This window comes from Meles meles, chromosome 11, assembly GCF_922984935.1.
Source record: "Meles meles chromosome 11, mMelMel3.1 paternal haplotype, whole genome shotgun sequence".
Lineage (NCBI taxonomy): Eukaryota > Metazoa > Chordata > Mammalia > Carnivora > Mustelidae > Meles > Meles meles.
Genome location: NC_060076.1, coordinates 70,330,895 through 70,475,073, shown reverse-complemented (window position 1 = coordinate 70,475,073; position 144,179 = coordinate 70,330,895). Strand labels below are relative to the sequence as shown.

At 42.5% G+C, this 144,179-nt stretch overlaps 1 protein-coding gene, 1 non-coding gene and 1 pseudogene across 4 annotated transcripts; all 3 read right to left on the bottom strand.

Annotated features, from left to right (window-relative positions):
• Positions 1–63,682: 63,682 nt before the first annotated feature.
• On the bottom strand, positions 63,683–121,567 carry SLC28A3 (solute carrier family 28 member 3). 3 transcript variants are annotated; one of them, XM_046022935.1, is made up of 19 exons: positions 121,370–121,567; positions 101,973–102,068; positions 89,107–89,189; positions 86,421–86,512; positions 85,420–85,609; positions 84,201–84,345; positions 82,848–82,961; positions 82,188–82,265; positions 79,829–79,909; positions 78,308–78,388; positions 75,949–76,074; positions 74,160–74,290; positions 72,666–72,834; positions 72,062–72,259; positions 67,804–67,885; positions 66,979–67,077; positions 66,628–66,748; positions 65,194–65,349; positions 63,683–64,293 (listed from the first exon to the last, which is right to left on the bottom strand). In XM_046022935.1, exons 1-18 carry the CDS (start codon positions 121,466–121,468, stop codon positions 65,223–65,225), a joined length of 2,112 nt encoding a protein of 703 aa, XP_045878891.1. In that variant the 5' UTR covers positions 121,469–121,567; the 3' UTR covers positions 63,683–64,293; positions 65,194–65,222. The 3 variants fall into 3 exon arrangements, with proteins under 3 accessions (XP_045878891.1, XP_045878890.1, XP_045878892.1); XM_046022934.1 differs by having other exon boundaries at positions 63,683–64,229; positions 121,370–121,566; XM_046022936.1 differs by lacking the exon at positions 101,973–102,068 and having other exon boundaries at positions 63,683–64,229.
• On the bottom strand, positions 91,925–92,031 carry LOC123953639. Its single transcript, XR_006820903.1, has one exon. It is a non-coding gene; the product is annotated as a U6 spliceosomal RNA (small nuclear RNA).
• A 7,987-nt stretch (positions 121,568–129,554) lies between the features above and the next one.
• LOC123952597 lies at positions 129,555–141,480 on the bottom strand (annotated as a pseudogene).
• Positions 141,481–144,179: the final 2,699 nt, after the last annotated feature.

Genomic DNA, 144,179 nt, shown 5'->3' with positions numbered 1-144,179 from the left:
AGCAGGGAGAGGGAGAGAGAGAAGCAGACTCCCTGCTGAGTGGGGAGCCTGGGACGGGGCTGGACCCCAGGACCCCGAGATCATGATCTGAGCTGCAGGCAGACCCTTCACTGACTGAGCCACCCAGGTGCCCCGCTGTGGTTTGGATTTCTGTTTTCCTGGTAGGCAGTGATGGTGAGCCTCTTCCCATGTGGCTTTGGTTGTGAAGATTTCTTCTTTGAAAAAACGGTTTTTAAAATCCTTTGCCTACTTTTCAATTGGGTTATTTGTCATTTTAGTGAATTGTAAGGTTTTTTTTTTTTGCATATTCTAGACACAAGTTTCTTTTTCAAAAATTTTATTTATTTAAGATCTTTTTTTAAAAAAGATTTTATTTATTTATTTGACAGAGAGAGACGGCGAGAGAGGGAATACAAGCACAGGGAGTAGGAGAGGGAGAAGCAGGCTTCCTGCTGAGTGGGGAGCTGGATGTGGGGCTCAATCTCAGGACCCTGGGATCATGACCTGAGCTGAAGGCAGACGCTTAACAACTGAGCCACCCAGATGCCCCTAAGATTTTATTTTTAAGCTCTACACCCAAAGTGGGTCTTGAACCTGTAACCCCAAGATCAAGAGTTGTATGTTCCATGGACTGAGCCAGCCAGCACCCCTATATAACCAATTCCTGAGTTTTGAATCGTTTGCCTTTGTAACTGTTCTATGTAGACAATGTTGCATGTATAGACCTACGTAGACAATGTCAATGCCTGTATACAAGTTTCTTATTAGAGATACGATTTGCAAATATTTTCTTCCATTTTGTGATAGTCCTTTCAGTTCCTTGATGGTGTCTTTGGAAGCACAAATATTTTTAGTCACGATGAAGTATAGCTTAACTATTTTTTCTTTTATTGCCTGTGCTTTTGGTGTCATAGCTAAGAAACTGTTGACTCATAGAAGGTCTTGAAAATTTACCCGTAGGTTTTCAAGTCCTTTGTCTTACCTGTTAGAAAGCAGAGCCCCTTGGACACATTAAACAGACCGCCACAGCTTCTTTGGCCTCGTCTCTGAAGCTATACAGTATCTTTTCTGCTGCATTCTGTTGGCCAAGGCAAGTCCCAGGGCCAGGCCAGAGAAGGTGTAAGAGGAAACTTAGATGCACCTCTTGATGGGGATGGTGGTGGAGACTTTGTAACCATTTTGAATTTGTCATACACCTATATAAAATACATAGAACATACTCAGCACATGATGAACAATCCATAGATTATTATGATCTCAAAACTACTGTTAACTATTACTTGATATTATGGAATCTGGATAACATGAACATGAATATTCATTAAACTATTATTTTGTGTATGTTTTTCATTTTATACAATGAGAAGTTTTAAAAAAACTACTATTTACATAATGTTTTTCCTTTCCTTCTTTTAAAAAAAATTTCAAGATTTTGTTTATTTATTAGAGAGAGAGAGTAAGTATATGTGTAAGCAGTGGGGAGGCGTGGGGTGGGAGGGAGAGGGAAAAGCAAAATCCCTGCTGAGTGCAGAGTGACTTGGGGTTTGATTCCAAGACCCTGAGATCACGATCTGGGCTGAAACCAAGAGATGGACGCTCAGCAGATTGAGCCACTCAGATGCCCCCTTACTTCTTTTAAAATCTTTGTTTCTTCTTTTTCCCCCCTTTTTTCTTCTAATTCATGATGGTCAGGTTTCCCAGCCATTTTTCTCTGTACTGAGGATTTGCGGATTGATAGCTATACTGTGATAATGGTGCTTATGGAGAGGGAATAGCAGGCAGCACCGGGGAGGTGGAGGGCAAAGGCATGGTGAAGACACACCCCAGGGCAAAATCTGGTGGGAAAAGAGGAAAGCTGGCCTTATGTCACCAGAGAAAGGAGGAGGTTGTGTTAATCACAATGACCCCAGCTTGGCCCAGTGTCCTCTAAACTCCCCTTCGACCCCCATGTTTTTTGAAAATCAATTCCTTATTTTGACTTCCAGGAAGATAAGATATTCTAACATTGGCCTTGGTTTCTAAGCAAAGAGGCAAGGTGTGGGGATAAGGCTATAGCAGAGATAGGGAGCACAAAAGAAGGAGAACAGAGCATGAATTTAATACACACAACATCAAGCATCCCATTGTCAGGGGCCCTGAGCAGCTTCTCCATCTGGCTCAGGAGTTAGCCCCTAGATCCTCATGCTCCTGACATTTCTTTAGTGAAGAGGTAAAGGAAGTACAAGGACTAAGACAATGTACTCATCTTGCTTTTCCTCTTTTCTATCTCATTATCTTTTTAGATAGTTCCTGGGACATTTTCTCAATTATCCTCAGTCCTTTTAAGGAATACTTCTTTTCTGCCATCATTTGAAAATTTCGAAGATTTCTTTAAAAAATTTCTCTGAATATTTCCTTGTTATGATAATCCACTCCTGTTTTACAGAGGAAACTTCTCTTAACTCTCTGACGATATTCATGATGGTTCTTTGAAGTTTTCTTCTTCCACCTTTATTTCTGTTTCTCTTAAATTATTCTTTTTCTGTTCATTTGTTTTGGTCTCTTGACTTTCATAATAGAGGCTTTCTTCATCTAGCTGAGAATCTTCGATGTCATTTTAAGGAGGGAGGGTCTAATTAGATATTTAGGAGGCTGGTAACTTTCAGAGTTTTGAACCTTTGGCCAGTTTCTTGGAGAACCCCCACTCTCAGTATCTTGGGGTCTATCCTCTTGGGTTGGTCAGAATCCAGAAAATCACCGAATCTTTGCACTAGACCAGAGCTGGCCCATAGAACTTTCTGTAGTGATCAAAGTGGGCTGGATCTATTGAGCACTTTGAATGTGGCCGGGGCACCTGAAGAACTGAATTTTAAATTTAATTTTGTAGTTGGTGGTATTGCCCTAGAAGTGTCCCGAGAGGGTTTGGCATAAAAGTGTTCATTTAATTCCCCTGAACTTCCGTCTTCAGTTATATCTGATGTTCCTTTCCAGAAAAGGAAACCTTTAGTCTTTTGCTAGTGTTGAAGGGTCACCTGGCTGCACTGAGCAGGGATGGCAGCTTAGAGTCTGACTTCTTCAATATCCTGTTTTTAGCCTCACTTTCATATCTGATTCTAGAAATACCTGGTCCTGTCACTTCCCAAACCATTTGAGATGGCATATTGGTGTTCTTGATGTTAATTAGGATTAGGATTTTTTTTTCTGTACCTGTCTTTGCTCATTCCTCTGGTTTTTACCTTCCAAAATTCTGTTACTGATATTTCCTCTTCTTTTTTTTTTTTGTCCTTGTGGGTTCATAAAATTTAGAAAATCCTTGGAGTGTTATTTTAATGGAATTTCAGGAGGGAGCAAAAGTGGATGAGTGTTTGATGGTCCATCTTCAGCAGGGTGTTCCTAAGTGACCTACTTAAAAAGTTGTTTTACTGAACGCTAACTGTACCATATTAGCTTAGAATTTTATAGAGTCCCAAGATCATCCAGCACTCTTATCTACCCAGGAGGCTTTGCCAGTGTCTCTGTGAGTGAGTAGAAAGCAGAAAGTGATCACAAAGGTGAGGATAGCAACTACTGGTTACCTTGCACAAGTCATCTTCCCGGCAACTGTATCCATGTAGTGGACACCATCACCCTCACCCATTTTCTAGATGAGGACACTGAATCCTATGGTTGGGTTGTAGAAATGGAGTTTACACCCTGCTCTGTTAGATGTTAAAGCCCATGGTCTTTTTTTTTTTTTTTAAGATTTTATTTATTTATTTGACAGACAGAGATCACAAGTAGGCAGAGAAGCAGGCAGAGAGAGAGGAAGGGAAGCAGGCTCCCAGCCAAGCAGAGAGCCCGATGCAGGGCTCGATCCCAAGACCCTGGAATCGTGACCTGAGTTGAAGGCAGAGGCTTTAACCCACTGAGCCACCCAGGTGCCCCAAAGCCCATAGTCTTAATCAGTGAACTCTCCTGGTGTCAGAAGGCCTGGATTAGAATCCCAGATCTGACATCCTAGTCAAGAAGACCTAACTTTTATTGAAAACCTACAAAGGCCCAAGACTTTTCTAAGTACTTTATTTATGTTATTTCATTTAATTCCTGTACCAACCCTATGAAATAAATGCTATCTTTTTTTAAAGATTTATTTATTTGAGGGGTACCTGGGTGGCTCAACAGGTTAAGCCTCTGCCTTCAGCTCAGGTCATGATCTCAGGTTCCTGGGATCGATCTCCAATCCGCATTGGGCTCTTTGCTCCACAGGGAGCCTGCTCCCCGCCCCCCCCCCACCGCTTCTCTCTCTTCCTGTCTCTCTGCCTACTTGTGATCTATCCAATAAATAAATAAAATCTTTAAAAAAAAAGATTTATTTATTTGAGAGACGGAGAGTGAGCACATACCTGAGTGGGGGGAGAGGGAGAGAAGCAGGCTCCTGGCTGAACATGGAGCCCACTATGGGGCTCACTACGGGGCTCAATGTGGGGCTCGATCTCATGACCCTGAGTGGTAATCAAGAGTCAGACACTTAACTGACTGAGCCACCCCAGCGCTCCCAAAATAAGCACTCTTTTATTCCTGTTTAAAGAAATAAAAACTGAGGCACAGAGGAAGCTGAGTAAACTGCTTAAGGCTCACACAGCCAGCAAGAAACAGAAGTTGACCAGATAGCGTCAAGTCTCAGTGGGGGCTTGTTAGTAAAATGAGGACGGTGTTAACTGCTCTACCTAGTCTCTGCTCCAGCTGAGTTACACAAGCACTGAATGTAAGACATGTGGAAATAATAAGTCAGTCTACAGAGGAAGGGCATCTCTGCTCTCCTTGCAGGCAGAGACTCGAATCCGCAGAGGTTAATTGACATTACAGCAACCGCCCTCAAGGGGCAGGACACAGAATCAAATCCTTTTGATCCCTGGTCACATACCCTGAACATGAAACCCTGAATTCCACTTGCTATCTCCAAGAAATATTTGTTTCTAGTTTTGCTTATCTCCTGCTTCTTCTCCAGTCTTATCTTGAAGGTGAAGATGAGTCTCAGATTTTCATAAGTTGAAATCATCTTTTCTTTCTAGGATTCCTATACTTCCTCATAAACATACAAAGCAGAACCCCATTTGCATGGAAATAGACCCCAGGAGTTACTGACACCCCACCGCCTTCAGGATCACACCGTGGTCACCCTGTCAGCCACATCCCCGCCTCACATCAACATCTTGTACACATTCTTCCTGTGGGTTCTTGGGGCAAAACCCCTCAGCTACATCCTTCCCCTAAGGGCTAGTCCTATTTCTGGAAGTCAGCAGAGTGCTCACGGAGTCCTTTGAAGAGCCATCTCTCATCTCTTCATCTCCCATTTCGGGATCAGGAAGATGTGACATGGGTTGGTACGACATCCTTATCGCAGATGCCATCAAATATTCAAGCACATGTGTATGCTGGTCTTGTGGTTATAGAACTTATTAGGACTTAATGATCTTAAAAAGCCTGTTCCTTTCTTCCAAAAAAAAAAAAAAAAAAAAGCCTTCTAAAAGGTCAGCTTGGCTTTTAATTAAGAGTGAATCTTTTTTGCAGGTTAAATTGTGAGTCCAAATGGCTTCATTGAAGGAATCCCACAGCAGTCAATCCTGCAGTAATTAGCATACGGAAAGACTCAATAGGTTGAAAGTTCCTTTTTCTTTAATGAGAGGAAAGTTCCCCCTAGTGCATGGCACTCACTGCAGCTTCCAACTTAGAGGGGGCGGTGGTGAGTGCTGTGTCTTTCCTTTCTAACATCTTGTCTGGCTCACTGTGTCCCTGTCTTTAGCCATCTTTCTCTTCCATATTGCTTTCTTTTGTTTGATGGCCCTCTCCTCCTCTCCTCCCTGGGAGAAGGAGACTGGAAGACTCCCCTCTGTGTCCTGTGGAGAGTGCCAGAGTCTGCACGTGCCCATGGGGAGCTGGAGGGGGTTCATTGCCAATTCCAGCTCTGGGGGCTGGCTGACTTCTGCTGCAGATTTTTCTAGGCATCTGTTTCCGTCCTTTGGATTAATCAAGGAGCAAGCCCTACCTCTTTCTTTTTTAACACACAGAGACAGAGAATGAGAGAAAGAGTGAGAGAAGGGGGGAAGAAGGAGAGAGAGAACATTCCTCAGGATCATAGCCAATGGCGGATGAGAAAATCTGGCTAGAATTTGGTAACATTGCTTTATTTTCATTGGTAGCTAGGGATACTGCATTTTCATTTATAATGATGAGATCAAATTGCCTTTGTTAATAACTGTGTATGTATAAAAAGAGTGACTCTATTTGAAGAAAAATCTTTAATAACCCATGGCTCGGGTGTGGTGCTGGAGATGAAGCTGCCGTAAGGAGGGTCTGCAGATGTGACAAGAAGTGAGTGAGGGGTCAGCTGTCGGAGGAAGTGGGGCACGTGGAGGGAGGCAGTGACTGTTGTCATGCCCACAAAGGTAATGTCTGCATTTCTGGATGCTGAGAGCCTTCAACAGGCCAAGGAGAGTGATCATTCCATGGAACCTTCCCTTACAGAGTTGTGTTTTGAAGGCCGCAGGTTGTCTTCATGTTTCTTCTTTGCTCCCTGCCAATGACCTTGCTCTATTTTGTGGATGGGAGAAAGTAAGTGATATTCAGGGCAACTTCACTGAAAACGTCATGCCAACTTAGACACCAGCAGCCCCTGTCCCAGGTGGCCACCAGAGATCTGGGGCCTAGAGCCTTTTAAACCTGGAACCAGTTCTAGTGGCCAGGCTGTGTCCCCTTGCTTGCTCATTCAGGTCTGCTATCTCACAGCAGGGTATGACTCCTATGTGAGGATCCCACCTTGTTTACAGGTGACACAGCTCATTTGCCCTCCAGTCTTTCGGGGGCTAGCTACTTCTCTGGTCCAGGGATAATCACTTCTGTAGCGGTGCCTGCTTCAGACACAAGTTAAAAGCATTGGAGAATCAGCCCCAGGCAGGACAAGGAGATAGACCTCTCCAGCACCGCTGCCTTCCCCCTCACAGCTTGGTGTACTGCACAAGCAGCAGCTCTGGGGCAGAAGGCCAGCCAGAGATATTTTTTCTCTCCATAGCTTATGTCACAAAGAATCTTCCAGAAAACTTTATCCGTATTGTACAATCTTGAGGCCTGGGTTTTTAGCCATTCCACTAGAAGATGATTTCTTTTCTTGTAACTTTCTTTTCTAGGGAGGGGTGAGTCAGGGTCCTTTCTGAGCAGTTGGGCTTTTCTGTCTAGAGCAGCCTCCTTCTCCTATCCCTCAGGCCTCACCAGTGCTGTGAGTGCTGGCTGGCCTCCACTTGTCAGTGTCTACATCTCTTTGCCGGAAGAGCAGCAGTGTTGGGGAGTTCACTGCTCTCTCATCCTGATTCTGCCCACCCCACCAACCAAAGTTCAGCCTCCAACCAAAGACTAATGGGACCTTGTAGCCAAGTACGTTCCTTCACTCCCAGGATGGGGAACTCTGAGTCATGTACTCTACATTGGTTCCCAGGATTTTCTCAGTAGGACTAAACTATTCACATCTGAGTCCTTGTCTCAGGCTCTGCTTCTGGAGGCAACCCAATACTAGACTTTTATATATTGCTGGAGTAAACTAAGGCCTCCATTTTAATCTTTAGGATTCTTTTTTAGACACAAAGCCTGGAAACAATATCCTATGTATGGACATTACCATCAGAAGTTCTCATCAGTTAAGCCCCGAGATGTTTCACAGTAGCAAATATTTGGGGTAGAACTTGTAACAGAGGACACAAACATGTGTCCAATGGTGGGCACATATATGGTATGGAGAGGAAGGGCTGCTATGAGTAGGACTCTGCCCGTGGACCCAAGCTGTCACTGACTTCATCAGCTCTTGCAGATCCCGGATGTTTATCTTCAGGAAGCCTCATTCCCAGGGGCCAAAACAATCAGATGTGTTTGAGAAAGAATGAACTTTCATCATGTGGTTTTCTCAGCTCACACGTGGTCAAGTTGACAAAGCAGAAAAAGAAAACCATGCTGTAGCTTCTGAAGAGAAATTGCAGGTGCCTGGGTGGCTCAGTTGGTTAACTGTCCACCTCCAGCTTGGATCATGATCCCAGAGTCCTGAAATCAAGTCCCACATCAGGCTCCCTGCTCAGTGGGGAGTCTGCTTCTCCCTCTGCCTGTCCCCCTGCTCATGCTTGCATGCTCTCTCAAGATTCTCTCTTCCCTCTCTCTGAAATAAATAAATAATATCTTTTTTTTTCTTAAAGAGAAATTGAGAGGTATGAATGGAGACTTACCTCATAATCAGTTCATTTCCCAATGAAGGGTTAGCATGCTAGAGAGACTGAAACTTGGAGCCACCCGGCCTGGCCATCCTGCAGTATCATGCATACTCCTGTTTCCTGACTTTGCCTGTCATTCTCCTGCCAGCAAGCCCTTTGTGTCCACCACCTCCTTTAAGATATGGCTCAAACATTGCCTCCTCTAGAGTGTTCCGTGAAGCAGGTCTGTTTTTACAGTGGAGATACAGGTGGTCAAGCCTATGAAGTATCTGAGATTTTATACCACTTGCAAGCTAGCAGGTAGCTTATTTTCATGGATGCTGGCAGAAGACAGGAGACTCTTGGGTCAGAGACAAAAGACTTTATTACTCACAGTACTCTGGTAGCCAGAGTGTAAGCATTTGTTCTCTGAGCCCCAGTTCCTACAAGGCAATGTGACAAAGGCCAAATGTCAACTATTGATTGCCTTATAGGAGAGGAGTCCTGAGCTCAGGAAGCCTTCATTACTTATAATGGGTAGTAAATATGTATCTTTTGTTCCAGAGGGAGACAATAGATCTTCCAAAGGCTGTTCACTCTATGAAAAGATATGCAAAAATGTGAGAAACCCATGGTAAATTGTCACCATCAGAGATCAAACTGAGAGGACTGTTATAATTAAGTCAATAAGCTGTGTAGTGGCCAAGATCACAGACTGAATGAGTTTGAACCCTATTAGTAGAATTTTATTACTTACATGACCCAGGGCAAGTTATATAATTGATCTGTGCCACAGTTTCAGTATCCATTAAATGGGATAAGTAGCACCTTGTAGATATTTGTGAGGGTTAAATCAGTTAATATTCGCAAAGTGCTTTGAACAGTACCTAGAATGGAGAAAATACTGTGTTTGTTGAGTAGAATAAGAAATAGAGATTAGTCACTGTATTCCCTGGTGGCCTGTGGCTAGGACCCATGTCCTTTGTGACATTCTCATCAAACTGTCTGAAGCTTTTCAGCTAGGAAATGAAGTATGAGAGTCACATGAACTTGGGTAATTTGAATGCATTTCCACTGGATGCCATGTGTAATGGGCATCACCACCATGGGAGATTCCATTTTTAAAAATGATTATGTGTCTTGAAACTTCCTCCAACAATTAAAAATACAACTACCATAGGATCCAGCAATTCCACTTCTGGGTATTTATCTGAAGGAACCCAAACATTGACTCAAAAAGGTATCTGTTTCCCTGTGTTTGTTGTAGAATTGTTTATAATAGCCAATAAAAACAACCTAAATATCCATTGATAAGTGAATAGATAAAGAGGCTATGGTGTATATAATGGAATGTAGAAGGAAATCCTACCATTTGCCACAATGTGGATGGACCTTGAGGGTATTATGCTAAGTAAAGTAAGTCGACAGAGAAAGGCAAACACTGTATGATCTCACTTATATGTAGACTCTGAAAATGAAAAACAAACTGAACTCCTAGATAGAGAGAAGAGATTGGTGTTTGCCTGGGGTGAGGGTGGAGGAAATGGGTGAAAGGGAGTCAAAAAGTACGAACTGTCAGTTATAAGACTAACAAGTGCAAGGGATAGAAAATAGAGCATGCTGACTATAAATATTGTATAATATATTTGAAAGTTGCTGTGAGAGTAAATCTTGAAAGAGCTCATCACAAGAAAAAGAAATCTGTCGCTGTGTGGTGATGGATGTTAACAAGACTTTTTGTAGCGATCATTCTGCAATATCTATGAATATCAAATTATTATGTTGTATACCTGAAACTAATATAATGTTATATGTCAGTTATATTTCAGTTAAAAAAGTGAATCTATGCTGTAAATGTTGTCCTCTGTTTATACAGAGGTCACAAAGAGATGGAGCTATCTTATCAGATTAAGTGTGACTTTTTGCCTCTAAATTTTCCTGGCACTCACTCTGAACTTTTCCTATATCCCTTAGGGTGGTGTGTGTGTGTGTGTGTGTGTGTGTGTGTGTGTGTGTGTGTGATTACTCCCAGGAGACTCTAGAAGCTTCCAAAGGGGGAGGGCTCCTCTCCTGCTCAGACTGATTTTGTGAAATGACAGGTACCAACACTGTGCCTGGCACAGATTGAGAACAAGGGCTCAGCCACTGTTGACTACAACTGGAGAAGAGTCAGTCAATCTTCATGGGGTTTTCTTGCCTGGCCGGGGGTTGCAATTTTCTGGACGCCAAAGCTATGCCATTCAACTCATGGAGGCCCTTAGTATGGGTGTGCCCAAGGGACAGAATGGGAGACTTTTCAAAGACAAATTGAGTAGGCTGATAGAACCTGGCTAGTTCATTTGTATACTTTTTCCTTGCTGTGTAATATACGTGGCAAGTCAGGTGACTGAGGGGGACAGGATCAGTCTCTCTTTATGACCTCATATCTCAACTCAGAAATAGAGCAAATGCCTCTCGCAGTGCTCTCTGGTGAGGAGAAGGTTCTGTTCCTGACAAAGCCAAGTTTGGGGTCAGCATTGAGGGCCATGATCAGGACACAAAATACAAAGGACATTTCTACAGCTTGCTGCTGTGTGCCTGTCTACCCATAACATGTATTTAAGGCAGGACTGAATGAAGATTGAAGATCTTTTTTATTAAACAAAGAAGTGCATTACTTGGGGTTCCCTGGGCAGTTTCAAGCGCAGTGGTAGCTGGCGGTTAAGTGGCCCAGACCCAGATGGGCCTTGAGTCAGCTGGGAAAGTGGTGAGCAAAGCAGGGAGCTCTGGGAGCTGCCACTCTAATCCCAGGCCTTCCAATGGCCTGTGAATTAGGAAGTGTGGGGGTGAAATCCAGGTGGTCGCCGACTGTGTGGTCTTGGGCATGTTTCTCCAGTCCAGTTTCTTGGGTCCCCATTTGGAAGTGGAAACAGTATTGCTGGGATGCCATAACCCATGATGGCGGCTGGCTCTGAAAGAGCTGGGGGCCGCTTCTATAGAAAGCAAGGCCAGGGGTGAGGGCAGAGGAAGCTGGACGCCAATGAGAGAGGGGGTGCTGTGGACCTGTGGGGAGAGGAAGTGGCTGCTATAGTGACAGAGAGCTGTGGAGGCAATAGATTTTCCAGGCAAGAGCTACTCACAGAGAGGGGGCAGGGGTAGAGAGTGAAGAGACACCGAGGTGGGAAAGATGGATGGTACAACAAAGGATGGGGGAAGGGAGGCACAAGGGTTATTTTTGATGCTGAGTGAACATTCTCTTAAGACTCTGCGGAAGTGTCTGGATTCTTAGAAATTTTATGTGCAATCTCTTCTTTATAGGAGTTCAGCAGGAAAATAAAGTTCTCTGATAGAAACCGGGTAATCACACAGCTTTCACGAAGTTGGAGGAGGTGTGTAAGGGCTGTAACAGCTGGTAATGGAGGCAGTTAGTTCTGTGGTGAGTGAAAGAATCAAGGGAAAGAAGGACAGAGGCCTGAGTCCTTAAGGTCAGGGTTGCCAACAGGCTCAGGGTGGGGGTTGGATGAGGGGACAGAAATAAGAAGAAGATAGAAGCTCCTGAGAATTTGGGGGGTGTCTACTTGGGCCCTGCTTGGGAGCAGAGGCCTGTGCTTCTGTTCTGGCATTGTTAGTGGTACAAAATGAGGCCAGGAGAGCAGGGAAACAATCTAGTGAAAGGAAGACATAGGAAGATAAGTTCCTCCAGGAAGTCAGAGAACATCAGGGCGGACTTAGATGGCAGCAAGGGCAAGTAGAATGTGATCAGGATTGCAATGTGCCTCGGAGGTAGAGAGGGGGGTTTGTTGATGGATCCCACATGGGGTGTGAGAGAAAGACCGGAGTCAAGAGTGACAGTACGGCTTTTGGTCCGCATGTCTGGGACTGAAATGGTTTGGGGAAGAACCCAGAATATGGTTTAAGACGGGCATCAGGTATCCTGGTGGACACATCATGTAGGCATTTGGATAAGAGGGTCTGGAGTTTAGAGGAAAGGTCAGGGCTGGAATGCAAATTTGAGGTTCATTAGCATATAACTGGTATATAAAATCCAAGAACTAGATGATATCACTTGGTGTAGGGAGAGAGGAAAAGAGCTTGAGGAATGAGCCCCGGGGCCCTCCACCATTTAAAGACCCAGAAGATGAGGAGATCCAGGAAGAGAGCAGTTCCCTATGTTTTCTTGAGTAGAAATACAGCAGAAGCCCCCTTTTTACTGCTGGTGTTTGTAACCAGGGCCGGTGCCTATTGAGTAGATAAAACCAACTTCAGCTTCTTAGAGTCTGAGAATTTGAAGAAGACCCTGATCATCACAGAGTCCTGTGTTTTCCACTAGCCAGGTCATTGTGGTCTGGAAATCAGTTTACTGTTTCCTGACTAGCATTTTTTAAAAGATGAACTAGAATAGAAGACTTCAGAGTACTGAATGTAGGAAGGGTAATTATTGCTATTACTATTTCTGAAGCTATTGTTTTGGAGGGGTGTGTATGTGTGTGTGTGTGTGTGTGTACTAGTCATCATGCAATTTTTTTTCCCTATTTTTGGTGGTCAAGTGCACCAAACTGGACTAATTCTTTTTTGTTGTTGTTGTTAAAGATTTTATTTATTTATTTGACAGACAGAGATCACAAGTAGGCAGAGAAGCGGCAGAGAGAGAGGAGGAAGCAGGCTCCCTGCTGAGCAGAGAGCCCAATATGGGGCTCGATTCCAGGACCCTGGGATCATGACCTGAGCCCACTGAGCCACCCAGGCGCCCCAAACTGGACTAATTCTAATCTTGGTTTGGGACTCCACATATTGGCACATGAATAGTTCTTCTGTATTTTATCTATCATTTTGTATTTTAATTTAAAAAATAACATGCAGTCATTCATAACCAAGAACATTTCCAATAATTTCAACTACCTTCTGTCTCCCCTTCCCAAGGCAACTACATTCTTAATTTTGTGTTTATTTTTCCCTTTTCCTTTTTCCCCTTTGTGTTTTTTTGGTTCTGTCTTCCCATCTTTGTTTCCATGCATAAGCAATATATTATTTAGATATGTATTTTTTTTTTTTACTTTTTATTGTGGAAAATGTCAAATATGTAAAAAAAAAAACCACAAAGGAAATAGTACAACAAGCCCCATGTACCAATCTCTCATCTTCAATAATGATCCAGTCACAGCCAATCTCATCTCATTTCTACCCCAGTTACCCCATTTTGAAGCAAATTCCAGATAATGTATCATTTTATCTATAAATATTTAAATGTAAGATTTTAAAAAATCTTTATCACATCTAAAAAATTTAATAGTGGTCTTAAAATATAATTAAATATTCCTTCATTTCCAGACTCTGAATTGTCTTGAGGATAATCATATTTATGAAAAATTGAACATTTGAATATTGACTTTATAATTAGGGATATTCAGAATTGATTATTTTGTCTTGGATGTAAGAAGATGTTATGGTTGGGGTTTTGGGTTATTTTTTCAAGTATTGTATATACATATTATATTCATACATATATGCATGTATTCAGTGTATATGATATGTCTATACTGAAATACTTATGGATAAAGTGATATGATGTCTAGGATGTGCTTTGAAATAATACAGAAGAGTCAGTGAGGGGGAGGGATGAAGTGAGATAAGATTGGCCATGAATTGATTATTATTGAAGCTGAGTAATTGGCATGTGGGGATTTATTAAACTTCTCTGTTGGGTGTCTGGATGGCTCAGTCAGTTAAGCGTCTGCCTTTACCTCAGATCATGATTTCAGGGTCCTGGGATAGAGCCCTGCATGGGGTTCTCTGCTTGGTAGGAGTCTGCTTCTCCCTCTGCCCCTCCCCTGCTGTGCTCTCTCTCTCAAATAAATAAATTAAATCTTAAAAAAATAAACCTCTCTGTTACCTTTTGTGTATGTTAGAAATTTCTTATTGAAAAAAATGAGTGGAAAGGACAGGATACTGAAATAAAAATTGGGTGCATAACTCCTTACACACATATATGAGTTTCTTCAGGATCTAAACTTAGAAGGGGAGCTTCAGCTCTACTGGCTAGTCCAGAATGAATGGCAGCATTTCACAGCATCCAGGCAAAGAACTCATATGGCCTCACTTTGAAGACATCTCTGTGTTGGGCCTTCTTTGTCCCTTTGAGGTCTGACTCTGTCCGGGGTGCGGAATAGGAATGGGTTGATCCATTTCCTCCTCCTGAAGACAATGAAAGTGTGATAATATGCAGCTGGCTCAGATTAGCTTTTTCTGGAACATGGATGCTTGCCTAAATATGCCTGCTGTTTGTTGTCATGCCTTTGAACCCTTGCTTTGGGAGTAAGACTCACCCAGTTTATGAAAACCTATATACATCTGCTGTTTTCGTTTTGTTACAAAAAGGATACATGTTTATTTTAGGAAATTAAGATATTATGAATAAATAAAGGGGAGAAAATAAAATCAGCCTAGCCTAGCATAGCTGTCAGTATTTGGTGTTTACTTGTCCAGTTGTTTTTCTTTGCCAATACTATACATTTATATGTAGAATAAATGTCTGTTTAAGACATTTTTCATATTATTAAATGTTCTTTACCAATGTAGTTTTGGATGGTGGCTTGGTATTTTGTTGTCTGGAAATGACACGATTCAATTAAATAATTTCCAATTTTGAACTCTTGGACTGTTTCCAATATTTCCCTATTTTTTTCAGTTTTCCCCTAATGCTCATTTTGAAGAAGGCTCAGCACTTTGACTTGTCTCCAAAAGAACGAGCCCCACTGCAAAGGATCAGACATGAATGTTTCCCAGGGAGACACCCAACACCCAACACACAGTGGGAATACAGGACCATTAGCCATTTGATATTCGTGTTTTCTATCCTCCATTCTTTTTTCCAGACAGTAGCCTCTTCCGTCTTCTTTTTCTTCCCCATACATAGTTTCCAAATGGCCCCTATGATGTCCAGAGTTCAGAGTTAGTCATCTCTGCACACCCCCTCAGCAAAGCAAAAAGTTCTGCCGTCAGCGGAACTAACCGTCTTGAGACAGCAATTCGTGGACCATCCATTTTCACTGAAATATGTCCCTTGAAAGTTTCACCAAATGATTTATCAAAGTATTATACAATCCATAACTAAGTCCTTGAGATAAATTCTCAGGGGTGGAATGGCTCTATCAGAGAACATAAAAAATGCGAAGACTTTTGATGACTCTCAGGAATCAGGTGTGTTGATTTGCTCTCTGCAGGTGTTCCGGAGTGCACGTTGGCTTGACTACAGTAATTAAGAAGCACAGATCTGGAGTCTGTTTCTGGGGTTCATCTGTTCCCCAACCGCTTTCTCAGCAGGCGCACATCAGTCAGAGTGTGGGCAGAACGGAACCACTGTGTGTGGCACAGAAAAAGGGATTTGTGACCGGGATCAGAATTTATGAAATCGTGTAAGAGCGAAGGATGTCAGGTTCCAGAAGGAGACAGGTTGGAGGATCAGAGAAAAGTCTCCAGGCAGGGACTGTGCTGGGGAGCTGTCTACAGGTTGGCCCGAAGTTGCAGTAGGTCAGTAGGGCAGGCAGTTGGGAAGAAAAGCTAGTTGTGAAGCAGAGAAAAAATGGACCAGTGGAATGTATAAGAGCACACTGTATTTGTCTTTCACTGTCTTTCACATCTCACTCCGTTGATGCTGGGGACCGGTGGAACCAGCTGGTGCCTTTCGCTCTGGGAGCTGTGCACAGGCCTGCCCCAAGTCTAGGAGAAGCCAAAGGAGCTGAAAGGAACCGCATACCCTCCCATTGCCCCAGGCTGAGGAGAAGAGCCCCAGCTCATCAGCCAACCACACCGACCTGTACTCATCTCCCAAGCATAAAGGCTGCTGTTTAACTTGTGGCTTCTAGATCTCATGAATTTCTCTTTTGTGCAATCTTAGCTTGGAACGGCATGGGGAAAGGGCTTTTGGGAAGCATAGTTCCAGCTTTGCTAAGTGGACACAGAGTCAAACGACCACAAGTGGTACCTGGAAGTACTCAGTTGGTGCCAGGATAGAAAAGTGAACCTAGGGGAATCTGGTAAACATTGGCTGTCACTGCCCACAGAAACTGAGAGATGAGCTAGGGTAAAGGGTAGCAAAGTCAAAAAATTTTGCTGATGGGTTTTTCTGTAAGATTAAAAAAAATTTTCTAGTTTTCAAAAACAGTATCTGAACAGAGGACAAAATCCTGCAGAGAAATTTTATACTTCTGAGTCCAAAAAGGAATTAGTGAACCAAATAGTCTCAGGTCTGTTGCCAGAGGTATCAAAGAGCCAGGCATACGTAGAGAGACCACGTGTTTGTGACATTACCCTGAAACAAACTTAGTAAGTTCCCTGAACGAATCTATGTGGGGAAATCTGTATAGAAGATGCGAAAATATCTCTTATCAATAATTAGAAGCCATTGATGGTACCAAGCTGTTGTATCATGAAGAATTTATACAGTTACAAGAGTTTAGCTTGTCTGTAATAGCAGTTACCTACATCCCGTCCCAGAGAACCTGCTGTATTTATTGGAGACATAAGATATTTGTCATTTGCTCCAAACATAGGCAACAAAAAGTCAGCTTTATAATATCAAAGAATTCAAAATTACAGTCAACTAAATATTCCTGCCTTAGAAGAGACTCCCAGTGGTAAACAAATATTTTCAGAATTGTCCTGTTCTATGGCACATTTTTCTTCAGTTTTTTTTTTGTTGTTTTTTTTTTGTTTTTTTGACAGTGGTGTTTGAGGCAGCATGGTAGAAGGAGTGGGAAGACAGAACCAGGATAATATAGGCGGTGGAATTTAAACCACCTCATCTTGCATCCTTGTTCTTATCATAGAGCTTAGGTCCCATACTACTACTAGTATCCGTAAAAACAGATATTCCTGCCTACAGCCTTGCCTGATCCTTTTTCTTTTCTAAAATTTATTTGAGAGAGGGAGTGAGAGAGGGAGCATGAGCAGGGGGTGGAGAAGAGCAGAGGGAGAGGGAGAAGCAGACTCCCCGCTGAGTGCAGACCCTACCATGGGGCTTGATCCCAGGATCCCGTGGGATCCTGACCAGATCCCATGATCTGGATCATGAGATCATGACCAGAGCTGAAGGCAGATGCCTAACTGACAGAGCCACCCAGGCATCCCAGCACTTTCTGATTCTTTGATGTTTTCCCAAACATCATTTTGCTCCGTAGTGTTGAGTTTTACCATGGGTGGTCCTTGAGAAAATCCCCTGAACAAGCCAGCCATTATTGGTAGAGCTCCAGAAAGACCTTTTTTATTTTCACAGCAAGAGATGAGACTTACAGATCATCACCACCACTCTTAAGTGAGGTGACTGGCCAGAGGTCTGCAGAAAATGACCCCAGACTGAGATTGAGGGCCGCCTTTCAAAACCACAACACCAACTTGAGCCACCAGAAGAGCTGGTGTCTCCCCTGGAAATCGCTGCTTCAGGGAGCTGCCCTACAGCTGCAGCCAGCTTCTGTGGCCTTTTCAACAATCTCGGGGGCTCTCTACATCCTCAACACCCCCTTTGTGCTTAAAGCACTTACGGCAGTCACTGCCTTCTGCAATAAGAACCATGTCAATTATGGCAACTGGCACCAGAATCTGTTTAGAGGAGCAGTTGGCTTTTTCGTTCATTTATTCATTCATTCACTTGTTCATTCCTTTCATTCATTTCCTCATTCATATTGTACATGCTAACGATTTAGCAGTTGGCTTTTTCAACTCCGGGAGTCAGCTCAGTCAACGTAGATTAAAGGTCTAGGCCGAAAGCACCAGGCTTGGCACGGCATTGTCTCCCTTCCTTTCTGCTTTCAGGGTGGTTAGCCTTAGCCTGAATTCAGTTTCTAGTTGAGTCCTCCTGAAAGGTGCAAGAAGCTGGCAACACTTGCCACAAACATACTCTATTTTCCCCGCTGAGCTACAACCCTGGTTGACCTTTTAACTAAACTCCACAAAGCAGGGAGAAAGTGAACCTCTGGTCCATCTGGATCTGTCTGTTCTTTAGCCCAGAACCTTTTAGACAATTGAATCTTCTCTCCTTCAGGCAGAGAATAATGTCTGAATATTGTCTTACATGGACTGACAGGGAATAAAACTGCATGACTCGTCTCCAGAGCCAGATCCGTGGTTAGCAGAGCCTGAGGCTCATATAATTTGGGGACTTTCTTGAAGAAAAATAGGACAAAATTACAAATAAAAATTAGTTATCAAAGGGAATACTTAGCATGGGAAATCACAGCAACCTACAAATTTTAAAAAGCAGACAAACATCAGAAACTTCACCAAGGGCAGAAAATAGCATAACAGGCTGTTAATTGTGTGCCTGACAAATCTGTAGAATGCTTTCCCCCCAGTGTTTATGGCTAAATAGAAAAGGACATATAAAGGACACATAGCAAAGTCACCAAATTCATTAAACCGAAGCAGCTGTGGGTCTGGAGCTCGCTCATTGTCTGTGCAAACTGCATTTTCCTTTACAATGCCGTCCATCTCCTTCCCTTTCTTTCCTGTATGACTGTGTCCTACTTCTCTAATCACCTTTATCTTTTTGATTTTAATTTCATCTACATTTTATTGGCTATTGTGAGTCTTTCCCCACCCCCACCTTCCCAGTTGTGATCATCAAAAGTTTTCGTTTCCATTATCTTATAATAGCAAGAGAATTTCTGACCCTTTGAAGTTCTGCTCATTTTCACTTTTTGCTTTACACTGGTGGCTTCTTTCAGGATCTTGCCTTCTTACTGCATTTATTTTGGTATAATCAGAAATTCTGAAACCAAGGCATGAAATTAATCTGAAGATAAGGTCCATATGAGCAATCTGGGTGCAATTTCAGATTGCCACCGAGTTGAATTGTGTTATACAGTCAGGTGATCCAGTTAGACTTCAATTACATCCGCGTCGACCTACTGAGGAATATGTGGAGGGATTTTTGTCACAGGAGTACTGGCTGCTGTTTCTTCCAGGTCATTTCTGAGCATTGGCGGCCACACTCCAGGCTGTCTCATCAGGAACCACGAGACTTTGTCAGGATAAGATGGATTTGATATGCTAAGAGGCAGTCTGATACCTTGGCCTGCATAAAACAGAACAACTGTTTATACTACTATTTTTACCCTATGCACACAGGAAGTCTGAAAAATTCCATTTTGCATAATTTCCAACAACATGAAAAAAATGGTATGGTAGGTTTATCATTGGATCTCCTGTGCTGGGTGTTCCTAATAAGAGGCATTTTGACCAGGAGTCCTTTGCTTACAGTTTTACACTTTTTTTTAAGCCCCCCCCCCCCCCCCCCCCCGGCCCCAAACCCCATCACCAGTTTTACACTTCTGAGGACTGGAAGAATTTCCCACACACTGGTTCTGGGGGAATGCATTTCAGTCCCTGTTTTTTCTCTATTCTCCTATCTTTACAGTGCCAAGTGCTGGGGGGTCCTTCCATTTCCTGATACAGCCTCTGGCCTGTGGGATTCATCCTGGAAGCCAACCCTGTGTGGAACAAGTAAGCCAAACACAGAGATGACTATGAAATATGTAACTATGTCCTGAACTAAACGCAAGCTACGGGTTTTACCAACTCTCCTTGTTTAGTATCCCCAAATACCTGCGGCCACTACAAAACCACCCTACTGAAGGGAAGCGTAATGGAGGAAAAGTCCGAGTGGAAAGAGACCATGGAATTGACCAGATGAGTTTTAACATCTTATTTTTGCGATCTTTACAGAACACATGACCGTTGAACACATTGTTAGATCTCTTGCCGGGCCTTAGAAGGGCCTGGGCAGTGAGGCCACCAGGGCCTAAGCTTCGTCAGCTTCTTGGTGTCACCCCCACGGCTCATGTCTGTTTTTAGTGTTCTGAGATTTCAGTCCTGTTGGAGCTGAAAGAATTAAGGTTCAGGTACAGCTTATCCCAGAGAACAGAAGTACTTGCAAGTTTGTCAGACCCTAAAATAGGGTGTTAACACCTTCTGGGGTTCATTATTCTTTTTTTTTTTTTTTTTTTTTTTTTTTTTTAAAGATTTTATTTATTTATTTGACATAGAGAGATCACAAGTAGGCAGAGAGGCAGGCAGAGAGAGAGAGAGAAGCCGGCTCCCTACCAAGCAGAGAGCCAGATGCGGGACTCGATCCCAGGACCCTGGGATCATGACCTGAGCCGAAGGCAGTGGCTTAACCCACTGAGCCACCCAGGCACCCGGGGTTCATTATTCTCACTGATGAATGTAACCATTCTTTCCAACTTCAGAGCTCTGTCCTTTTATTATTGATTTGGCCTCATTTCCAACACAGAAGGAAAGAGTATTGTCTGTAAAGGGTCTGAGACGTCACCCTCCCTGCAACCTAACAAGTTAGCCTGCCACAGTATCATGGGTAGTGGCAGAAGACACAAGCCTCCTGAATCAGAGACAAAGGACATTACTACTCACATCCCAGAAAGCAGCATGAGCTGCATCAGTGCCCCTTGCTCCCAAGTCCCATGGGGGTGGCACAGAGGACCCCAGATAGATGGCTGCACATGCAGGGCTTGGATTGCAGGAGAGGAACCCTGAGCAGAGGGAACACAGATCTTTTCTAAGGGGAAGTAAGCATGCCTGCCATTTGCTCCAGAGGGAGGTGCTGTCTCTGTCTTCCAAGGCTGTTCACTAGACAGTCATCCCTGAAAAGACAGTCCAGAACAAAAGTGATCAATGCCTTGATCATAAGATGTGCAGAATCATTAAATCATTTTCCATGGATAACCATCTACCAAAACAGAAGCCCTTCATTGGAGAGAGGCAAAAACCTAAGATGGTTCTAAATAAAGACGTTTTTTTTCCTGTTGGCTGAAATCAGTCAACTTATTGTCTAAGAAAATGTACAATAGAGGCATGACAGATGTCCCTCTTTATTATCAATGTAGGTTTTTGGAATATGGTCTCCAGATATTTTAGTGTTCTTTCAATCCTATATGACCCTGCTGTCTCCAGAATGATTTGTTCTTTAATTTTTTTTAAACATAGGATCAGCTTGAATGATCTTTGTTGTGTTGTGTTGGTGAAGTCTATAAGTTGTTACTTGGTTCATGAAGCAGAACTACTTTTTTGCTTGTTTTCATCTCGTGTTTTTCAAGCAGAGTGCTGGGTTCAAGTCTTAGTTCTGCCACTGACTCAAAGTCCATTGGCATGAACTGGAATTTCGAAGTATGGAGGCTTTTCATTGGCTGAGTTATTGCCTAGAGGGAAAAGGAAAGCATTTTGTTCCCCAGCTGGAATAGTAGAGTAGTATCTACATACAAGGTCAAGTCTGTATAAGGCCAACTCTGTCTCTTCCCTTTGAGTCTGCAATTGACTATGAGTAGTAAGACGTAAGAAATCCCCCTGCTCAAACCTCTTGACTCTGTTTCAGTGAGGTTTCCAGTTACTGATTTGCACATCTCCCTGCCCTGGCCTGCCCCTTTTGATAAAGATTTTCCTTGAAAGCATCACTGATCAATAGTCAGGTTCTTTATATTTAGTGGTTTTGTCTCTCAGGACCAGGAAGGACCTTTCCTGGTTGTCATGTCTCACGTCTGAGAAAGTGCAGAGCAGCTGGAAACCAGTCGTGCCATATTTGAGTAACAGGGAGGGCTAGAAAGGAGAGCTCTTGGATACCTCCCATCTGAAGTCTACATCTTCTCCAGATTGTGAGCATTGAGCCCAAATCACCTTACTGGGTGCATCCTTTCTGCAAAAGATTGATAGACAAGTACATAGTCAAAAGCAATGTGACAATTCCAAACTATATGTTGGTTCTAAACTAGGACTCTAGGTCTGAAAATATTTAGTGGCACTTATTTGGACTAATGGAAGAAAGGTGTCTCCCTCTGAAGGCAAACCGAGGGTCATGTATGCTTTCTATAAGTCTCCTCTTAACATGGTGAAGGACTGTGAGAGGTCACTGCGTGAAATAACCAAGTGCGTTCGGGAAGATACAGTCCAAGTCTAAACATGAAGCAAGAGTTAATGAGTTTTTTTTTTTTTTCCAAGAATAGCAAAACTTCAAAGATGCACTAGAGAAAAAAATATTATCTCAAAAGAACAAATGTTATCAAATAATACAGTCTGTCAAGTTATAAATTCAGAAACCCTGAATTTGCATAAGAATCCAGAGTCAGTTAATAGTTTAGATAAAAGAAAGACTTTTGTGAATTCCAAAACTTCTAACCCTTCAGAAATGCTCATGGGATCCTAATGAGGCTGATTCTGAAAAGATCGTGATCAAAGGAGGTCTCACCCTTTTGCAAGACCTGGGAAAATGCAGGTAAAGGGCATTTTTCTTTCTAGAAAGATATAGAAGTAAAAGTGAGAAAAGTTATATAGGCCTGGGCCGGATGTCTTGGAACGCTATCTCCCCAGATATTGTCTGCTTTGATTCTGGGAAATCTTCGCTCTCAGGATACCAGATGTTATGCAGGTCCAGTCAAGGCTTGGGGCTTTCTTTAGATGCACCATGTGAATCCAAAAGTCTATTTCCTAGAGTTTGGTAGCACAAGCGTTGATTAGCAGTGCCTTATAAGGGCCTTTCCAGCAAGGTTAAAGAGAATTTTTCTAGAGGTGCCATTTCCAATAGACAGTATCTCCAGTTTGAGAGGTGTGATTCTTAATGTCATTGTCTTCTGGGAGCACCCTGTGGAAAGATAGCTCTATCAAAGCATGGTTATTGTTGTTGTTGTTATTATCATTATTATTATTATTTTAGAGAGAGAGAGAATGCATGAATGGGGAGGAGGAGGGGCAGAGGGAAAGGAAGAGAAAGAATCCCAAGCAGGTTCTATGCTCAGCACAGAGCCTAAAGTGGGGCTTGATCTTGTGACCCTGAGATCATGACCTGAGCCGAAATCAAGAGCCAGACGCTCAACCGACTGAACAACCCAGATGCCCCAAAGCATGGTTATTATTATTTTTTAAAGATTTTTTTGTATTTATTTGAGAGAGAGAGCGAGCGAGGTGGGGGATGGGCAGATGGTGAGCAGAAAGCACCCCAAGCATAATTATTTTTAATAGAAGCAACTGGGCCCTTATAATATTGAAGTGTATCTCCTTTTATCAATGTGGGTTGAAAGAGGCAGGGACCAGGCCTATCTGGGTGGCTCAGTCAATTAAGTGTCTTCCTTCAACTCAGGTCATTACCCCAGGGTCCTGGGATCTAGCCCCTGTCAGGCTCCCTGCTCAGTGGGAAGTCTGCTTATCATTCTCCTTCTGTCCCTCCTCCCCTCCCCAGACTCCCACTCCTGCTCTCTCTTGCTCAGTCTTGCTCTTGGTTGCTCTCTCTCTTGCTTGCTCTCTCTCAAATCAATAAATAAAATCTTAAAAACAAAACCCAAACCAAAAAGAGACAGAGACCAAAAGCACTGGATGTCCTATGACTATCTCCAAGGGTGAGTGTCTATGAGTTCTTAAGGGGGTGGATCTGAGATTTAGAGGGACTAATAGCAATGCCTTTAGTCAAGGTATTTGAAGTATCCCTGTGAATTTTGCCAGGTGAGTCTTAAGAGTGCCGGGACTGCCTTCGACCAACCCTGAAGATTGAGGATGGTACACATAATGAAGGTGTCGTCAAACTAGTCAAACAACACAGATTCATGAAGCACCTGACCAGTGAAATGGGTCCCCTCATCACTTGGTAGCTCAAGAGGGGTTCCTAAGGTAGGGATCATCTTTTCTTTTCTAGCAGAATTTTAGCTATAGAAGTGTTGACGTGTCTACAAGGGAATGCGTTGGTCCAGTGAGAAAACATACAAACTACAACTAAAATGTACTTATATCTGTGAGATGGAAGGGGTGGGGGAGCTGCATGAAATCCATTTGCCACACCTCTAATGGCCCATTGGACAATTTATTTATTTATTTATTAGAAGATTTTATTTATTTATTTGTTTAAAGGTTTATTTATTTACTTTATTTTTTTATTTAAAGATATTTATTTATTCATTTATTTAAGAGAGAGTGCTTGCATATGCACAAGCAGGGGGAGGGGCAGAGGGAGAAGGAGAAACAGATACCCTACTGAGCAGGGAGCCCAATTTGGGGCTCCATCCTAGGACCCTGAGACCATGCCCCGAGCTAAAGGCAGACACTTAACCAACTGAGCCACCCAGGAGCCCCCCACTGGACAATTTAAAATGCCCAGAGGCAGTATGGACAGGCTTCCCAGGATTGTATTTTGGACAAATGGGACAAGCAAGGTAGGTACTTTTGGCAGCCTTCTTGATAGTTCCCCACCAATATTGGTTCATAAATGCTACCATTTGTCAGTAGACCAATGGTATAATGCATAAGACATCTGTAAGTGGTGGGAATTTTAGAATTTCTCGTAGAGTCAGATTGTTATTTGGTTCAAACCGGAGTTTTCTCTTCTAACCTATCCAATAACCATTAGATTTTCAATGTTGTTTTTCCTTTTCTGGGGCCAATTGTTGGACATCTCTGGTCAATTTTTCCAAAATTGCTATTTGGGAGGACATCTCTTTGGAATAGGACAGGGGTGTGGCTATCAGTCTCCTTGAAAGCAGCATTTTTGGCAGAAAGATGAGCAACGTGGTTTCCCTTGGCTTCCAGGGAGTTGAGTTTGGAATGCTCAGGAACCCTGGTAACTGCTGGAGCCACCAGCAAAAAGTATGTCATCTAATAGGTTTTAGACATAGAAGCCATTTTTAATCCCTTTGGAAGTAAGGAAACCTTGTTTCCATAACATTCCAAAGTCATGAGCTACCCCAAAGGCATACTGACTGTCATTATAAATGTTTGTGGTTTTGCCCTTGGCTAAAATACAAGCCTGTGTAAGGCTGTATAATTCAGCTTGCTGGGCTGAAGTGCCCTAATGACTTCAAAGGGGGTTGTGATAGCATACCCAGCTTGATACTTTCTATGTTTATCCTTTAAACGAGAAGCATTGGTAAGCCATGAAAAGTCGGCATTGGTTAGAGGAGTTTCTTATAAATTGTCATAGAGTGTCAAAACGTGCTCTGTCAATTAAGCAGTTCATGAAGCAGGGAGAAGTGGGTCAGGGTTAAGGCTTTGCAACAAGGAAGAGTTCTATGAGTGGTTAGCAGGAGAGTTTCACTGGAGGTGAGGAGACTGTCCTAGAAGTGTTGAGTATGATGAAAAGTTAGGAGGGCTTCTACTGCATGGGGTGCAAGGGTGGTTAGGGGGACCCCATGACTATTTCTTCAGGGAGCTTCACTAAGGGGGTCATGGCAGGAATGGCTGAGGCTAGGGGGATACACCTGAGCTGCAGGGTCTAGGTGTTGGCTATGATACCCTATGAGAAATTTGGAATCCAATTTGACAATAGCTAGCCAGGCTCAGAAAACTACTTGATCTTAATTAAAAGATTTTAGTTTCAGGTTTTGGAAAATTCAGGATGCCTCAAAGTCTACCTAGATCCAAATCTAGTCCTTGTTCTGGGATCAGGTGCTCTAAATATTGAAAACCAAGTTTGAGCAAACTGCAGTTTTTCTTTGGAGACTTTATGTCCCTTTAAAGCCAAAAGTTTTGGGGCACCTGGGTGGCTCAGTTGGTTAGGGGACTGTCTTCGACTCAGGTCATGATCTTGGAGTCCCAGGATCGAGTTCCAAATCAGGTTCCCTGCTCTGCGGGGAGTTTGCCTCTCCCTCTGAACTTCCTCCTCTCTCATGCTCTGTCTCTCTCATTCTCTCTCTCAAATGATAAATAAATAAAATCTTAAAAAAAAAAGTCAAAAGTTTTAACAGGAGAATTCCGTCTTAAGTAAATCATCTATGTACTGCAATGAAGTAGAGGCTGCAGGAAACTTTGTGTCATCCAAATCAGCCTTTAGGGTTTGTGAGCAATAGGAACGACTCTTTGAGCATTACTGTTCAGGTGAATCGCCGTTCTTCCCAAGTAAAGGCAAGAAGATATTGGATACCCTTAGCAACTGGAATACTAAAAAAAAATGTACCACATAAATCATTTACAGTGAAAACTTTGCTTTCACTGGGAATGGATATCAGTAGTAGATGAGGGTTGGGAATGACAGGGTACTGAGAGGTAGCAATGTTATTCATTGCTTCAAGGTTCTGGACAAACCTCCAACCTAGGCTGTTGGCTATCCCAACCTCCCCTACCCACAGGTAAATTAGGGACATTACAGGGATTAGTACAGGGGAGAATGAGGCCTTGAGCCTTGTAATCCTCTATTATGAGGTTGATGCCTTGAAAGACTACTTGATCTATAGCGTATTGATTAATTCTAGGGAGAGGTTTTGAAGGATCTCTTTGAATCCTGAAGGGAGGTGCTCTGTGGGTTCTGCAAATAGCAGTTGAAGATTTTGCCCAGAAAGATGATGGTAGCTGATCCAATAGGAATAAATAATGAGTAGCCCCAGACAGCTGTAGTGCCATCGGGGCAGAGCATAGAAAAGATGGCAAAGGGCCATTTATTTCCCTTGTTCGCTATTTTGGTTGCTACTGTAAAATTCTAGAATTATTTTCTCCTTTTGGGAGAAAGAAATTCCAGCATAATATTTTTCTGAGAAACCTCAGCCCAATAAATGAATGGGCCAGAGGAACGAAGGACAAGAGGGTGAGTATCTCTCAAAGAGCCTAGACAGAATAGGTTCAGAGACAGGGACCTGTCGAGGTCTGTTAGAGACCTGCACTGGTGGAACTCAGTACTGGGAGGCAGGGGCTGCAGTGTAGCAGTGGAGTTAAGCACTGAGAATGTAGCTCCAGCATCAATAAGGACAGAAAGAGTTTCATTCCCAATCTGGAGGAGTGTAGTTTCTCCAAGCTGATAAAGAGGGAGGAATTGGGAAGAGCCCCTGTAGTTCCTTGGAACCTTGTCATTGGGAATTGGGAGAACATGGGAAAGTTGGCTAGAGGCTAGAGGTGCCTGAAAGGCTTAAATTTGTAACACTCTTCTTTCCAGTGTCTTGGTTCCTTGTAGTAATAGCAGAAATTAGGCTTCCAGTTTTGTTTAGGGGCTTTCATGTAGTGGAGTTGAACACTGGAAATTTTAGCGGTCTTCTCTAGGTGACTCATCTAAGTTCTGAGCAAGCTGGTTTGCCAGGATAGTTAAATCTGGCATAGACATAGTTTTCCATCCTATCCTGGTCCTTTTAACTAAAAGGGAAAGAACCTGGATCAGCCCATGAATAAACATAGAGTTAAATGCTACCCAGGTGGATTCAATATCTGAAGGAAGACCAGAATTCTCTTTAACGACAATTTAGAGTTGATTGTAATAATCACGAACAGATTCATCAGGCTCTTGTGTACAAGCCCGAATTTTGTTCAAATCAGCAGGCCATTATAGATCAGAAAAGCCATTATAATTGCTCCATGGAAGTTTCCAGCGTGTTTTTTTAGCATCTTGCCAAACCTTAAGGGTCTGTTCCTCTAAATCCTGTTCAGGATTTTATCACTGGGCTAGTTTCATCCAGTGTTTGGTCTGGCCCTCAGCAACAAGCATGTGGACCAATTGATATAAATCTGAGAAACCAGGTTGGTAAGTTCGAATAACCATGTTAAATTCTTTAGCAAAATAATGGGGGTCCCTCCCTTATGTCAAGAAACTCTTTAACTATGGCTCCCAATTCAGCCATAGTCCAATTCAGCCATAGTCCAGGGAACATAAGAAACTTGGGTTCTGTTTCAATCCTCAGAAGATTTTAACTTTACAAGGGCAGGTTTTAACAGGTTCAGGAGAGGAAGGGGTGGAGTGAGCTTCAGAGGGAAAGAAGGGTTCTGCAAAAGGACTGGAATGAGGGAGCAGAGGAGATGAGGAAGTGCAGAGAGGACAGAGGAAGATGGCACCCAAGGCAAAGCCAGAGGACAAGATGGCGGTCAAGTGTCAGCAGACAGAGAAGGTGGGGGAGGGGCAGAAGAGGCGTCAGAAGCTACTGCCCCCTTTTTTAAAGATTTTATTTATTTGTTTGTTTGTTTATTTGACAGAGAGAGAGAGATCATAAGTAGGCAGAGAGGCAGGCAGAGAGAGAGGAGAAAGCAGGCTCAGCAGAGAACCTGATGCAGGGCTCAATCCCAGGACACTGAGATTATGACCTGAGCTGAAGGCAGAGGCTTAATCCACTGAGCCACCCAGCTGCCCTCTCCCCCTTTTTTTAATTGTTTGCCTCATTTAGTTTATAAACTGTGATGGAGACAGCCAATTTTAGATTCCTGATAGCATTTGGAAGCTTCCAAATACCAGTTAAAATAGGACTCCCATTCAGTTTTGTCAATTTTAGGACCATGGTTGTCTAATTCAGCTTTGAACAGAAAATTAAATTTGGGGATATCGAAAGTTCCCCATAATGGTCACTGAAATTTTAAATTACTTCTGGTTAAGTCAGTCCATTTATTTATAAATGCACATGTGAATGGACCGTAGTTTTTAAACATAAAAATGGCCAGAGTTCCAGTAGCGAAGTCACCCTCAAAGCATTCTGATGACTGGAATCCTATTTCTTAGAGGTTTTTCAGGAACAGCCTGGTTCCAGAAAGAATCAGATCAAAGGCCAGTATAGTTCCAGGAGGAACTGTCCATTCCCAAACAGAGCTTGGACTGAAAGCTAGTAAAATTCTAATAGGAATGGTCTGATTCTTTTTTTTTTTTTTTAAAGATTTTATTTAGTTATTTGACAGAGAGATACACAGTGAGAGAGGGAACAGAAGCAGGGGGCGTGGGAGAGGGGGAAGCAGGCCTCCCACTGAGCAGGGAGCCTAATTCGGGCCTCTATCCCAGGACCCTGGGATCATGACCTGAGCCAAAGGCAGACTCTTAATGACTGAGCCACCTAGGCACCCCCCCCCCCTTTAAAAAAATTTATTTATTTGAGAGAGAGCTTGAGAGGCAGAGAGCATGAGGAGGGGAATGGGGGGAGGGCAAAGCGGGAGGGAGAAGGAGACTCCACATTAAGCAGGGAGTCTGACATGGGGCTCCATCCCAGGACCCCAGGATCATGACCTGAGCAGAAGGCAGACACATAACCGACTGAGCCATCCAGGAGGCACCCCAGGAACATTCTGATTCTGAAAAGGAATTGGACTGAAGGCCAAATATTCTCAAAGATATGAAAAACCAAGGCTTTACAATAGATCCCCAGTAAGGCCTAGAGAGCTCAGAAACAAAGTGTAGAGGGTGAAATCCAGTAGAAATCTTACCCTTGCACCAGGGTTGGCAAGAAAGCAGTGGGCGCATACAGCTCTGTGGGTACTGTGCCTGTTTGCTCCCCAGCCCTGGAGCCATCAGCAGTCCTTTGGACCCCACCCCTGCCACCAAGTAATGTTAACCTTAAAAATAAAAACTTCCAGGGTGCCTGGATAGCTCAGTGGGTTAAGCCTCTGCCTTCAGCTCAAGTCATGATCTCAGGGTCCTGGGATTGAGCCCCATGTCATGCTCTCTGCTCAGCATGGAGCCTGCTCCCCAACCCCCACCGCCTCTCTGCCTGCCTCTCTTCCTACTCGTGATCTCTGTCAAATAAATAAATAAAATCTTTACAAAAAAGAATAAAAACTGCCAGTTATTTTACCAACAAAAGTTGGGTTTATTGTAGAATAAAAGAGAATTGCATCTGGGAAAAACAAACTGGCAAAGCCACAGGCAAGTCCAGGATCAGAGGAGAAGTAAGCTTTTTTAAGGAGAAAAGATATAAGTTGGGAAGGCTGTTATAAACTAAAAGTTAACTGGAGTAACCTAAGAGTTTAAAGTATGTGGCTTCTCACTGGTTGAGCTGTTGCCCGAGGGATAAGAAAAGTGACCCTTCCTCTGGCTGGAATGGGAGAGTACTATCCCATGCAAGGCCAAGACCATGTAAGAAGTCTGTCTCTTCCCTTGGTCTGCAACTGACTCTGAATGGTAGGCTGTGAGAACTCCCCTTGCTGAAGCCTCTTCACTCCATTTTAGTGAGGTTTCCTTTTACTAATTTTCTCAGACCAAAGTTGCATCCTGAGCACTTGTGGTAGTGAATAAGCGTACACTTAGAGTTCTCTTTCTAGAACAGTTTTCATACAAATGCAGGAAACTGAACATTTATCCAAGGATTTCTGTGTGTCAGGATTTCTGTGCACGGGAGCAGGTTCAGCTAAAGAAAGAATACTACCTCTGAAGTCAGAGAGCCCTGGGCTGGGCATCCAGCTCCATCATCACTCGCTGGGTGACCTGAGCAAGTTATTGATCTCATTGGATCCCAGTTTGTCCAACTATAAAACGTATAGGATTATAATAATATTAGCAAATAACAAGGTAGCACTTGTTATGTGCAGATCCTGCTGGCAGCGCTTCCACTTTATTTATTTAATCATTTAATAATATGTATCATTCACGGTTGTCAGGTGGATTAGCCCTAAGCTGAGTACTTATTGTTCCTGGTTTATTGCTTGTTAAAAGAAAAATTTCCACTTCCAGCAATGCTTGCCCAGGAGATATCAAAATGGAAGGCCATGTGTTATCATAGTTTGTTCTTACAGCAGAAGCTGATAAATGACCATGAGCCTTCAGCGGCCCGGGGGACCCCAGACACTTCCCAGACCTAACTAAAGACTTTCCTGATGAATAAACAATGAGGCCGCTTAACCAACCAGTGCACAGACCTATGGACTAATGCAGTTCTCCCAAGAGTTCTCAATCCTTAGTTAGCGTAACCACCAGCAAACCTCATTTATGACACTTTAAAAATCCCTGACTTTTCCAGTTCTATGAGTTCCTCAGTTAATTTACTCACTAGTGCGTGTTGTCTTGTACGGCAATTTTTTTCCTAGACCTGGTAGTCTTTGTTCTATTCTTTGACATGTAGGAAGTCATTAAGTTTTTTTGTTTGTTTGTTTTTTTACTGTAAGTGTCATTTATGTTTGGGTTTCCCTCCTGGGTGAGTGAGGTGAGGAATGATGTCTGCAGGGACAGATGACCCCTTCTTTGTGTCTCAGTGCCCAGTAACCACTTCCTCTTGCCGAACAAAAAGAACCATGGGACCAGCCACCAGAGGGACAACCAGGTTGCTTGGAACTTACATTGTTTCGGGGACTATTAAAAGGAAAGAATTTCTGGGACACATCTGCCTTTGGCTCAGGTCATGATCCCAGGGTCTTGGAATCAAGTCCAGCGCTGGGCTCCTTGCTCAGTGAGGTGCCTACTTCTCCCTCTGCCGGCGGCTCTGTCTGCCTGCTTGTGCTTTCTCTCTATTTCTGACAGATGAATGAAAATCTTTAAAAAAAAAGAATTTAAAAAATTTTAACAAACTTTTGTTTGCAAACACATATTTAAAGCAAGAAAACAGAACCCAACAAATGAGAAGTTTAAAACAGGTGAGAAGGAGCCTGGGTGGCTTAGTCAGTTAAGCGTCTGCCTTTGGCTCAGGTCTGGGTCAAGTTCTGTACCCAGCTCCTTGCTCAGTGGGGAGCCTGGTTCTCCCTCTGCCTGCCGCTCCCCCCCGCATGTGTGTGCATGCTCTTTCTCTCTCTCTGACAAATAAATAAAATCTTAAAAAAAAAACAACCCCAAAAAACAAGGGAGAAATTATAGTCTCCTAATTGGAACGCATATAAAGGATTACCTTTTTTCACATCATAAGCCTCCAAAGGAGCTTGGGCAAGTGGAGGGCCTGAAGCTTGAGTTTGATTAGCTTCACAATAAATCCCTCTGTTGACAACACTCCTGACCTTCCAACCTCGGTTCCCGCAGCTCAAGGCTTCGGGCTTTCTTTGGGCTTCCAGGAACAAAACATAATTTTGTGAATTGAGGGTGGGGAGTTGCTTATGTATGCAGATGGGTCATTGATTAGATATGTGGTCCTTTCCCCGTGGATTAGTACCCTCCTTGGAAATTAACTAACTGCTCTGAGCTTTGCTCTCTTTGTAAAATGCAATTAGAGGACTTGCAGGCTTGCCACCTGTAATGCTGTAAGAGGGATCAAGTGATACGAGGGAAGGAGTTTTATATTTCATAGCCACAAGTCCATGAAAACTCATGTGATTGTTAGTTTTGCTCGGGCTCTATCCTAGGGAAATCTAATCAACGATGCTCTGTAAAAAGTAACTAACAGGTAATTTTAGATATGGAAATTTATGCTATGTGCCTACAGACAAGTAATAATAAATGGCTTTAAGTGATAATAAACAGCCTTTCTTCATGGAGGATGGGAGTGGTCTCTGATGGCTGTTCTCCAGATGCTTCCAGACACCTACCTTGAGGGAAAGTTCCGCATCTCCCATTGTCTAGCATTTTAATGGGCCCATAGCAGGCTCTATAAATATTTGATGAGTAAACACATGTATTACAAAAGAATCCCATTTTATAGAACTGCTATCTAAAAAGTCAGTCTTCCAGTGCATCTAAACTGATCTTACTCTCTCTTCTCTTTCCTGCCTTTCTTAAATATAAACAAGCTTTTTCCAATTCTAGGGTCTGGGATCTGCCCCCTGGGATAAACAAATCCCTTCTCACTGCCAGTTAAGCCCCTTTATTAAAGACAAGCAAGCGAATGAAGGCTTTGTATTTCCCGAGTCCAGAAAACAGGCTGGCCCCAGGGTGGGATTGGATTTCAGGGCCTGGAGAGGACAGAGCTCAGGAGTTAGTGGTGAGTCCTGCAGAGCTCTGAGCCCGGGTCCCAAGGCGCAGCACCTGGGGCTCTTAGGAGTGTTCTGGAGCGGGCTGACTGAGCTGGGAACCTGCAGAGTTTCACGCACCTGCTCCAGGAAACCTGTTCCTGGTGAACAGTGAGGGTGGCCAAATGGCAGACCACTTGCTTTCTGCAAGGAGCAAGGGCAGGCAGGAAACCAGATGCCCAGAGATTCCCCTCCACATCTGGATTCTGTAAGCTCCTGATGACTGGAGGCAAGGAAGTGTCATTAGGAAAGGGACAGATTTGGAGCTCCCACCGGGTCAGGAGAGTGGGCACCTGAAAGGGATTGCATTTGAGTTATGCAATCAAAGACATGTGACACCATTCACCATTCACCACCCTCCTGCACAGAGCCCCAGGGACAGGGGACAGAGTGGACGGGTGGGCACTTCCTAATCAGGGGAGGCTGGTTGGAAGCTGCTGTGTAGTTGGGCAAACGGGAGCTTGGAAATCAATCACAGTGGTGGTGGAGGAGGCTGGTTAATGGAGAGTTGGGTCATCAGGCTGAAGCCTCGGACACCCCCTGAGGGGTAAGAAGGACCAGGGGATGGAGGCAGAGTGAATGCAGGCAGGACTTGGGGAAAGGTTCTGATCAGTGCCTGTCAGAATGTGGGCACTGAGGAAGACAAGTTCAGGGGCTAGGTGCGTCCTTCAGGAAGCACCAGGTTATTCTGGAGTCTGTTATTATACCTAATGCCATAAAACATTCGGGCTCTTCAGGTGCCTTTGGGGGTTCCTCAGAACCTGCCCTCATCGGGGGACCCTGCAGGTGATCATTAAGACGCCAGGTTATCATTAAGAACATCTGGGGATAACTCGCCTGAAAGTGTTAGAGAATCTTCTTCAGGCTCAGTCCAGCCACTTCTCAGACCTTTATCCCAAGGTACTCTATGATCAGTGCTCTTGAGCATTGGACAGGCTTTCTAGAGACACTGGAAGCCATACACCTCTACTCCAGGCAGTCTCATGCCCTTGGAAGGCACCTCGGATTTCAGGGCCATTCTAAGAGTTTTCCCCAAACTTGGACTAAGTGGTTATGTGGTGATCTGGGGAGCACGCCAAGATGACCCAGAAATCTGCATTCTGTTTTTGAAGAGGAATTTGAGGGCCCCTCGAGGCCCCTCCTGGGGGCCGGGACTCTGTAGTAGTCACACGTGCCTTCTCTTTGTTTTGAGAGCAGAAGATTTCTCTCCTGGAGCATGCGGTGGGGTGTCAGGCAGTCAGGGGGCTTTGTCCTAGAGCTCCGCAGCTGTGATTCATGTAATATTTCATTTTGAGAAATGGCATTTCTTGTAGACCCTGCAGTAAATTGAGATGAGATGATAATGTGTTTTTAAAGTACTTAAGGAGAGGAAAGGACTCAAGTGAGGTCATGCGTGTTAAATGTTACATGGAGCTGTTGACAGGCAGAGTTAAGGTTTTTGGCATTTAAGTAAATTACCAGTGAGGGAAGAGGGTTCCATCAAGCCACCTTCTGACATGAAACTCTGTACAGTCCTCTGTGTAACAGCCACGTCTCCAGCCTAGAAACGGAGCCCTGTGCATTTATGGGGCCTCTTGGTTTCTTTCCTTAGATTCATCATCTGGGCATGGGGAACCGTTTCAGAGAAAAGACTATTACTTTATGGTCTTCTCTCTCCCTTCTTTCTTGGAATTATACATTGAGTAAAAGACAGCCCAGAGCTCCTCTCCATTTTCTGTTCTAGCACTTACCATCACATTGAGCAGTCTCTAGGTGACAAAGGATTTCCAGTCCTCAGCCTGTGGCCATTCATTTGGAATAACATTTGATGAGAGTCCCATTACAACAAAACATGTGAAATAATTCTTTTTTTTTTTAAGAGTTTATTTATTTATTTGACAGACAGATCACAAGCAGGCAGAAAGGCAGGCAGAGAGTGAAAGGGAAGCAGGCTCCCTGCTGAGCAGAGAGTCCTATGCAGGGCTTGATCCCAGGACCCTGAGATCATGACCTGAGCTGAAGGCAGAGGCTTTAACCCACTGAGCCACCCAGGCGCCCCACGAAATAAATTCTTGTGGAATGTATTACGTTAGGTTTTTGGGTCACTAAGAAAAATCAAATATTATCATATGATACAGGGACATTGTGCCTTTCCAGTCCTCTTCTTTTATTAATTAATTTTCCTCTCATAATTTCTTTCTTTTCTAATTAAATTTCCAGTTTTATCAAAGCAGTATCTGAATCTGGTTTTAAAACCCAAATATATCCCCAAAGTTCTTAAAAAAAAATCTCCCTTACACCTTTTTCTGATTAGAAATCAGTGTATTTTAATTGAAGAAAATTATCAAAATTCAAAAAAGTTTAAAGGAAAAAATCCACACCTAACATGACTCTTATAATATCCAAATGATAAATTCATCTCTAATTTTAAACTCAAGATGCAGCAAAAAAGCCACAGGCTGTAAGTATATGGATTTACATGATGTATTTATATGAAATAAAAGGTTTTAAATGATTATATATGTTTTAAACTTCTTAAATGTCTTATATTTAATATCCCATAATATTATACCATGTTTGCAAAAAATCAATATATCTGAATTCTTTCCCAGGTCAGACCCCACATATTTAGGTCAACATCTTTTTCCATACTTCTTGTTAGTCATCTCTTTCTTTGTATATAATTGAACTGTAATAATAAAATTTGATTACTGATTCATATTTTGAAAGATGAATTTAGAAAATTAGGTGATATTAAAATTTTCCACCCTTTCTCACCTTGTGTCCCACCTCCCAAAGGCAAAAATATTTTTAACCATTCATTTCAATATTTGCTGCTGTTTAACTGAAGAATATACTTATACCATTTCTTGATTGATTGATTTTAGACATTTTTCTCTCATCTCCCTGTTTGGCTAACAAGGATTTAGATTTCTTACACTGTGTCCCACTCTCCTGCCTCTTATCACACATACTTTATTCCTTTTTCCATTTTATTTTATATCAAAACATATTTTTTACAAAATCATATCAGTGTTCACATCACTATGTCCTAGCTGTAGAGACAAGTAGCGTGACTATAGCCCACCAGATCTGTCAAACACTGATCAGTGTCATTTTCCAGATGGTCAAAATATCAGATCATTTATCAACTCGTTCCTCCCCTCGCAGACTTCCCTGCCAGAGTTCTCCACCCCATTCCTGAGCTCCACACTAGACCAACTGGGCCCCGTATCAGTTCACCAGTGGGCATGTTGGGGCATGTTTGTACAGTCCCGAGTTTTTCTGTGCCATTGTCTTGATTGAATCCCTTTTTTTCTGGGTCCCTTGCCTTCTTTCTCAGTTCATTCTTTCTCCACGACTGATGAGCTGTGAGGTTTTAAGCAAATCACCTAACTTCTCTGTGCCTAGTTTCCTTTTGGGAAAATGGAATATGGTGAGGAGTAAACTAATTAATATATGTAAAGAACTTCCAATAGTGCCTCGTTCAGAAAGTGCTTTATACATATATCAACTATTATTTTCTTAGAATATATCCTTCACAACCCTTAAAAAGGGTTCAGGGGAAGTATGTTTTGAGAACCTATCTGAAAATATAATTTCCTCCATTTTCTTTGATTGATCATTTGACTGGGTAGAGTGCTAGGCTGAAGATAATTTTCATTTAGAATTTAGAAGGCATCATTCTATCTTCCATATTCAAGTTGATGTTATTCTCATGGTCAGTTCTTTGTACAGGAGTCATTTGTTTTCTCTTAAGATTAGCTTTTGAAATTTCCTTTTCATAAGTCTTTTTTCATTCACTAGGCTGAGAATTTTCAATCTGAAATGTACTACTGTATTGTCCTGTTTATTTATAATTTCATCTTCTCCACTTTGTCCATTCTCTTACTAGATCTTCTCTTCATTGGATGTTGGACCTCCTGAGTTGGACTTCTGTAGAATACTTACCTCCCTCCTCTTATAGTACCTTTTTTTTTTTTTTTTTTTTTTTTTTTGGTCTTTCTTTCTGGTTCTCTCTGGATAATTTTCCTTACTCCAAATTGTAAGATATCTGATAAATTTTATTTTATATTTTGGTCTTGCCAGCAGCCAAGTCCTGCAGCAGGCAGCCCCTGAGTGCCCCGGGGCCTCACTTCTCCCTTAGACTGCTTATGACTTGCTCGTTTACTATGATGGGGATAATCTGTGCAAGATTTGCTTGGTTTCTTCTTCTCTCGCTACTCTTCCAATTTTTTTCTGTTTGTTTTTAGGTTTCAATTACATAAGTATTAAGAATCCTCTGTATGTTTTATTTAACAACTGAAGTCATTATATATAATTAATTTAAATGCTAAAACCTAGGGGAATTTTGTCACAAAATACGTTAGAATCTGTGTAGGAGGGTACAACTGTGAGTCCAACTGTCCAATAAATAGCTCTGGCTTTCCACAGTCACTTCTTCACAGAGGTAGCATGAGGCAGTGGAAAGAAGACCATACCCTCCGATTGTGCGTACACACCCATGTACAGGGATGCACACCGCCCACTAGGAGCAGTGTTGGAACAGAGGATAGAGGGTGTGAGGAGGTGGGTCTGGAATGCCCTCCTCTACCTCAAACATCTTCAAAGACTGGGACTTTGAACTAACTGATCACCGATAATTACAATTCCTGAGTTTCACTGAGTGTGACCTAGAGAGAAAGTTGAAACTGGAGGAGATATCACCATTATGGAATGATTGAGTTGAACTGGTTGAACTACATTCCATCTTTCTTATGCGGAATGGTGGGGGGAGGGAACCCCATCAAACAATAGTAAAGCCAGCTTCTCCCTTGTTCTTCACTGAACTGAGATTATTCAACCAATCCTGTTGCCCAGAGAACCCCTAAAGAGGTATTTATCAAACAGTTAACAGTGCTTAGCTAGGGGGACAAGTGTGAGCGAATTGTAGGAGACACACATTTTCCCCGTATGGATTACTGTAATGATTCATATGTATAACGTATGTGATTTTTTATAATTTGTAAAATTTTATAATTTATAAGGACAACAACAACAATTTATAAAATTTTATAATTTATAAGGACAACAACAATTTATAAAATTTTATAATTTATAAGGATAACAACAAAGTATAATTTAAAAATCCAGAAGTTGGTCTGCTTACAGATGATCAGTTTGCAGTGGCCTGTGGAGGTGGACGTGACGGTCAGCTGTGCTTGCTGCTTGAAGCCGAATCATAAGGAGGACTGAGAAAGAAAGGTCAGTGGGTGGGGTGCACAGATGAATGCAAACCTATTACTACCACTAGCAACTGGATGGGAGGTTCCCCTTGCCTAATGATGAGTGAGCAGCACCATTTTTCACAACAATGTATTAATAGGACACACATTTAATGTATCATTCATACCAGGATATTTTGAGAATGAGTGGAAATTCTAGGAATAATTCTGCAGGAGCATTAGTGTAAACCAGGACTGCCCTGTAAACAGGGGCATATGGCCACCCTAAGCACAGGACACTCATACAACCTCAAGTCTATGCCATGTGGCTCTGTTCTAGGAGTAGAGGTCACCTCAGGGCTGTACTCCTTGCCCTGGAGAGGATCTCAGCCCCTGAAACTGGTCTGTAGGGTGAACATCAGTGATCCAAAGGCCCTAGAGTAGCACTGTCCTATAAAAATGTCATGTGAGCCACATACATGATTTAAAATTTTTCCAGTGGACACATTAAAAAGATGAAAAGAAACTGGCAAAACTGATTTTAAGAATAGATTGTATTTAATCTAACATATCCATGTGGTAGGCAGAATAACGGCGCCAAAGCTGTCCATGCCCTCATTTTTGCAACCTGGGTTATGTTACCTTACATGACAAAAGGGTCTTTGCAGGTATGATTAAATTAAGAGATGGAGAGATAGTTCTGGATTATTCTGGATTATCAGGGCCTGATCTAATCACACAGATCCTAAAAAGCTAAAAGCCTATCCTGGCTGTGGTCAGAGGAAGATGTTACTACATGAGAAGGTCAGACAGGTGGAACATTGCCTATCGGTGTGAAGATGGAGAAAGGGGGCTGTGAGCTGACGAATGTGGGGCTCTGGAGGCTGGTCAAGTCAAGGAAACAAGGTTTTCCCCTAGAGTCTCCAGAAGGGACACTGCCCTGCACACTTTGATTTTAGTTTCGTGAGACCCATTTTGGACTTTGACCTCCCAGACTGTAAGATAATAAATTTGTGTTGTTTTAACCCACTACATTTAGTAGCAATTTGTCACACTAGCAATAAAAAACTAATACAATCAACATGTCCTGGTGTCAACATTTAATCATGCAAAGATTATTCACGAGATATTCTACGTTCGTTGTTTTTCATGCTAAGTCCTCTAAATTTTAAAAGCCCAGCTCAGATCTCAATTCAGATCTCGTGCCATGTCAAGTGCTCGGCTCACATGACTAGTGGCTATCACACTGAAGAGCAGAGTTCTAGACCCTTTGCCCTGGGATTCGGAAATCTGAGGGCTCCGGGATGGAGGTCTGTGGCGAGCATCCCTTGAGTGGAGCCCCGTTTCCAGCCCTTCCAGCCAGTGGCAGTTTGCATATGTGTGAGTGTGTGTGTGTATGTCTGTCCCCACGTGTGTGTATGTGTAGGTTACTTCTGTGAGCATTTATGCTATGCCTGAGGGAGGGGGTCATGACCAGCAGCCTTGGCAGACATCCCAGTACCCCAGAGGAAAAAAAGGGACCGGTTTTTGCAGGTCTTATATGTCCCTCCAGCAAGAATCAGCTTGCAAATTGATCTCCTGCTAAAGATCCCCTATCCCTGCCCCAGTCCTGCCAATCTTGACCAGCAGCTAATTCTGGGTCTCCACAGAGGCCAGCATTGGACTTGTGGAGGGTGCACATTCATTTTTTTAAAAATATTTTTTATTCATATCAGATAATGGATTTTTAAAAGATTTTGTTTATTTTTTATTCATATCAGATAATGGATTTTTAAAAAGATTTTGTTTAATTTATATGACAGAGAGAGATACAGCAAGAGAGGGAACACAAGCAGGGGGAGTGGGAGAGGGAGAATCAGGCTTCCTGCTGAGCAAGGAGCCTAATATGGGGCTCGATCCCAGGACCCTGGGATCATGACCCGAGCCGAAGTCAGATGCTTAAAGACTGAGCCACCCGGGTGCCCTGATAATGGATTTTTAAAAAGATTTTATTTATTTATTTGAGAGATGGTGGAGCACAAGCAGGGGGAGCAGCAGAGGGAGAGGGAGATACAGGGTCCCCACTGAGCAGGGAGCCCAATGTGGGGCTTGTTCCCAGGACCCCGGGATCATGACCTGAGCTGTAGGCAGAGGCTTAAACAACTGAGGCACCAGGGGCCCCATGTTCCACTTTTTTAATTAAAAAATTTTATTCCAGTTTTATTGAGATACAATCAACATAAAACATTGTGTAAGTTTAAGGTGTATGATGATCTCATGAATGTGTATATTGTGAATGTTTATCACAGTAATGTTAGTTGACACATCCTTCACTTCACATGGTTCCCATTTTGTTGCCGTTGCCATTATAGTGAGAACATGGAAACTTTGCTCTCAGAGCAGCTTTCGAGTATCTAAGACAATACTGTGAACCATAACCCCATGTTCCACTTTGGTCCGCCTGCACTTGCACCTGCGATGGACCGGCCCCAGGATGGCCGCACCACGGCGGTGACAGCTCAAGAATGGGAATGGAAGAGGAATGACAAAGGGCTATGTTTCCCAGAGGCAGAGCAGGGAATATCTTTCCCATATCTTCATTGGGTCCAGTTTATGCTGAAGAGTTGTTTTCTGCCTGTTCTTCATGAGGTTGTGGGGAAAATCACAGTGTAGCGAAACTCTGGCAGAAAGATAAGGTTGCTAGAAAGCTCGATTGAAGGCTATGTCAGGGCATGTTCATATAGAGGGGACACGAGCATTCAGATCATTCCTCCAGGCTTCTCCTAAAGCATGACCCACAATTATCCCATTACAAGAGGTGTGGGCCAACAGGGCTGCAGGATGAGGCAGCGAATACATCGCTTTAATTTGTTGGCCTATCCTCCCATCAGGAGGAAAACCGGTGGAGGGTGGGGTGGAAGGCGCTATATTCTTATCTCCTTGTGTAACAGTTCTTCATAATATTAGACGTGGGAAAATGTCATGGGAAACAAACTGCAACTTGCTAATGGTTGTGTTGCTGTCACAAAGCAAACAGGGGAAAAAAAACAAACAAACCCACCAACCCTCCTTCCCTCCCCCTTCCCCAGAAAAGTACTTGTTATTCTCGCCTCTGATTAGATTTCCTGGAGAAATGACCCATTACCTGGGCCAGTAATCCTAACGTCCATCTGCTTCTTCTGGGTCCCTGCTTCTGATTGTAATTCATTTTTCTCACGCACATGTTGTTTTGTATTTCTGATTAGGAATACAGAAGGTGAAAAATAGGGTGGCAGCTGAATATATTGATATAATTTGCTCATGTAATTTTATGCCGTTGATGGTTCTGAAGTGCATTCAGAGGCATTAGCCTTCTAATTATGGATTTTCACAGAATCTTTTGATATGCAGATGGACGGTCAGCCCCTGTGTGGGGGACTTCTATCCGAGGTGGGGAATGGTGTGTGGGAGGTAGAACTATTTTGATGGCAGAATGCATGATACAATTAATAGGTATGGTCCAGCTTTTCCCTGGGAAAGGGCCATCCGCCATGCAAATCTACAAAGTGTTATATATATATAAATAAAATGAATTCATCAAATCAGATATAGGAAATATTGTCAGGGAAAGTCTGGTCTCAATACCACTGTGTTTTTATTTTTAGCCTGCCAGCAGAGAATAGCTCAGGCTCCCCTAAGTTCCAACTGTGTGTGTGTGTGTGTGTGTGTGTGTTGTGTGTTGTAGCATACCCGGAAAGGTAGCAGTGTTCTCAAGAGGATAAAAGTGAGAGAGCATGGCACACTCTCACTCGACATTTTTTGTCATCTTTCCATCTCGAGGTGCATTTACAGGCTCTGTGGTGGTAAAATCCACTGATTAAAGCTCTAGCCCTTTTGGAACATTAATAGTTTAGAGGAAGGCAACGTGTGAGCTTACACTGGACATCTTATTCTGAGGAATGATGGATGAGGGTCCTGGCTGGACGGCAGGGTTGAGGGATCCTTACAGAGAAGAGCTCAGTATGCTTTCTTTCCCCCCTCACTGAGCGAATGCCCAGCGCCGCCATATTGCTACTAGCCCGGGGCAGCTTGAGGTTTACTCACACTTCTTCTCATAGTCCACCCCTTTGCCAGGTATATCCCAAGTTTTTATTTAAATTCTAGGTAGTCAGCATGTATGGTAAAATTGGTTTTAGGTACACAATTGATTCATCACTTATAAATCCCAGTGTAGGCATCTGTGTTTTGAATAAGATCCCTGAGGGGCGCCTGGGTGTCTCAGTCAGTTAAGTGTCTGCCTTCGGCTCAGGTCGTGATCTCAGGGTCCTGGGATTGAGTCCCACAACGGGTTCTGCATCAGGGAGTCTGCTTCTCCTTTTGCCCCTCACCCTGCTTGTGCTCTCTCTCTCTCTCTCTCAAATAGATAAATAAATAAATAAATAAATCTTAAAAAAAAAAAAAAGATCCCTGAGAAGTCTGATTTTTGAGAGCCTCTAGGGATTTACAAGATGTGTTCAGCCAGGTTAGGTTTTGGTCCCTTTTAGGATAAGGATCTGGAGAGTGATATCAGGGGGCTGGAGCAATTCTTTTTCACTGATGTGCCCAAGTGGCCATTCCTCTCAGCTTTAAACCCGGGCAAGGCAAGCTGAGGTGAACTTTGGTTACGATTTGTAGGGAGCCCATCCTCGAATGCAGAGGTTTCTTCTAAATCAGGGAGAAAAATACACCCCGGGGCAGACAGCTTTGTGTGTGCGTGCCTGTCAACCGAAGCGTCTTCAAGGATTGGCTCCAGCTCAGGAGGAGAACCCTGTCAGAAAATGCAAAGGTCACTGGTTTAATGCACAGAATTGGGTGTTTACTTATTAGCAAAAAAAGATTTTATTTTGAGTAAAGCCACTGAGGACAATCAGCCAGGCTTTAGCCCTCAGCGTGGAAAAGCAGCTCAGTTGAGACGCAAAAGAAAAACACACAGCATCCAAGTGAATATTTTAAACACTTATAAAATTTTCATAAGAAATGGGAAATGGATTTCTGTGGACTTTAGTTACAGCGGCTAATGGGTAACTAAGGAAATACTCTATTCTTCCCTATTGATTTTTTTCAGGTGATTTTAACCAAGTATAAAAGCCATCAAGAAGAAAAATAGCATCCCTGGATACATAGGGAGAAAGCAAATAAAAAGAAAGGCACTTCACCTTTTACATAAGATGTTTTTTCCCAAAGAAAAGTCATGTGGTGGTTGGGGGTGTCCAAAAAGGCAAAGAGGGACAAGTACTTTAAATTGATGGCCTAACTGGGATGCTGCGAATATTTAGAATTGAGCTGCGGAGAAACTGGCTCAAGGGTCTATTTCCAGCTTTTCCACAGGTCAGAGGCAGCTGATGAGGGCTGCTGGCAGGGCAGCGGGTGTGCGCGCAGCGGAACTGCTTGCACGAGCTTGGACTAAAAGCAGACACGAGGGGAGTCTTCCCAGAGTTGAAGCAGCAGGTGCCGCAGCCTACAGGGCCCATTTTTTTCTAAGTGCTGTGCTCTTCTTCTTCCTTATAATTTTCGCCTTGATGTCCATTAGGAGGACATTTACCTGGTTGGATCTTTTATTTATTATTTATTATTTTTTATTTTTTAAAGATTCCATTTATTTATTTGACAGGCAGACATCACAAGTAGGCAGAGAGGCAGGCAGAGAGAGAGGAGCAAGCAGGCTCCCCGCCAAGCATAGAGCCCGATGTGGGGCTTGATCCCAGGACCCTGGGACCATGACCTGAGCCGAAGGCAGAGGCTTTAACCCACTGAGCCACCCAGGCGCCCCATGGTTGGATCTTTTAGAAAGAACTTACTGAGTTTTTGGAGCACAGACAGCATCCACTAGCCCTATGGAGAGCTCCCTGTTAACACGGAGCCCTCGGAAGGCCACTGCAGGCTGATGCTCTCCAGGTAGCTCCAGGAGACCTAGCAAGACTTCTTTCTAGATGGTAGGGAAGACAGGAACACTTCCTGGAGATGCCCAAAGAGTTTCAGTTGAACTAGACTGTCTAAATCTATTATAGTGGCTTGAGGCCAAATTCTGGCCGTGTGTGTGTATGTGTGTGTGTGTGTGTGTGTGTGTGTGTGTGTGTGTGTCTGCACGTGCATGCTCCTGTGCATGGCCTCTGGGACAGGTGGCATTTATTTTCTCCCCCTCTCATCCTGGGCCCCTTTCCAGTTTAATTGCACATCTGTGTTATCATTCTGGAAATTAGGCCATCCTGGCCGTCTCAGTCAGAGCTACCTCAGTTCTGAGCTGTTATGTGAATATTTTGTTCAGGGCCATGGAGGCAAACGTCTTCAGAGACATCTTCCTTCTGAGGTTTCTCCTGCTGTCTTAAATATTTTACTTAATTTAAAAATATTTTACTTAAATATTTTACCACCTTCATCTTGAAAAAGCAAGCAGTGCCATCTGCACTGTGTGGCTCACCAGACCACCGGATCACCTTTGCCCTTGCTCCCTGTGGTGCTGGGTACCGATGGTCTGGGAACCTGGGAGAAGGCCCATTTGAGTCTGGAACACTCTAGAAGTCACTTCCTGGTTGGACGGATTAAGCCCCTCATCCAGTGGGCAATCCGCGGATCCCTGATGGTAGAAATCCAAGTGTTACGTGTCTCCTGGTGCAGCTGATAGGAAGTACACTACTTCTCTGACGAATCTAGCCAGGAAATGCTGTAATCTAATCCTTTGGATCTAATTTCCGGTTTACAGGGGATATGGGGGTGGGAGGACAGGATTAATGACAGATAGCCTAAGGAAGAAACAAATTAAATAAATCCAGAGGAATCCAGAGGAGAGGACTTTGCCTTGGCAACTGGCTTGCTGTCTTCAATAACTCAGTGATGTGCAGTGAGAGATGAGTGTTCTAGATGAACCTAACAATCCCCTGTAGCACACCGTCCCAGATTGGATGCTGGTGCAGCTAATCTAGCAATAACACACATTTGGAGTACAATGCCAGAGGCAGGGATTAGAAAGTTATTAGATTAGAGGAACATTTACAAACATGGGAAGACAAATGACTCCATGTCAGTATGGATACAGATGATAGATAGATGATACATGTGATTGTGCATGAGGGAAACTGGAAGGATACACACACAGGTGTCAACTGTGATAATCTTAGGGAATAAGAACATAATGTTTCAGTTTTCCTTTTTTTTTTTTTTAAAATATTGACACTTTCTAATCCCCCCCAGCTTTACTGAGGTATAATTGAGATATAACATCGTGCATGTTTAAGGTATACAACGTGATGATTTCATATAGGTAGGTTTTGCAAAGTAACCTAATTTTTTAATATTGAAATGATACTGCTTTTGTAATCACAAAAGCTCGTGAAAAAGAAAAACAAGCAAGAAACAACAAGGGAAAGGGCCACAGCAGCCAGGTCAGCTCTGTTGCTTGTGGGCTGACACCAAGGACGTGAACACCTCCCGGCTTGCCTGGGATTTAGCAGGGAGACCCCAGCAGAGATCATAATTCTGCAGCCACGTAGCCCCACTATTTTCATTTGGAGGCACAGGTGGACAATTTAAAATTTGTCACAATGTAACTGAATGTGCAGAGTGAGGTCCTACCGATGGTTTTTGAGGAGTAGAGACCACTGGGTGGGAGGCAGAGGCCATGCTCACCAGCGTCTGGGCTGGGAGGCCAGCCTGGCCCTGCTCAGGGCCTGCTTAGCGCCTGCTTGGTTCTACATGGGAAGCACCTCTTTCACATAGGATCTTGATAGCTTTGTTGATCACTCGGTAAATTGCTCGGGGCCAGGTTTTATCGGTGACATTTTTCCTTAATCAAAGCTTTTCCTGAGAGGAGTATTCTAATTTTATTTATTTGTTTATTTATTTTTAAGATTTTATTTTTGTTTATTTGTCAGAGAGAGAGAGAGAGAGAGAGAGAACAAGCACAAGCAGGAGGAGCCGCAGGCAGAGGGAGAAGCAGGCCCTCTTGCTGACCAGGGAGCCCAATGCGGGACTCGATCCCAGAACCTGGAGCCGAAGGCAGACGCTTAACCCACTGAGCCACCCAGGCGCCCCCTGAGAGGAGTGTTCTCTGAGAGGCAGAGGGATGGCACACAGTTTGCCATCACCCAAACGTGAAGTGACAATTTATACTGAAATAATACCCAGAATGCTCTGTGCTATATCCAATTAGTCCTCTGTCTCCAGCAGGAGAGAGGTACTGGCTGGTCCCTCCTGCGCACGCGAATGAATGAAGAACCCAGAGGCTTCTCCAATCATATTTTGATGGTAAATATAGGTTAAGGAGAAAGCAAGCCAGAAATGAAGCCTGGAAGAACCGGAGGGGAAAGGTGGCTTATAGCACAGTGACTTCAAACACGATTCGCAGGGTCACATCTGCCCTGCGGGAGGGAAGTGGGAAGGCCAAGGGTATACTCTGTCCTTTAGTGAAATTGACTATGTTCAAATCAGATCATCTGGCCGGTGTCGCCGCGTCCTCCCTAGGACCTGGAGGTACCAAGTCGACAAACCTGCCTTCAATAATGGTCAGGATATATAGATTGTGACTTAGGGTAAGACTGATGTTTCTCTCAAAATCGCTTTGTTTGGGAAAGGCTGTTTTTGGCTGTCATTGGCTGACTTTTTCACCCTTCAGATGTGCTGTTTAAATCAGTTCATAAAAAAACCCCCTAAATGCATGAAAAATAGAACTACCAAGGGAGGGGGGCCTGGGTGGCTCAGCTGGCTAAGTTTCAGGTCCTGATCTCAGGGTCCTGGGATCGAGCCCCATGTGGGGCTCCCTGCTCAGCAGGGAGACTGCTTCCCCCTCTTCTTCTCCCTCCCACCACTTGTGCTCTCTCTTTCTCTAGTAAATCAATAAAATCTTAAAAAAAGAAAAAAAGAACTACTAAGGGAGAAAATTGATGTTTACCTCTTGCAAGGTTGGTTAGCGTCACACGCTCTTACCTTTACGGACAGTTCAATACTTACGTTCGGCATCGTTCATCTCAGCACGGTAATATTAATTAACACTGTTGAATTCCAATAGCCACTGTGCTGAAATGTTACGATGTCAAATGGGTTAGCTTGAACCACATAAATTTTGTAGGTCGAATACGGTCACATGGCAGCCATTTCATAGGATTCAATTTACTAAGTGGCTTTTCCCTTAGAGGAACTTAAACATGAGTTGGGAGGCAGAAGACTAACTTATCAACAGAGGCAAAATGATTAAGAAGCCTTTGTTTTGAAATCGGTAAGACACATATGTCAGTAAAACCTTCACGTTTTTTTCTGGCTGCCTCCATGCAGGTGAGTCTTTTCCACTACATGAACCACAGTGGAAAGCAACTCCGTGACCATGTGCAACTCAGTTTTATCCCCAAATGTTCTTTTGCTGCCTTGACTATCCACCTTTTTCCTCGGTTGACTCTGGAAATTTCCATCCTCCACCCTCACACCAAGATTCATGCCACGGTAGATATTTTGCCGAGCATGCTGACTCTCTGAAGGCAAGTCCCCAAGAAGAGTTAATAGGGTTGCTACCACGTCCCTGTTCCAAATACGCAGCTTCCCGAAGAGACTGCTTGAGAGGACGCAGGGCTCACTTAGAAAGCTCTGGTTGTGTTTATTTTAAAATCACACACATTACTTTAGAGTCACACCTTGTAAGACAGGGCTCAGGGTCTCCAGAGCCCAGAGAGTCACATTTCGTCCCTCCTGTCTTCAACTGATTTAATTTCATATTGCAGTTGAGTGGCCATGACCTCGCAGGTTCTTTTTCAGGTTCTAGAGAGACTTAACCCTGGGGTTACCTGTTAGGGCTTTTTGAGGGGTTAGGGGCATTACTAGTGTAGTAATTACAATGCTCTTCAGATAGTTTTTGTCCTAACTACCGTTGATTTTTTTTTAAAGATTTTTTTTTTGACAGAGAGAGATAAAGTGAGAGAGGGAACACAAGCAGGGGGAGTGGGAGAGGGAGAAGTAGGCTTCCCGCTGAGCAGGGCTCCATCTCTGGAGCCAGGGATCGTGACCTGAGCTGAAGGCAGATGCTTAACCACTGAGCCACCCAGGCACACCCCCCTCCCCCACCCTCACCGTTGAATTTCTAATATAGAGTCCGCTGAACATCTAGAATCACACAGATTCTCTCCTTGTTGCTTTGCTTGAGAGCGGTTTTCTATTCTACAGGGTAGAATAGACTTTCTTGACACTGTTAAGTAAAAGATCAAAATTAGTTCAAACGATGCTGAAAGTCAGGGAACAAAAGTTCCGGTCTTAGTCCTGAATGGACTTTCTGTGTTGCCTTAGGCAAATGTATTAACTTCTGGCAATACTAATTTCTTCCTTGGGAAAATGAGGGCTTTATTAAAGTGGATAATCTCCCAGACAGAGTCATCTACCTAAAACAACATGAATCTCTGTAAAACTTTACCTATTGTTAGGCTGTTATTTAAATTATTCTATAATCTGCAAACATTCACTTTTGTAAGGAGTAAAAGAGAAGATAGCTCAGAAATAGGTTGGTAGGAAAATCCAGGTATTAAAATGTGTTTGGTAATTGGGTCATGTGGAAATCATTTAGATTTGACTCTTCTTTTTGTGATATTTTTATCTTTATAAGAAAATACTGTAACCAGAGGGTTCTCGAGATCCTGTCACCCAAACTTTCTCAGTTCCTTTATACATTTGAAAGTTAGGATTCATGGAAACCAAAGTAGTCATTTGTACTGGAAAGTTTATGGTCACCTTGAGGTTCTTTTTGTGGATGGAAATTGTTGAGACGTCCCTTTTTCTGTCTTGATTCCAAGCTGAGCATTTAGACTCATGAATGGCATTTGCAGAAGTTTGGGCACTAATTTATGTTCAGGGCTAATGTGAGTTAGAATTGTTCAGTGTGTCATCTTGGGCATGAGACGTCTGTCAGTGTCCTGGCCTTGCTCCAGCGTGGGTCTGGACTTGAGCAAAGATTTGCTCCCCAGGGAGGAGTGGGCTTGACAATCCTTGCTGGGGACATGCTGCCACCTTGTGGTCAGCTGTGGACCTCAGCCCTGGGCATTGTCCCCCTAAGCCCAGGTTCCTCTAGGCTGAGCCCAGGGTGGAGAAGCAATTTATGGCAGGCATTTCCAGGCTTCAGGATGACCAACATAATTCTGTGAGTTCTGTGTGTTATTTATAGACTCTTTTCTTGGTCATCAAATATTTTCATTGCATCCCAGCCCCCAAAGAGAGCCAGTATTCATTTCATTCTTTAAAGTGCTCATGTAACTGATGGGATGGTAGAAATGGAGAAAAGTCTGTGTTGGAAATGTCTTGGTTCTGGACCTAAATCGATTTGGGCATCAGGCAAGTCCCAGATCTGGAGTTGAACGGTCAGGTTCTTCCTGGTTCTGCATATCACACTGTTTACCTTTGGGAAGACCCCCCCCCACCCCGACTCCTCTGTCCTCAACTAAGAGCTACAGCATTTTACTGGGGCTTGCCACTTGTCTATTAGTGTCTGTTACTGCATATCACAACAGCTGTCTGGGGTAGATACTATTTTTATCCTCCTTTTATAGCTTTATGGAAATTCAGAGACACTAAGTAACTTGTCCAAGGTCACTCAGGTGACACAAGGTAGAACTGAGCCCCAAACATAAGTAACACATGTCCCCACTATGAACCTCTCCTTCCAGTGTCTGTGAAATGAATTAAAACACCTCCTTTCCTGCACACAAAGCAGATGTGAGATCAAGAGAGATGATGATGCAAATGAACGCAGTTTTGCAATGAAAAAGATCTCTCCAGATGTTGGTTGACATTCTAAAAAGTTATCATTATTACTATTATGATGCATGCTGTTGAGATTATTGCTAACTGCAGGCAAAGACTGTCTATTTCCTAAATGGAAGAGAAGAGTGACTTCTTGGAGAGAAATAGGCACATGGGTTAAGGAGTTCCTTGCAGTAGCTATTAATACTGTTCCCTAATCCTCTCGTTTTCTCATTTGCTTCATGGTTTCAGATGAAGCTGATCCTAATTAGAGATTCTATTTGTGGGAAGTGAATTTATTTGTAAATTCAATATATAAATGAAAAGGCTAGCTTTGCACCATCGGGGAAGCTAGACCTATGTGATCAAGTTTTGAGGTTTGGCCTGTTGCTAGGTGAATTGGACAGTTAATTTAAAATAAAGAAAGGAATAAAAGGGGCAGTTATTCTCGCTAAAGGATACAGAGGACTTCGTTTTGTGTTCTGTGTTGGTGGGACTTGAGTTCCTTGGAATGACTGGGTATCCTGCCCATAGGCCCTTCTCAGTCTGCTTTCCCAATGGAAATGCAGTATGTGTAGCACGAAAATAAGTAATGCTCTGAGTAAAACGCCACCAAACAAAAAGCAACACACCCTTCTTTTCTCAAAGTCAATGTTGGGCTGTCGGGAGCACATACGAGCAAAACCCAGCCGTAAAGTATAAAGGGACCCCACTGGATGCGACGTCCTTAACCATCTGGTTTGGCACCTACTTACCACTCATTGTCCACACACCGGTCTCACAAATCATTCCTACAACAGGATAAATCCAGAAAGAGACCCATGTTTGACGAGCAAGTCTTTGGGGGGCGGGATCCTGCTTGGAAGGCTGTCAAATCAATAGAGCAGGCATGAGGATCCGTCAGAGATTTTGAAAATAGATCCCCGTGGCATCAGGGCTGCCTGTCTTGCTGCCCCTGGCAAAGGGATGGCGTGTTGGGAATCACTTGGGCTTGCTCTAGGAGATAGAAATTGCTGACATTTACCACTTTGTGTTCACAGTTGGGACACATGACCCATAAGTTAAATATCTACATTTTTGGTCCCTGTGTTTTATGGGTAGATGAGTACCCTACATAGCTGAATTTTACTATCTACCTGCATTGTATATTCAGAGATCTACAGGGACTAGAAGTAGAAAAAACACAGGTTGAATTCCTCCCCCCAGTACACACACACACACACACACACACAGAGTTTTTAATGGGTTTTACATAACCTATAAAATTTAAATTTATATAACTTTAAGGATGTGTTGAAGGAGAAAATAACCCCAAAATAAAGGCTGAATGAGGTATGTGAAAAGGAGGCCATATCAATTCTGCCCATTTCTCATTGGTGCTGGTGGTGCTGGTGGTAGACAGCTTGGATCTGGGTGAAGTGAATAAGAACTTGGCCTTTTAGAGCCCCTTCTTATCATACCACGAGTTACTTCTCTAAGTCCTACCTAGCTAGTGTTTATGGGGAATGGGAAAGGGAGAATTCAATCTAGTGATCTATAAGCCTGTACACAGGGTGATTTCAAATTATCTACACTTTGATTCTCCCAGCCTGTACTGAAGAACATCATGAAACACATTGTTTCTCCCATAAGGAAGTTGTTACAGTGTTGTTAATTACATTACATGATGAATGTCCTCTTTTTTTTTTTAAATATTTTATTTATTTGACAGAGAGAAATCACAACCAGGCAGAGAGGCAGGCAGAGAGAGAGAGGAGGAAGCAGGATCCCCGCGGAGCAGAGAGCCCGATGCGGGGCTCCATCCCAGGACCCTGAGATCATGACCTGAGCCGAAGGTAGAGGCTTAACCCACTGAGCCACCCAGGCGTCCCGTGAATGTCCTCTTTATGAAGATCTTAGAATGAATTAATTTGTCCACAACATCAGGAACAGTTGTGTTTCTCCTGGACAATTAAAAAAAAGAAACCTTATGACACTGAGAATTGTGTCCTTAAAAATCTTACTGTCATATTAACCACTATAAGCCTGAAGCTAAATTTGCAACTCATTCATAGCAAATATAGAGACTCTACGGTACATATTTTTTTGTTAAGTTTATTTCTGACTCTTAGTATGTTTCTTTCCCCCACCCCTACCTTCATTTATATTAGAAGTAAAAATTAGGTGGCTCTGAGGAATGGAAAACCCAAAATACCAGTGACATAACCAAGATAGAAGCTTCATTTTCTCTTTGGTAAAACTCTGAGTTGGTGGTCCAATTTTGGAATGGCAGCTCTATGATCAGGAACCCAGACTTCTAATGTGTTTCTCTGCCATCCTCAACACACAGCTTCCATCTTATGGCACAAAATGGCTGCCCCAGCTCTCACCATCATGTCTGCATCCAGCCAGCAGGAAGAAGAAAAGGGACACAACAAATCCTCCCTTTTAAGGATACTTCCTGGAAGTTACACACACATAACTTCCATTTAGGTCCCATTGACCAGGCCCTAGCACATGACTTCACCGAGCCGTACAGACAGCTGGGAAATGTTGTTAGGCATGTCTTGTAGCTAAAAATGAGGAAGGGGTGATGAGCCATTTGGGAAACAAGTAGTAGGCTATGGCAGGTGGATCTATTTGCAATTTAGATTACTTACTGGATCTTTGTGAATCACTTTAAATTATCTCCATTCTGTGGGAGGGGCAGTTATAAGTAAATGAAGGAATAAATAAGCGTATCTTCCTTAGAAGGCAGGTCGATCTTGTTTTTGTTTCTGTTTGACATGTCTCAGAATCTCAGAATGGGCTCCTAGATGCAATGGAGTTCCTTAACCATTTCTGTAGATCCCACTTTGAGACGCTCAGATGACTAAGTGTCTGCAGGGGTAGCACGGGCGAGCTCAGGGTATTGTTTTGTCTCTGAAAGCCTAACGAGCAGTAGACATTCACCTGCACTGAGGCTGTAAAAGAAGATCAGTTTTCTTTGATATGAAGTGAATTTTTAATTTTTATCAATGCAATAGCTTCATGCGCTTCTCTCTGCCCATCAGGGGGCATAAAAGAGGGGGGCATCATGACATGCAGTTACAAAAAATTTCTTTGGCAGACGAATATCTTTCAAACAGTGTGGGTCTTGGGATGCAATAGGGATGAAGAACGTGATGAAAGGATTCCGAATAAAGAACAGATCTTGGGTGCTGCTCGTTGCACTTGTCATCTTGCCGGGTGATGTTGAAGTTACAGAGCTCCACGACAGCAGCATCTTTCAGACTTGAGTGTGCATAGGACTTGAGGGACATTGTCAAAACTGCAGATATCCGGGACCCACCCCCAGAGATTCTGAGCCGGTAGCTCGTAGCTCGGGGACAGCGTTTGGACAAATACGGGGCTAAAGGATGCTGAGTGTCTGAAGTTAAACTTTTCTAAATGGAGTCAATTCAACTTTCCTTTGAAAAAGAACAAGTCATTAAAAAAATGCAGAGTTTGCTTTACATACTTAATTTTCTAGATTTCTAAAGGGACCAGCCGTTCTCCTCCCTCCTCCCACCTTCCCCCCCCCCCCACCCCCCGTCTCTTTTGTGAAGCTGGACCCTCAGACCCATGGAACACAATAGAATTCCTGCCTAAATGTTAATGATTCGATGAGGGGCTTTTAGCACTTGCTCGTACGTAGCTCTTGGGCACCTAATGCGCTTGGAGGAAGCAGCCTTAAGTCGCTCCTCACCATGGCAACCAGTACACACTGATCTGTGTCCATCAGTTTCTAGGCTTGCGACTCCAGAGGGTCACCTCTGTCACAGCACCAGGAGAAAGCTGCAGTTGATTTTGATTTTGGCATTCCAGGTGCCCTGGAAACAGGGTGTCGGTCCCAGGCCCTGACTTCTCCTCCTCTGCAGTTTCCTGGGTGCAAAGCTGTTTGGATTCTGGGAGTTGGGGACCTGAGAGGAATAGGGTGTGTGTTGGTGGGAGGAGGGATTTGGGGGCATGAGTTCTTTGTGGCAGATGTGTGTAAATTGGAGCTGTCAGTTAGGCCAGCAAGGAAATAAGAAGTGTGAGTCTTAGGGGAAGGGAACAAAAGCACAGTCATAAAGACAGTTTGAAATTTAGGCCAGGAGGGGAATTACATACAAGTTCTTCACTTTATGTGAAATATCCAGACACAAGGAGAATTGATCACCTTTGCCTTTGAGTGTTTGTGGGGGTTATGGTAAAATTCGGATTAGAAGGAGAGAGGGATGGCAGCCTTGGGTTTTCCCCAACATTTTATTATGAAAATTTTTTCAAACATACAGCAAGCTTTCCCTCAGTCAACACATCTTATTTTTTGGAATAACTTTGATTTTAATATCATGATTATTATTTCCTCCTTTATTTTATTCCAGTTCTGGTGTTATTCCACTCCTTTCATTTGTCCCAATTTGCACAAAGCCATCATCTTTAATGATTATAACAAGAACATGATGGTAACAACAGAAAGAACTTCCGTTTATTGAACATAATGACAAGCACAGCGCTAGCCACTTTTCTTATGTGACTATCTCATTATTTGTCAGAATGAGAGGAGGTAAAATTATCCCTCTCTTAATGATAGGGAAATGAAATCTCAGAGATAAGTGGCTGAACTAAAAATCAAATCCGGTCTTACCTGACGTTGTGCCTTGGCAGGCCAGTTTCAGGGGGGATTCACTGCCTTTGAGATTCGTTTTAAACTGGGTTAGTGAAAAATTCACTAAGATCATCTCAAACCTACCATCAAGGTCATTGATAATATCATTTTCCAGTGTAAAGGAGTCGTCTATAGTTCAAAGTATAACGGAAAAGCTAATCTTTGAACTACTGTAATAAACAAACTCTCTGGGTATCTACTTTTCTTTGCACAAGAGTGAAGGAGGCAATATTTTTCCTCCCTTCATCATCATTACTGAAATTCACTGAGTTTTGCTATGGGCCAAACATTCAACATTCATTTAAATCTTAAGGCTAATGCTCTGGGCATAGGTAATATAATCTCCACTTTAGAGATTGTAGGGGAGGGAAACATCTTTTCCTTTACCCTCTTAGGTTCTGTAGCTGGAGCCCATGAATTAAACTTAGATTAACAAGAGAAACAGTTTATGCTTTCCGTTGCTGGGGGACTCAGAAGAAAGACATGAAAACCCAAAGAAATGGGTTGACCTGGGGTGGTCATTTTAACAAAGAGTGATCAATTGTGCTGTAAATAGACAAAGGAAGGGAGTACATTGTGGGAAGGAAATTGGCAGTAAATTGTGCTTCTAGGGGCGGTAAGTTGTGGAAAGTAAATATATGGGGGAACTAATGGAGGGAAAGAATTCTTCAGGAAGATTTGTTACACAGACTCAAGTTATTGCCTTCCCCACTGATGAAAACCATCTTCAGTGACTGAATTGTGCTCCTCTTATGGATTAGGACAGAGAGACACCTTTATAAATGGTAGTTAATGCCCTGCTTTTAGAAATCAAGGGGAAGGATGGAGAGCTAATTGCTTTCAGCTCAAAATAGTCCTTATACTAAAGTGACATCTTTTGGGGTAGCATACTTTGATCACCCTCAAGATCAAACAGTTGATCCCCACTGGAGTAGTTAGACCAATGGAACTGACCAGAAAGTCCACATATACCTCAAAAAATGGAGCTTAGTTATGTGATTGAAGTGGCAACTCAAATATATGGGGAAAATATAAATGGCCAGTGTTCAATAAGAAATGTTGGGACATGGTTTTGCATGGCAAAAAGTACCAAAAAAGTAAAAATACAAATGACAGTATTGAGGAGATATCACAGACCATTCATATCACAGACAAGGGGTTATGCTCCCTAATAGATAAAGAACACCTACAAATGTCTGAGGAGAAGAAAACTTATCGAACAGAGAAATGGATGAAGGATAGGAAGAGACTATTTATAGATGAAATGCAAATGACTCTTAAACCCTCAGAAAGGTATTCAGCCTCATTTAACAGAAGCAATGTAAATTGAAACAGTACCGAGATGCCATTTTCTTTGCATTGTGCAAAAATCCAAAAGTTTAATAAAATACTGCATTGTGTTTGACTGGTGAGACTATCAATCAGTCCTCCATGGAGGGCATTCTGTCAGTATCTTTCAAAATTTTAAATGTAAATGCCCTAAGTTTCAGCAATGCCATTTCTAGAGATTTCTCCTGCAATTATACTCACAGATGTGTAAAGTGACCTATGTAGATGCTATTTACTGCAGCTTTCTTTTTTCTTGTAAAATATGGGATACAACATAAATAGAAGACTACTAAATAAATAGTAGTAAATCCATAGGATATGCACAAAAGAATAAAATCTGTAGGTAGTGATTTAGAACCCTAGGATACATTTTTAAGTGAAAATGAGCCAGGTACAGAATGGTATGCATAATATTCTACCATTTGTGAGTCATGAGTACATGATTCTGACACCTTCCCCTCTCCCAGCAAAGGAGGATCCATGGCTGGTCTCCTGGGCAGCTGGAGGAGATAGAACACACAATTCTGGATGCTGCTTTTGCTGGGGAAATTGTTGGTCCTCCCCTAACTGGGTGACAAGATCCAGGTCCTCAGGGACCTCTACAGGGCTCACCCTTCCCCCTTGCCATCAGCATGCCCATATCCAGTTGTACTGGTGGGAACCATATATTTTGACTCTTTGTAGGCTAGGACTTCTTTCCTCCTGGGGTGAGGGTGGTGTGTGGGCTAAGGATTGTTGGGAGGTAGCATTCATGCTCACTTTCAGTTTATTCATATCCTGTTAGTCCGTGTTGGCATTATAAAAGCTCACTGAAGAAATAGAGAAATGACTTTCAGTTCCAAATTTGGGACTAGAACATTTGTCTTTGATTAGATAAAGATATGGGGCACCTGGGTGGCTCAGCCGTTAAGTGTCTGCCTTCGGCTCAGGTCATGATCCTGGAATCCCAAGGTCAAGCCCCACATTGGGCTTCCTGCTCAGCGGGGAGTCTCTTCTCCCTCTGCCCCTCACCCTGCTCGTGTGTTCTTTCTCTCAAATAAATAAATAAAATCTAAAAAAAAGAAAAAAAGATAACGTTGTATGTCACTTACCTAGGGCTTTCACAAAGTGGTTACCAGTGATTAGTGTATGACATCTTGACAAGCCCAGGCTTGCTTTCCATGTTTCAGCTACCTTCTCGATGGCTAGCAGAACCTGGGATTTTGATTACATGTAGTCTAGCTTTGTACTGGAAATATATAGTCCATTCAAAGATTGATCATTTGGCTTTGCCTTGAGGCTTAGCATAAGACAGAAAGCTTTCCATTGGGACATAAATCTCTATGTGTCTGTAGCATTTTTGAATGTCTTACAAAGCAGTCATTGCGAATTTGTGCCAAGATTTGACTACAAGAATGTTTATTGCAAATGTGTTACTAATGAAAAATGGGGAACATCCACTGTGGCCAATCATAGGAGACAAATTAAATTATGGTACGGTCATATAATGGATGCTCTGCAGCTACTTAAAAATGATGAGATAGAATATTTAACAACATGCAAAAGTGTTCACCATATATTAAGGGGGGAAAATCTGGTCTCAAAATAAATCACAATAGTGATCTCATTTTAAAAGTATGTATGTATAACATACATATAACATACATATGTATGTATACATAACATAACATAACATATACATATACATATACATAACATAACATACATATGTATAACATACATATAACAAGTATGTATAACACATAGACACTGAATGGCTATAACCACGGATTATTAGCACTTGTTATGTTTTTGTGATATGGGCGAAGGTTTTATTTTTTCTTAAGATTATGATTATTTTTCTAAAACAAATACGATTGACTACTTTTGCAATAACGCCTCTGATGAAAGCTGTTATGAGAAAGGATAGAGGCAGAAATGCCTGTGAGTGCCTTTTCCAATTAGCTGCAGTGGCTGATAGAGGAACCCGCCTCTGGAGCCGGAATCTCTGCTTTGTCCTTCAAGGCCCATGTGTGAGCTATCTGGATCTCTGCCCTGTTCCTCGCTATTGCTGGCTGGACAGTGTCTGGGCTGTGCCCCTGAGCAGAGACCCTTGTAAAAACTTCTAACCTGATTGAAACTCCCTCCAAGCATATTCCTGGTATTCCTACTCAGAATGAAGAGAAAACATTTAAGAAATTAATTTTCAGGTCATCTAGAAGACCAGTTCCCTGCCAATTTCAGGTGGAATTTGATTGAATTCTTTCTGAATACTTCAGTAGCTTTTGAGAAAGAACTTTCTTGAGCGTCTAGCTGCAGCTTCCTAGGAGCACGTGGGGCTTGTTTGAGAACGCTGGAGTTCGTTGCTATGGAAACAGCAGTCAAGTCAGATTGCCACAAGAGGACCTCTCCCGGGTCCTCAAGAACATACTGTTTCCTTCTGCTTGGTTTAAGAAGACACAGAAACCCACGCTTTCTGAATAACCTGTTTTCATGGCCAGACTGATGAATGGATGGTCAAAGGGAGCAAATAATTCTTAACCGTTGGTGATGTCCTTCTCAGAGAGGTCAGGTTGGATTCTGATGGGTGAATTCTAATAATTAGAGTCTTTGTTTTGCACAAGTGCTTTTAAGAATTGGCCGGCCTTTCCCATCAATGGGATTAAATTTATTATAGCTTCCAAGTAACAAAAATTTCAGCTAATGGTTGCTTCTGTACCTTGCAAGCTGTTGGAGCCAAAAATCTGTTATGGTATGATCAGAGTTCACCTTGCATGTTCATCAGGCTTTCCTACAGTACTTTCAAACTTTAAAGTGTTTTTTTTTTAACATTTCTTAAATATTTTATTTATTTTTTTTTGAGATTCATTTATTTTAGAGAGAGTGTGTGCATGAGTAGCGGGGTGCAGAGGGAGAGGGAGAGAGATAATCTCAAGCAGACTCCCCACTGAGCACAGAGCCTGATGCCGGGCTCAATCTCACAACCCTGAGATCATGACCTGAGCTGAAATCAAGAGTCAGTTGCTTAACTGACTGAGCTATCCAGGTGCCCCAAGGGAGGTGTTAAGTGCTTTACATGATCGAACTCATTTAATTCTTACAAAAATATGGGGGAGGAGATAGGTTTATTTGCACAGATGGGAAAAATGAGGCATAGAGAGTTATATAAATTTCTAAGGTAATGGAAGTAGAGCCTAGGGCCAGGGTTTGAACCCTGGCAGCTCATCTCCAGGGCTGGACTCGTAGCTGCTGAAACATACTTCCATCCTCATCAGAAGGAGCAACTGGGTTGTTGTTTTTCATTTTCTCCAAGAGCTTTTCCAGAATAGCAGAACAATTGCTCAGTTAAGCAGAAAGAATCTGGTTACTTAAAATACATCTATTTATGTTGGGCATTAGGATGATTTTAATGGTTCCATTTAGCTTCAGCATAGAACACACTACTAAATTGCAGCTTAGCCTTGCAGAATATCCAGAAGGCCAGTCTCCTGAACTTGGTTTCCTATTATTGTACAACACAGTGTTATAAGGCAGGCAAAACCATGTACCCATGTTGTCGAGAAATGGAATGTGAAAGTGATTCAGGCGTCTGGCTTGAAGGAAAACTCATTCACTTTGGTTTGTTATAACTCACTGTAGTTTATTATATAAAAAGAAAACACCAAAGTGCACACTGTGGTTGACTATGGGGCATAGAGAGAGGTGGGAGGAAGATTTCCAGTATCTCAGTTATATACTGGGATATCACTTGCAATTTTTATTAGGAGCATGCATTTTTGATGAGACTGTAAAAAGTTGATCCGATTAACTGTTATTGCTTATGTGAAGGTGAGCCATTTTGCAATGTTCATTTATTCATGGAATGAACAACTATTTCCTGAATGCGTACGAGATGCCAGGTGCTAGGTACTGGAAATTCATAGGAATTAGTAGTCTAGTGGTCAGACAGACATAAGGGCAAACAGTTATGGAATGAGGTAGATACTTTGCAGTTGAAGGGATTCTAGAGTAGACCAGGCAACACTGTTCCCAACTCTACTTTTAGCCATAGTAATCTATGGGTTTGGTGGCTCTTTGTGACTGGGGTGGGGGATGGCTGGAGGAGATGGAAGCATTTCTGAATGACCTAGGATTCTACAATTCTCTTACTTTGTGGAAAGGACTGGAAGCATGCCCAGCACATGGAAGATGGAGGGTTGATTCTGCATGTTAACATAGCGTCCAAGACATCAATTTTTCCCTAATCCCAGTGTCTCACGGCAAACTGGTTGGTTGTCATTTGCCATAGGATTACGTTTCAAGGTTGTCATTTAAATGCTTTTCTCTGTTACACGATTCCAGGTTATATCCCTGCCTCTCAGAAACGTGTCCATCCACTTTGTAAAAGGCTTAATGGGTAAGAGGGGCTGGCTTGATGCAGATTTATTGTTTTCTTTCTAGAGTCCCTTGAAATGAAAATGCCAAGTAGCCTACTAAGGACCCCGGTTGAAATGACTCACTCTACATCCAGAGGTCAATCGCCTGGCCTTTGTGATAGACAAGAAAACGTAATTGCACTAAGCTTATGCTGTCTTTAGATCCAGAAAAAGAATGGGTACCTGTATACTTTCCTTCCTGCTTGAGCTTAAAGCAATTTTTAAAATTAAGTAACCGGTTGTAAAAAGTAGCTTTTCTCGGGACCATATGGTTCATTAGCGCCGTATGGTGCACCTGGACCAGACATTTCTTTCTTAAGTCCTGTGTTCCTGCCTGTTTAAAATGTGAATGATTGCCTCCCCCGTCCCTGCCTCCAGTACATGGAGGGTAGTTTAATCCTTCCCGGCACACTGTGTCCTTCAATACCTTCTTTACAAGCATGCCTGGTTTGGGAATTGTTCTGTAATTGGAAGTCAGCTTCACTGGGCAAATGCACACCTTAAGCTTCTCACAGTGGCCTACCGGCCTAATTAAGCTACAGAAATATTAAAGCAATTATTTGGGAGCACTTGCTAAATGAATGTATGTTGGTAATCTGTGTAGTTATAGAGTTCCCACTCAGATCTAACTGCTTCGGTATGCCGATTTTACCAATGAAATTAAAAAAAAAATTGAAGTAAATTCTCCATACCCCAGGACTACAGTCTATTCTTTGCTGAGACTGTAAGGCCTCTGCAGGGTCCAAGAATTTGATTATAACCATAGCTTCTGGATTGGCAACAGAAATGCCATTTCTGGCCCCCTCTCCAGTGGAAAACAACAGAGAGAATAAGAAGCAGCAAAGGAAACTTTCATTTTTTTTTTTTTTTTAACAGAGTCTTTTTTTTTTTTTAGATTTTATTTATTTATTTATTTGACAGAGAGAGATCACAAGTAGTCAGAGAGGCAGGCAGAGAGGAGAAAGCAGGCTCCCTGCTGAGCAGAAAGCCCGATGCGGGGCTTGATCCCAGGACCCTGGGATCATGACCTGAGCCGAAGGCAGAGGCCTTAACCCCTGAGCCACCCAGGTTCCCCTTTCATCTTGATTAAAAATAGGAAATATTCATATCTGGACCCATAATACTGTGTTTAAAAAAGGTCTTTTGGACTAGTGGGAACTGTACTGGTGTGAAGACAAACATTTCAGATTTCTTGGGCAGTAGAGGCAGAATGCAGAATTCTTCAAAAGCAACGTCACAGCCTTGACTTGAAACAAGCTCAGGGTGCATAGACCCATAGCAACATGCTGTCAGCACCGAGTGACCTCAGACCACGATTAAACAAACATATAGGAAGCCCACAGACACCCCATCTTTGCCACCTCAGAAAACTATGGGTAGGTGGGTGTAGGATAAACTGAGGGGAACAAACAGCCCTCCAGGTTTTATGTTTGCTGAAGAAGGGAGATGTCACCATGTGCCCAAAACTCCATTGAGTGGTTTCACTGGAAGGAGGGAAACTTTCAGCCAGTCCAGAGCCATTCATCATTCACAGGGGCTTGGTAAGGTTTCTGGACACAAGAGGCCCAAAGTGATCACCTCATTCATCCGGTCCGTACCCTTACTATTCTTTCTCATATGGTTCAAGAATAACATGCCCTCCTCAGCTCAAGGATAGAAAATATTAAAAAAGAAATCAGCATGGGATTTATGTGAACATGTTGCATTTGAGAAGAAATACCACATATACACACAGAAGTAGAGGAATAGAACACATTAGAAAGATTATATCACAAAACAGGTACAAATTAAGACAACATTTTTCTCCAAGACACAATCTGGCAACATATATTAATGCTAAACATACACACACTCACTTCAGTTCACTTAGGAAATCACCTTTATAGAATTGCACTGTCTGAATCGGTAGCTGCTACTAATTGAATTATGGAACTATTTCCTATGTGCAACTGAGGAACTAAAATTTTAATTTAAAAACCGATACTCATTTCAGTTATTGGAAAGCTTTTTAGTGTGTTTGGAACAATTTGGGCACGTGAATTTACTTTGCAACTGTAACTTTTATGAAATCTAAATCCAGATCAAGTAATTCCAATGAAAATGTGTCTTAAGATATGCTCTAAGTATAAAATATGTACTAGATTTTAAAGGCTTAGTTCAGTTAAAAAGAATATAAAATAATTCATTGAAATGATAATATCATGGTTATAATGGGCAAGATATATTATTAAAATTAATTTTACCGGTTTCTTTTTAAGTTTTTAAAGTGGCAACTAGAAATTTTTGAATCACATGTGACTTGCATTATATTTCTATCAGATAGCGCTGGTATAGAATAAAGCCACCAGGGTGTGAAATAAGTGGGCAGGTATTATTCAAAGTAGCCAAAACCAAAGCAAACCCCCCCAAAGTGGATGCTTTTCCTTAGAGGAATGGATAATACATATACATAATAATGTCATGAACTATTATGAAGCCTTTGAAAAACACAGCTTTGCCAGTGGACTTGAATATCCATGAAGTATTGTTATAAAAGAAAAATAGAGTGCAGAGAAATGTGAGTCGTCCCAGAATTTCCCAGTATGATAAAAACAACCATACCGGGGCGCCTGGGTGGCTCAGTGGGTTAAGCCGCTGCCTTCGGTTCAGGTCATGATCTCAGGGTCCTGGGATCGAGTCCTGCATCGGGCTCTCTGCTCAGCAGGGAGCCTGCTTCCCTCTCTCTCTGCCTGCCTCTCTATCTACTTGTGATCTCTCTCTGTCAAATAAATAATCTTTAAAAAAAAAAAACAACCATACCAATGCTCAATAGCATATGCTTATAAAACATGACCTAAGCATGAAAAAAAAAGTACAGAAAGCCATATGTCAGATAATTTACCTGGGTTACCTATATGTGGTGGGCCAGGGCCAGGGAAGGGAGGAAGCGAGTAGAATATACAATGTTTAACTCTATCCCTCTCCCAGCATATATAGTATCTCATTTATGTGCAATTGTACCCCCCTTCCCTCCACACACATATCAGTGGAAAGGGAAGGACAGAGTTAGAACTATATATAATGATTTGGTAGAAATGTCCAAGGTATGTTGCCAAGGGAAAAGAAGTTGTACGTGATATTTAAGTCGATTCATTCTAGTTCTGTAGAAGCAACAAATCCTCCATGCTCTTATATATGTTCGAAGAAAGGTGTGTGTGTGTGTGTGTGTGTGTGTCTGTCTGTGTGTGTGACTTTTTACTAGAAATGGATATTACTTTCTGCAGTTGAAAAAAAAAAGAAACTTAAAAAGCAGGACAGTAATTATTAAGTTTTCCTTGAAATAAAAGAGCTCAGAGAAGAGCTACAAACTTCCGAAGAACAGTAATTGCAACAGACAAAATTTGAAAATGAGTTGGTACAGAAGCACATTAGAAATAGCACAGAAATCCTCTTAGAGAGTCTCAGGTATAAAAAAAAATAGATGTAAAGAATTAAAAAGAGAAAAATGAGTTAGAAAGAGAATAGCCCTAGCAGACCAACGAGAACCAACATATGAATAACCAGCACCCTGGCATGCTATTGTTACAGGCTTTTATGAAGGTTGACATAAAGAACATAGAGAAAAGACATGTAAATATACTTTCCTAAAATAAAATCTAAACGCTGAAAGCACACATGAATTCCAAGAAAATTTGATACAAATGATCAATAGAAATATCCTAGTATATTGTACTTTAGAGAAAAAGTGTCCTTTGGGCATTTAATTTCATCCTTCTCCTCTGCTGCCACACACACACACACACACACACACACACACACCAGCTATTTACATATACATTTCAAAAAACTGTGCATGAACAAGAAAGAAAACATAACTAAAATAAATTACCTAAGGTATTCCAAGACCTTTTTCACATTTTTTTTCTTTCTTGTGAATCACCTTTTGACTCAGTCATTGGTGTTTGTTTTCTCACACAATGTGGTCTTTGGGCTAATAAGAGAATTGGTGAAGAGCATTTCATTAAAGAGCACCCTGCCATTGTCTCCAGAATTTTCTTTTGACACACATTATATCTCAGAACCCATTAAGGAAGGTTCTTCTCTGATTCCTACTAAGCAGCTTTGATGCTGATGCTTTCCTGGTCAATGGAAGTATTGGTGGAAGGTTTCAGATCTCAACCAGGACTTATTTTTCTTCCTCAAATGATCTTTAAGTGACTTTTTGACCAAAAGGTAGTGCCATTTTCCAGTCCTGTCAGCAGGAAGAGAAACAAATCTTGTATGAGTAGGCGTTCTGTGATAGAACAGGTTGACTCCTGGAAGGGAGAAATGAATATCATGTATTCATGTACTTTATCATGTTGTTTCTTCAAAATACTCACTATCCTTCCCTCAGACACGGTAATTCATCCATAGCCATTGATATCATGCTTATTATATGATTATATAATCATGGAATGTAGTACAAATGAAAGGTCTTTCCTAACAGAAATTTTAAGAGCATCCCCACCTCCCTATAGTGGCTGCTTCTGTAGCCTGGGTCCTGGAAGTGAAGACAACATGAAATACAGCCAGAATTGACCCTCAGTAAGCATATGGTGCAAGGAAAAAATAAACTTGTAAGTCACCAAGGTTTTTGGCTTATTTCTTATTGCAATAAAATTTAGGGTCAGCTGACTGGTATAACTCTCTAAGCATACAGGATTTAAAACTCGGTTTTAGAATGATCTAAATGCTCTCCTAAAAGACTCCTGATTTCTGTAGGACTTCCTCAGGGAAGGCCATGAATGGGTAATAAATGACTGATCTTTCTCCATGTGAGATTCCTGGCTACTTCAGGTCCGCCAGGGTGAAGGCACTGACCTCTCCTGAGATGTTCTGGAAGTGAGCCACTCTGAGTGTGGCTGAGCCATAGCCCCACTGTTGTGAGCCATCATTTATACCTGCATTCTGGTAACATGTCGTAAAATTGTAGGGTCAGAAAGTATCTTTGGGACTGGAGGCAATAGCCCATCTTGAGATATCACGGTAGTTCTCAGTGGGGACGGGTTTGAAGAAGGGAGGGAAAGAGAGGAGGACGATACTGGAGATCTGAAAGGTTCACTCCCGTTTTTCTCTTTCCAGTTAAAGCTGACTCCATGATGGAAATATCCATATGTGAAGAATAGTGTTTTTTTTTTCCCCCCAGCCCAAAGCAGGAAATTCAGCATCTGTACCTAGAGTTCCATTGGCGGAGTAGGCGAACTCAAAGTGCATCAGGGATCCAAGTGCAGTTCAGCATTGGTGGAGCCAACAATGTGCAGCAGCCCCTTAAAGAAGAGAAGCTGTGGTTTCCTCCTGGGATGACGTCACCAGGGCCGTTGACAATAGTGCTGGTGGAAAGTAGGATAAAACAGTTAGTTGAGCCTCACAAGACAGAAACGGTAGATGGGCAGAAGACACATTAAAAACAGCATAGAGCGGGAAGCTGATTTCCTCCCCACTTTCAGGTTAGGGTGGGTTAAGGACAGAGGCCCCAGAGAATTAGTTTTGACTCTCAAATTCTGTCTGGCCTCAAGGACTCCCCCCGTTTCTTCCAGAATAAACCAAGAATCAATCCTCATAAAGCACTAGCACATTAAGAAGGGCAGATAGGGTAGGGGGATTGATTTTGCAGATAGAAAGCGTACAGGGTAGGAGGCGCCAGTATGGGTCACGGGCCCCTGGTGGCCCCTCATGCACTGGAGCCCCACCATCACTATCACCATGTCGTTGGGACAGCCTGTACGGCTCGGTGCCCTTGAAGGGAAGGCGGTACCAATTAAGGTCCTAATTAATTAAAGGGCACGAGTTAAGGGCATGGACTCTGGACGGAAAGACATAAATTTTCTATCTTGATTGTGCTTGCATTCATTCTGCTTTGGAAAGAGGGATAGCCTTCTCAAGGCCTGATTTTATTGAACACCAAAAAGAGCAATAGTTCTTAAGTTCTATGGAGGTTTTGAGGTTTAAATGAGCTAATTCACAGCAATGGCCTATCACAAAGCTGGGGGCATAAGAAATGCTTGTGTAGCACTTGCTAGTTAGTATCATACTTCCTAGTCTCAGCTGAGAGAGGTCAAGACAAAAGGTGGTTTAGAACCATTGCACAAGTTCTTCTTTTTCTCTTTTTAAAAGATTTATGTTTTGGGGCACCTGAGTGGCTCAGTGGGTTAAGCCTCTGCCTTCGGCTCAGGTCATGATCTCAGGGTCCTGGGATTGAGTCCCACATCGGGCTCTCTGCTTGGCGGGGAACCTGCTTCCTCCTCTCTCTCTCTCCTGCCTCTCTGCCTACTTGTGATCTCTCTCTGTCAAATAAAATCTTTAAAAAAAAGATTTATGTTTTTATTTGAGAGAGGGAGAGTGTGTGAGTGTGAGTGAGGCAGAGGGACAAGGAGACTCCCTGCAGAACAGGGAACCTGATGCGGGGACTCAATCTCATGACCTTGAGATCATGACTTGAGCCAAAGTCAAGAGCCAGAGGCCCAACCGACTGAGCCACCCAGGCGCCCCACGAGCTCTTATTATTGAATGCAGAGTTATAAAGTTATAAAAATAAGCGAATGGGGTCTGTATGCCTAATTTGTTTATTAATAATGGCTACGAAGAAGTCAGACTCAAGAGTCCAATACCTTTTCAGTAGAGTTTGACAACAAGTTACCACATCGGATGTGTTTGCAGGTGGACTGGAGTTGAAGGCATTCTCTAAAAGGTGGTAGCAGTCGATATCTACGGGGGTGCTGGAGAGTATCCCTGGAAGTGAAATAGAGCGCCCTCCGCTTTAATCACGAACAACATCACCAAGCCCTCCTCCTGTTCTTAGCTTCTTCACCACGCTCTGCTCGTTTCACTTTACAATATACGCAGCAGCTCTGCCTCTCAGCTCCCCGCAGCAGCTGATGCTGCCTCTGCAGGGTGGGGGGCACAGACCCCTGAAAGTTGCCGCTCTGTGGACATAGGACACAAGGGACAGCCTACAGTACCTGCAATGCAAGCTGTCATGAAGCAGGCGACGGTCCCCGCGATCAGTGCTCTCAATGCCCCTGAAGCGATATCGTGCTTTCTGGAAGGAGCCATGGATGCTAGGAGACATGGAAGTAGGAGATTAATGTTGAGGTCATTGATTGGGAATTCCAAATTCCCCACCTCTGAGAACTGTTCCGGGGCTGGGCGTCTCAGGTGAGAGACTTTTCTTTTTTTTTCCAAATTCACTGGGAAAGTCAAGATTCAGGGGCTTCGTGATGAGCTCCACATCCAGAGTTCTCTGGCGGGGGGAAGCAGGGAAGAAATATGTCCACACCAGAAGGTCCAGAAGCTTCCCTTTTCTGCAGAAGAAGCAAGTTCTCCATTTTATTCTAAGTTTCACCATAGTGTCTGGAGGGCACAGCAAGGCAAATGGATCTCAAGGTGGGGCCCAAATATCTCCAGCTCATCATCACCAGCCACTTCCGTGCCTATGGCTGACATCACTAACTAATCACAGCATTTCCATGCTTGCCCTTGGCCTCAGAATCCTCCAGGTGGCCTTTTTAAGTCCACTGGAACTGGCATGCACAGAGAAGTCTATGCGTCGTCCCTGAGTAGAGAAGCACTGGTACATTTGAACAAATTCTTCCTGATGTTAGCTGGGGTTACATGAGAAAACTATATTGTAGAGCAGGAATAAAAAATAAAAAAAGACCTCAAAGCATTTACTACTGTCCCAGGACCTTTTATCCCCCCTGACACCAATAATGTTACAGAGAAAGGTGGAGATCGAAAGTATGTTTATGTCACATACGTTGTTGAAGAATATTCTTTTCACTTACTGAGTCCACCGATCACTATTCCTAGGGAACCAAAATTAGCAAAGCCACAGAGAGCATAGGTGGCAATTGTCTCCGAACGAATCTGTAAATAAGCACAAACACACAGAAGTATACATGGTGTGACTCAGCTTAGTAAGTCTGACATTCTAACCAGGCTTCCTTTTCTAACTGTGGAATTGATATGGACAAGTGAATGTGCAGTGCATGGTGTCAAACACCTGTTGTTTCCTAGATCACCCCCCTCTCTTTTTGCACCTTCCCTTGAATTTGGAGAGAGGGAAAGGGGCTGTGCGGATTTGGAGACTCTACAAAGGAGTTGGGACCACTAGTCTTAGTCTCTACAGATGCTACTTTCTGCCCAATGATAACTCCTAACATTCATGGCCCCTTGCTATCATGTGCCAGGCACAGTGCTAGCCCACTGAGGATATCAGATTGGTCCCAGAAGGTACTCACATTACATTTGTTGGATGAAGGACTTATCTAGGATGTATAAAGAGCTGTTATAATCTGATAATAAGACAAACATCCAATAAAAAATGGCTAAAGAGATTTCACAAAAGACATTTAAATGGCCACAAGCACATAAGAAGATGTTCGACGTCATTCGTTCACCAGGGAAATGCAAATCAGAACAATAACGTACCACTACACATTCATGAAAATAGCTAAAAATCGGACAATACCAAGTGTTGACAAGGATGTGGAACAACGGGAATTCTTGTATGTTGTTGGTGGAAATATAAAGCGACACAGTCTGTTTATAAAGTATAAACATACTTGGCAGTTTCTTATCAAGTTAATAGACACAGCCAGTCTCACCCAGAAATAACACTCTTTGGAATTTTCCCAGGAGATATAAAAGCATATGTCCATAACAAGACTGTACTTGAGTATTTATGACAGCTATACTCATAATACTTCAAGCTAGAAACAACTCAAATGTCCCAAGACAGACAAATGGATAAACAAATTATGGCTATCCATAAAATAGAATACTAGTCTGCAGTTAGAAGGAAAATGCATGCAACAACATGAATGCTAAGTGACTCCATTTGCCTGAAACTTTACAAGCAAAAGTAATCTATAGTAAATGAAAGATCAGGCTGCCTGGGAATGACGGGGTGGGTAGGGGTATTGTTGACTGCAACCGGCCATGAGAGAAATTTCCTGGGTGTGATAGAAAAGTTCTATGTAATCACGGAGGATGAGGTTACACAGGTGATACATTTGTCACAACTTGCATATACAACCAAAAAAGGGCCTTTTTGTACGTAGATTATACTTCAGTGAAAAGGAATTATATTAATAAAAAGGAAACTCTTAGGTATCATAAAGGGTTCCTTTCATTCTGGCTATGCTGTGTGCTTGCCTTTCTTTGGTCTTCAGATCTAACCATCCCTTAGGAGTATTAGGTGGGAGAATGGTCACGGGCAGTAGGAAGATGGGAGATGAATTTGTAGAAGGAAGAGCATGGCCTTCCAGCTCTACTCTGATGGCCAAGAGGTGTTTCTTGGCCCAGATAATTCTTTCTCAGGTTGAGGGACTGACTACAGGACACTCAAAAGTTTCAGTGGACTTTGTTGTTCACCAGAAACTCACCCAATCTGGCAAAGGCGCCCACACAATTGAGGCAGTAATTTTCTTTTCTAAAACCCTGAAAAATCTCTGATTTGGTTTAAAGAACAAACCAGGAAAATACGACATTCAAAATTAGTAGTGCCTTTCTATCCCCCAAGTAACTGGATTTTTTAAAAGCTCACATTCGAGATTCAAGTGGCCACATAAATTTTTTTGTTGATTATGAGGCCTCTCTTCTCTTTCATGGTTTTCTCAGAACGCCTTTGTTGATATTTTCAATCAGCGTGCATATAGCAAGCAGGAAAAAAAAATCATGTATTTGAGCAATCCGCTGTTTCTGGAAAAGCTCATCCTCATTCCCAGTGCTCTCTAGTGCTTTTCATTTAGTTCAATTGGCTTCAAAAACAGGCAGGCTTATTAAGAGACCATGAGGAGGGAGATGGCACAGAGCACTTGAGATTCCTCTTTCCTGTTTCTGGGGATCTGTGGGAAGGGGATACACAGATGTGGCCATGTAGGGATTTATAGTAAGAGGAAGAGGAGGCGAAATGATGCTACTTTGCCTTTTCCCATACATGTGCAAGATTACATGGTGAGAACAGCTCCACCACACTGGGAAATGAATAATATATCATACAGCTCTCCTAGCTCCTGAGCAAAGACGCCGTGTGTTCAAGGACAGTCTTCACAGCACTGCTTCCCATGGCAGGAAATTGGTAATGGTGTCCGTCAACAAGAGACTGGTTAAAATACATAATGGTGTGTTCATACTAGAGAATACGCTTTCACAGATACTGAGGGAAAAAGGCATCCAAGATATGTTATTACATGCATAGAGCAAAGTTAAGAGCATACTATGGTACGGGGAGAAGAGCTGAGTGGCAGAGACGTAAGGAGGAAGGCTTACTTTTCCCTCTTGCCTTTTGTACCTTTTGAATTCTGGACCATGATATGTATATATCAAGTATAAACAAACATGCAAAGTATTATTTTTATGCTAAGAAAGAAAAGATGACAGAAGAGCAAAGATTTCATTCTGTGGACAATGTGCTCCATACATATTCTGACCTGGATAACACTGGGTTTTGCCTCACAGACCCAGATCTTATGCTTTGGTCATGTGGTGCCCTTTCCGGGAGATGCTACAACACTCCCACCACTTGTTGGTGGGTAAACAAAAATTGCAGGGACTCATCCCCATTTTGTCGACTGGAAATAAGAAATTAGGAAAAACAAAATGCTTTTGCCATTATGACGCAACAGTAGCAGAAGCCCTTGGGCTCCTGTCTCCAAATGTCCTCTGTGGATCTGCCTCTCACTGGGCTCACCCAACCCACGTCGGCCCTCCTGTTCTGTCTCTATTCTCATAATGACTGTTCACAGAGCTGGTTGGCACCCCCAGGATCGTGAGCTTGCTTTGCTCATTAAAAAACTGCTTCTTCTGGCAACTGGCACTTGGAGATGGAAAGCAATTCACTTAATTTAGCCCATTGTTTACTTTTGGCAGGGAAGCAGACTGGTTTGTGGTGGCATCGAAACAATGATGATATTCGGCCAAGCTCCACTGCATGGCCAGTTGAAGAATAAACATTTGAGAAATAGGAGACCTACAGAGCCACTGTTATCAGATGTATGGGTCAAATGCCTCTGACCATAAAACATGAATCAGAACTCTCTTGGAATCTGTTGTATTTGTAGAATACATAGGAGTAAATTCGCATGTTTGGTTTTTAGGATACTGGGAGAGATGATCGTGGTGTTCAGTGGTAGGCAATCCCAGAATGTTGGGCAGTGTGATTTTCCTCCCCTTTCCTTTTAAAGCCAAATACATGCCCAGAACATTCATTACAAATGGCTTGTTTCAATGTGTAATGGTGGTGGTCCGAAATAGTCCCCATTTCCCTAAGAGTTTCCATGTGTGTGACCATTCTGTTTTTCAGGAAGGGAAAAGCTGGAGTCTCGGCTGTTAAATATGACCTAAGTCATGGCTTCACCTGAGTTCCCTTATCCCATCCAAGGCCAAGCAGACATGGGCATCTCCTTGGAGCCCATTGACCTGAAGTGCTAGTTAATTATAGGATGCTCGTTCAGAAAGTTCAGACCATAAGCCAAGCTCTTCTCTTTCTTCACCCACTTGGAGAGGAGCAGTTGTGTCTCCCTATTTCTTTAGGATGTCCAGGCACTATCTTGCCTTTGGGCAGTTTCTCAGAGTCCACAGAATTTCTAAAACTGGACGGAAGAGAACTTCAAGATCATTAGACAATGAGCCCATGAGGGCAGAGGTCTCATCTCTTGTTCAATGCTGTGCCCTCTGCACATATGTACATTGGACATAGAACACATGTAGCAAATATTTGTTGACTGACTGATTCCAGTCCCAGCTCCTAGGACTCCAGGTTTGGATCTATGGCTCTCAAGAGTCAGTGATCACAGTAGGAAGGATTAGCTGTGTTGACACTCACACAGACACAGGCACGTGGATTAATCCAACATAATGGAAAATTAGGGGGTGCTATGTTCGTTCACTATGGTTCCCTGAGATCAGGGATTTTTGTTCTGTTTTGTTCTCTGACATATCCCCAAGTGCCTAGCCTGCTACACAGAAGCACCTGTGACTATTTGACGAATGTATGTATGTGATTAAGAAGTGTGTTCTGAAATCAATGTATTTACTCACCGACATATATTGCTGCACACCATCTACAAACTGGGGTCCGGCCTCCTTTCTTAAACGGATCAATTCTGAGAGGTGCTCATAAGCCACAAATTCATTGAAAAACGTCTTATAGCCTATGAGTTTGGCAACCATAAAGCTGTCTTGCCAGTCTATTCCCATCATGAAGGAAAAGGGCATGAAGATGTAGGAGCATATTATCTACAAAACCCAAAAATAGATACTTTATTAGAGTGGTGATTTGCTTCTGGTTCTTCTGCCTTACTGTTGTGACAAGATTTTCCCCAACCCTTCTGCGTCTCCTTGAAGCATAGAAATCCCTTCACATCGCCTTTCCCATCTCTACCCATTAGGAGTCAAGGCTGGCATCGAGTCATTTGAGATAACCTGGATTCCTGGCATGAGGCCAGTCATTGTCTCCTGAAGGGTGATAGGACATGGAAGGGGGAAGGGCAGTGGTGGGAAGATGGGAGATACATGAGAAGTGTGTGCATTATGTAAGAGTATACTACAGGTGGTTAGGGAAGGCAATTCACAAACCTACTTTTTTTTTTTTAAACAAAGATAGGCGGAAACAAAATGGAGGAGAGACGTGACAGCATTATACCTCAAAACTCAGTTGTGGGTAGTCAAACATGTTTCCAAACCAGGACAGGGCCGCATTCACAAAAGACAGCAGGGACAGGAAGGCAATCAGGTTCACAGCTATGTTTGCCACCAGGGAGATGGATGAGGATGCTCCCTGTGATGCGGCTTCTAGGAGGTTCCTTGAATCGCTTTATCAAAAAACAGCAATTTCAGAATTATCAAGGTGTTGTCAGTGAATGGACATCACAGGTGTAGAAACGTCATAATCAGAGCTCATTTGGTTAGAAACAGAAACTGTCAGCCTCCTGCCTTGGTCAAAATACCTAAATTCCATCAAATCATGATGCCATTTATAGTTGCTGAGTGTAGGTGATGGCAAATGAGTGTCTAACCATTCTAATTAACCATCCGTTAATTAGGGGGGATTTATAATGAAAAATTTGGGAACTGATAAAAATATTATAGGTTTTGGGGCGGCTGGTTGGCTCAGTGGGTTAAGCTCTGCCTTCAGCTCAGGTCATGATCTCAGGGTCCTGGGATCGAGCCCCACATCGGGCTCTCTGCTCAGCGGGGAGCCTGCTTCCCCCTCTCTCTCTGCCTGCCTCTCTGCCTACTTGTGATCTCTGTCAAATAAACAAATAAAATATTAAAAAAGTATTATAGGTTTTAAAAACTATATTAAGGTAGCTACCAGAAAATATTTATAAAATATTCATGGTATAAGCACTAATAATTCAAAGAAGGCCTGAATATCTATCACCTCATTGAAGAAGTGGAATGTCACCATCACCTTTGAGCACTTCCCCTTCCCTAATCTTATTCTCTTCTCTTCAATCTCAGAGGTATCTGTCTCCCTAGAAGTTGCTTATCATTCTCTTTCTTTTCATTTTTCCTACATGAGGGTGTGCCTAAATAATGCGTTGTGTAGGTTTGCACATTTGCTTAACTTTGTAAGTGGAAGCACACATATCCCATACGTGTATTTTTCGACAATTTGCTTTTCACTGACTGTAGCTACATACAAATAAGGGATAAAACTCAGTAACATACTCATCAATGGATTCTGTTACTGAACTAGATTCTTTTGACTATCTTAAAATAGTTTTCTTTTCTTTTGCACAGGGCAAAAGAAAAGGAATTGATGAAGGGTTAAAGATACCTTCATTCTCCCTATTATATAAGAAAGTTCCAGAAATGTTTGTCCCATGGCTCTCCAATGGTCGTGAATCAGGGCTCAGTAAACACTGCACTATATTTTACATGAAACATTTACATTGAATTGCTCAGGAAGTGCACTGACATTCAAGTATTTAGGAAGATTTTCAAGTATTAAAAAGGGATTTTTTTGGGAAGCCTCATGAAGTCTAAAAGTCACTGAGAAATTAAATTCACCTTAATACCACGATTCACTCTGCTCTCCAATGATCAACGTTTTGCTGTGCTTTGAATCTGGACCCCCTCCCCCCCGCCTCAGCCGACTCCCCAGCTGGTATGAATTAGATGTCCCACTTACCCACTTTCCATTTTCATGGCGTTCTTGAGGGTTATTTTAGGTGTTTCTGTCTCAGGCCAAAAGAGTTTAGCCACAGCCAACGATGCAGGTGCAGACATGACTGAGGCAGTTAACAGGTGGGAGGGTGAAACCTGTGATTTCAGGAGAAAGAAGGTCAACTGAGGTTTAGCTTTTCTGTCGAGTTCAGGATGAACAGCCCAAAAGCCCTACAGGGGAAGAGAAGGGTAGAATTGAGCCCTATGCCAGAAAAGTATTTCTTTGGAGGCTTGGAAGCACCCAGTGAGCCAAGTCGGCATCACCTTGAGAGTCAGAGGGAGGAGGGAGGAGGGAGGAATTGGTGTTAATTGACCACATCTTTTGGGGAGAAGCTCAAAACCCAAATCCAATCATTTCAGAAGAGAATTAATCCTGTGTAAGAACTTCCAGATTCCTCTACCTCTCTGTGGACCTTCTGAATGTTTAAATAGTCCCTAAAGCCCATATTTCATCACATCATCAGTTTAGACAGAGGGAGTATCTGGGGATGCAGGCACAGACACACCCCTCCCTGTCTTCCTTTCACTCTCCTGAAATCCATGGTACCCTTATATAATATTCATTTATCCAGAGTCCCTTTAATCTGTAAGGGATTTCCGTTTCCCTCACTGTGGACCTGCTTAAGCTCTCTTCCCTTTCCTCCCCACATCCTTATTTTTGTTTCGGGATTCCCTTCCCTGTATTTTCAGAATGCCAATATCTGGATTTCCTCCCCCACTCCCTTGCAGCCAGCACGTTTCTGCCAGCAGAATTCCTACAGTGGTGGCGGAGTGGACCATCTGTGGATCCAGACAAGCTGCTATTCCTGAGATCTCGGTCACCTTTTTACTCTTCTCTCTTCCTTGTGGTTGGATCTCAGAGGCCCGGATGAAGCGGAGGGATGAAACTCACCTATCTCATAAGACTGCTAGTCACCTGGGCCCACAGCTGTGTGTTCTTCCATTTCTCCACTGGGGTTTGCCTCTATGTGGAGCTTAGAAGCTCTGTGCTTGGGACACGAGCATCAGTTAACGATGGTCTGCTGCGCTGGGCCACAGACGACCAGCTCTCCAACTGGGTTGTATGTTAGAATACACAGGAAGAGTTTTTAAAGAAACAGTGCTGCTTAGGTATCACCCCAAGAGATTCTGGCTTAATTACTCTGTGGTATGGGCCTGGACGTTAGGGTTTTTAAAAGTTCCCAGATGATTCTAATGCGCAGTAAGGTTCGAGAACCACTGCTCCAAAGCTCAGGTCAAAAAGCTTTTTCTGTGAAGGGCCAGAGAGTAAACATTTTTGGCTTTTTCAGGCCACACCTACCCAACTCTGTAGCATGAAAGCTGCCACACAGAAATGAATAGAAGGAGCTGGTTTCCAGTGAAACTTCAGTTACCAAAAGGGGGAGCAATTTAGTTTGACTCACGAGTCATCCTTTCCTGAATGTTGGTCTTGACTGCCTCTACTAGTGACAGTGATAGTGGTTTTGTTGTTGTTGTTGTTGTTGTTGTTTACATATTTAAGTGTTCAGCCACAGTAACCTCATAATACGATTTCATTCTGCCACAGTTGGGTCTAATTCACATTTGGGTGGCAGGGATTTGAAAGTGAAGTCACAAAGCCCCTCAGGGTCACTCCACTCAAATGCCAAAGGAAGGGTGAAGGACACTGTTTTGCCTCCTTTTCTGGCAGCAGTGGTAAAGAAAAGACATAGAGATAAAGCAGCAAAGAAATAAGAGGTTGAATTTTCCATAAATTTATCTTCAAATATCCTTACCCCAAAAGAAATGTATGCACCTAACACGCTTCCAGCAATGGTAGAGAACCCAGCGGTCATGATTGCGTGGAGTTCAGACTTGGTGACGTGTGGTAAGTATGGTCGGACTAGCAGTGGAGACTCTGTCTGGAAGGAAAGGAAGACCAGATTAAACGTTCCTTTTTAAACCTTAGGAGGGTTTGCCAATCTACTCAAGATTCTTTTTTTTGGTTAAAGTGGAACCTGATGTGGGGCTCAAACTCAGAACCCTGAGATAAAGATCTGAGCTGAGACCAAGAGTTGGACACCCAACTGACTGAGCCACCCAGGTGCCCCAAAGTTTCATTTTCGAAAGCAGTATTTCTTTCTTTCTTTTTAAAGATTTATTTCTTTATTCCCAAGGGTGGGGGGAGAGAGGACATGAGCAGGAGGGGCAGAGGGAGAGAGAGAGAGAATCTCAAACAGACTCCATGACAAGTGCAGAGCCTGATGCAGGGCTCAATCCCACCACCCTGAGATCACCACCTGAGCCAAAACCAAGAGCTAGACTTAAAGTAATATTTCTAAGTGCGAACCACAGACAGCTCTATCAGCATCACCTGGGAACTTGGTAGACGTGCAAATTCTCATACTTACAGATTCAGAAACTCTGGGAATGGGACCAGCAATCGTGTTTGAATAAGCCTTCCAGGTGGTTCTGATGCATATTCATTTGAGAACCCACACCATCAATGTCTGGGTCCTTGAACTCCACATCAGTGTGCATATAGTCATGTGTCAAGGCTGCAAAGTCTGTAAGGCCAGTTCGTATAAGGTCCCCACCAGAATAGGATTAGAGTCTGATGGCCAGATACTCTTTTCTAAGGTTGGAATACTATTGCCCGAGTAACTGCCCTGGCCTTCTGAACTGGAGATTTCCCATCTTCCATGTTCTTCTTGACAGATCAGATACCTCTTTGCTTATACCACATGGACATAGAGATGCAAGTATAAAAAAATACCAGCAATAACAAGGACAGGTGCCTGCAGGCACTTTCCTAATTGGGAATCAGACGCCCCACTCTTCCCCTTGGGTGGAAAGGAATTAGAGTGCAGTTGTAAGGGCTTGAGTCCCATTAAGGAGGACAGGCGGCCTGCAACGTGGGGCTCTCCATAAATAATAGCTGTACTTTTAGCATATTAAGTATTAAATTGAGCATCACAGAAGCATGTGTGCAATTTTACAATTTTCCTCTCGTTATTTGTAATTGTTCTATAAGACTGAATGTGTTGAGCTTCACTTCATGGACTAAATAGAAACTCAGTACATAAGCCCTCTTACCCCGCAGGTAGGAGTAATCAAGTCAAGAAGGTGTTCTAATTAGTCCTGAGAGATTTTATGACTATAATTATAACGATTTCAACTCCTAGGGAAGGAAGTATGGGTCCCGCCCTAAAGACTATCCTCCAGGCTTGCAAGCTGGGCTTACCAATAAGGCTCAGCCTGTGTGGAGCAGCTGTAAGCCTTGGATTTGGATTTGGAGCTGTGCGTTTCTCTGGGTGACTTGAATTCTGCTTCAAATCCAATTTCCTTGGGTAGTGGTGCTGGCAAGCATTCACACGTTTCCTGGATGTGATTCCATTTTGCCTGAAGCTACCTATTCTGAGTGGTGAGGACAATTACGATCTCTTCCTTATCCACCCCTTAGGAAGGCTGCTGTTTTGAAGGACACCCCTTGGCTTCATATTTCCTTGCTTAAGTAGACTTCAGGCAAAGCACTTATCCGTGTGATGGATCAGGAAGATGAAAATGCTTTTGCTCATCAGGATATTTCTTCAGGCCCAGATAAGACAGACCATTGGCCCGTTCAGACAAGTTGAGAATAATCTCCAATATTTATACAGCAGCAGGGTCATTGGTGGAAAGCCTTTCTTGGCCTCTTTTCATTTCCACAAGCATTATACCACAGAAAATGAGTCTGCCTGTTACATTTCTGCAGCTTCTGGGTAAGTGGTGAACTCTATTTGAGTGGGTGACCTTCTAGCCTCTGGAGGGTGGGTTGGAGATGTCAGCAATTCAATCAGCTCACAAAAGACTGGTTGAGAATCTACAAAGGAGAAGCCTAGTGCTTTGATAAAATGATTCCATCTTTCCTCCTCTCCATAAACTTTCAAGAACCCAAATTGGACGCTAGTGTGCTGGGACACTCAGAAGGGAGCTCTCTCATACACTCTTTCTCTCTCTCTCTGGAATCTGGACATTGTCAGTGCTGGGGGTTCCCTACTTTGACACCCTACCCCTGACACTAAAAAACAATAATACTGTTATGTTACTTATTCTGCTTTCTAGGAAAAGTATACATTTCAACAGGTATTTTGTTTTTTTGAGATTACAACTTACCTGTCCGACGAATATATTGCCAGCAGCAACCATGGATTCAATAGGAGATGATCCCATAGTAACTAGCATTACCCATCCAACCTAAAGGGGTAAAGAGACAAAGTCAGCGAAGAGCTCTTTGTATACACAACACTTCAAAATAGGGATGAAAGTCTTTGGAGGAAAATGCCTTCCACCATTGTTGGCAGGCCTGTGATGGTGCTAAGAGTGAGTGTACCTTATCTAGTCTACAGAGCGGATGCATCCAGTTCTCCTATGTGAATGGTAAGGCTGAATCATTGTATATATTTTGAATTCATACATTCAATAGGCAAACAATTGTCTATTGAAACATTGTGTAAGAGTAATAAATCGTAGTAATTGCTAACAGTCATGATAAGCTTTACTGCATTCCAAGCACTGTTTTATGCTCTTGATCCAGGGAACACATTTAATTATCATAATAGCCCTTTGAAGGAGGTCCCGTAATCATGGCCATCTTATAGAATAGGAATCCAAGGCACAGAACAGCTTAGTTATTTTGTCTAAGATCACCCAGCTAATAAGCAGTGGGATGTAGTTGAGGTTTGGCCTTTTCTACTAAACTCTCAAATGAATGTGGTTGATGGTCCCCTTTCTGCACTGGCCCTTCCAACTAGAGACTGTGGTGTCCGCTTCAGGATGGGGACCTTCTGTTGCATTCTCTCCTTCCTTTCTGCTTAGATGTGAGCACAGGAATGAATGCTGAATGTTGAAGTCAACAATTAGAAAATTATGGGCCCTGGCACATTCTTGCTGAAATTCTAAATTTTGCTGGTATTCTGGTTTCTCTCTCTCTCTCTCTCTCTCTCTCTGTGTTGCTCCCCCCCCCCCTTCCCTCTATTTTATGTATTTACAAGGACCAAAGGAGGGCTATGGCTGTGTCCAAACTCTGTATGCACTGCCTGGCTCATGTGTGCAATCAAACTAACTCACACATTTCCTCATGTTCTGATTTAACACGAATGTACTAAGACTGCCAGTTGCTGGGGTGGCAGGAATGAGATGAACTTTTCAGACTTTTAAAAAAAAATTTGTGTGTGCTTATCAAACTCCCTCAGAAACGCAAAGCAGCTTCCCCTTCTTGCTTGGATCCTCTGGCAACTCTTAGACCAAGAGCCTCCAATTTCGCAATGTCCCGAGGAGAAGTGGGGACTCTGTAAGGCTCAGGGAAGACAGCCAGATTGAAGGAAGGATGCTGTTCTTCCCACGGGCATGTGCTCTGCTGGAGTCTATTCTTTGGTTCAAGATATAATTACTAAGGCTTTAAGAAGATAGCCAGTAACCCCTGACGGCGAGTTAAAGCCCTGTTAGAAGTCCCTAAGGTGAAATTGCCTCTAGGGCCCCATGTAGGATTTTTTGGGATGGAAGAGGAGGTGGGTGGTGGTGAATCTTGTACAAACAGTAAAGCTGTTTGAGAAAACCCGGATAAAAGGCATTTAAGACTTTGTCCCTAAAATCACCGCCGTACACTTGTCACCCAATCTCTGCAAGTCCCAGTACCTTTCTAATGATCCACTGCATCAGGCCAAGGTAGTAGAGCATGGACATCACGGTGCTGAAGAAAACCACGACTGGCAGGACCTGGGGGGCAAGGTGAGGGCATGAAAGCGATCATGGGTTGCTGTTGGCCTCAGTTGGAGCAGTAGGGTTCAGATCAGGTCACTTTTCTGCCTCCTTACCCCCACCGAAACATCCTCCAAATCATCATCGATGTCATTTTGAACTAAATGACATTTCAATCAGCCAGCGCACCCCATCTGCCATTTTTTCTTTAAATTTCTTCTGGATACACTTGAGTATATTTCATAGGAAATGTGACATTTTTTGTTTCTCTGCAATGATGACCTTTTCTTACTGTAGTTTCTCAGAGAAGTAATACAGTTTCAGGGAATTTGTAATAACTAGATCAACAAGCTGAAGGCCATGGGCAAATGTTCTTGACATTCTGATGTTAAACAGCCTTATTAGCGGAGGATGCTGGTCAAAATAGTGTGAGGAGCCTCTCAGATCCTTCCTTACGGAGGCTGCTCAGATCAGATAGAGCACGGTAGGTGCTTCCATACACTGCCTCATAAAGTAAGTGCCTATTCATTTATTTTGTATTTTATTTTATTTTTAAGGTTTTATTTATTTATTTCACAGAGACAGAGACAGCGAGACAGGGAACACAAGCAGGGGGAGTGGGAGAGGGAGAAGCAGGCTTCCCGCTGAGCAGAGAGCCTGTTGCAGGGCTTGATCCCAGGACCCTGGGATCATGACCTGAGCTGAAGGCAGAGACTTAACCCACTGAGCCACCCAGGCACCCCTCGTTTAGCTTTTAAGATAATTATTATTTTACTTATAGTTTTTTTTAATCACTAAAAAAAGTAAACTTGGGAAACTTAATTTGCTTCTGTGATAACACAATTGTCTTTTTCTGGATCTTGTTTCTCTGATGCTATTTGGATGCCTTTGATGCAGCGTGTGTTTCCACAGTGAACAGTTTCTACCCGCAGAGAACACACGGAGCTGTGGGCTGGCTCCCTCCACACCCCTACCCGTCTGTACCCCTTTCCCGCTGTTCCCCAGTTAAATGACCAGGGACAAGCTGCCACCAGAGGCATAGAATGACCGAGGACAATTTGTACAGGATCTAATTTAGAAAAATCGATTAATAATATATATTAAAAGACATTTGTGCCATTATTCAGAGCTCACTCACTTATGTGCTTTTATTGACTTTAATGGGCAAGCAGAGCCTTCCTGAAAGCTTCAGGGAATTAAAGGGGCTTATCTCTTGAATGTTCCCACGGGGATTCTGCTTTGACAGAAAGGATAGAGGCCACTGCTCTGGGGAAGAGGGAGGTGGGTGGGCAGGAAATGTCCAAAGACACTGGCACAGGCTGGGCAGTAAGTTATATCTCCCTTGTGGCTTTCTTTTTCCCAATTCTGGGCTCAGCAATTAAAAAAAAAAGGATTCAGCATAAACGTTGACCCAGCTGAAGGCTGGGTACATTGGACGTAAACTCAGAGTCCCTAACTGAGAAAATAAGTTAGAAGCGTAGGAATAACAACACCACAAAAAAAGAATGCTGAAGGAAAAGCTGAATTCATCTTTCTGCCTCATCAATGAGTATTTGTAGGGTCTTCGCAGGGGAAAGTGAGCTTCCTGGGGGTTGTGGGAGTGCACGGAGGCCAGCTTCCCTTTCCCCTGGAGCATAATGTGCCTCCTTGGGTTGGGAGAAGGCCCAGCCTCCAGGCCTGCTACGCTGAAGGAAAGACAGAAAGGGTTTAGCATGAAGATGGCTCTGGAAGAACAGAGGTTAATGGGGTGAGCAGCTGTCTCCTTTTGGGAGATGGAGAATGTTCCTGAGCAGACAGCTGTCACTGATCCCAGGCCTGGAAGCCATCAGTGGCCATATGCCTCATCACTGCCAAGCTACCAGATGTTCCTTCCCCAGATGCCTCAGATACTATTGTCCATATGATTTTTCAGAAGTATCTCAGGCAAAGCCGGGAGCCGCCTCAAAAGTATTTGTATATGTCTGACTTATAGCTGTTTCCCTCCATGCTATGGTAACCAAGAAAAATGTTTACAATCTACTGACTTCAGAAAAAATCTGATAAATTAGAAAAGGCAGTGATGTGATATCCACCCAGGACATGCCTGGCAGGTGTATATCTGGTTTCTGGTCAGTTTCTATCAGAATATCTAATAGATAGTAGTATTAATATCAATTAGTATTAATATCTAATTAGTATTAATTAATTAGGTATTAAATATTAATATTTAGTAGATATTCTAATCAGAATATCTGGGACAAAGACCCAGAAGGTACTGAAAAGGAAGTAACTACTTCAAAAAGGGATTTGGTCTTACCTTAAATGCAAAGAAGTGCTCTGCGTATGTCTCGCCGAAGACAAATTCAGCACCAGCGTTACTGTATTCCAGGAAGGTCTGAGTTAAAGAAAGGAAAAGCGGACAATCATTACAGCCACGGAATTGTGTGTACAGGACCTCCCAGGCTCTGCAGATGGGGAGCCCAGCAAACTTGCTGGTTAGACATGGAAGGTAGATTTTTGTAGCTTTCCTTGCTCCAATAATGGCATGGAAGAATATTTTTGAACTATACCCACATACAGATTTCCTGTCATTTGTGACATTTAGTCTGACTCTAGGAGGCTCAAGAAGGAGCCAGGTGTGTCAGTTTGTTCCAGCAAATCATACATGGCACACAGATGGCACTAGCTAGCACTTGGTATGAAGAAAGCCTGTTTTTGTGTTTGTGGAACCATCTTAGAAGTATGACACCTTGGGGGCAGGATGAAAGGGACATTTGGGATAGGGGAGTGGTGCAATGGATGATATGGGGGAGGGGCAAATGTAATATTTTTAAACTAGATAGATTAATGTATTCTACACAAAAAAAATGTGGGTCAACTCATGCAGATGAAGAAAACTATTTCTGACATGTCTTGAGGATTATAGCCAAATGTCAAAAGCACTTATAAGCAAGATGTTCATCTGAACACAACTCACCTGGACTTGTTGGCCCAACCAATCAAAAGCTATAAATCCAGGGTCAGTCCTTAGGATTAAGAGCCCGAGAAGAAACTGTAACCCAATTCCCCAAAAGACAGGCCTCCAGTAAACCTAGGCAGAAAGATGGAGAGATAGATCTTACTAGAAAATGAATGCTAAGCTCAGTATACATGCCCACAGGGTCACGATTTCCTTGGAAATTTCTCACATGTGGCCAATGATCCACAGTTTGGGAGCCCAAAGCAGTTATGAGCAGAGAATCTCTTGATAGAATCATGCCCCCAGATCTCAGGGTTGCATTCCCCCTTTCTAACCCTGAGTTTGAAGGCTTCGGTCCCCGGAGAGTATGTACCCATTATATCATGATAAAATAACTTAGACATAAAGAATAGTCTTTAGAGGGGCCATTAAAGGAGGAGGGACTGGGTCCTCTTCGCTGTGCTGTAATGTTAGAGACATATAATTATTTCCCCTGTCTGGAAAATGGAAAGGCAGAACATGGTTTCTCTCTGTGTGCCCAAGGTTTGTTAATCTGACAATTTGTAAGTGAATTAAGTGAAATTCTACCCTGGTGAGGGCTCCCATTTCACTGTAAAAGGAACAAATTAACTCTAATGCAGAGCCAGGGAGTGCAGCAGGAATGGACAATCATCTGCTTTCATTTTTGGTGCTGAGATGAGTGGGCTGCAAAGAACTGTGGGATCGGAGGCATAGATACCAGTGGAGATGCTGACCCGAGGTGGGCGGGCACTTTGGATCCTACTAGGTGACTTGCTTTTCTTGGGTCAACCTTTCAGAAAGCCAATAAAATCTAGAGTTTGCCATTCTGAATTGTGAGTGAAAGCTTCAATATCTCTGAATTCTTGCCCATTTAATCGGTTACAGGCTGATAAAATGAGAATGAGAATTGAATTCCTTGGGAACAAAACTGGTTAAGGACAGATTTTTACAGTAAAATAACCTAACTTGCAAATAGAAATTTGATAAATGGCAGAATCCAATGATAGAATATTAGATTATTTACTGGCCTGGGGAAACTGCAATGAAAATAGATAAATTTTCTTTGTGTGTTTGATGGAGGGAGGTGGGGTACATGAGTAGAAATTGGACTTGGCAGGAGAGAACACCTCACTGGTGGTGTAACTGGAAAATTACTGAGAATGAAAAATGAGAGAATACTAGCGCTAAGAAAGCTTGGGAAGAAAGGCACCCTAGCAACTTAATGTAGCGTAGCAAGGTAAGACAAATACTGAATAACAATGAAATTCTCTCACACTCATTATTTTGAGCAATTTAGACATGGGGCGGGGGAAGAGGGAACAAGCTGAAAAAGATTGATTTCACACTTACTTTGGTTGGGTACTTGGAAAATAAAAATATCAGGATAATATACATTATGAGGCCACCAAAGGACACCAGCTGCTGTTGGCCCAATTTGGCGGTGTCAAAGATCAGCCAGAAAATAACTCCCAGGATCAGTAAGGTCCAAATCACCCTAAGAGAATCAGAAAGGAGGCATTAACATCATTTGTTATGCTAACCTGAAAATCTGGAGCAGGCTTCAACTAACAAATAAAAAATGTATTAAAAGCAGTACACCCTGGCACCAGGAAGTTATGCTTCTAGATATTGTGCAAACCCTCTTTTGTTGTGACTATAAAGGCAAATAGCCAAAAGATAAAAAAGAAAAAAAAATTAAGCACTGTCTTAAGCACATTCTACAACTCGTGGGCTCTTCGCTAGTTCAAGGACATACAAAGGGGTCAGAGATGAGAAAGAATGCTTAGCGATGGAAGTCTGGTGATATCTTTGAGACATCTGCTGTGAGTTCTCACTTCCATTTTGGGAGATGGGAGAGATTTTACCTTTCTTCCCTTTAGGGGAGAACTTGAGATGTGTTCTTTGGAGATGGGGGACTTCAGTTGAACTTCGGAGAGCTAAGTTGGACTTCAGAATGTGTTCTGACTCCTTGGAGGATCCAGTGGGTATGACAAGTTTGACTCACAGCTTGGAGGGCAGAGCCAGAAAGCTTGTTGAGATTGCACAATCCTGTGTTTTAGGCCAAGGATTTGTGAACTTTCCTGGTACATCCCTTGTGAGCCACTCTGGGGAGAACCTGTCCTGTGTCCAATCTCTTAGAGCCACCTGGAGGAAGAGGAGGTCCCACAGAAAGAGGCGGAGGGAAAAGCCCTGAGTGCTCACTCATAGGATATGGGGTCCTATAGGAAGGAGTCAGCTTTAATAGTTCACAGGGACTTCCTCTCAAAGAGGCCCCGAGCAGAAAGCTGCCTCCCCAAGTCAGAACTGTCCCATTGCTTGGACAACATTTTATCATTTGGTGGCCCTTGAAATTAAAGCATTTTGTAGGGACATTTGAATATATCTTGAATGAGTCATTGCCCTATTTAGACCTTGATTTCCTGTTTGTAAAATGAAGGCATTATAATTTGGTTATTTTTAGTTTCAATAGCCCATAAATGAGGGAGCAATTTCAGAATGCGTTTTTGTAACACTGTTGGAAAAGACTAACTTCCCTCTCAAATGCAACAAGAGGACTGGGTGCATTTACCACTTCATCCAGAACCACTGTTTTTTTAGGAGCCTTTTGCCAGGAGACAGGCACTCATCGATTTGATGCTCATATTTGGCCATAAAATAATCCCAGACCACAAAGAAGATGGCGGCCACGGTGATCACGAAAAGGGGAAGGGCTCTCTGAAAGTTCAGCGCACAAGCTGCAATCACCATCGCCAGGTAACCTGTTGAGAAAGTGAGTGCAGACAGGGTACATCAACCACACCAAGCTGCTGACCAGCCTCTAGCACTGACGCGGCTCAGCCAAGGGGAGGTTCAACCAAGAAGACACTGAAGGCAGAGTTGTTTGGTCTTTGCTGCATGGCCTGAAAAGCCTAGAATACTAGGTGGCCCAGTATAGAGGAAGCTTTTAACCCTGCTGTTCCTCGTTTCAGCTATCTGAGCTCCAACCAAGCTACTGACCTTGGAGGTGCAGTGATCTTGAATTAATGTCAATGGACTTGGGTGCGTGGGTTCTCATTTTATAGACAGGAGTGTTCTTCAAAATGGGCTGTGGAAACCTTTGCTTTGGAGGGAGTCAAAATAGGGGACCTGCTCATCTGCAAAGATAGGCAAGAGGAACATCCTACATGACCCTAGGCTCCTGCTCATATTGTATTTGCATGAAGTATGAATTTCACTTAGATAGCCCCCTGCAATTAGACTCCCACCTGGTGAGTATCACCATGTTTTCTAGTTACCTGGATTTGCATTAACCAACCCTTAAATCTGCCACAACAACAAAGGCCGTAAGAGTAGGGGACCTGAATAATTAGCTGTTAGCTGCATACACGGAAAAGGGAAACTATCTGCATAGGCAACACCAGTTGAAATCCATCACTCAGGGCTTCTTGATTAACATTTCTGCTTCTCTGGATTCACCAAAGTCCAGGCGAACAGAAAGATTAGAAAGATTTATTTTCTTTCTACAGAAAACTAGTAATTGGGGAATTCTCATGAAAAGACACTGGAATCCATCCTCCTTTCATTATTTACCTAGTATTAAGATGCCCCAGATGATGTACCAAAGGGTGGTTTTGTGTTTCTTATAAAAATCACAAACTGTATCATATTTCCTTTCCAGATATCTGTAACAACACAAAAACAAAAAGGCAGGCAGAAGTAAACATCAAAAACATGAAATAAACCAACATACTGAGCTAGATGAGCCTTTTTAAATCAAGCGAGCAAATGAACAAATTAGTGAAGTATATGTCCTGCAAAATAGAAATGGGATACTCATCTCATTTAAGACTATAATCAGCCATGGCTTGGATCAGCGTTTGCTGTGTAGATGTGCCAAGCCCTGAGGGCTTACAGAAATGCAGAAAACATGCTTCTGGAAACAGAGCAGGGGAGACGGTAACTAATAAAAAGCCAAAAATAAATCACAAGATGAGAGTGTTTCTCACTGGACTTTGAGGGCCTTTGATAGCTTTTAAGCCACGGTTATGAAATGTTCATTTTAGAAACTCTCACCCCTTCTGGTCTCAAAGAGTTTGAGTAAGTTGATTGTTCCCCATCCTGGCTTACCACATTTTTTAGTGGGAGACTACAGACTTCACTGGGTGCTTGAAATATAGAGAAGAATCTTGTGGATTTCAGAGCTAGCAACTAGCAGGTTGTAAGATAGCTTTCCAGAAAGTTCTGGCATTGTTGGCATGCCTTTGTTTCTGTCCAGAGCTTTGTTAGGGGGTGGTAGGAAGTGAGTGAGCAATACGTGCACTGACTACTTCTGCTGGAGAGGGCAGTGTCCATCAGCCAGTGAGTTTGGAGGGGCCTCCGGACCATATACACGGTACTGTCCTCTACTTCTCCTGGGGTGCTCCTGGTTCCCTCCATTCCTGCCCTGAAATCAGGCTTCCCTGCACTTGTCTCTTTCCTCAGTGTGCCTTCTAATGGAGACCTCTTCCTACTGGAGGAAGGAATTTATTCATACATTTAATCATTGCCACTTCTAGGCCACTTCTAGTCCCTAGAGGAGATTCCTCATCTTCAGGATCTCAAAGGACTCAGGCCTGAGCTGGGACCTCCCCTCCACTTCTCCACCTTGCAGCAGCTATGCCTGCGTGTCCAAGTCTTGGCACCCCCCGCACTTTTCAGGGTACAGCCAAAGCCCCTCACTCCTACAACACCGTCTTGCATCTCCTCGGACAGAGGCATCCTTCTGTGCTTTACTCTTACTGTCTTCTTTGGTCATATTTTGTGATAAAACCTTGACAAGCTAACTTCTTGGAGAATATGCATGAGCCTAGGGGCATTAGGACCCTTGGGGATGAGGCTGCTTGATGGGCATTTGTTGAATTACTGGATAAATGAGATGTTAGTGTGTGTTACTTATCTGGAACAGTATTCTACCAGTGTGGGTTGGGACCCATCCATGGATTAAGAAGAGCACAGTGCGGGACATCCATCTTTAATAAGAAAAAATAGGATGTATGAGAGCATATCAGACATAGTAATGATGAGTTTTATATCATGAGAACTTTGGTGTTACGTATATGAGTGAATTAGAAACACTGATCCAGAAGATATGGATGAAATAAAAGTTCAGTAAAGACCAAGTTGTCCTGGTTGAACTTAGGAAATGCTGATGATCCATCGTCTTCAATTTCAGGTAGTGTTTCAAAGTGGCAGAGGTGGAAGGCAACATTGAATTGGGCGCATGCATGTACTTCAGGTTGGATTCATCAGATTCTTTAATTGCATGGAGTGTGTGTGTGGTACAAGACAGCAATCTTATACTGTATAAATTAAACTAGCTCAAAATAGAGGCTTCAGCCATTTGGTAATCTTGACTAGATCATTTCTGTCCTCCTGGAGATTACTTCTATCCCATTATCATTAGGGGAAACCTGAGTATCTCTACCCACCCAAGACAGTTTCTCAGCCCCTGGGGGTCAGAGAGCCATAGAGTAAAATGAAAGATGGATCTAAGCTCAGGTTTCTGAGGTAGTAAATATTGTGGATGGTGACAAGAGCTTTTAATCTTAGTTCTCACCAACTCCAGAGAGACCTTCTGATGCATAAAAATTAAGTTCCTCAGAGACATAGAAATTTAAATAAAATTTAAATGGAAATTCAGAAATTTGACAAATACTTGAATGTTATGACGGACCAGACAATCTTGGACTAGGAATCAGAAGCTGAAATTGTTAAGTTAGCTTTGTTCCTCTCTAGTTGACTAACCTTGAGTAAGTCTCATCTCTGAGCTTCATTTTCCTGGTCCAAAAAATAAAGAAATTTGCCTCTCTTACTTCATGGGGCAATAAGGACTTGGAATACCTTCAAGATACTACAGTGTAAGAGCAAGTTTGTGGGGACTTAATGTGGATTGGGTTTTGAGAAATCAATTGCTTATTGATTGACATTGAGAAGATGAATTAACTACTTTTGCAGGGATTGGAGCAATTAGTTGGTAATTTATGGCTTTAATTAGAAGACTGTCCTGGATATTGGGTTCCCAGAGGACATCAGCAGTTTGAATTTACCACAGTGATTATCATAGAGCGTTAATTTTTCTGAAAATGCTGTTGGGCGGGTGGTAGGGAAGGAGGATTGGTGGTAATGGTGGTAATAGATAACGAATAATAATAAATGATTGAAATTAGATGAGGATAAAACAAAATGACAAAACCAAATAGGAGGTCAGTAAGGTTACTCCTCTAATTAAAAGCTGTACCCTTTGTGATGCGTCTCTGGGTCATCCTTCTCATCTTCTTTGTTTCTTAAAGAATCCTGCTCAATGGTGACTTGCTCTTCGTCCTGGAAATCAAACATTGCAGCAGAGAGGGAATAGTGAGAAGCCGGGGCATAATGGACCCTCATCTCTTTTGCTCAGAATTTTGGCAAAGGACTGACAAAAGCTCTTTTAAAATTATTATGCAAGAAGATAGCTCCTATTATCTTCTTGTGCAGACATTTCCCCCTTTATCATAAAAAATCCAGGATCACACTTCTCTTTCCCTTTTCTTCCAAAGGAGCTGTTGGTATTTCCTTCTTTTCTTTAGGGAATAGGTTCATATCTCTACTTTTTGTTCCTGTCTCTACTGCATTCATTCAACCCCTGCTCTGTTTTCAGGCAGGAGTTAAATGAACTTAATTTCAGAGGCTGCATAAATCTCCTTTTATACTCTGCCAGTCCTGGTTTCCAAAGGACGAAGACCAAGGCTGGTTTATTTTTCCTGGCAGCCCAATGCCGCTTGGTCTGCAGATGGGAACGCAAGCCCAGGATCTTCAAGAGCTGATAAATTTTCTCTTGGGAACTAGGGCCTTCTATCAGTGGGCTAAAGTTTGGAAGTATTTCCCTTTCTCACCAAACCTTTGCTCTGATTAATGGAGTGAAGTATATACCTGGGCTATCTTTCTATGTACCATTCAAACTTTTAAATATCCATGACCTATTCTGTTCTCAGGATAGGATAGAGGATTTTCTGCCTCCATTCATTTTGCAGTAATGTCTCAAAAAGGTCCATCTATTGTAAGCATGGCAAGGGAAGGTGGCAAGGAAGTATGCAGACATGGAAGAGTTTTGAACATACTTTGGGAAGGATAATGTCAAATCTCAGCTTTTACTTTCTGTCATATCCCAGGTAGCCATTGATTCTCTGGACTGTGTGAGAACTTAGAAATAAGTTGTAAGTGGGACACCTGGGTAGCTCAGTCAGTTACGTGTCTGTCTCTTGATTTTGGTTCAGGTCATGATCTCAGGGTCGTGAAACTGAGCCCTGCATCAGGCACTGGGCATGGAGCCTGCTTAAGAGTCTTTCCCTTTAGCCACACCCCTCTCAAAATAAAATAAAATAAAATAAAAATATAAAATGAAGTCATAAGCATGTCTCTGAGCTGAAAGGATTCTCAAAGATCATATAGTCATTTGATGCCAAACTCCATTATACACTTCACTTGGACTACTTTCATTTTCTGGGCTGGACCCCAGGAATTAGGAAGGCGAAGGATAATAGAAAGAGACCATTGGAGTCCAAGCTGCAGCTGCTGAGGACAGGGGTAGACAGGACCCTTATTTATTTCATTCCCATTGAACGCCTAGCTTAGCCAATAGTTGAAGTTTGACAAATATTTGATTTAAATAGTCATGATTATTATTTTCTTACAGTGAAATTTCAAGTTCCTATTCTCTATAGAATGTCTGACATTAACTGTTCTATTTCCCCCCAAACATTTCCCATTTTATTTATTTATTTGTTTGTTTATTTTTACTTATCAGATTGGTATAGACATTTTTCTTTTAAAAAATTTTTATATTAGGGGCACCTGGGTGGCCCAGTGGGTTAAAGCCTCCGCCTTTGGCTCAGGTCATGGTCCCAGGGTCCTGGGATTGAGCCCCGCATCAGGCTCTCTGATTGGCAGGGAGCCTGCTTCCTTTCCTCTCTCTGCCTGCCTCTCTGCCTACTTGTGATCTCTGTCTGTCAAATGAACAAATAAATAAAAATTTTAATTTTAATATAATTATCATACATTTTTATATTAATTTCATGTGTACAATATAGTCTTCAACAATTCTCTACATACTACATCTACTCATTTACATCATGATGAGTAAACTCTTAATCCCCTTCCCCTATTTCACCCATTCCCCCACCCACCTCCCCTCTGGTAACCATCTCTTTATAGCTAAGTCTGTTTTTTGGTTTATCTCTTTTCTTCTTTGTTCATTTGTTTTGTTTCTTAAACTCCACTTATGAGTGATATCATATAGTATTTGTCTTTCTTCAACTGATTTATTTCAATTGGCATTATACTCTCTAGATCCATCCATGTTGTTGCAAATGGCAGCATTCCACTCTTTTTTTTTATAGCCCAATAGTAGTGCTATATATTACATATATATAGGATATATATATATATATATACATATATATATATATATATATATATATATATATATCTCACCTCTTCTTTATCCATTCATCTATCGATGGACACTTGGGCTGTTTCCATAGCTGGCTATTGTAAATAATGCTGCAATAAACATAAGGGTTCATGGATCTCTTTGTATTCTTTGGATACCCAGCAGTGCAATTACTGGATCCCAGGGTACTTCTCTTTTTAAAGTTTTAAGGAACCTCCATACTCTTTTCTGCAGTGGTGGCACCAGTTTGCATTCATACTGACAGTGCTTGTGGGTTCCTTTTTCTCCTCATCTTTCTTTTTTAAAAATTTATTTATTATTTTTTGTTTGCTTTTTTGTTTATTTCAGTTAGCCAGCATATAGCATATCATTAGTTTTTGATGTAGTGTTCAATGATTCATTATTTCTCCCCATCCTTGCCACACTTGACGTTTCTTGTGTTTTTGATTTTAGCCATTCTGACAGGTGTGCAGTAATATTTCATTGTGGTATTGACTTGGATTTCCCTGGTGATGAGTGATGTTGAGCATCTTTCATGGATCTGTTGGCCATCTGGATGTCTTCTTTGAAGAAAGGTCTATTCATGTTTTCTGCCCATTTTTTAATCAGCTTATGGTTTTTTGGTATTAAAAATATGGAATGCTTCACAAATGGGCATGTCATCCTTGTGCAGGGGCCATGCTAATCTTCTTTCTGTCTTTCCAATTTTAGTATATGTGCTGCCATAGTAAGCACCTGTCTCCATCTTTAAAACAAACCACGAATTGCATGGAGCACTGGGTGTTATATGCACACAATGAATCATGGAACACTACATCAAAAACTAATGATGTACCGTGTGGTGACTAACATTACATAAAAAGAAAAAGATGTATGGCAATTGAGCTAAACTTGTGAATTCTGTGAAACAATTGCACCCTGAGTTTATACTGAAATGTCTTTATACAATTTGATGTTCTTATTTTTTATCAGCTATAAAATGAGCCAAATAATATCATCTCCTAACAAGCTGGTGCAAAAATTAAATAAAATGTTAAATACAGGGGCACCTGCGTGGCTCAGTGGGTTAAAGCCTCAGCCTTCGGCTCAGGTCATGATCCCAGGGTCTTGGGATCCAGCCCCACATCGGGCTCTCTGCTCAGCAGGGAGCCTGCCTCCCTTCCTGTCTCTCTCTGCCTGCCTCTCTGCCTGCTTGTGATCTGTGTCTGTCAAATAAATAAAACCTTAAAAAAAGTTAAATATAGCACTTGAAAAAAATTATTTATAAACTTTAAAGTGACATAAAGATTTAGCATTAAAAATTAAAAAAAAAAAAAACCAACAACAACAACCGAAAATGATAATAACAACAAATCTTCTTGACCCCATAGTCATGGCACATCTACCTTCCCTCCTTTCCTTCACAGACAAACCACTTGAAAGAATTGCCTTTATTTTTAGTGATCCTCACATCCTACTCACTCAGACGTCTACGAGATGGCTGCTGCCAAGATCACCAAAGGACCATTGTTGCCAAATCCAGTGGCTCCTTCTTGCTCTTTATATTCTTGTCTATAATAAAAAAGTATCTAATTTTTTTGTTTTTGATTGTTTTGTGAAACAATTTAAAAACAGACTTCATTTTTTAAAGAGCAGTTTCAGTTCTCAGCAAAATTGAGGAGAAAGTAGAAATTTCCCTGACCCCAGTCATGCATAGCTTCTCCCATTAGCACGTTTCCTACCAGAGTGGTAAATTTGTTGCAATTGATGAAACTACATGGACATATTAGCACCCAAATTCTATAGTTTACATTAGGGTTGGCTCTTGGTGTTATACATTTTGTGGGTCTGGATAAATGCATAAGGACATGTATCCACCATAATAGTATCCCACAGAGTAGTTTCACTGCCCCCAAATCCTCTATGCTCTGCCCACATGTCCCTCCCCACTTCTTGGTAACCTCGGTCTTTTTACTGTCTTCACTGTTTTTGCCGTTTCCTTTGTCATATACTTGGAATCATACAGTATGTAACCATTTCAAACTGCTTCTTTTAATTAGCAATACACATTTAATATTCCCCCATGTCTTGTCTTTTTTTAAATTAACATATAATATATTACTTGCTTCAGGGGTACAGGTCTGTGAATCATCAGTTTTACACAATTCACAGCACTCACCATAGCATATATCGTCTCCAATGTCCATAACCCAGTCACCTTATCTCTCCCCCTGACCCCTTAGCAACCCTCAGTTTGTTTCGTGAGTCTCTTATGGTTTGTCTCCCTCACTGGTCCCATCTTGTTTCATTTTTTCTCCTCCCTTCCCCCCACAACCCCCTGCCCTGCCTCCCAAATTCCTCATATCAGAGTGATCATATGATAATTGTCTTTCTCTGACTGACTTATTTTGTTTAGCATAATACCTTCTAGTTCCATCCACGTTATTGCAAATGACAAGATTTCATTTTTTGATGGCTGCATAGTATTCTACTGAATATATATACCATATCTTCTTTATCCATTCATCTGTTGATGGATATCTAGGTTCTTTCCATGGTTTGGCTATTGTGCACATTGCTGCTATAAACATTGGGGTACACATGCCCCTTCAGATCACTACATTTGTATCTTTAGTGTAAATATGAAGTAGTGCAATTCTGGGTCATAGGTTAGCTCTATTTTCAACTTTTTGAGGAACCTCCAGATTGTTTTCCAGAGTGGCTACACCAGCTTGCATTCCTACCAACAGTGTAGGAGGGTTCCCCTTACTCTGCATCCTTTCCAACACTTGTCGTTTCCTGACTTGTTAATTTTAGCCATTCTGAGTGGTGTGAGGTGGTATCTCATTGTGGTTTTGATTTGTATTTCCCTGATGCCGAGTGATGTGGAGCACTTTTTCATGTGTCTGTTGGCCATTTGGATGTCTTCTTTGCAGAAATGTCTGTTCATGACTGTTGCCCATTTCTTGATTGGATTATTTGTTCTTTGGGTATTGAGTTTGACAAGTTTTTTTTTTTTTAATTTCTTTTCAGTGTAACAGTATTCATTGTTTTTGCACCACACCCAGTGCTCCATGCAATACGTGCCCTCCCTAATACCTTCTATCTGGTTCCCCCAACCTCCCACCCCCCCCGCCCCTTCAACACCTTCAGGTTGTTTTTCAGAGTCCATAGTCTCTCATGGTTCACCTCCCCTTCCAATTTCCCTCAGCTCCCTTCTCCTCTCCATCTCCCCATGTCCTCCACGTTATTTGTTATGCTCCACAAATAAGTGAAACCATATGATAATTGACTCTCTCTGCTTGACTTATTTTGCTCAGCATAATCTCTTCCAGTCCTGTCCATGTTGCTACAAAAGTTGGATATTCATCCTTTCTGATGGAGGCATAATACTCCATCGTGTATATGGACCACATCTTCCTTATCCATTCGTCTGTTGAAGGGCATCTTGGTTCTTTCCACAGTTTGGCGACCATGGCCATTGCTGCTATGAACATTGGGGTACAGATGGCTCTTCTTTTCACTACATCTGTATCTTTGGGGTAAATACCCAGTAGTGCAATTGCAGGGTCATAGGGAAACTCCATTTTTAATTTCTTGAGGAATCTCCACACTGTTCTCCAAAGTGGCTTCACCAACTTGCATTCCCACCAACAGTGTAAGAGGGTTCCCCTTTCTCCACATCCTCTCCAACACATGTTGTTTCCTGTCTTGCTAATTTTGGCCATTTTAACTGGTGTAAGGTGGTATCTCAATGTGGTTTTAATTTGAATCTCCCTGATGGCTAGGGATGATGAACATTTTTTCATGTGTCTGATAGCCATTTGTATGTCTTCATTGGAGAAGTGTCTGTTCATGTCTTCTGCCCATTTTTTGATATGATTATCTGTTTTGTGTGTGTTGAGTTTGAGGAGTTCTTTATAGATCCTGGATATCAACCTTTTGTCTGTACTGTTCTGTTATTTGCAAATATCTTCTCCCATTCTGTGGGTTGCCTTTTTGTTTTGTTGACTATTTCCTTTGCTGTGCAAAAGCTTTTGATCTTGATGAAGTCCCAATAGTTCATTTTTGCCCTTGGTTCCCTTGCCTTTGATGATATGTCCAGAAAAAAGTTGCTGTGGCTGAGGTCAAAGAGGTTGATGCCTGTGTTCTTCTCAAGGATTTTGGTGGATTCCTTTCTCACATTGAGGTCTTTCATCCATTTTGAGTCTACTTTTGTGTGTGCTGTAAGGAAATGGTCCAGTTTCTTTCTTCTGCATGTGGCTGTCCAATTTTCCCAACACCATTTGTTGAAGAGACTGTCTTTTTTCCACTGGACATTCTTTCCCACTTTGTTGAAGATTAATTGACCATAGAGCTGAGGATCCATTTCTGGGCTCTCTATTCTGTTCCATTGATCTATGTGTCTGTTTTTGTGCCAGTACCATACTGTCCTGATGATGACAGTTTTGAAATAGAGCTTGAAGCCTGGAATTGTGATGCCACCAAGTTTGGTTTTCTTTTTCAACATTCCTCTGGCTATTTGGGATCTTTTTCTGGTTCCATATAAATTTTAGGATTATTTGTTCCATTTCTTTGAAAAAATTGATGGTATTTTTATAGGGCTAGCATCAAATGTGTAGATTGCTTTAGGTAGCATAGAAATTTTCACAATATTTGTTCTTCCAATCCATGAGCATGGAACATTTTTCCATTTCTTTGTGTCTTCCTCAATTTCTTTCATGAGTACTGTATAGTTTTCTGAGTACAGATTTTTTGCCTCTTTGGTAGGTTTATTCCTAGGTATCTTATAGTTTTGGGTGCAATTGTAAATGGGATCGACTTCTTAATTTCTCTTTCTTTTGTCTTGTTGTTCATGCATAGAAATGCAACTGATTTCTATGGATTGATTTTGTATCCTGACACTTTACTGAATTCCTGTATGAGTTCTAGCAGTTTGGGCGTGCAGTCTTTTGGGTTTTCCACATAAAGTGTTATATCATCTGCAAAGAGTGAGAGTTTGACTTCTTCTTTGCTGATTTGGATGCCTTTTATTTCTTTTTGTTGTCTGATTGATGAGGCTAGGATTTCTAGTACTATGTTGAATAGCAGTGGTGAGAGTGGACATCCCTGCCATGTTCCTGACCTTAGGGGAAAAGCTATCAGTTTTTCCCCATTGAGAGTGATATTTGCTGTGGGTTTTCATAGATGGCTTCAGTGATATTGAGGTATGTACCCTCTATCCCTATACAGTAAAGAGTTTTGATCAAGAAAGGATGCTGTACTTTGTCAAATGCTTTTCCAGCATCTATTGAGAGTGTCATATGGTTCTTGTTCTTTCTATTATTAACATATTGATTAACATATTGATATAACATATATATATATTGATATAACATATTAACATATTGATATCACATTGATTGATTTGCAGATGTTGAACCAGCCTTGCAGCCCAGGAATAAATCCCACTTGGTTGTGGTGAATAATCATTTTAATATACTGTTGGATCCTATTGGCTACGATTTTGGTGAGGATTTTTACATCCATGTTCAACAAGGATATTGGTCTGTAATTCTCCTTTTTGTTGGGGTCTTTGTCTGGTTTTGGGATCAAGGTGATGCTGGCCTCATAAAGTGAGTTTGGAAGTGTTCCTTCCATTACTATTTTTTTGCAACAGTTTCAGGAGAATAGGTATTAATTCTTCTTTCAATGTTTGTTAGAATTCCCCTAAGATGCCGTCTGGCCCTCGGCTCTTGTTTGTTGGGAAATTTTTGATGACTGCTTCAATCTCCCTACTGTGGAGTTAGGGTCTGTTCAGGTTTTCTATTTCTTCCTGGTTCAGTTGTGGTAGTTTATACGTCTCTGGGAGTGCATCCATTTCCTCCAGATTGTCAAATTTGCTGGTGTATAGTTGCTCATAATATGTTCTTATAATTGTTTTTATTTCTTTGGTGTTGGTTGTGATCTCTCCTCTTTCATTCATGATTTTATTAATTTGGGTCCTTTCTCTTCACTTTTTGATAAGTCAGGCCAGAGGTTTATCAATTTTATTAATTCTTTCAAAGAACCAGCTCCTAGTTTTGTTGATTTGCTCTACTATTCTTTTGGTTTCTATTTCATTGATTTCTGCTCTGATCCTCATGATTTCTCTTCTCCTGCTGGGTTTAGGCTTTGTTTGCTGTTCTTTCTCCAGCGCATTTAGGTGTAGGGTTAGGTTGTGTACTTGAGACCTTTCTTGCTTTTTGAGAAAGGCTTGTATTGCTGTATACTTTCCTCCCAGGACTGCCTTTGCTGTGTCCCAAAGATTTTTTGAACACTTGTGTTTTCATTTTCATTTGTTTCTATGAAGTTTCAAAATTCTTTAATTTCCTGGTTGACCCATTCATTCTTTAGTAGGATGCTCTTTAACCTCCATGTGTTTGAGTTCTTTCCAACTTTCCTCTTGCAGTTGAGTTCTAGTTTCAAAGCTCTGTGGTCTGAAAATATGTTAGGAATGATCCCAATCTTTTGGTACCAGCTGAGACCTGATTTGTGACCCAGGATGTGATCTATTCTGGAGAATGTTCCATGTGCACTGGAGAAGAATGTGTATTCTGTTGCTTTGGGATGGAATGTTCTGAATATATCTGTGATGTTCATCTGTTCCAGTGTGTCATGTAAAACCCTTATTTCCGTGTCGATCTTTTGTTTAGATGATCTGTTCATTTCAGTGAGGAGGTGTTAATGTCCCCTACTATTATTGTATTATTGTGGATGTGCTTCTTTGATTTAGTTATTAATTGGTTTATATAATTGGCTGCTTCCACATTAGGGGCATAGATATTTAAAACTGTTAGATCTTCTTGTTGGACAGAACATTTATGTACGATGTAGAGTCCTTCCTCATCTCTTATTATAGTCTTTGACTTAAAATCTAATTTATCTGATATAAGGATGGCCACCCCAGCTTTCTTTTGATGTCATTAGCATGGTAAATTTTTTCCACCTCCTCACCTTAAATCTGGAGGTGTCTTTGGGTTTAAAATGAGTTTCTTGTAGACAACATATCGATGGGTCTTGTTTTTTTAATCCATTCTGATACCCTATGTCTTTTGATTGGGGCATTTAGCCCATTTACATTCAGGGTAACTATAGAAAGATATGAATTTAGTGCCATTGTATTTCCTGTAAGGCGACTGTTACTCTGTTCCTTTCTGGTCTATTTCTTTCAGGCTCTCTCTTTGCTTAGAGGACCCCTTTCAATATTTCCTGTAGGACTGGTTTTGTGTTTGCAAATTCTTTTAGTTTTTGTTTGTCCTGGAAGCTTTTTAAAAAAAAATTAATTTTATTTTTTTAGTGTTCCAAGATTCATTGTTTATGCACCATACCCAGTGCTCCATGCATTCTGTGCCCTCCTTAATACCCACCCATCCCCCTACCTCACTGCCTTCCAAAACCCTCAGTTTGTTTTTCAGAGTCCACAGTCTCTCATGGTTCATCTTCCCCTCTGATTTCCCCCAACTCACTTTTCCCTTCCTTCTCCTAATGTCCTCCATGGTATTCCTTATACTCCACAAGTAAGTGAAACCAAATGATAATTGACTTTCTCTGCTTGACTTATTTCACTCAGCATCATTTCCTCCAGTCTTGTCCATGTTGATACAAAAGTTGGGTATTCATCCTTTCTGATGTAGGTGTAGTATTCCATTGTATATATGGACCGTATCTTCTTTACCCATTCTTCTGTTGAGGGCATCTTGGCTCTTTCCACAATTTGGTAATTGTGCCTACTGCTGCTATGAACATTGGGGTACATATGGCTCTTTTTTTCACTATATCTGTATCTTTGGGATACATACACACACACACACACACACACACACACACACACATAAGGATAAACACAATGAAGGGATGGAATATGAATGTAAAGATGAAAATTTAAAAAAGATTCTAAAAAAGGAATTGATAAGATAAGAAGTTGCTTGAAAAAAGAAAAAAGAGGAAAGAATGTGATCAGGCTGAGACTAGAACAAAGCCATGCACTAGATTTAGGGTATATTTTGATCTGTTAGAAGAAAGTGTATCCTGAAATTTTAAAGAAAAAAAAGCTATATGTATATAAAAAATAAGGTTAGGAGCACCTGGGTGGCTCAGTGGGTTAAAGCCTCTGCCTTTGGCTCAAATCATGATCCTGGGGGTCCTGGGATTGAGCTCCACATCGGGCTCTCTGCTTGGTGGGGAGCCTGCTTCCTCCTCTCTCTCTCTGCCTGCCTCTCCGCCTACTTGTGATCTCTGTCAAATAAATAAATCTTTAAAAAAATTTTTTTAAATAAAAAAATAAGGTTAAATACAATGAAGGGGTAGAAACAATGAAAATTTAAAAAGATTTTTTTAAAAAGGTATTGGTAAGATAAAATAGTTTAAAAAGGTTAAAATAGGAAAGAGGAAAAATTTTAAAAATAGAATAAGAAAAAAAATTTAACTTTGAAAGACTAAAGAATCATGGGAAAAAAGCCATGAATTTTAGGTGTTGCTTTCCCCAGCTCTGGAGTTCTGCAATTCTCATTGATTGGTGAACTTGGTCTTGGCTGGATGTTCTTGTTGATCTTCTGGGAGAAGGGCCTGTTGCCGTGATGCTCAAATGTCTTTACCTGAGGCAGAATTGCACCACCCTTGCCAGGGGCCAGGCTAAGTAATCTGTTTGGGTTTGCTCTCTGGAGCTTTTGTTCCCTGAATTCTTTCTGTACTGGTTTGGAGGACGGGAACGAAAATGGCAGCCTCCCAATCTCTGGCCCTGGAGGGGCCAAGAGCTCAGGGTCCCACTCTTCATTACGCCCTTGGAGAAAAGCAGTCAGTCCCTCCCATCTCCCTGGTCTCCAGCCGCACTCTGAGCTCACCTGACGTGTGACCGAGTGTTTCTATATCTGGCCTAGCCCTGTTCGTAGTCTCCAAACCCAGCTGATTCCTACAGCATACTCCACGCCACTCTAAGAGCAGTGGCCCAGCTGTGCCTTGGATCACGTTTAAGGCAACCCTGAGCTGAGAGCCCACCCCTTGGCTCTGTCTCTGTAGCCAGCTTCCCCACTCTGATGCCTGGGAGTTCTGCTGCACTCAGACACCCCTGGTCTTTCTGTGATCCTGCAGGTCCTGAGACCACACTGTCCCCTCAAGGACGCCACCCCCCATTTAGCCTCTGAAGCAATGTCCATCCATGGGGCAGACTTCTTGAAGTTCTGATTTTGTGCTTCGCTGCTCTACCGCTTGCCAGGAGCCGGCCCCTACCCCCACCAGTCTATCTTCCCGAATGTTGCCTTGGATTCACTTCTCCACACATCCTACCTTCCAGAAAGTGGTCACTTTTCTGTTCCAAGAATTGCTGCTCTTCTTCTCTTCGATCTCCTGTTGAGTTTGTAGGTGTTCAGGTTTGATAAATATCTAGCTGGATTCCTGGGACCCAACCATATTTAGGTTTCCTACTCCTCTGCCATCTTGCTCTTAAGCTCTCTCCCATGTCTTTTCTTGGCTCAAAGGTTCATGTCTTTTTGGTGCTGAAGATTATTCCAATGTTTGGATGAGCCACAGTTCATTTGTCTATTCATCTGCTAAAGGAGATCTTGGTTGCTTCCACATTTCGGCTGTCATGAACAAAGGTACTATAAACTATGTGCAGGTTTCGAATGGACAGAAATATTGTTTTCTCTTGTTTTGTTGAATAATGAGTGAAATGGATACTTTTTACAATATACTAAGTAAAATAGACAGTGGTGATATGGATAGCACGATCCAATATAGGTGATATATGTGCATGGGTGTGTATTTGTCTTTTTTTTTTAAAGATCTTGTTTATTTATTTGACAGACAGAGGTCATATATAGGCAGAGAGGCAGGCAGAGAGAGAGGAGGAAGCAGGCTCCCCGCTGAGCAGAGAGCCTGATGCGGGGCTCGATCCCAGGACCCTGGGATCATGACCTGAGCTGAAGGCAGAGGCTTTAACCCACTGAGCCACCCAGGTGCCCCATTTGTCTCAAAAGGCCATATTTTAAGATGTTAGGCACCTATTTTTTTCTGGATTTATAAAGGTAATTTTTTTTTATCTTCCAAATTTTGTTACATTTTCTATTTCAAACAAATTATTCTTTTTATCATGGGACAAACTCCCTCCAATAATGGCTTGATAGTCGGCACCCAGGTGTTACCAAAAAAAAAAAAAAAGATGATCTATATGGATAATCTGCTTAATTTTTAGGAGCAGAAGGCTTTCTTCCGATGAGCTCCTGCCCAGAATTCAATATATAAAAAAAGGAAAGTGTCCTTGTGACAGAATGCCTCAGTGTGCTGTAAACTTAGGTGTCTCTGGGAGCCCTAGGGCATGATGGACAGTTTAGAATCACATCCTACCTCATCTGCCTCACCTGCTTTAAAATTGAGACACTTTGGTTTAAGCCAGTACCTTTTGCTTTAGGATGGAGCTTGGAATCTGTGCCAGTGACATGTCCAGAGAGAGCCCACATACTCTCCCCAGCAGAAAACTCTGGGTACAGGTGTATCAATACAAAATCTCTTCGTTTGAGTGTGTGTATTTTCTTCACAACTCTGCCTTATACATTCTAATTACCATTTAATTCATTCCTCTGAGTGCCAGCTGAGCACCAGCTTTCTGTCCCCACAGCTCTCAGTCCCTGCCGCACAGCAGTTACCATGGTAATAGAGTCACTCAAACATCACCCGAGTACCTGCGTCGTGGTTTTGTGTTCTCCGTTTTGCGTAACTCTACACCTTAGTGAGTTATTTCCTGACGTTTTCCGGCTCTCACCAAAGTCGTCTTCATTCTAAGAAAAAAGCATAAATTGCAAAAATACAATTTCAGAACCAGAAAACCCCAATGCTCTCTCAAGAAACAGGACCTAGAAGACTTTCGAAGCACGGGGTGGCAGAGATGTGCTCAGATGCATCAACTGAATAAAGAAAGAGCCAATGAATCTTGGGCTCATAAAGAAACAGATGATTCCTCTTTTGCTCTGCTCTGCTAGATGGAATGGTGTGGTCCAACTTGAGAATGAGAAAGAGTGGGACCAGGTGCCCTCATCTAAGTCATGCGACTTTATAATTAGGGTTGAGACTAAGGTCTGTCACATAACATAGGTCTCCAATGTATAAAAGCAAAATGCAGGACAGATAATTTTCTTCTTAGACGTTGGAATTTCGAGATACTAAAATGTGCTTTGTTTAGTTTAAAGCAATCTCTGGTAGTAATGAGAATAAGAAAGCGATAAGAAAAATGCCTTCTTTTTTCAAGCTGTCGTGATTTTACCTTAAGGAAGTGAGTAAGCTGTGTTCTTGGAGGAATGTCCTCACTCCTGAGCTGCTGTTTTGAGATGTGATGGACATTTGGCTCACTTCTCCTTTACCTTTTTTGAGGGGGAGTCCAATCTTTCTCCCATCTCATCCTGATTTGCCTTCCTCAGGCACTTCATTCCAAGTAAGGCAACAAGATAGATAAATCATGTCAGGTAGGTCCCTTTAGCTTTTTAGGAAATGTCCTCTGCTGGGCCTGTGACCTTGCCTTTGAAAGAACACGTGTGTGACTTTGATTTCAACTTTGGCTCTCTGGCTGGCCCCAAGGAGTTATAAAAGAATGACAGTTCTGAGTTGGGTTGCATTTTCCATCTATTGAAACCCAAGAGTGTATAAAGCATGAATAAAATCTAACTTCCAGCACGCGCATGATTTATGTGTGGAAGGGTTGCTGCCACACTGCCCGTTGTGTTATGGCTGTACATCTTACTTTAGCACAGTCTCCACACATAGGAGACGCTGTCAAGTCTTTTTGGTTGAATGAACCGCAGTGATTTTAGTGTTGCGTTCATGGGCGTGGCCATGTGTACATCTGAGTATTTGGTAACAAATACAGTAGGGGGCGCTGTATACCGCAGGGAAAGATGACAAAGTGTTGCTCATTACAGAAGCCGGCTGGTGGGCACTTAGGGACTTATTTTATGATTCTCACTTTCACAGACACGGAAAATTTCCTTAACCAAAAGTTAAAAATAAAACAGCATGAGTTGGTGGAAATACAAGACACAGGTAGAGGAGGGTGGTGGTCTTCGGGGTCCCTAATTACATGGGTGATGCTGGGTCGGTCACATCTTCTCAGCCTCAGTCTACCCATCTATACCACAGTTTCGACTGGGTGTTCTCGTGATCTCTTCCAGAATCTTGACATTTTTCTGGCTGCAGGAGGGGCAGCACAACCTTCGTGGTAATTCCTGCTAATTCTTGATTACTCCTGCCACCTGGTGGCAGAATCTGAAACTTACGGCGCATAAGGAAGGGGCCTGCCTTTTTCAAGTTCACGCAAGAAGATATGTGTGTGTGGGTGTGTGCGTGCGCGCGTGCGTGCGTGTGTGTGTGTGTGTTTGGGGGTGGGGTAGAGTAGGCCTAAGTTGTGACAAGGGCACCTCTGGACGTATTTTGTAACATGTAATGGGATTGTTTTACCCCCTAGTGGAGTGTACGCCTTGGCTTTTTCACATGTCCAGGAAGAGGTGTCTCCCATCGGAGGATTTCCAACGGGAATAATGGGGGTGCTGTGTGTGTAGACTGGTGCTGGAAAAATAACCCTTGAGACATTGCTTGGCTTTGTTTTATTGCTTCTTTTCAAATTGGAGTCCGGGGGCCTGAATGGGTGGTCCATAATGACTCCTTAGCTCCTTGTTTCTTTGCATCTACTTAGCAATTCAGATTGAGTAGATACATTCGTGCAGATGACTACATACCTTAGGACACTGAGCTACAACCAATATTGTGTTCTGTGTGCAAGCTTGTCACTCCACTGAGCGGGTGACAACGTTGCGGCGTTGTGTATGAGTAGTTCTAAGCAGCTGCCAGCACGGTACTTAATTTCTCCAGTTAGTGTTATTTGCTGGGTGTATCCAATTCTGGCTCGAGATTCTCTGAAGGGCAGATCCTTGACCCTGGAGTCCTTTGTGCCTGGGTTTCGATCCCACGTTTTCCATACATCCCCAGTGAGTGTTGCAGGAAGTACAGATGGACAGAGGTTTTCTTTTCTTTTTAAAATTATTATTAATTTATTCCTTTCATTCAGTTTCTAAACACAACTTCTAAAACTTGAGAAATTACAGAACCCCCCCCCATCTATTTATGGGATTTCCCTTCTATAGAATTGTAGCTGAACAGATAGCCACCTTGAAAAGAGGCTACATTTCCACTTCTAGCTAGATTCTGGCCAATCAAAATATAAATAGATGTGGTGCCCCGAGTAGGGCAGCTCGGGAATAATCCTTAAGGGATGGCTGACAGGTGCTCCTTTCCTCTTTCATTTTTCTCTATGTACTGTTGCCTTGTGTATGGATGGTTCCAGCTGGGCCATGAACGCCAGGGCCCCATACTGGGGATGCCAGAGTGGGAAGTTGCAGGGTACTTGGGGCTCTGCAAACCTTGAGCAGGGTTTGCACTCCAGTTCTGTACTCCCCACGTCCTACTTTTATCTTCAGGAAATAAGCTTCCCCCTTGTTACTTTTGGCTTTTGCTTTTCTTTGCACCTGCATCGATATAACATGCAGTAGGTACAAGACACATAAACTCTTTAAAGTCCTGTGATCTCCATTTTGACAGATGAAGAATCTAAAGCAGAGATAAATGGATGGTGTGACTCAGGTTATACAACCAGAATATCCAAAATGGGATCTGGACTCACTGTCCAACCCAAACTATATCAAGCCTGTAGAGTTTGGACCTTGGGCCAGGACACTTGGGCCTCAGGAATATCTAAAAAGATAGCAGTACACCTACAGATTAAATTCCCCTTCCATCAAGAAGACCTGATTTGAACTCCAGATATTAAAAGACCAGTCAGAATGGCTAGAATCAAAAAGACAGGACATAAGAAGTGTTGGCGAGGATGTGGCGAAGAAGGAACCCTTGTGCATTGTTGGTGGGAGTGCAAATTGGTGCAGCCACTCTGGAACGGAGTGTGGAAGTTCCTCAAAAAATTAAAAACAGAACTACCAGAAGATCTATCAATTCCACTTCTGGATATTTATCTGAAGAAAACAAAAACTTGAAAAGATATATGCACCCCTATGTTTACTGTGGCATTATTCACAATAGCCAAGACATGGACACAGCCTAAGTGTTCATCAATATATAAATGGATAAAGAAGATGGGGTCTGTATTGATAGTGAGTGGAATATCACACATCCATAAAAAAAGATGAGATCGTGCCATTTGGGACAACATGGATGGACATAGAGGGTATTTTGCTAGTGAAATAAGTCAGGGAGAGAAAGACAAATACTGTATGGTTTCCCTTATACGTGGAATCAAAAAACCCCACAAATAAACAAAAAGCAGAATGAGACCCATAAATACAGAAAACAAACTGCTGGTTGCCAGAGTGGGGGGTGGTTGGATGAAATGGGTGAAGAGGATGGAGAGACAGGCTTCCAGTTATGGAATGAATAAGTCACGGGCGTATAAGGTACAGCATACAGTGTATTATACAGTGTATTATAATAGCATTGTATGGAGACAAATGGTAGCTATACTTGTGAGCATAGTATGATATAGAATGATATAGAAACTTGCAGAATCCCTATGCTGTACATCTGAAACTAGTGTAACATTGTGTATCATTGTGTAACACTGCATACACACACACACACACACAAGACCAGATAGAAATGGCAGAGGTGCTGAAAGATACCTGTGGCCACTTTTCAACTATACCTAGGCTTTAGTGGTCATTTCTTCCAACAGGGTAGTGGGCCTCCCAGGGTGGCCCTGATTGCACCATGTGGCTTCCATTTCTCAGTTTTTGTGGGTGGGGTGACTCTGCTGCCGGGGAGCCTTTCTCTGACCTTCTTTACAGACACTGCTCTGGCCTGGTGCACTCTGACTTCTTGCTGAGGGGGCTGTGATGGGCTTGAGCCTGGGGCACCTTCAACCCTGGAGAGAATTTCATCCTGACCTTTGATAGGACCTAGATGTTGTCACTTTATGACTGATGGGAAGGGCCCATCAGGCAAATATGTCCATAAGGACTCTGAGGAGTTGGTATGAAGATCTTTACCTGGTTCTAGAGCTTGACACTTCACGGCAAGTTTTGTGAAGTGTTTGCTAATCTACCTTGGCTGGAAGGATTTATACCACCAAAACAGATTTAGATTGATGATGAGAGTTGCTTATTTTATTATGTGTGTATGTGTCTATCTGTCTGTCTGTCTATATATGTATGTATGTATGCATGGATCTATCTATCTCTAACTCTCATCTATCCTTCTACCTATCTATCTCCACATTTCTGTACATCTTTGAAGCAATCTTCCTAGAAGCAGTCAGTGGGATACATTCTGAGGAGTGATGCCTGAGAAATTGCTATAGATATTCAAGTCCCAAAACCAGTGGCAAAAATGGGAATATGATGCCATTTGGAAAACTTGAACTGTGTAAATCTGTATAAATCTGTATTATACCCCTAGACTCTAAGCTGAGAAGCCAGATTCTCTGTCCCCTGTTCTCTGCTGAATACCATCAATACAACACAATGGCAGGCATGGAAGTGTTTGGTAACTGTTTTGTAACAGAAAGATATTCCTGGGGGCTGTTTGAGCTTATTATAGTGCAGCTAAAATCATGTCCCTACAACTGAGGAGAGACAAAAATGGTACAGTACTGCTTTCTCTACTTCTCCAAGAGGGTTACTATATGTTCTAATATTCTAAATTTTAGATGCCAAAATGAAGGTGTCAGAAATAAACCTCCATTTTTTTTTAAGCTTCAAGTGATTGACTTAACCTTTCTGTGTCCATTTCTAAGAACATGAAACAGGACTAGATTGGAGCAGCTGTTTTAAATAGTGACTTAGAATTCCAAAACACAACATAAAGAGATCAAAGTAAGTGGCTCACCATGAATGTAAGGATGACCGTTTTCAGGAATATTGACAAATTATCTATATTAATTGGTGCTACATTATGATGCAAGGCTGGGTCCATTGTCATTTCTGGGTCCACGTCCAGGTTTAATTTTTTGAGGCCGTATTCACCACTGTATTATAGGAGAGTCGCATTCATCACCTGCCCAGTGCCACATATAGTAATTGACTTTTGTCAGTTGACTTTTATATTAATTTTTATTTTATTTTATTTTTTATTTTTTTAAAAGATTTTATTTATTTATTTGACAGAGAGAGATCACAGATAGGCAGAGAGAGTGAGAGGGAAGCAGGCTCCCTGCCGAGCAGAGAGCCCGATGCGGGACTCGATCCCAGGACCCTGAGATCATGACCTGAGCCGAAGGCAGCGGCTTAAACCACTGAGCCACCCAGGTGCCCCGACTTTTATATTAATTTTATGGTTGAGTTTGCTACTTACTTGCTGGCTTTCAGTCATTTGTAACCACTTTTTCCCTCTATGGTTGAAATTTGGCATGGAAAAGTCAACATCTGTTTGGTGAATCTGATCTCTTCACATTGTTTGGGAATGTAGCTCCCCCTTTATTTATTTATTTTCTACATTTAAAAACCTACAAATGTTGGGGCGCCTGGGTGGCTCAGTAGGTTAAGCCTCTGCTTTCAGCTCAGGTCATGATCCCAGAGTCCTGGGATCGAGCCCCATATTGGACTCCCTGCTCAACAGGTAGCTGCTTCTCTCTCTGCCTGTTGCTCCTCCTGCTTGTGCTCTCTCTTCTCTCTCTCTGACAAGTAAGCTAATAAAATCTTTAAAAAAAATAAAATGAAAACCTACACATGTCAACTATTTTAAGGCTATTTTCTCTATAATGTTTCCTTATATTGCATGGGGTTTGTCTCAGAATGACTGCATTTTCAAAGGCTGTATCCCAGAAGCCTTTGCGCTTTGCCTGTTCCACATGACCCTCTTGGCTCAGGTGGCCTTCTGACTCAAGTCTCAGGTTTATGGAATCCTTAATGTAGTTCATGAGCTCTAGCTAGACTGTTCCTCCCTGAGACAGTCCTGTTTTTCTTGTGGACCTGTGTGGGGTTATGGACTGAATTAAGGAGACCGCCTGTGGTTCATCACACTTCTCTGGCACAATTCTCTGTCACCTCTGAATGCTCTGAAAGGAGTTTTGAATTGGGTGTGTGGAGGCAGGACCACAGAGCACTGATAACATTCTCCCCTCGTGATCTTTGTGACCCAGGGGCAAATGGAACCCCTAAGTATAAGAAAGTAAGGAAAGGCACAGTTCTAGATCCAGTAAGAAAAATCAGAGGAAGGTTTGTAATGATAAGATTTATAAAAATAAATTGAAGCCTGAATGTACTCAAAGAACATGGTTTCCATGATTTTCTTGGAGAAAAGACTAGAGGAACAGCCAAACAAAAGATTAATGAGAAATTATGGCAAAAGGAATGATAGTATGCTTTGAATCTATTTAATAAATTAAAACCTTAATCTGGAGATTAAGATTCCAGAACAAATTTTAATATTTTAACCTCTGACAATGTAGAAAAATACTCAGAAAACTTACTTAAAGGATAAGGGAAAGAAAAAGTAGAAGTTAGGATGAGTATGCCAATTTTCTTATCTTTTAATTTCTGGGAATCGAAAGAGATGATAAGCAGCAGTGTTTAAGGGAGAAAGGTAAATGCTTAAATATACATTCAGCTACAATCAAGTGATGAAAGAGAAGGAAAGAAAATAAAAGATGTTAGAAAATATATTAATTTTGTGATTACTTATAATCTTAAGCTCGTTATAAAAGGAATCATTAAAAGAAAAAATAAGTCTTCAGAAGAAACCAAACAAAAATAAAAAAACACAAACACACAGTGAAAAGATTTTTACAATTATGCTGAGAGGAACTAAGAACAAATAAACCCATCTGGCAGATCAATAGGTTTGATTGAATTAGAGGGAATAACAAATAAACACAGCCATATCCTGTGATGTCTTTCAAATTTATGATGTTGTGAAAGTATTATGCACTTAGCATAAACTGTACTTTGAATTTTGAATTTTGACCTCTTCTTGGGCTAGTGATATGGAGTATGATCCTTGCCTGTGATGCTGGGCCTTGCCCGGTCGGCCATGAGATCACTAGGGTTAACAACTGATATGCTTAAGCCTGTTCTGTACCCATGCAACCACTGTTTTTCACTTTACAGTATTCAGTATGTTACATGAGATATTCGACACTTTGTTGTACAATAGGGTTTGTGTTAGAAGATTTTGCCCAACTGTAGGCTAATGTAGGTGTTCTGAGCACATTTAAGGTAGGCTAGGCTAAGCTATAATGTTTGGTAGATTAGGTATATGAAATACATTCTTGACATACAATACTTTCAACTCATGATTGGTTTATTGGGGCATAACCCCATTGTAAACTGAGGAGGATCTGTGCTGGAAATGATTCAGTGACTCAGAAAGATAAAACATGCAATGTCCATGATCTTAACTGACCAAGTCTGAATACAGGATTAAAAAAAGCAATTAACATGTTCCAAGAGAAACAATGGTCAGAGTATAATCTCACACTCTGAGAAGCATGATTCTCTGTGTACAAATGGCATAGATTAATGTAAAGGAAACTGAGGGAGAAATACCTAGAAACACATCTAGAAAGAGGTTGATAGAACTCTTTCAGTCTATGACAGATCAAATGGGCAAAAGTAAGGATAAGGAAGACCCAAACAATAAATAATATGATACGATTAACATCCATTGAATTCTATAACCTCAGTAGAAAATATTACCAAGACTGCTAGTTGTCCCTAATACCTGTTCTTCTCTATTTCCTTCCCCCCTTTCTTTTTAAAGAGAGAGAGAGAGAGCAGGGAGGAGGGGCAGCAGGAGAGAAAGAGAGAAGTCCCCAAGCAGACTCCACACTCAGCAGGAAGTCCGACACAGGGCTTGATATCATGACCTGAACCAAAATCAGGAGTAGGACATCCAACCAACTGAGGCATCCAGGTGTCCCTTCTCTATTTCCTTTAAATATAGGGCTCTGAATTTTAGTGGGGCTCAAGATTTCCCAGAAAAAAGTTGCATTTCTAACCTCCCTGTGGCTATAATTAAATTCTGCCACTGTGATTGAAGCTACGTGCAACTTTGGGGAAGTGTCCTAAATCAGGACAGTGGGTGCAGCCTGTGGGCTCCTTCAGAATGTTTTAAAATACATAAAATTGCATATGTAATACTAAAAGGGAGCCAATGGTATTGAAATCCAGTTATTAAAATATTAAAATTAATTTGTGATAATTTATATGCATCTTTATCAACACTTTAAAGAATATGAAAAAAAAAAAAAAAACAACCCAACAGGGTCCAGTGGCAAGTTCTAATAACTACATTCATTTCAGTGCCATTGATGTAAATCGTATTTGGAGGTATTTGCAACAGATACCCAGTTTTTCCTGTACTTGTATATATTAACTCAGTGTAGTGAGGGTTCTTTTGCATCTTTCATATCCATTTCAAGAAGCAGTTCTACCTGCTCTTGGTTGGTTGACTGGAAGGTGCTCTGTCCATCTCAAGTCGGGGAGAAGGCTTTTCTGCCCGTCTTCCTCCTGGTGCATCTCTTACTTTGTATTTGATAACGTGTGATTTCAGCTTGGACAAGCTATTCTTAGAGCAATAATATGACAATGCCTGGACTCCTTACTTACTAGGTCAGACACAATGCTCTGCACTTTTCCTTACACTACTCTACTTAACACTTCCTTCCCTTGCTTCTCTTATATTTGCAACTGTATCAAATTTTTTATTGCTGTGAAACCAAGAATTCATAGAGAAATTCTCCTCCTTTTAAAAACCAGTCTTCTGTCTGAACTTACAGGTGGCTATGGTCAATGTTTGTGTGCCCCTATAATTCATCATGTTGAAATTCTAACCCCCAGAGAGGAGGGTGTTAGGAGATGGGGCCTTTGGGAGGTGCTTAAGTCATGAGGGTGGAGCCCACAGGAATGGGAGTTCATGCCCGTACGAGGGAGGTCCCACAGAGACTGTAGCCCCTTCCAGTGTATGAGGACCATAGGGAGAAGACGTTGGCTATGAACCAGGAAGAGGGCCCTCACGAGAACATAACCATGCCGGTGTCTCGATCTTGGACTTCTAGCCTTCAGAACCATGAGAAATAAGTGTCTGTTGTTTATAAGCTGCCCAGCCTGTGGTGTTTTGTTGTAGAAGCCCCAATGGACTAAGGTTTTATTTTCTTGCCTCATTTGGTCTTTGACCCATTCCCATACGGCTTTCACTCCTACTACTCTATGGAAATCACCCTTGCCAAAGTCACGGATGGTTTCCATGTCCTTAAATCCAGTTTTCGTCATACATGATGGGCCACTTCCTCCTTAAAATAGTCTTGTTCTTGGCTTCTGTGATATTACACATTGTCAGTTTCCTCCTCCCACCCAGACCTCTCCCTTTCCTGTGCCCTATCAGCCTTTCTACTCAACCCTTAATGTTACATACAGTTCCTCAGGGTTCTGTCTCAGGCATTCTCATTTAGTCCTCTAACAAATGTTTTCTTATGCATCTACTATGGGCTAGAGAATGTTGTTGCCGAGTGCTGCATATATGATCTCTTTTCTTAGGGAATTTAGAAGAGAAGCTGTCAACCATAAGTTACACAGTTAATTATTTTATTACAGTCATGATAAAGACTTAAAAAGTTCAGCTCCTACATATTGTAATGCTTTTACAGATTAATTAGAATGAACTTAGCTGTGTCTGAAATTCCAAAGATGCAAACCCTTTAGTCAAGGGAGAAACAGAAATGTTCTTAACAGCTAAATGTCTTCTTACAGTTAAGAAAAAAAAATAAGGAAACAAGGATATAATTCCTTTGACTCTATCAATTGAAACTAAAATTCTTCTTATTCTCATTTCCTGCTTTGATTTGTTTTTAGTAGGCAAATCTCTAGTCTGTCTAATAATAGATAATATATAATAGACAGTAGATAATAGAGCTCTTTTTTTTTATGAAAATGCATTTGATGCCAAAGCCTGAATCACCTCCAGATGAAGCCTTGGTTTCTCAGGCCTGCCTTACTCTTGTGCTATTTTGGGAAATTATGGTCACTTCCTAAGTATTAGTCTTACCTCGAACCCGACTATTTCATGCCAGAACAGTTGGTGTGAGGTATTAAAGAGGATACATCACGGTGTCATACACATTTGAATTTGCTTACATTTGGGAAAAACGTTGCTTTTTGATGATTCCTAAAATCAAGAACATCTTTCCAAAGAGCACTGACTAAATGAATATAAATTAATTAGAAACACATGGAATAAATTTGGAGCCTGTAAAATATTTTTTAGAGATGCAGTTGACTAAATAAAAAATGGATAAAAATGAACCAAAGTATTTGAACAATAACTTTACAAAGGCCTTTTGAAGAGACACAGATGCTGGGAGCCAAGGTCTCTCAGTCTGGCAGGGACCCAAGGGGCTTGACGTTCACATTTGGTTGACTTTAAAACAATTGAAAATTGCCTGTTTCCGAAGTTTGGTGTCTTCCGTAGTTTCCCATCAGTAGATTCCAGTATCTGCTATATGAAGAGGCAGACTTCGCACCTGGATTTCAAAGCTTGGTTTGGCCCCTGCACCAAAATAGCACCTAAATGATTTGGTTAATGGTTGCTTATACTTGAGCATTTGGAAGGTGCTAGCGCTTTCCACCAATCTCCCTGTAGTCCTGTGGGTGTAGGGTATTAGAGCCTATTTTTAGATGGGGAAATAGATATGGAAGTTAGGTAACTTGCCTAAATGGCAGTCCCCAGCAGTGCGGCCCGGAAACCTCAACTCTTCACCCAAAGAACCTATATTTCACCCTTCTCATCATGATTCAATATGTGACTTTTAACCTTAGTATCTGTGTTTAACCCCACACCCCACCCCAGTGTGGCTTTTCTCAAAAGCTCATCCCTTTCTTCCCTCTCCACTTCCTCCTTAAGAAGGGGCCCCTTGTTATCTTCAGCCAAGTTCAAAGTCACACGCAGTACAGTCAGTTCTTGGACTATTACAGACCACTTCTTGTTACACCTGTGCCTTTTAAATTCCTCCCCTCCTACTTCTTTCTTCCCTCTTCTCTGACCTCAAGACCTCACGCTCTGAGGAGGAATGAGGAAGTAGCCATGTGGGTCAACAGGAAGCCTAATTTTGCTGGCTCCTGGAAATGTCTCTTATTGGTTTTGTGTGTGTGTTTGTCCCTCTCTCCCTTCCTCGCTGGATCCAACATACCATGGACCAAGACCTTTGCTCCCACCTGCTCTTTCTGAATGGGTCTGGCCCTCGATTACATAATTTCTATTTCAAACCTTCCTGATGGTGCAAGTTAGACCAGAGGTTTAACCAACTTCCTCCTTGCAAGTATTTCTAAACTAATGGATTCAGATGGAGGAGAAACTAGGATGCAGTAATTTGAAGTAGAAAAAGAAAAATTCTTTAAAAGTTAGAAAAGTTGTCAAAGGTAATATAATTCAAAGGGAGGGACGCTGACAGGGAAGTAGGACCCACGGGGTGGGGGGTTGGATAGCTGCACAACTTTGTAGATGATGCTGTCTGGAACTATGCTATGCTCCTGAAGTTGAGCAGGTGGATGGAGTAGAGCAGCTAGATAGTCCAGAGGGGAGCAGATATGCCTGTCTTGTCCCCTTTTAAGCTTTAGCTGACACTGTCTCATGGTGCAAAAAGCATTGCCTCATCTTCATGGGTTGTTTTCTGACCATGTTTCATGGAGGAGTTATACCATTCCTTATAATCTGGCTGGATAGTTTATTCTAGAATGTTCCTGAGTCTGCAGAGTATAAAAACTCAGTTTTAAACCTAAACTTATCATTGGCCTTAGATTCTTGGGACCAAGATTTTGAAATCAGCAAAGAGCCTTGAGGTGAATCAGAACTGGCCTCTCGTCTGTCTGGCTCTTTCTTTACCACTTTTTCTGTCCCCTTGCACATGCATCTCATACCTTCCCACTCAGGGCTTCAGCTTCTTCACACAGTGTGATATGGGAAACAATAGTTTTTGACATGGTAGCTTAGGGAATTACTTGTGCTATACTCGGTATTTCCTTCTGCCTAACACCCATGCAGTAGGTGCTCAATATATATATTTGTTGAGGGGCACCTGGGTGGCTCAGTAAGTTAAGTGTCTGACTCTTGATTTTGATTCAAGTTGTGAGTTCAGGGATGTGAGATTGAGCCTAGTGTAGGGCTCCACACTCAAGGGGGTCTGTTTGAGATTCTCTCTCTCTCTCTGTTTCTCCCTCTGCCCCTCCCTGCCCCCAGAGCTCTCTTTCTCAAATAAATAAATTTATCTTAAAAAACATTATATATATATATACATATATATATATATATGCACACACACACACATATACACACACACATATACACATTTGTTGAATGAATGAATGAATGCAAGCATTTGGGAAATATTCCCCACCTCCCAATCTAGGTGAGACCACTTTTTCATGTCACGAATAGCACTTTTTACAGACTATGTTGTGCTGATTTGCCATTGTTAACTAATTTTAACCAAATGGTTGCTGTACCCAGCTTTTTGCATGATGCCTGGTACAGTGTTGATACATTTTTGTTGAATCAATAAATGTCATGCTTTATGTCAAAGAGTTTTGACTCTTGGAAGGGAAACAAACAAAGCTTTGAATTTACAGAATCAGGAGACTGAAAGGAACATTGAAAAGTCTTCAGGTACATTTTCCTGCTTCCCAGTGGCACCATTCCTGGGCATCATCTACTTTGCTCCTGAACACCTACAGGAGGGTCTTTAACCATGTGACTCACAGCATTTTCCTAAGAAACCTCTGCCTTTATTTTACTTCCAGAAGCTGTAAGACATGCATACCATCTTTTTCTTTTTTTCCCCTTTCTTTTCTTTTCTCTCTCTCTCTTTTTAAATTTCCCTTCCAGGAAAAAGAAAGTACAATTAGGCATGCCAAGGCTATAAGCGGCTTCTGGGTCAAATACCTTAGGCCATGTGTGGAGTAGAATTAGGTGTCTCCAAATTCAGATCTCTGGTTTGAGTGAAAATCATACCGTACTATGTCTGTCTAAATCTGCAGTCTGAAGACAGAATCCCAAACTTCTGTAGCCTGATGGAGACTTGGGGCTCCTGCTCACAATAATCTGTTCTATATAAAATTCCAAATATTCCCACCTTTGATTTTTTTCATTTTGACCAATGACAGTTCAGCTAGCATCCAGGGCTTCTCATCAACATCAACAGTGTCTGGATGAAATGGGTCAGTAGGTGCTACCAACTTCATTTTAAATTAAGAGACTGAAAATAATGTAAATAAAGTAAGGGACTATGGAGCAAAGTAAAAAACTGAATCCCTAAATCCCTCCCCTCTGAGGTGTCATGCAAGAGCCTTGGGTTCTAGCCATCTAGGCTGTTAGAAATAAGTCTAGGTATGATCTGATTCGAGGAAAAGAGAGAGAATTTTTTTTTTTTTAAACTTCCTTCACAGAGGCAATTATTGCCATGTGTTTTCTCTGTTGCGTTAGTGGAAACCTACTCAACCACCTGGTGTGATTCATGTGGCCCTCCCCCAGGGGGTTAGAGGGAAACAGTGCTCTTCCTCTTTACTTTACATAATTACTTACAATCTCAGAACTTCTCTATTCTAATGGTCTGTGCCAAATAATTCTTGCACTTAGATCACCTCCCAAATTTTGACTTCCACTGAACAAACTCTTCAAACTGGACTGGCTTATCAGGCAATTCAAGGAGTAGGTCAGCTTTTCTCTGTGTGTGTAGAGGGGAGCACATTTCCCAACTAGTCCTGTCTCGGGTCTTGCATAAGTGGGTCCCACCTAGCTGATGTCAGAGTGAGCCTGGGCTCTGTGGCTCTGAGGGCCACTGGTGGCAAAATTGATGCTGATTCATAGGCAAAGGCAACTTCAGCTGGGTTTCTAAGGAACACCCTTTAGTAAAAGTATTCCTTCAAAAATTGCCTGAATGTTCACCCTTAGAAATTCTGAGCTTTATCTGACCTCTTTTGCTGCCAACTTTCCACTCTCTCTCTTTTCTGGATCCTTCCCCCAACTTGGAGTTTAGAAAAATCTTTCAGTTGCCCTGTTCTAAGAAGACTGACCCTAAATATGGACACTTGATAAATGTGGTATTTGTCAAGTGGGGAAAATTGTGTGTATATATATATATATATATATGTATATATATATATATGTATATATATATACATATATATATACACATATATATATATACATATATATATATATTTACTTATATTTATATTTTAGTGATGCCAAAATAATTGGATACCTGTATAGAAAAACAAAAACTTGATGTCCACCTTACACTATACATAAGATCTCATTTCAGGGGGACTAGAGTCCTCAATGTAGAAAGCAGCAACGTGTTTTTGGGAAATATGGGAGAGTATTTTTACGATCTTTCAAGGCAGAAAAAGATGGATATATAAACAGGATATATAAAACAGAAACACTTGATAAATGGGACCACACTAGAATTACCTTTTGTGTACCCAACTATTACAGAGTGAAAGACAGCTTAGGAGTGGTAGAAAGTATTTGGAAAGCATATAACTGAAAAAGGGTTTGTATTCAGAACATTTAAAGAACTCTTTCTAAATCAGTAAAGAAAAGGCAAAATCCAGTAGAGAAAATGGGCGAGAGACTTGAACAAGTATTTCATAAAGTTGGCATCTAGTGGCCAGTAACAAAGGAAAATGAAAATGAAACCTCACTGTTAAACACCACTTACTACACATCTATCAGAATCACTGAAATTAAAAAGCCAGATAAATATGGTGAGGCTCTGGAGTAAAAGGAACTCCAGTCTGTGGATGGAAGTGTAAATTGGTAAAACCAGTTAGGAAACCAGTTTGGCATTATTGCTAAAGTTGAAAATATATATGCATTCCCAATGACCTAGCAATTCCACCCCTAAATATAACGCCAAATAAATTGGTTACATGAGCAACAGGAGACATGTCAAAGAGTATTTATAGCTGCCTTTGTTTGTAGAAGCTCCTAAAAGCTCCAAGCTTAATGACATAAATGTCCACCAACAGTAAAATAAATTGTGCAATGTTTATGGAGAATACTGTATATCAATGAAATTGGATGAACTCCAGTTACATGCAACAGCATGGCTGAGTCTAAGAAACAAAAAACTGAGCACAAGAAGTCAGATACAGAATGATTCCTCTTGCCCAATTCCATATAAATGTTTTAAAATAAGCAAAGAAATTTCTTGTAATTTTCTATTTACATAAAGTTTAAAAATGGACAAAAAGCAATGATTGGGGATTCATAATTATAAGTTAAGATATTAAACAAAGCAGGGAAGTAATTACTATAAAGTTGGGATTATTGTCACCCCCAGGGGCGAGTGGCAGCTTGGCAGATGTGAGGGGTTGGGGCGTCTGAGCTGAGGGATGGCGATGCCTTGTTTCTTGACATGGATGGCACTTTATAATAAATTGTCTATTTGATTTTGTGTGTTTTTCTGCATGTTATATTTCACAATGAGGTTTCTTTTTTTTAATAGAAAAGTCCCCTGTTTACAGCCCCAGTCTTTCCTCCCTTGAGCCTGTCTCTCTCTTCACCACTCTGCTCTCCATCAGGAAAAGGAATGTCCTCCCTTCCCTTGTTTCCCCTTTTCTCAGCTCCCACTCGTAACACAAACTGCCCCCATCCACACCCCTGGTCACCAGTGACCTCTTGGTTGGCAAATCGAATGAACTTGTCTTTGCTGCTGATGTTGTGGTTCTCTTTTCCCTTGGCTTCCCAAGATGCTTCTCTCTCCTGATGTTGCTCCTCCTTCTCTCCCCATGGCCCCTCTGCTTCATTCTCTGATTGCTCCAACTTCCCAGCTCCAAAAACACTGGGGCTCTCTAGGTTTCCCTCCCACTGGTCTCATTCATGCCACTGGCTCATCGCTGTGCTAATGGCCCCCAAGCACATGATGTTCTCTTCCAGACCCAGGTGTACACATGTCTAGAGCTTCCTGCCTCCTCTCCATCTTCAACTAGGGGTAGGGAATCACCCTAATTTCATCCAACAGGCTTCAAAATAAACTCATGGTCTTCCTTGCTCCAACCCTACTTCTGGATTTCCCATCTACATGAAGGGAACCTCTAAGTTGAGCTCTCAAGCTAGAAATGTTGACTTGGTCACTCTTTAACCTGCCCCAACACCAAGAGCTACTGTTATTATGTTCACACTGTGTGCTAGGCACTTGCTATGGTCTGAATGTTTCTCCACCATCTCCCCAAATTTTCTCTTTGGAAAATCTAATGCCCAATGTGACAGTATTAAGTGGTGGAGCCTTTGAGGTGATCAGTGTCCTTATAAAAGAGACTCCAGAGAGCTCCCTTGTGCATTCTGCTGTGTGAGGACAGAAGATGACTGTCTATGAGGAAGTGGCATCCACCAGATACTGAATCTGCTTTGGCCACCATCTTGGACTTCCAGGATCCAGAACTATGAGAAATAAATTTCTGCGTATATGCCACCCAGTCTGGTATTTTGTTACAATGACCTGAACAAACTAGGACAGAACAGTTTTTTAAAACAAATATTACATGCTTTTTTTTTCTAACATATATTACCTCATTTGATTCTCTTGCCCTCAAGATATGATATTGTTATTCTACCGTACAGAGAAGAAAATGGAAATATTAATAACCAGAGCAGCCCTTACGTCACCCTGACTCAATGCTAATTCCATGGCCAAGGGGGCCTCCTACCAGTATCGGTACTTCTGCCCAGAGCTAGTTTCCACCATGATTATCATCCTAACCTCCTAAATGCTGTCCCAACCACACACAAATCTCTTTCTATTTTGTCCACTCTCAGCAGGGCTAGTAGAGTACTTTAATAACTCGACAGTGTATATCCTGGTTGATTCTTTCCTGATGCTTTCGCACACATGGAGGCCGTGTGATCTGGGGCCACCGTGGCCCTCTCCCTACTCTCCAGCCCTGGCTCATCTTCTCTATCCTGAGCACACATGTTCTTTCAGGCTCCTGGGCCTATGCAGACAGTTTTCTTTGCTTGTAGTACTCTGCTGACACCCCTCCCAGTTCAACTGGGGAATCTCTGCCCATCCTTGAAGCCCTACCTGAGAGACTCCCAGGTCAGCCCAACTCCACTTGCATATATATTTACAATGCACTTGGTATTAGCATTATATTTTGTTTTTGTTTTACATCATATTACAATTCTGCCTGCTTTACTCCTGGAGGGCAAGAATAGTGTATTATCCCTTCTTGAATTGGTATCCCTTTCCAATAGTGACCTTATCTGGGAGGAGTTAATGGTTTTGCTGAGTAAATATGTGTCTCTGGAAATTCTTGTCAAACAGCAAGAGTTAGAAGAAATAACCTGGTCACTGCTTGTTGGTGTTGGTGTGTGGTATTCTGCTGGGTTTGAGACCTGGAGATGCTGGGTTTGAGCTCTGGAGATGTCTTGTTTTGATAGAAGAAAATGAGGGATAGAAGTCAGGGCTACCTTTGGTGGATGTGTGTCCCACTGACTAGGCTGTCAGTTGTGGGTGATGTGGACCTCCCTCCTCTGCAGACATCTTTGTCTTGCTGTCATACTCGCTTTGACTCTATCCCTTCCATTCTATCCCTTCCATTCTCTTGAACCATAAAGGCCCTCAGAGTTGGGCTTTTTTCGCATTTAACTCTTATGAAGGGAATCAGGATATGCCATCCCAAAATATGCCACTTTGGCTTGATAGCTATTCTGAGCTGAAAGCAATTGAGAAAAAGAAGACACCAAAAGATCTCTTCAGTCTTTGTCTCTCTGTCTACAAGCAGGACATGACTTTCCCTTATACAGGTGTCCCATCTCCCGTACAGAAAGAAGACAACAACCCTTGTCACTGGACAAAGAGATGGTACTGGGATAAGATTGCATAAACCTCATATCAAACCTTATATTCCGTAAGTTTCTCCAATGTATTTCCTACTCACTTCTCCACAGACTATTGGCCCTAAAATCCTAAGCTCTCTTTCTCTCTCTCTCTCTTTTTTTGTCTAATCACTTCTCCACAATTTTTTGTCCTTTGTTAAAAGGGTATATAAACCCCTGCGTCTTGAAGTTTCTTTGGATTTTTCACTTCTTTTCTGTGAAGTTGCATGAACACATTAAAAATGTTAATAAAATTTGTACATCTTTCTCTGGTTAATCTGCCATTTCTCAGTTTAATTCACAGACCCCAGGTACTGAATATAAGAGGATAGAGGATGAGACTTTTCTTCCCTTACACTTATAACCTATGAGATGAAGATCACTGTGACTACTGGTATAGACAACTGAACTGAAGCTCAGGGAAGTTACAGTAATTTGTGGGTGGAAGACTTAGAACTTGTGCCAAAGACATTTTACCTTCCTTGTTTGTTTCTTTGCTAGTGTCTAAAAGTTTGTTTTGCCTTTGAGGTGACCCTGAATCCCAAGAGGTTTCTGATACCTGTTGGTGTGGGCTTTTGTGTCAGCTTAAGGAAGGAAACACAGCTAGGGACATCCCTGAAAAAGCCCCATCCCAGAGCCAGTCAGAAGAGCCCAATGTGTTCCTGGGACAGGAGTCCTTCTAGATCATTAGGACAGGACACCTTCTAGATCTCTGCAGCACCAGTCCGGAGGTCAGAGGCATTAATCACTCCGTGAGTTTTGGTTGATGACATGCAACTGGTTTGCCTAACCTGGCTGCACTGGGGCGGCCACCATGGGACAGGGACTTTGGGACTTGCTGTAAGAGGAAGAATCCCTCAGATACTCCCTACATCCAACATCTGGATTCTTCCCATTCTTTCCATTTTTTCCAGCTCTTTGGGAAATACTGGCAGAGCCGGTGAGCCCAAAACAAAAGCCGGAGAGGATAGACTTGTTTCTAAGTGACAGGACAAGTCAGGGATCAAAACAAGTTCTATTAAAAGAGACTTTTCAGGTTTGTCTGCCCAAGAAGAACCCAAGAGGGAAAAAACAATAGGTTTAAAGAGTTTCCTGAGAAAATCTTACTGCATTTCCATAACCCTGCCGCTTTCATTCAGAAACTTGACAAGGTGGTTAGAAAGAGCATTATTTCCAATGACTTTGTCATATACAAGAGGAAGCGTCGGCTCACCTGGAAGCCCATGTTGCTGTAGCCCTCTGCTGGGGGTGCTGTAGTACTCTTCAGCTCCAGGACATCGTGGCTGCTCTTGGAATTGGCTGGGGTCTGCATTCTTTTCCCACGTCTGCTCTAGAGGTTCCTCGTTAGCTCTGAAGAGGATCCCAGGCTCTGCTGATGTCAGAATGCCACCTGCTGTTTGTGGGAACCTGGGCACGGCTTACTTTTGTAAACCCGAGTCTGTGGGGGCGGAGCAGGAGCCATAGGGGGAAGGCGTGGAGGCTTTCAGATCCTCCCATCTCATTATCTTCGTGATTAGCCCTAGAACTGCTGGCCCATTTTTACTCAGGAAAACTCTTACAGGGCTCAGAACAGAAAAGGATGCTTTCCAGATGGTCAGGAGGGAGATAAATCTGTTTCCTGTGGATGGTGGTGGGGACTAGGAATCACGGGAGGGCAGGGCAAGGAATGTAAGGGCTTGTAGCTACCAATCGACCACAATTCTGTGCTAGGTTCATGCCTATTGTAGATTGTATATTATGGTTGTGGTTTATCTTCCATATAAGCAAAAACGGAGGTGTGGCAAAGTTAATGGTTTGCCCAGGGTCATTTGGTTAGTAAAGGGATGGTGAGAAGTCAAATTCATGTCTAGATGATTCTGAAGCCTTTTTACTACATCCCTGACTGCAGACTGGATTGCTTGTAAAAATCCTACTCCCAGAAATGCAAATATGCCGCAGATAAATGGAATGTGACCAACTGTCACTTGATAAAAGGATTCTTTAGGAAATCATTAGCTATAGGATTCTTTCAAAATAGCAGTTTCCCTTAGTACATTTCTAATGAGCTACAATTGTGGGCCTCTGCAGAAATGTGAAATATGCTTATGATAAGTGAAAAAGCTTAAATTAATAAATGGAATACTGCATCATACAGTAGACGAAAGAATGGAAGACAGTATCAAACATTACTAATGGTTAGTTCTGGGCTGTGGTTTTATGGGTGGTTCTTATTTTCTCTTACAGACTTTGCTGAGTTTTCTATAAGGAGCATGATTTACTATTATTATCATGATATAGAGGATATAGTGATTAAGAGCTCACTGGAAACACATGGCTTGGATTCAAATTCTGACTCTACTGCCTACTGCAGCTAACTATAGCTCGAGAGATAAACCCAGCCAGCTGTTTAGTTTTTTCAAGGTTCATTTATTTATTTCAGAGAGAGACAGAGAGAGAATGTCCAGGCACAGCAGTGGGCTGTGGGGGCAGGTGCGGAGGGAGAGGGAGAATCTCAAACAGCTTCCCCAATGAGCACGGTGCCCGATGTGGGGCTTGATTTCACGACCCTGGGATCACGACCTGAACCGAAAACAAGTGTCACCAAGAGTCTGTAACTGAACCCACTGGGCCACCCAGGCTCCCCAAGGTGCTTATTTTTATACATACAACTTAAGAGCTAACAATAATTTTTAGATTTTTAAATAGCTGGGAAAAATCAAAGGAACAGATACTTCATGACACATGCAAACTATGTGAAGCTCAAACTTCAGTGTATCCATAAATAAGATTTTGTTGGAACACGGATATGCCCATCCATGTATGCATCGTGTACGGCTGCTGGTGGTGCACAAGGGCAGGGTTGGGTAATTGTGACAGAGACTGGTGGCTGAAAGTAAAAAATATTCACTACCTGACTCTTTATGGAAAATGTGTGCTGATCCCTGACTCACACTCCATGTGAATCTGGGCAAGGTGCTGTGTTCTCTGTGCCTCAATACTTCATCTAAAAAACGGAGATAATATTTCCCATTTTACCCTATATGACTGAGATGACGAAGTGTATTAGTACACTTAAAAACACATGGAAGAGGGGCGCCTCGGTGGCTCAGTGGGTTAAAGTCTCTGCCTTCGGCTCAGGTCATGATCCCAGGGTCCTGGGATCGAGACCCGCATGGGGCTCTCTGCTTGGTGGGGAGCCTGCTTCCTCCTCTCTCTGCCTGCCTCTCTGCCTACTTGTGATCTCTGTCAAATAAAAAAATAATTTAAAAAAAAAGCTTTAAAAACACACACACACACACACACGGAAGAGTTCTGGACAAAAAGTGAATTTGTTGTGATAAGATTATACTTATCTTAAAATGTTTAAAAAAAAAAGCATGATGATCTCTAAATAGTAGTTTGCATGTGTTTTAGCAACAGTCTTTCTCCCTGAGGCCAGGTAAACCTATGGCTGAACAGGTGATATGTTGTACTTACACGGGAAGGCACAGTGCCCTCGCTGGACTGGCAGTCGGGTTGGTCTCTCCCCAAAGCCCCACCATATTGGTGATGGGAAAGGTGATCTCTCACTGCGTGATCCTGGACCCCTGTTCCAAATCCTCACCATTTATTAACACCATCAGAGCTTTCTTTATGTTTTTGTTCTTTATTGATTCTCACTGATAAATGGAAGACTTGGGAATTTTTTTTTATCAGCTCTTTCCCATAATTGTGATATGTCATAGTAAGTTGCCGCCATGTTATCAAAGGCAAAAAGTCCAATTGGAAGTTCTCAAGAGAGGTGCAGATAAACAGAAAACAGATAATATGAGGAGCTTTCTTTTTTTTTTTTAATGTTAGCATTTTCTTTTCTTTTTTTTTTTTTTTTTTAGTATTTTTTATTTATTTGACAGAGAGAAATCGCAACTAGGCAGAGAGGCAGGCAGAGAGAGAGGAGAAAGCAGGCTCCCCGCGGAGCAGAGAGCCTGATGAAGGGTTTGATCCCAGGACCCTGAGATCATGACCTGAGCCGAAGGCAGAGGCTTTAACCCACTGAGCCACCCAGTAACCCTGAGGAGCTTTCTTTGTAAAATTGTGTTGTTGGAAGAAGTCAGTTGCTGTGACCAGATATCAAAACCATCATGAACTCAAGACCCAGTCTAGTTAAAGATTATGGAGGATTCTTATTTTCTGGAAAGGGGGGGAGAAAGAGAAAAAAAAAAAAAACAACCCAAAGAACAAAACCCCTTTATTCTGCCATTTGTGGTTATAAGGGCAGGAAGCTTGACTCACATACCTGACATTCCTGCAAATACTCTTATATGAGCCTTTTACAAGGCACAACCCAGTGTTTTCTCGGCCCCTAGGCTGTTTTTAAACTTAAGTTTGAAGCGCAAGCATATTTGAGAACATATCACTGTGCAAGCAAGAACACTCTGTAGTGTTGATTAAAAGACACAGTGACTGGCCCCTTCCATTCACCACCTATACCAGTGAGAAGGAGAATGGAGACCTAAATAGAATAAATTATATGTACAACAATGAATCTAAAAATGAAAAAGTAATGGTCAGTTGCAGAGAAGTTTATTTTATTTTATTTTTGATTTATTTTTTAAGTTGCAGAGAAGTTTTAACTTAAAATGCTATCTGAAACCTGTAGATAAGAGCTTTAAGAAGTAACGAAAATTCAGACTTTCTTTGCAGCATAAGAATTAATTTGATTTATGGGACTATCACTTAAAATGATGAGTACCTTGGTAGAAGCTGTGGCTCATTTTGCCCAATTTGGAAATAGAAATTGTGATCAGAAAATGAGGTGAAAGACCCTTTCAACTTTATAGGGCTTCATTTTAAATCCTTCCCTAGTCGTGCAGAATCATTATTTATAAGGAATAGCTTGTACCAAGACCAAAGGAATGGCCCCTTATCTCTTCTGAGTCTAAGCTATTTTCATTGCAATTTTCCTCAAATTCAATTTTAAACTTTGCAGCCATTGTGTAGCAACTAATCGCTGGAATTTTTAATCAGATAGTTTCTATATTCCATTCCCCAAGAATTAGCTTATGAAGACTGAAAACTCATGGACTGTGTGTATAAGCTCATTAAAGAAAAATAAATTAAAAAAACCCCAAGTCCCTCCAAATTTATTAAAAATATGAAAGTAAAAACAATTTCAATACATGACAATAGATCTTGCCTTGTGCATGTAATTCTACAGTAAGGTCACTCTTTTGCTTTTGGTGACATTGTTTCCAAAATGAGTAAAGTGAATTTTTAAAAAAAATTATGTATAACCTATGTCCCATGTTAACAACAATGTATTATACGTAAGAGCATGAGTTTTATCTGCTCCTTGCTGTTTCCCCCTCAAGGAAAACTTCATGTATTACAGATGAACATTTGTTTATACGTCTTGTAGTTTAATAAACCAAAAATGTGATCCTGGGATGCTTACAAAGCTTAACCAATTCTATTCAGATCATTCAAGAGAAAAAAACCAACAATACAATAACATGTATTTGACATAAATACTATGGGAGGTTTTCCAAAAAACAAAAACAAACAAACAAACAAAAAACCCCCCCTACTTTTCAGTACTCCCACTGTACTAGGAGGGGCCAGTCAGGGCATTTCCCATAGTCAAAGATGGGTCAGAGGATCTGTGGCCTGAGTAATACCTAACTGTGATTTAAGATGGCTTGGCAGTTGGTATCACTTTATTGTTTTTGTTTTTATTTATTTATTTTTAAAAAGATTTTATTTATTTGTTTATTTATTTGATAGAGCAAGAGAGAGAGAGAGAGAGCAGGGAGAGGAGCAGAAGGAGAGGGACAAGCAGACTCTGTGCTGAGTGGGGAGCCAATGTGGGACTCCATCCCAGGACCCTGAGATCAAGACCTGAGTGGAAACCAAGAGACAGATACTTAACGGACTGAGTCATTCAGGTGCCCCATTTTATCTCTATGCCCAGCCTGAGGGCTTGAATTCATGACCCAGGGATCAAGAGTCACATGTTCTACTGACTGAGCCAGCCAGGTGCCCCTGTTTGCACCAATTTAGCTAGAATTCTGGGAAGGATGATCTTGGGCCAAGGGCGGGCCACTAAAGAAGGGGAGAGAACTAGTCTGTGGAGCACTGCCATGTGTCTTTTAAGTACTTAATGTTGTTTCCATTTTATTGTCACAACAACTCTGCAAATGCTATACTAACATCCCCATTTCACAGACAAAACCCCTGAGGCTCAGGGAGACAAATTGACTTTTCCAAGAATGTAATTAGTATGTGGCAAAGTCTCATTTGAGCCCCTGGCTCTGAAACCTCATCCTAACAAGAGCTCTGAGTTCTGGAAAGAAATGCAGCCCAGGGGAAGCACTACTGAGTTAATACCCAGAAGTACTCATTCTGTCAGTGGGGAAAGCAAACCACCACCAAGCTAAAGGCAAAAAGGTCAATAGATGGAAAAATGATGGGGCTGGCAAGACAGCAGAGTTTCATCCATCAGTGTACTTTGAAATCCTCAAAAAATGTGCCAGTGCTTAGTTGAGGGGATTTGTAAGAAGGCCCAAGTATTGGCTTGATGTATTGATTCCACGGGAAATGAATGTTTGGGCTCCAAGATCTAGGAGGGGCTGTACCCATCTTTGTCTCTGCTCTCTCTTGAGGGCTCTCGAACAGAGTCGCCTTGAGGCTGAATAGCTTGTCCATTGATCAAAGGAAGAAAACTGAAGTCCCTGCATTCCCAGGAGCCTGGAGATTTGTGTGAGTCGCACAGTGAGTGGTTAGGGAGATCAGTTCACACTGACCAGCCCTCCCTGAGAACCGGGGCTGGTCTGAGGGTGCAGATTTTCAGGGGCCACGTGTCTCAGTGCCGTGCAAATGCGAGAACAGCCCCTGGCAGTGAGGGCCTTCTTATACTTGGCCCCCTAGGTGCCTGGCTCAGCTCACCCTACCCCGGGCCCTGCCAAGAACAGTCTCTGAGTTTATTTTGGACCAGTGTAATGTAGGCCTGATGAGTACAGCCTCTGGACTCAGTTCAGCTTCCAATCCAGGCTTTGCCTCTGATGAACACTAACTGGCTGGGACCTTAGGCAAGTCACTTCAGCAGTCACCTCTCTACACATCCGTTCCCAGCAAAAAAAGTTGTATAGGGGCACTGATCTTACAGCAGGCTGGCTGTGGGGGTTAACCGAAGCACTGGGTGGAAAGTGGAGGGTACTGGGTAGTAAGAGTGTGCACACTTGAGAGTCCAAGGGAAACCTGCCAGCCACTGCCCAGGAGGCAAGCCAGAGTGGACTTCTAGGGCTCTGGAAGTGTCTAGTAGACCAAGTATTTTACCGCCACACCTAGTTAAATAAGGTTAACAAAGGGAATGAAGAAAAAGCATGGGTTTGGTCTGGGTTATGGTCATGGCAACAGAATCCTCGTGGAGGAACAAAGGCTTTCCAGGAAGCCCGTTCTTGAAGCTGAGAAAATGAGGTTCCCAGAGATAAAAAACCTTCCCCTTTATTTTGTATGTTCAGAGAAGAAAACTGCTATGAAAGTGATCTACAGAAAATCTTCATACCGGGCTGGGCTGGGTACAAACTCCTCCCCTTTCTTACCCACAAGAGTGCTTAGCAAGAGTGGCAGCTGTGGGGGCGCCTGGGTGGCTCAGTGGGTTAAAGCCTGTGCCTTCAGCTCAGGTCGTGATCCCAGGGTCCTGGGATGGAGCCCCGCATCGGGCTCTCTGCTCAGCAGGGAGCCTGCTTCCTCCTCTCTCTCTCTGCCTGCCTCTTTGCCTACTTGTGATCTCTGTCTGTCAAATAAATAAGAACCTTCCAAAAAAAAAGAGTGACAGCTGTGTTCTTCTGATGGGATCAGTGGGATCTTATGTGATTTCAGGGTCCATGGACCCAGCCCAAGGTCTAAACACTGAGGCATCATTTCCTAAGTGCCACAGTGCTGGTCATTCTGTTGGGGGAAACACTCACTGTCCCTTTTCATGGATGAGAAAATAGGATACTGCTCATGAGGGAATGGTGGGTGGTTTTGGATGGTCAGCTAAATAAGGCTGTCACTGGGGACGAAGAAATAAAACATTGTTATTTCTGGGAAAGGGATCACCCATATATGTTTTCTTCATCATTTCATAACTATCATGGCAAAAATCACGAATGGGTGCAAAACTTATCCGGAGAGTTTTGATAAGAAGAGCATTTATAATGTTGAAATTAAAATTGTGAAACCTGAGAGATGCATTCTTAAGCAAATGGTCACTAAGAATGGGACAAAGCGACATCAGGTGCCTCCTGAAACCATACACAGAGGAGGACAGATCACTTCTGTGGTGCTCCTGCCCCAAATGAGTAACTTGAATCTAATAGTAAAAACGTTAGAACCAATCAAAGGATATTTTACAAAATAACTGGCCTGTCTTCTTTAAAACTCTTAAGGTTGTGGGAGGTGATGAAGACAGAGAGACCATTTCAGGTTATAGGACACCAAAGATACAGGATGAGTAAATGCACCACATCACCCGGGCATGGGTCCTAGACCAAGGGCAGTGTTTGTTATAAATGACCCCAGAGGGGGCAAGTGGACCAAATTTGGAATTTGGTCTCAGCAGCGTATCAATGTTAAACTTCTTCATCTTCATAACTATACTGTGTTATACAAGAGAATATCCTTAGGTAAACATTGGATAATTATAAATAGAGGGATAGGATGTCTCTAATTTATTCCTAGATGGCTTAGGGAAAAAAGCAATGATGTATAAACGTGTATGAGTATGAGAGAAAATTAAAAAAAGCTAATGAGGCGATGTGGTCATGGTGAATCTGATTAAGTTATGGGAGTTTATGTTATTCTTGCAACTTTTCTATAAGTTTGAGTTGATAGCAAAGTAGAAAGTTATAAAAAGAGGTGTTTTCTGAATGATTCACATATATGAATGTATAAATTTTGCCTGTCAGTTATGTATGTGGACAATGGAATGGTTAATTTATAAATATATATTTCCTCTTGAACTATTTTTATGTTGCCCTATGGAAAACAAGAAACCATAACAGTGCTTTTCTTCCCATTCATACAGATCTTAGGAAAGCACTGCTTTTCCCCCTGGAGAAATAACCTACAGACAAAAAAGCAGTACCACCTTGTGAAATGTGTGAGTGCCAGAAGTCAGTGGCTTGAAGACGACCCCTGGGGTAGGGAAGCAAACACGCTTGTTGCAAGAGATGGACCCTGAGCTGTAGAAATGGATCACTTCTGTTTTCAACACCACTGACCCGGAGTACACAGTAAGGTGCCCTTTTTCTCTTGGTACCCAGTGCCACCACTTCAAAGGGATGAGTTTTGGTCTATGGTCTGAAAAATGTTATTCGAATGACACAGAGTGTCTTTGAGGAGTTGTGCAAGGAGAAATGTTCAAGTGTGAATAAGAATCATGCTGAAGGTCAAGGTCAGGGAAGAACCTACAGGGAAAAGGAAACTCAGAATGTCAATATCTTGCTACTTCAACCAACTGTCTCTGTTGGACTCAAGAGGGAACGTCAAAAAATTTGAGGGGTCAAATCAGCATATATATGGTGTCCCTACAAAACCTGTAGGGTTATTTTCCTGTGTGGTGATGAATGTGTGTCCTGAGACAACAGAGACAGACATTGAGGCCGCCAACGTTAAAAACTGAGATGGAAATACTGCTTCCTTCAAAATGAATTGGCGGGCACCTGGGTGGCTCAGTGGGTTGAAGCCTCTGCCTTCAGCTCAGGTCGTGATCCTGCGGTCCTGGGATTGAGCCCCGCATCGGGCTCTCTGCTCGGTAGGGAGCCTGCTTCCTCCTGTCTCTCTCTCTGCCTGCCTCTCCGCCTACTTGTGCTCTCTCTCTCCACGTCAAATAAATAAATAAAATCTTAAAAAAAAAAAAAAAGAATTGCGTTTGTGCCTGTCTTCCCCCAGGCTAGCAGCTGCTGTCTCCCCTGTTGCTGCATGGGTCTATTACCAAGGCTCCAAGTGAAAGGGGAGCTCTGAGGTGCAGGGACTGGGCAGCCCTGAGAAGGCAGCCCTGAGAAGCCCTGAGAAGGCAGAAAGTGCAGGAGTCGGTACTCACTGTGCTCTCCTCATGGCCTGGACTTCCTTCGGCCCTGAGAACCTACCCCACAGGTTTGTCTGAAGTTCATCCGCAAGCCTGGTGACTGCTCACTCTCCCCCCGGGGTAGGGGAACAGAGTGAGGTCTTTAGCATGGCACAGGTATGAAAAGTACATGAACCAAAAAGAAAATCAGTTGCTCTTAGGGCTGGGCTCTTTGCCCCACCCCAGCTTTATTTTTTTTTCTTTAAGATTTTATTTATTTGTTTGAGAGATAGATACAAAGAACAAGGGAAAAAACAAGAACAGGGAGGAGAGGGCAAATCAGGCTTCCCACTGAGCAGGGAGACCAACACGGGGCTCCATGCCAGGACCCTAGGATCATGACCTGAGCCAAAGGTAGACGCTTAACTGACTGAGCCACCCAGGGGCCCCTCCCCCACCCCGGCTTTAGCAGAATGTGCCTGTGCCCATGGACTCCCATCAGGTGGGTGAGGTACTAAAATAGCGTGTGTGCCATACGAACTCTGCACGTCAGGGCTCAGTGACTGCAAATGGTCTGTAAATGAAGAGCCTGCTTGCTGTCCCCCCTTGTCTGGAGGTGGGTGTGGAAGGCAGGATCCCAGATTCATCCCGCTGGACCTGGCCCATGAGGCCAAAGTTGGGTAAGATCATACTCCCCTGCTTGATGTAATATAAGGCCCCTTTCAGGCAACCTACTTGGTCTTCATGAGCTAAGCCATGCAGATGATGGGTGAACAGGAGATCCTAGCCTTGCAGTGGACCAGAACCTTGCCTCCCTATTCCCTGAAACAGTCAATAAAGTTTATTCTTCTTGAAAGTGGGAGCTAACGTCAGCCACGTGCCTGCCTTCCTCAGGGATCCATTTGTCGTGTAGGTGGGCCATGCTAGCCTCAGAGCTCTGTTGTGAGACATTCAGCGGGACTGTGTTATGTGGAATTGTGTGGACCTTGCTCTCAGATGCATGGTAGGCAGGCTGGTGTGGACCTTGCACTTGGAGGCCTGCTAAGCAGGTTGGTGTGGACCTTGCACTTGGATGCATGGTAGCTACTTCCTAGGTCGAGGAATGGAAGGCTTGCAATTCATCTGGTGTTGACTGATGGTTTCCCATACTGGCTGATGAGGGCTGTGTCGTTGCAGTCTTCTCTTGTGAAAGGGGTTCGGCAGCCACGTAACACTGAGGATATTCTGACTCAAAGGTCTCAGATCCCACTTGGAGGAAGTAGACCCGGCTGACTGAGCTAAGTGCTTGCTGACATGTTCAGCTACTGACCAGCCACTTACCATCCCCAGAAAGCCCATATATATATATATATATGGACCAATGTATATGTATGTGTGTGTGTGTGTGTGTGTGTGTTAACTCTTTGAATCTATAATTATCCCACACATTCCTCCTATGTGGTCAAGTGCCGATTCCATACATTTTGTCATTTGAGGTCAGAGTTGGGATGGATTTATTAATAACAACATAAAACATTCTGTTATTGATGGAAGTTAAGATTTTTGGTATAGGGGTTTCCTCTGATACAACACACCCATAAAATGGTAAGATTTGCAATGACTTGGTCAAGCAGAGTAGCTCCTAATTACAGAAATGCAACAGTGATATGAAATTTCAAATCAGTGACATTGAATTTAAAGGACTTAAGGATGTACCCCAAATGTTGTAAGTTGCTCTAACATTTGCTCTAAGTGTGAAAGGAAATGTTTGAACGACATCTTGAGCTCACTTTCATTTCAGCCTTACCCATCCCTACCCTATTAATTCACATATTGGCAGAAGTTTGAGATAGTGTTGGGGATCTTGAACCGGGTGTTAGAACATCTGGATGGTATTATTTGGGGACACTGGGAAATATCAGTATTTTATTATATGTGATCTACTGTGCTAGAAACAGTTTACAAGCAGAAAAGGACTATATTCTACATATGCACGGTAATAATCACAATCACAAATTGTCAAAACTAGGTAAAATTAGGCAAGAAAACTTTAGTTCCTGAGTTCTTCCATTAACTTTGGTTTGTTACACATCCTTTGCTTTGTTAGCATTCATTGGCAGGTTTCAAAACTTATCAAAACTTATAAAAAATTCCAGTAACTTCTATTCATTCACTCCGTGCAAATTTTAATGACTAAAAGAAAAAAAAAAAGAAATCCTATGCTCAGCTTTCTCTTCTGAGAATTGTACACACTGAGATATTGTTCACCATTGTTCTCTGTTGGCAGAGGAACAGGGCAGAAGCACCTTGGCCTCGACTCATCCTGTTCTGTTGTCTTCCTTGCTCACTAATCTTCCTGATCCCTCGGGCTGGCCTTGGAGAATTTTCACTTGAACTTGGACTGGTTCTTTCACATTGCTTGGTCCTCAGCTCCCCACTGAGCTGTCTCAAACCTCTGAATCTTCGAAGAGCTAGCCTACCTCTTGTCAAGGACCTGACTGTCTTGTGTACCATAGAATCTCCTCTCCAGGACAGGACCCTTCCTTGGGACAGCAGGGGGGAGCTGTTTAGAAGTTCTTAGGGCCCAGATCTTGGCTTCTAAATGCTATTGCCCTGATAGGAACCAGACAGGACACTTAAGAACTTGTGCTGTAAACAAGGAAGCTTTTAAGCCCGAGTTTGTATCTGAAGGAGTGATCTGAAAAGGAAATCAAAAGGAGTCCAAGTCAAGGTGATTTACACACCAAAAAGAACAATGTTCATAGTGTAAAGACATCAAGTATATGAAAACTCACAAGTCCATGAAGATTCAAAAAATTTTTTTTAGAAAATACCTCTCGCCTTTGTGGTCACTTAAGCAGGATTAATTCCTTACTGTGAAAGTAGTTAAGGGGTAACGTGAACATTTATATTGTCTGGCAGGGATTGCATTTCAAGGTAATCAAATAGCCCGGTCTACGGGGAGCTACACTTTATGTAATAATGCTAGCACAAATAGAAGAGGAACGCTAAGATTCCAAAGGTGTGGTTTGGAGACCCCTGAGTAAGGATGATTGGTTGGCATTAAATTATTTAGGGGATAGTTGGTGAGGAGCTGGACATTCCGTGGAGTCAGAGTCTCTACACACAAAGGACATACTGGCACAGGGAGCCACAAAATAGCAGAATAAGGAGATCAGGCTAATTTTAGTGGAAATGTGACCTCCCCAACTTTTTAATTTTTTAATTTTTATTTTTTAAATTAGAGACGGTGCAAGCAGGGGAGGGGCAGAGGGAGAAGGAAAGAATCTCAGGTAGGCTCTGTGCTTAGCACATAGCCCCATGTGGGGCTCACTCTCAGGACACCCGTCCCTACCCTACCCTGCCTCAGAGCACGTCCTGAATCAGGACTCAGTCGCTTAACCCACTGAACCACCCAGGTGCCTTCTACCATTTCTTTAAGTGAGTTAAATCTGATGTGAAGTAATATGAAGTATGTGTTATCGCTTCTCTTTTTGCTCACGTGTGTTTTGGTTTCTTTTTTTCTCGAGAGCTCGGAAGTGAGACTGCCAGGGTCTTTCTTCTCCTGATTCCCCCACTTTTAGGTTGGGGTCTTGAGCAGTTCATGCAACATCTCAGAGCCTCGGTTTCCTAGATGCCTTAGGGTTTTATGAGGATCTAATTAGACTATTTATGAAAAGGTGGACCAGGTGTGGACCATACTATGCTCAATAGATTAGTTTTATTTTATTATAAATAATTTTTTTCCTGAATAAATGAATACTGTAGCCACAAGAGCTGTCTATACCTCTGGATCTCATCTCTCCCTTCACCCACCCCAGTCCAGCCCATGAGATTCTGCACTTCCAGTCTGGGGATGATTCAAGAACACCTACACATGTCAGAACCTAGGCTCCCCATTCTTCCATCATTAGCTCACCTGTAGGACATGAGCGAGTCACTCAAGTGCTCTGATCCTCAGTTTCCTAATCACGAGCCTGGAAAAGAGGGGGGCAAAGAGGATAGTGCATCAAATGGGCAGCATATGAAGGAGAAAGACGACACAGACCATGCAGGAAGGTGGTCTTCAGCATGACTATGTTCTAAAACCCAGGGCGCTTTGTACGTTAGATAAAATGTGATGGTTCTCCCACTCAGGGGATAGCACACTGACCCTGTTTTTCTTAATTTTTTCAAAATAAAACTGAGAGCTGTCCTGATTCTAGTCCTTCCAGGATTTAGTGAGCAAATATTGGTTTATTAAGTCCTTTTGTTTTTTTAATGATCATTATTCTTATTCCAGAATAAAAATTCCTTGTTCTTCACCCCTTTTAAAACACTGCAATGTGCTATTGACTACACTGATTGCCTGCTTCCCTGGCTAGGCTGCAAGCTCCATGAAGGCAGAGATTTTTGTTTTGCTTGTTGATGCATCTGCAACACCTACAACAGTACCTGGCATACACTTAATATTTGGCACATATTTTCTTCATTGTTCAAAAATCCCAAGTTGGCAGCATGGATATTGATTGCTTTTATAAAATACAGGGCTTATATCTAACAGCCTGTAAAATGGGTATATTCACTTGTCTCCATCCAAGACTGTTTTGAGCCAGGGAAACACCAGGGGTATTGGCGAGCATGGGCGAGGTCTGATGTAAGGATATGTAATGTGTGTCCACATTACACATAAGGTTGGGTTTTGCCCAGACTCAATCCAACCTAGCCTGTCTACCTTAAAGACTTGGGGTTCCCCCTCAACTCCCCTGATGTTTCCTGCCTGCCTTTAGCACCTTCAGTTCCCTCACAAATAGGTACTGAGAGCTTACCAGGAGCTAGGCACTCTTCTAGACACCTGGAAGTCATCAGGGGACAAAACAAAGACCTCTGACCTGAACTGTGGGACATGGAATTCAGGAGAAAGAGCTGAAGATCATACCAAGAACTTGGCCTGAGCTCCTGGATGGAGTCGCTGTTGCCTGAGATGAAGTCTGTGATGGGTAGTCCGGGGGGCAGAGATGGAAGTCCGGCTCTTGAAGCCCCTTGTAGAAGTGATCCTTGCTCCTCCTCTGTCCTGCCCGAATATTCTGCCACATAATCCACCTGAACATTAAAACCTGTTCTCCAGATGGAGCCCTGTTAGTCACTGTACTTCCGTTTTATCTCAGTCTTTGGTTTGGTAATGGCATTTGAGTGCAATAAACAAGGGTGGGATTTTGGGAGGTGGGGGCCAGTGTGGTGTTCCTTAAACAGGAGACAGGCAGCAGTCAGGTGACAGTAAAGGGCACCATTTTACCTGTAAGTGCCAGTGGCACCAACCAATCGGGTTGGACGAAGATGAGTTATATTTGTGCCAATAATTGCAGAGCACGAGGAGGAAGGATGGGTCAGTGGACCCCTGGGCCACTGCAGTGTATGTGTTATAGGCACTATTTTGACTCTTCGAAAAAGAAACGTCATAGCATGAATTGGATTAAATGTTGGTAGTCAGTTCTGATTGGTGGGAACGTGGTTGTTTCTTATTTCACTCTTGCATTTTGTTTGTGCATACAGATTAGAACGAGGTGGTGGTGGTTAGGAACAGGTACCTGGCTTCAATTCCAGCTCTGTTACTTATTAGCTGTGTGACCTTGGGCAGTGACTCAGCCAGTCTCTCTGTTCTCATGTTATGAAGATTGAGTGAGTTTATGTGGAAAGCACACAGACTCATTCTTAGCACGTAGCTAAGGGATATTGAAGTGTTGACTGTTCTTGTTCTTAGAATTAAGAATAGAACGATAAGTAATTATAAATTAATCAACAGGATATTCCTAGGATTTTATAACTGCAAAGAAATCCTGCGGTCTTGAGTGAAGAAGTTCTGCTGAGGCCCTAAGACTCCCTCCATGTGGGCCTGTGTGTGGAGTGAACCATGGGACCATGAGCTGGCCCTAGAGGGAAGTCTGGGCCATGTAGACGCCCAGAGCATTTACTTGATGCCCTCAGTGACATCGCAGGAAAAAAAAGACTCTTCCTTGTGTTTCCAGGAAGAATTAGTAATGTGTACACAGGAAGCATGAATTCCAAGAAGCAAGACACAAGGCTGTTTTCACACCCTCCTAGATAACAAAGCGCACTCTCTCTCTCTCTCATTCTTCAAAATTATTTCCTTTCTGCCCTTATCATGGATCTTTCAGTGATAAACCTTGCTGTGTACATGTGGGGTGAATTAGCCTCACTGCAGACGTGGATTATTTAAGTGCATGTCTACCTTGAAGCACAGTAAGTTTTTTTCTCCTTCAATTAGTTTGCAAACCAAATGCCGAGAGGAAAGAGATCTTTGTATATTGCCTCTTACATGCGATGACACTCCCAGCATGTTTATTAATTCCTGACGGTGCATATAGAATCGGAGAGTAGATAACTCAGGCTTTCGTCCTTAAGGGAAACCTACTCATGCATGCACCGAGTGTCATATAATTCCCGAGTCAGTGATTTCCTCTGTGACTCACATCTCTCCGTAGCTTTTGTTTTCCTCCTCCACTCACCGCTCTGTTTCCTTACTCTTTCTTCAAAGTATTCAAACCTTCCCCGACGTTCAATTCTTAAGAGACGAGAACTGTTGAAAGACACAGTGATGACTGGTTACGGGGAGCAGGGGGCTCCGTGGCGATCTGTGAATGACGACCTCAGATCTCACCAGACCCGAGCTGGGAGAAAAGTCTGCACTCATGAAACCCACTTGATCTGCGGGCGCTTCTTGTGCCTCCCTCATCACATGACAGAATCTTCACCGATGCCCCAGCGACTCCTCCTTGCAAGCCCGTAAACCCTTGGCAGTGCTGGTGCTGGTGCTGCTGGATCCTGGCCCGCCCTGGTCACAGTGACCCCATACTTTGGCCCCCGGGCCCCCTCTTGTGCCTGTGGCTCCCCTTCTTCTACCCTTGGAGTGTCCCAAGGGCTTCCTTTCACTCTGCCATGGGTGTGTGACTCGGTTTCACCGATAAGATCCATGCATAGGCTCTCCTGAGAGCCTATTTTGCATGCATGCTGGGATACTGTGACTTAAATAAAAAATATGCTGTTGGGATATCATTCCCTGTTCTTGGCACAGAGCTCCCCCAAACCCGCATAAATCCCTAAGCGATAAGAGCACTGGGGTCATCTTTTGTTCTATTGAGGTGACTCCGGATGGGCTCCTGGATGGCTCCTGGATGGGGGCCAGTCACCAGAAAGACTTGAACATGATTAGAAGCTTGGAATTTTCAGCTCCAACTCCCATTCTGCAGAGAGGGGACAGGGGCCGAAAATGGAACTATTGATCAGTCAGGTACACAATCATGCCTCCATAAAGATCTCAGTAGTATGGGGTTCAGAAGGCTTCTGGGCTGGTGGACACATGGACATGTGGGGAGAGGAGTGTGTGGGGGCAGGGCATGGGGGCTCTTCTCCCCTTCCCACTGACCTTTCTCCTACGCCTTTCTTCTCTCTGGAGGTTCCTCTTGTATCCATTATCCTCTCCCTCCCCATAAACTGGTAAAAAGTAAGTGAACTGCTTTCCTGAGCACTGTGAGCCTTCTAGCAAATTAATTGAAACTGGTGAGGGTTTTGTGGAAGCCTCCAATTTAGAGCCAATGGGTCAGAGGCACAGGTGACAACCTGGACTTGGGACTGGCATCTGGAGTGTGTGTGTGGGGGGGGGGGGGGTGGAGATGGAGGCTCTTGTGGGACTGAGCCCTTAATCTGTGGGATCTGCTGCTATCTCCAGACAGATGGTGTCAGAACTGAGTTAAATTGCGGGACACCCAACTGGTGTCACAGAATTGCCTGGTGTGGGGTAGAAGCCCTTGGCTTGGTAGTCGTGTGAGAGTAAAGGAGACACCGAGGGAGAGAACAGGTGTCTCCTCTGCACGTGTCCGTATGTATTTTCCTGAAGAAAGGGTCTGGAGCTCTCATCATTCTCAAGAATCCACAACCCCATAAAAATCCATGGGGAGAGGTTAGGAGGAAAGGAGGGAAGGACACGGATGAAGTCCAAGTTTGCAGGTGGCAGATGCTCCACACCCATATTTGGAAACTGGCCATTGGATATCTCCACCTGACGCTCCCACAGGTGCTTCCAGCCCCATGTGATTAAAACTGACATCAACCCCCCAAACAGGTTCCCGTTCCTGTTTTCCCATCACCTGTGCATGGCATTGCCCTTCCCCCTGCTTCCCAAGCCAGAACCTTGAGGGAGAGTTTAGTCGGTGAAAACTTGCTCTCATGTCTCACACCCAGCCAATGACCAGTTTCCTTCTCCATTCCTCCTTTCTTTCTATCCTTCAGCATCTGCCCTGTTCAGATACTCACCTCAATCATAGCTATAGTTTCCTTGCCAACGTCTTGCCTCTCATTCTTATTTGTCTAGTTCATCTTCACGTGACTGCCCAAGTATTTCATACACGCACAATTAATCATGTCACTCTCATGCTCAATATTCTTCAATGGCTCCCCATTGCTCACCAAAAAGGACAACTGAACCCGGCAAGGAAGACCTTGGTCCTTGCCTTCCACTTTCCATTATCTTTTAATTCTCCAAAGTGATTTGGTTCAGCAAACGCCCCATGGCCTCTAGAACATGCTAAGCTTTCTCACTCTGCTTTGCGAATTCAGCTTCTCTGTAGGGAACATCACATTCCACCTCCTCACCCCTGCCCCCTCATTCTCCCCATCCAATTTGCCAGGCAAAGCTCCCCCTACTCTTCAAGCTTCTCCTTCAAGGGATGCCTCCTCTGTTGTGCTTCCTGGCTTTCCTAGGTGACATAAGCCAGACTCCTGGGATCTGCGCACTTCCCAGGTTAGCCCACCTAGCTACACACCTCCAAGTTTCACCACCCCCCCCTCCCCCCGCTCACTGCATTTTCATTTTACACTGAAGCAAGGCTCTACAACCTTAAATGATTTACACAGGGCAGCACTCTTGCTCTGCATATAGAGAACCAAAGCAAGATTAATGGAAGGAACAAAAAGAAAGCCTGCATGCAGAGGTCTGGGCATCTAAATCTTTCCAAGATCAAAGGGGACGAAGGGAGAGTTTTACAACTCACATGTGCTTGTTGCTCATTTAATTTCATTTGTATCACCCATTCCTCTATGGCAGGTTGAGGTTTATTTGTGACTGTGGGGATTAAACAAGACAGCGAAGGGGTACCGCACCCAGAGCTCCGTGCACTTTGCAGTGATTATGTACATATCTTATGTCCTCTGCCTTGAATGCGAAGACTGTGTTTTCAATTTTTTTCCCTCAGAGCCTTGAACTAACTAGGCAGAGAACTCTGGAAGTTCTCCACCAGTGAGGAAAGAATTCTTAATAACAGACAAAGATAGTACCTTTTTATTTTAAGAAATCAGGACTTTTTTTTTTTTTTTTTTGACAACTGGAAGCCTCTATCTCCCACTCCCCTTCCTGCATTTTTTCCAAAAGATTTATTTATTTATTTATTTATTTATTTATTTGACAGACAGAGATCACAAGTAGGCAGAGAGGCAGGCACAGAGAGAGGGGGGAAGAGAGCCCCATGCGGGGCTTGATCCCAGAACCCTGGGATCACGACCTGAGCCAAAGGCAGAGGCTTTAACCCACTGAGCCACCCAGGCGCCCCCCCTTCCTGCATTTTGCCCATCCCTCCACCTACTCCCCCTGGCCACTGCCAGTTTGTTCTCTGGCTGTATGGGTGGGTTTTTGGTTTTTTTTGTTTTTTGTTTTTTTTTACATATTTGTTTTGTTTTTTAGATCCACATATAAGTGAAATCACAGGGTCTTTGTCTTTCTTTGTCTGACTTATTTCACTTAACCTAGTAAGAATTCAGTACATTTTCTGAATGAACGTGCAAAATAAGACATTTTCAGATAATTCTTAGAGAATTAATTCGTCATGCCTTTGAGTAAGCAGGGTGCCCATCAGGCACTAGCCCCGGAGAATGCCGAAGGATGGCAAATGATTTCGTGGTGTCCTGGGCCAGCCATGGCTCTCAACGCTCCTGCCTACTGGCTCCTCCCAGTAGTCTGTGGTGTTGTCCCTCATCCAGTTTCATCGTTGAGGCAGCTGACGTACAGGTGGATTAGACAGACTGCTAGTTCCCTGTTAGAGCAGGACTCAAACCAGACAGACCACATCCAGAGTCCGTGCTCTGAGCCTCTGTACCACACTGCCTTTCCATCTGCTCCCCGGTCCCGCTAGCCCCCTCCCAGATTTCATTCATCTATAAAAAGCATTTTCCCAAGCTCACCACATATATTACCTCATTTAATCCTCACAACAACCCCAAGGCAGGTTCTATTATTTTCCTATCTTTTCAGACAAGGAAACGAAGGCTCAGAGGCATCAAATAACTGGGTCCACATTACTTGGCTAATAAGTGGCGAAGCTAAATGTTCAGCCCCTGTAGACACTCTGAAGTCCCACCTCCACCCATTCCTTTTCTCTTCACCTGCTCACTCAGACAACAGTAGCGTCATCAGAGAGCAGCTCCTGAAGTGACACAAATGAGTGAACCAATCAGGCTTCCAGGTGAACCTGGCTCACCTGCTTTCTGGGATGGGTCCTTGCACTGCGGGCTGTGGGCGTGGCCTGGAGTGGGTGTGTCTGGTGGGCGTGGTCTGCGTGGGTGCCCAGGCTGGGCGGGGAACTGAGCCCCACAGGGAAAGGATCAGGAGGTTCAGGGTAATAAGCCCTTCCACCCTTCATATGGGTGGGGACGACTAGCTAACTCAACACTTTTGGAGCTGGGATCTTCTGATCTAGTTCAGGGGACACAGTCTATTCTCTGTGTCCAGGGAACACTGACTCAGGTGAGGTCTTAACCCGGTCCTGGACCTCTCTGTCTCAGAGGTGGTCTAGAGGGCTTTAGGGGCAAACAGTCAATAAATGGTACTGGTTTCTACATTCAAAAACTCAGATACATCCTTGATAAGAATCCAGACCATCGCTATATTGTACACCTGAAACTAATTATTACACTGTATTTTAACTTCCTGGTATTTAAATAAAAACTTAAAAAAATAAATTGAGGCATAGAGAAAAAAAAGAATTTCAGAAACCACACTATGGAAAACCCTCCTTGCCAAATGCAAGCAACTTTCCTCAGGTCTTATTCTCCTTAACTTACCTGACCCCTGGCTCTACTGATGGTGCTGCCTTCTGCTGGACACTCTGCTGGGTTCTCTCCACTCCACTGTGCTTCTTTCCCTTCCCAACCTCGGAGGGTGCTGCTCCTCTAGAGGTAGTCTCAGAGGACTCACCCGCCCACCACCACCAGGAGGCTTTCAAATCGCCCTCTCTTGCCCCTTCCTCCCATCCTAGCCCTGTTTTGGTCTCCAGTTGCTGCCTGGGCATTTTTGTTCTAAGTTTTCCTCTCCTGTTACAAAGCACAGGAGATCATGCTCTCTAATACCTGGGTTTAGGACAGCTAGACAAAAGAGATGAACATTTAAAATGCTCATTTCGTATATGCTCCAGCATTCCACTTGTAGGAAACTGACTTACAGAAATACTCAAGTTTTCAGGGACACATGTACAAAGATGTTCATTGTAGCATTCATAAAAGAAAAACATTAGAACAGCTCATGGGGAAACTGCGAATTATGGTGCATTCATACCAGGAGAGAGTAAGCAACAGAAAGAATAAAGCACATCTGTAAGAATCAATATAAAAGGATTCTGCAAGTTACATTTTAAAAGAGTAATTTGGTGAACAATAATTGTATTCTAATTGTATTCATCCTGTTTGTGGGTGCGTTTGAAAGCATATACATGAAATATAAATTAAGTTTTAAAATGGGTGTCCAAATTAAAACGTCTTTGGACTTAACCTGAAAGCTACAGCCAGTATCAGAGCCTAAGAACAAATGACAGGACCTCGCTGTAAAGTACTAAATTGCAAAAAATCCAAAGACTACTGTGTGTCTATCTCTATGGGTGTGGAGGAGGTTAAGATCCTGACATGGGATGGACTCTGGAATCTGCAAGGCCTTTGTGGCCAGAGTGGCAGAAAATAAAGCCAAAGTCTGGGGCTTCCCCTTAAGACAACTGCATTCTGTTCTAAGAAACGATGAGAAGTCACTGGGAGGTTCTGAGTGAGGGAGAATGGATCTGTGAAGAGGCCAGACTGGAAGCTGGGACACCAGTTGGATGGATTTGGAGAGTTAGGCTAGCATTTGGTGATTAGGGAGAAGGATAGTGGCAATGTGGAAAAAATATGGAGTCTTTAAAGGTAATCTGGCTATCATTTACTTAGAAAAGCCAACTTAGAGATTAGCAGTTTTGTGGGGTGACCTGGGTAGGGCATGGAGAGTCTTGGCAATGTTTGGGATTCTCATAAGTGATGTGAGCAGAGAATTAGAGAGGGAAGTTTGAGAGTTTGGATGTGCCTTTGGAAGCCATGCTGAAGGTAGAAACATGAGTTGACAGCATGTAGACATGTAGAGTGAACATGAGCCAATGGTCCAGTATTAATCCCAAGAGATCTGACATTTCATTGAGGATTAAATGATATCACACATTAAAAACCTCCAGCATTGTGCCTGGAATGGAACGCACACTCAGTAAATGTTAGTTTCCCTCCCCTCACAAAATATTTGTTCAGTGAGCTCATAGTCAACGATTAATCCCAAACCAGAGTGACCTTTAAGGCTAAATATACAAATAGGTCATGGGGCTAATTCAGAATATGAGCCAGTCACACACTTGTTGAGTTTCAGGAAAGGAAATTCGGTTCCCTGCGCCACCATTGGAGCCACAGATGATCTCTACACTTTCCTGTGCCTCCTCCCTGGTGGATCTGATGGGAGGGCCGGATGCCAGCTTCACTCCCCAGCTCACCTGTGCCTTATACCCTTTGAGAAGACCTTGTGAGTCCTACTGGTTGGGTGCGGATAAGCCCATTTTATTTTTTTAAAGATTTTATTTATTTATTTGACAGACAGAGATCACAAGTAGGCAGGGGGCAGGCAGAGAGAGAGGTAGAAGCAGTCTCCCTGCCCAGCAGAGAGCCAGGTGTGGGGCTCGATCCCAGGACCCCGAGATCATGACCTGAGCCGAAGGCAGAGGCTTTAACCCACTGAACCACCCAGGTGCCCCAATAAACCCATTTTAAAGGATTTGTTTTCATCCTCCACTCTGCCCCACCCACCCTGATTTGTCTTATCCTAGGGTAGACCTCACAAGGATGGACAATATGAATTTTCAACTCTAAAGAGGGGGATGGGGATAGAATTCATCGCTAGTAACTACTAAGGGAAGTTTCTGGTTTGGAAATTTTCTGAAAAGGCTCCTCCTAGCTATTTCAATCCTTTTGTGCTCCTTTCCTCAAAATAAGAATCAGCTTGCCTTTTCTGGGGGACACCCGGCTTGTTATTTTTTCCTGAAGCTCGTTGATTAGAGAATTTCAGGGGCTGTTCTGGAGGTGGTGGTTCTGGAGTTCCAGCGATTTGAAGGCGGGACTGGAAGAGTAGCTAAGGATGGAACCTCTGAGCTTATTTCTTTGTGTCTGATGTTGAGATGCCTTCTGGACACCCATGATGGAGGGATCAAGGAGGCAACGGAATTCATGAGGTTGCCATTAGAGCCAACTCAGAACTGAAGATAGAAATTTAGGACTTATCACTTAGATCAAGAGTGATTCACTTTTCTTATGCCATGGACCCCTTTGGAATCTAGTGAAGCCACTAGACTTTTTCTTACAACGATGTTTTTACATGTATAACATAAAATGCATATGATTACACAGGAAACCACATTAAAATATAAACAAGTTTTTAAAATATTGTGATGAGTAATATAACATGCTCCTGTATTAATACATTCGATAACAGGTCTAGTAGGAAGATGGGTTAAACTAACAACCCAAGCTCTGAGAAATTGTGACCGTAATTTCAAAGTAATAAAAACGTAAATGATATCTTCAGATACCTGGAACAACTCCAATGTAATGTGAAAATGTTTGTGATTTTATATTGGCGACAAACTGTCTCCTACCTCACTCTCTTTGAGATCGATTCCCTTGTTCTTCTTTGTCTATGTACTCTAATCTCTTC

What these genes read in the sequence shown, in the direction of transcription:
- SLC28A3 (XM_046022935.1), bottom strand. Translation starts at nt 121,468, where the DNA reads ATGCAGACCCCAGCCAATTCCAAGAGCAGCCACGATGTCCTGGAGCTG. An exon ending in AGCACTTCTTTGCATTTAAG is followed by an intron (nt 79,910 to 82,187) that starts GTAAGACCAAAT and finishes CTTGCCCCCCAG; the next exon opens with GTCCTGCCAGTCGTGGTTTT. An exon ending in GTGTGCAGCAATATATGTCG is followed by an intron (nt 67,886 to 72,061) that starts GTGAGTAAATAC and finishes GCTTATTTACAG; the next exon opens with ATTCGTTCGGAGACAATTGC.